Source organism: Acyrthosiphon pisum, chromosome A1 (assembly GCF_005508785.2).
Source record: "Acyrthosiphon pisum isolate AL4f chromosome A1, pea_aphid_22Mar2018_4r6ur, whole genome shotgun sequence".
NCBI classification, from domain to species: domain Eukaryota; kingdom Metazoa; phylum Arthropoda; class Insecta; order Hemiptera; family Aphididae; genus Acyrthosiphon; species Acyrthosiphon pisum.
In genome coordinates, this window is record NC_042494.1 from 144,503,044 (window position 1) to 144,647,222 (window position 144,179).

General features: G+C 30.8%; 1 protein-coding gene across 2 annotated transcripts; it reads right to left on the reverse strand.

Moving 5' to 3' along the window:
- Positions 1–29,317: 29,317 nt before the first annotated feature.
- Positions 29,318–113,592, reverse strand: LOC100162565 (homeobox protein abdominal-A homolog). 2 transcript variants are annotated; one of them, XM_001943736.5, is made up of 6 exons: positions 112,810–113,592; positions 88,006–88,139; positions 53,351–53,500; positions 44,680–44,723; positions 37,784–38,887; positions 29,318–30,617 (listed from the first exon to the last, which is right to left on the reverse strand). In XM_001943736.5, the coding sequence occupies exons 5-6, from the start codon at positions 38,841–38,843 to the stop codon at positions 30,208–30,210; spliced, it is 1,470 nt and encodes a 489-aa protein (XP_001943771.2). In that variant the 5' UTR covers positions 38,844–38,887; positions 44,680–44,723; positions 53,351–53,500; positions 88,006–88,139; positions 112,810–113,592; the 3' UTR covers positions 29,318–30,207. The 2 variants fall into 2 exon arrangements, with proteins under 2 accessions (XP_001943771.2, XP_016659707.1); XM_016804218.2 differs by lacking the exons at positions 88,006–88,139; positions 112,810–113,592 and adding an exon at positions 70,515–70,622.
- Positions 113,593–144,179: the final 30,587 nt, after the last annotated feature.

Here is a 144,179-nt window from a genome sequence, read left to right on the forward strand (position 1 = left end):
ACCGTGTTTTTATTATTTAATACTTCAATAAATCAAAACTGAAATCATATGTGACAAATTATAATATTATTGTTGAATAAATTAAACAAATAGTTTTACATTCTATGTAATAAATAATAAAACCAGCCGTACTTATATTATATATATTACATAATATTATTTGCGTTACTTTGTACAGCTTATGGCATTTAGATACTTTATAATTTATACAACTATATTATATTATACCTACCAACGTTAGTGAAATACATCTTAATGGCAATTACCTATAGGCATGATTATTCAAGCATATTAACCTGCCTAGTTTACTTAATTATGCCAAAAGACATTTTGCAATACATCATAACAATTATCAATAATAGAAATTTAACGAATTAAAATTAACAACCGGTAACAATATATAATAATAGCTACTATACAGTTTAAGGTGGTCCATGGTCAAAAGTATAGATAACAGTTTACAAATTTAAAAAAATTAAATATATACCTACTAAACAAATTTCAAATGCAGGTAACCAAAAACATTGCTATATATATATAGATAGATATTGCAAAGATTTAAAAATAATAATATATTAATGTATAATATTATAGTATTTTAATTCTGTTCGTGTTTTATGAATGTTGATATAATTTTATTTGAATATATTTTACATCATGCTGTGTATATGATGTACATATGTAATCTATAAATATTATAATATGATATAAATATGCTATATGACTATATCTGTAGACTGTAATTGTATAAAATATATAGTTATTTAAATATAGCTATTTAAAAGAGATAATGTCGTAAAACTGGGTCAAACCCTGAAATATACCCTAATGTAGCAAGACATATATGTACAATCATAAAGTCGAGAGGGAATCTTCTTTTTTTGCACCGTGTTTTGGGCCATTCTTCACGGTATTTGTATAAGAACCGCATAATGTTAGCCTTTCAGGTCACGGGTTATCGTAAACATAATATTATATTTTTTTTTTGTTTCTTTCAAATAAATTTTACGCGTTTTTATATACATATATATATATATATATATATAATAGCATATACATACAAATATACCACATATCCACATTCCACATGATATATAATATATTATATTATATATAATTTTCCATTGACTTGACCTAGTTTCAGGATATTTTAAGAGTGCAATAAACCTAACTTAACATACCTAACCTACCCTTACACGAAGAAAAAATTTTTTTTCGATAATGTTAAATTATTCAATATGGAACTGATTCTATCAAAATTATGAAACTGCTAAAACTTAATAATTTTGAAGATTAAAAATATTAAAATGTTTGTAACTATGTAATTTTTAATCTAATAAATCATTATTGTATAGGCACTTCATAATATATAAACAATTTATATAGTAGGTAGGTATATATTAGTAAGTATTATGAATTGCACAAAACATTTCCAAATTTATAAGTTAACAGCTGTAAAATACAATAGGTATATCATCATGCTGCGGTAGCTGTGTACACTAATATGTTAATAGATAAATATATATTATATACAATTTTTTGTTTAAAAAAATTAAACACTAATCCGTTTAATATAAGTTGGTGGGAAGGTAAAACTAAAGGTATAACTAAGGTATAATATAATTTAAACTTTACAAAGCTACACACGTAGTTACGCCAGACCACATTTAAATTCAAATTATTTTTAAAAGTAGGTAGGTATACTAAATATATTTACCAATTAGTTGGTATATTAGAATTTAGAATATTATGCATTGTCACTTGTTAGTATTCTTATAATGCAATATACACAGCTTTTCTCTATCTTCATTTTATACCAATGACTATAGCTGATAACATTAAAAATCTACTAGACGCGTTAAGCTGTATAACGCTTAATTATATATAAGTATTAAGTACTTACATCAAATAACTGTAATTAGATAAGTACTGTTGTATATTATTATGCTGGTGTACGCGATAGGTCTAAGACTGACTAGTATATGGATAACTAACCTGCACAGCTGAATATTTCCTTTAAATGCCAAGAAGTAGGTATCGTTAAGAAATTGTTTACTCGTTTGAACAAACCGAATTGGGTATACGCTATAACAAAACACAGTCGGATGAAAACCATTCACACAAAAATACGGTTACAAACAAATTTAAATTAATAAAAATTCATTAAAACAGAAATTAAATTGTCAAATAAACTTTACGTTGAAATACTAAAATCCATTATAAACGTAAATCGTAAAGCGAAACAATCAAAGATGAACTATAATTCGAATAGATAATCGGTCGTATCTGCGATCGCGATGCACTTTATATCTAAATCTATGTGACGGTGAACTAAAATATATAATTAATCTCGTATACATTTCAAATGTATTCGTATAAATTGTAAATCCAATTCAAGGTTTTATATAAGTACCAATATACGATTGCCAGCACTATATTATAATATATACAAGAGGGAAGGTTAAATGTCGTGTCCGGTTTTGTCCGTTTCTGTGCACACAACATTATGTATTTATATACATTTTTTTGCATATACGACTTGTTATGGTGACTGCGTAGGTTTCCAAGTGTATTAGTAATCATCTAAGACTTTCGAAATTCTTAAGAAAAATAACAATGACAAATATATTCTATACTGCAGTCTTAGACGAGTGTTTTGGAGAACATGCAATATCGATACACACATACGCGTACTCGTATTATTGGGAAGAGTGATTTAATGGGGAAATGATATCTCTCATGTACAGTATGCAACACGGATACATGATATTTTAATCTTTATTACAGAATGTAATTATACAGTTTGATATATTGTATTCTCATTTAACAAGATAATTATACTATACTCAATAGCCATGATGGACGGAGTTTTCCAAATTTCATCAAGCCACCAAAACGTGTCGCAAACACCAGATGGAATACTATGGTTTATTTATAAATACTACTAATACATAGAATTATTAATTACAGATGCCTATATGCACATATTTATACTGTAACTTAACTCGTAGATACTCATGTTGTAAGTCCCGCGTCTTGTATAGTGACTCCTACCTAAACAGAAATATTGATACATGCATATTACACTACGCGTACACTGCATTTAATGTATGTACCTACGACACAAGAATGTGTATGGAAAATATTATTGCACGCGTAATACGAAGACGATCAACGCGCACGATGGACGACCGGTTTCGAATGTTTATACACGCGTCGTGGTTAGGTATACGTTGTATGCGGCGTATGTAGAAAATAATATATGTATTATTATGATTTATATAGAAGACTGTATATAGAGGTACGTCGTCGACCTAGAAAACCAACACGCGAGAATATCGCATACCATATGTATATGTTCAGGCGCGTGTGGTGCAGACCTCGCAGAAGACCTCTCTGGTCGAAAGGCAACGGATTATAAGTAAAAAAATAAACTCGAGTAACTTCGAATATATAATTTTATGCGCCGTGAGATAACTTCTCCTACTACAATAGTCCTCCTCCTACCACTATACTTAACTCCTACTACTTCTAAACCTCGTCGCGTCACGTCGTATACTAGTCGTATTATATATATGACTTTTTTGACACCACGTACGACGCGCGCTTATTGTAGGCACGCGTGCAAAACCGCGAAGACGTCGATCACCAAAGTATCCCAGTAGAAGACGCTTATTAAGAAAAACGGATAATTATTATACAATCGTTTTATCGAAACAAAATGTCTAGGGTTAGGCCCGGCCTATTACAAGTAGAAATCAACCGCCTATTATAGATAAACAATCGGTTAATATTGACACATATCCCCTTGGTCCAAAAGTGTTCCTATAATAAGCGCCTTCTACTGTGTATATATATATGGGTACGAAACATGTTTGTAAAAATGCGGAAAAAAGTGTTTGTGTAGGTACTTACCACGAGCCTTTGCCGAGTAGTCGTATCCACGGGGTTGCGGTGCGCTTACACCACTGGAGGTATAGCCGTGGTGTGTAATGAGGTGCGTACGAAGACCGCGACGGTCGACGTGTGCAGCGGCGTCGGCGTCGGGGTTGGCGTCCACGCACGTCCGGGGTGCCAATAAACCGAGTAGTGAGCGACGGTGGCGATGGCGGAAAAACGCGCGCGCCGTGCAACCCGTCGTCGTCGTCGACGTCGTCCTCGTCCTCGTTCTCGTCCTCATCCTCGTCGCGCCATCCCCTGCGGGGCATCGTCGGCGGCGGGTAAGTGGAATACGATGGAGGGGGGCGCGAAAACCCAAAGGGGGTTGTTGTAAGACACCGCGACCGCCGCCGCGCGCGTTTGCGCGCGCGCGCGCTTGTGTCAGTGGCGACTCGATGCGAGCGATACACCGCAGTCGTGTAGCGTGTGTGTGTGCGTGCGGTATATACATTTATAATATAATATTATTATGTCGGTAGCGTATAAAGGCGTCGCGAGCGCGCGCGCGCGCGCTCAAGTGTGTCTGTATGTGTGCGTGCGAGCGGGAGTCGTAAAATTTCAAAAACGTCGAGGGGGCCTTTTTACGACCCCCTCTCGGTGGTGGTGGCGGCGGCGGCAACCCCCATTTTTCTTCCTTTTTTTTCCCATTTCGTCTCGCGTCTCGTCTCGTTTTTTCGTTCCTTTCCCACCGCTGCCGCACGGGGGTCACACACACACACACACACACACACACACACACACACACGCAGACATTACCGTCTCTTCGCCGTGTCATAGGAGAGACGGCTGTAAAATCCGTAGCCTGGGGAGGCGGCGGTGTGCGGGGTTTTAATGTCTGCCGCCGCTATACATAGACGCGCGACGTGTAAGCATAATGTTATATATATATGTACGACAACATGAGCGCGCGACCCCTCTCCACTGCCGAGTAGCGGTTCGCCGGTTGGACCAAAGTCCATAAAAATAATAAAATACAAAAAAAAACCGTCGATTTACGCAACTAACCCCCCTCTTGCCGCCGACGCCGCCGCGGGTAGTTCGCTTTTTCGTCTTCTCATCGCCGCCGCCGCCGTCCGCTTCAGGTTAGAGAGTCGGTCTCTGCGGCAGTACCTAACTATATACGCGCATAGAATTAAATTATATTTACCACGAGCGTAGTATGCCCTTCGTGCACATATTATGATACGATGATGCATGTATAACATATGGGTAAAACGATTTATGCGATTTATCGAGGACACAGAAAATGTAAAAATATATACTATATTATAATAGTAGGTACCTAGGTGACTAGGTATAATAATATGCGTGTGAACGATAGCGGTTCTAAACACAACACAAGTCATCTGAATGTGCGTCAAGGTATTTCCGGTACGGATTTTTTTCAGACGTGATATTTATACAAGTTTATATGACTATTCTATGGGTGCATTTTATTTTTATAAGTTATTTAGGACATATTTTAGGACATTTTCCTCGACGACAATTTTAAAACCGTTGTTTAATTTTTCTAATCGAATGATATTTATGAAGATAATATACCCCTCATATTTATTAATTAATTATTTATTAATCATTCTGTTTATATTCACGAGTCACGACGTGATATTCTTTGAATATCTAAATCATAACGAATGTTTTAATGCATTCAATATCTATATGTTATTGCAATAATTAAATCTATGGTAGGTAGGTCATGTATAGTGTATACTATGTAAAAAATGTCAAATTCAATCGTAATATCTATACTATACATATATAATATATATACATATTATTTTATGATATTAATAATTGAAGTTTTATTATAGAAACCTAATCTCTTATTTACATAAATATGAGTATTTATAAATATAAAATATTGGTCTGATATGTTTGCCGGAAATTATTTTTCTGTAAATATATGTTATTGTCGAGCACAAGATTGAATGCTATTTTGTGATATTCGATCCCAAAGAAGCTGATAGGTGGCATTGTGTAATCGACAGTAACGACTTTTGGTTTCATAAATTAATTTTTTATTCGCCTCTCATTGTATAGTAATAACATAATTCAATCGTTCGCCATGCCACTTTAATATTATACGCATTTAGGCCTATAAAATACTTAAATATACATGTAACGTGCATTTTCGGAAAATTAGCGTTTCTGTTTGATTACGATTGTCACAAGTCATTACTAAAATGTAACAAATTTGTGTAAAAATTAGAAGATGGCAGACACTTGACGCGTAACTTTTTCATAAAATAGAAGTAATATAAAACTTGGTATATGGTAATCGTTATATAACGATGAAAAACAAATGGAGATGATTTATATTATTGGTATTGTGAACTAAAAAAATTGGTTGAAATTAACTAGGAACTCCAAGAACTCAAAATAAATAGAACTTAAAGATAGATTTGGAATTATCTTTGGAAAATGTTATATTGGTGTTTGTACAACTATCGAAGAGATTAAAAAAAAACAAATTCAAGTCGAACGAAGAGCTGAAGAAATAGTTCGTAGTACGGTACATAATCTATTTAGCAAAGAATATCTACATTGAACGAGAAAAACGTATTATAGAACTATAAATGATAGAGAAAATCCTTAAAACTTATTATTTTTAAAAGGAATCGCTCATAATATTAAATTGTTAATTATATATTTTATTATTTAATTAAAATAATGATACACTCGTCATGTCGATGTATCTATTGTATAAATGTCTACTGAATTATATTATAACAACTTTTTTAACATTCTTAAATCCCTATATACTTATAATAATACAAAAAATTATTAAATTATTTTACAAAATATAATATTCATAAGTATAAGACGTAGGTATTTAGTAATCTTGTCGGTTAAATGTATTGTCGGGCAAATGTACAATCAAGAAAATTACTTTAGACACCTCCACATAAAATGTGACACCCACCTACTTCTTATAATTACCTTACCATACACCAAGTATAGTTTTTATGTTGTCTATTAAACAAATTTTCATAAAATAACTATAGAATGACAAAAGTGATCCCCTATGTATTAAAATCACCTATGACAATTTCCATAGGTAAATATATATTTTGCCGCCACTGCAGTGTCAGGATAGGTATGTATACCGATCACATAAAATATTATAATCAGTATTTAACACTATCTGTAGTCTGTACATATTATAATACAATACATTAATATACATATTTATATATCTAGTAGAAATGATCTCTACGTCTCATTCGAATAACAACAACACAATTATCAGTAAATAATAACATATATTTAAATATTTAAATTAGCCGTAATCTATAGACTAAACTTGTTCCAATATAATATTTTATAGCCTATAACATTAATTTGTTAATAATCATATTATATAACTATATAACACTTTTTATGGTGATTAAAATACATAACAATAATTAATATTTTAACATTATGCAGGTTCTTACAGAGTTATACATTCGCTTTAAGCCTAAAACATTTTAGCAAAGTCTATATGAAACCAATTACATATATCGATGTAGGTATCGTATGATATAATATTCATACATCGTTATGTTATTATGATAATATTTCAGTAATAGTAAAAGTTAACATTAATTATATTGTGTACAAGCTGAAAATGTGTGTATAATATGGCTTTCTAATAAAATATGAAACAGTTAGACCATATTTTAATAGAATAGTTTTAGTTAAATACTTATATATACACGCAATTAACTACTTATAATAAAATCCTAACTGTTCATAGCAGTTATATATAATATAGCTTATAAATATACCCTATACCTACCAGAAAAAAAAATATATTATGACAGTACACTTTTTAACTCCCTAAGATACAGAAAACTATGTCATATACTAGATTATTATAAAGTAGACAAATATTTCAAATAAATGATTTAATTACTACAACTGTAATAGTTAAACTTAAATACAACTATACATAAATCCAACACACATAATTAAAATGGGTAATAGATAGATAGGTACATAATATAATAATCACGATTATTTTTTATATATCTCATGTTAAATAAAATATAAATTTTATTTTTATTTTTTTAGTTCAATATACTTACTGTAGACGAGAAATCTAAAATAATTTAGATAAGTAAAATAAGTTAGGTATTGAGAAATGAAAATGAAAAATAATGATAATATACCTACAATAAATACTGACCCATAAGAGTACCTCTATTAGACAAACAAAGTAAGGCACAGTTAGATTGGCAATAATATATTATTATTTTCTTTTTCGACCATTTAAAACTAAATCTTTAATTACAATTGTAATAAATATTAAATTTACCTATGGTCGTTTAAATTTTTCTGTATTTGAAAGTTAAATAATAAACTAGCTCTTACCACTTAAGCCATAAATGACGACCCTAAAAGTTAGCTAAATGTTTGATAATATTGAGTTGGGTATAGGTATATAATATACAATAATATTGGAAAATGTGTAACTTGAATCGATCGAATTAGTTTTGGAGAAGAACTTATACATACGAAGTACTTAAAAAGCTCTCAAGTGATATAAATATATATATATGTAGTGCCACCTATACCGACATAATTGCGATGGTGGCAATAGACTGTTATTGGTACTTTAATATTATATAGGATAGGTAGTTAATATTTATGATTGCTCAATTATACTAATATATACCTACATAAACACATAATAAGGTTGTAGCCTGTAGACATAAGATATTGTAGAACAATTAACTAAATACAAAGATTAGAATATTTCAAGCGAATATGTTATATTAATTGATTCGGCCCACTATATTGAAACCATGGTTTAAGGTTAGCCACCGGTTTTAAAATAAATAGGCAACTATAATATTTACGCATGCAGTCTAATTTGTTTTTATATCGCTATCACACATGTAACACGATTAATAGGTACCTACAGTTTTTAAATACTTAATTATTGAATTATGTCTGTGCATGATATAAATTATGGTATGTAAGTACACTGTGTATTCTACGCTTGAACTGGTGAACTATATAATTATATATAATATACTTTTATTATATTGATACAAATCGATAACCTCAGGCCTCAGTCTCTTCCATTAGTTTATTATTATACTCAATACAATTTACAAATTAGATATTTTTACCTCTAATAAATGTCTAATAAGAAACAAAGCACAATAGAATAGTATACTTATATAATATATACCATATATATATATATATATACCGATGCATAGTATTATACTTATATTATACCCTGCAGATGATAGATATATTATGCTTGATTCACGATAAAAGGAAATCGCATTGTATAAAATATATTATGTACGCGCCTATATTATAAGTGTACAGGACGTTCGGCGAGCCGTTCGCAATTCAATTACCCCTCCCCCCACCACCAGAAGCTGCACAAACTCAATATATTCATATATACAATAAGTTTCGTGCGGGCCTCGGGAGTTTGCTCTTCGGGGGGTGGTTCCGGAACTGCGCGTAGCTATAGATTTCGTGGGGCAGGGGGTGGTAAGCAGAAACAAAGGTCGATCCGCATTGGACGAGGGCCCGTTAAAAGCATTATTGCGCACCCGGGGCACAGTGCACATACACTGCCAAAGGTCATGCGCCACCCTCGGCAGCGCGATACCTACGCACACAAACCCACCCACACTCACACACATATTATATATATATATACATCGAGTGTGCGCGAAACGACCGCATTCGCATATATTACGTGGGTGGGGAGATCGTGTGCGAGGATGGCGGCGGGGGTAGGATAGATTAAACTTGCGCGGGCGCTTTCGAAAATATTTATTCATAACTTTACGACGTGCAGCACACGACACACGCGCCGTGACGTATATTATATACATATATCACGCCGTAGAGCGTTTGCGTGTGTGTGTGTGTGTTGCGGGTCTTTGGTCATATATACGCATATATAGTACATACGAATATATATTATACATCATATTCTAAATTATATATATAATATGTATGTATATGGGTACGCGCATTGTGCACGGGCATTATGCAAATTCCGGACGGCTCGGGGACGACGCGCATATACATCGTATAATACCGTTATAATTAACCCGCCGCCGAGTCATGTAAAAGCGCCGCGAGCTTACGGTATAATATTATAATATGTATATAATGTATATATTGTATGTATATATATGCATATCGTTCGCAGATTAAATTTTGCCGCGAGGGATCGTAAATCGGTGGTGGCGGCTCGTTTATCATTTTCTCGCGCACGTAGTAATATGTGATATGCATAATATAATAATACAATATAATATAATGTGTGTGATAATTAATAAATATCACGTATATTTTGTACTGAAATTTAATATCGGCGTATATGTATATTATAATATGAAAATACCGAATGCTCGCTATTCGACGATGGAGTCGTATTGTAATAATATAATATACGAACGGCAATGCCATTATTGTATTTAATTCATATTATATATCGATGTGAGAAGCTCACACCGAATTGGATGCATCGGAATCCGGTTTTAGTGTTCAGAGTCGAGATTCAAGACCCACTCACTCGAATTACATTTGATAAGTTCCTCCACGGCATGTCACTCGATTGTATTTTGGAAACCCGAGTACAAATTACATTATGAATTTTCGGCTTGGCAGTGTTTTGCAAATGTATGTTATGATTAGCAATTAACACTTCTTCTGACATAATATTATAACCATTATGTTAGTTGGAAGTATTCACAAAATAATTATATTACCAGAGTGCATTCATTTTTGTTCTGTTAAAAAAAAACGTGAATCACAGAAAGGATAATCAATTTTAGAATTTATTTTAAAACAATATTTCCGGACAAACTATACACTTTGATTAAATATAGTGGAGGGCGCGGTGGCAACCTGCAGACATTATGTATAAAGAATGATTTTGAATTATTTGAATTGTTACTCATTGAAAATTCTTATAATATTATTGAGCTGTATGTAAAAACACGACATATGAATCAAACGACAGAACAATATTCATATTGAGTGAAAAACTAGTACTTAACTGTATTATGATGTTAAGAAAACAAGATAATATTTTGTTCTTGAAACTTAATATAGTTTTTTAAGAATAGTTTTGTTCGTATCAATTTGCCGGCACAGTGTATAGGCAATTTCGGTACATCGACATTTGGGTGGCTTTTGAATGGTATCCCGCTTTATTTTTTATAAACAATAACTAATAATAAATTGATTTTGAAAGTATTTCATTGCGATGAGAATAACACGCTTTTAAGGTATAATAATATAGTTACCATACCCACATGAACACGTGCGGGTATTATTCTGTAGTGGACGACATCAAATTCGGGAATTTTCAAAACGGTCGATTATTGTTCAAGTTATGCCAGAACTAAGTTTCTGTAATTAATAAGATATCGAGTTATAGATTTACTATGGCTTAACACTAGGTATAGAAACGCCATCTCAACGTTGAATTAATTGTAATAAAAATAAATTACTTAATTATACAATACACCATTAGGTATTATCCGAATGTGGTTATTATAATTTTTCGGTGGTGATCGATCTTCATTTCAATAATAAATAGATAAGCAATGCTGTTAAACATAATATAGCGTTGTGCTAGTGCATAATAATATGTACTGGTTACTATACGCTGTTCAACACCGTAAATCGTTATGAAATGTTATTTAAGCTGCCAGTATGGTGGTGAACCATCATTATATTATGTGTAATTAAGGCATAGTATATTATTATTATAAAATACTGATAAGTCATTTGTTTTTTAAATTAATTTAACATATTCTTCACTTATTTTAATATAGTGTATAGTTGCCAATCGTTTGTTGTTTGCCAACACTACACTACACTCCAACACTGTACCTATATTATAATTTATAAACATCAGCAGCTACTATACTACTTCAAAGGTAAACTTATATATATATATTTGTGCCACGTTTATGAAAAATATAAGTAAGCAATTATTACTACATTATTATCGCAAATTGATAACCGTTTTAATGACGTTTGTTTCCATTGGGAGACATCTATAGACATATATCATACCTAATAGTTTGTTAACAATGAGTTTTTATCGTCGCGGTTTTTAACTTTAAGATTATAATAATATGTCAGACCATTGTGCGCCAGCGATATGTGCAGACCTGTGGATTCCTAAAACTGTGAAATTGATTTCAAACGCCGATTTCAAATGTGCCGTGGCCGATAAATAGCTGTACCTATGTAGGAAATATATGCAGCATTCCATTAAATACGGGTAGCTGCAGCTACCGCAGTTCACGAATGTATGTACGATTGAAAGAAACTGTTTTTTTTTTTTTTAATGCAAATTTTGAAAAATATAGTGGCACCTGCCACCTGGTCTCACCTGGTTTGAAAAATAAATCGGTATCGGTTAACCGTGATGTAAATAAACAATGCATTTTTAAATTATTTCATTTTAATCAATTATACAGGAAAACAGATCAATATTTAAATTTTAAATAGATAACGAATTGCATTAATCTATTTTTAGGGGCATTTTAATAATATATTATTCTCACTCATCGTTAACAAAATTAACTTTGGTAATTTAGAAATGTTTAGAATATAAAAAAAATTTTAAAAAGTTATGATTGAAATATTACCATCTCTTAAAAATATTTGCTAATAAAATTTTACCGGGGGTTAAAATTTTTTAGGGACAGTGTACCGTATGAAATACAATTTCATATGGTAAATCACTGGTACACCGGTGTCGCAATCGTTTGTCATTTAGAATCCTCGTCAATCTTGATCAGTGGAGATCATTCAACTTCTATTGTTATTAATATTATATGTACATTCTATAATATTATTACCTAACTAATAAATATAATAGCATGTTGTAAGACTGGACCTCTATACAGGGTTATATATTATATCATCAATAAAAAATAAAATATCTTTGACAGGTTCAATACGAGTATACCAGATATATAATATGAAAACTGTATATTAAATATTATATTTTCAACACTAATTATTTCATAAACTTTAAACGTTTTTAAAAGTATTTTTCTGCATAATTTTAATATATTTTCTTAAAAAACACTTTTTTTTAAAATTAAAATATTTTTAAGTCATATTATATATGGATAAGTTATATTATAAATACAATCATTACTGGAATATAAAAACCAAACAAATCCAAGCTTGAACATTGTATACATAAGAAGATAATAATATATTATTGTAGTTTTAAAAAGATACGTCATATATATTGTTCAGTACATTTTACGTTGTATATTATCATACAATATATTTTTATTAAACATATATTTAATTTCTACCGTCATCTTGATTACACACTATACGGACATCAATACATCAATAAAATGTAAGTCACTAACGCTCGTTAATCGTTACATATAATTATTATTAAGCAGTACAAAAATGTGATTTTATTATATTCTGTGTAATTAAATAATTTCAACAGCACAAATATATAGTTGGATGTTGTTATTATAGTTTTATAACTACCTATTTTAGGATACAATAAATATCATCGTGTTTGATAAAAAACTATTAGTTTTGAACTTGCACTGCCGTACTACAACTGCAATCATATTATAATATTATTATTATAGAGCCGGACAATATAATTTTACCAATTACCAGCAATAAACATGAAAATTAAAATACATGGCTGTTTATATATTGCGTCTTATGAAATAAAAAGGGGTAAATATTATGTAAACATGTGACATTAGAGAAACATGTGGGATGATTTATCATTCTTTTCAAACCCGATAAAACGAAATTCCACTGTCATACGCGGGATCGAACGCAGTCAGTCGGCATAGTAACATAGTTAAATGCCATTAAATCGATTTAATTGACATTTTAAATTAACCAAATTAGTCATATCTTGTAAGAAGTACTATTATATAAATAGAATAAATTACAATTGTATTAATAAAATAATAAATTAGCTTAGTTGTAAAAACATCTTTAGTACATAAACATTTCTAAGCGATTTGGTTTGATTAGTTCTCATTTAACAATAATCGTTTGAATTGTATTAAATTGCATTTTAATGGTGGCAATTTATTTATTTAAATTAATCTATACAATAGTTCATGATACATTTTAAAATACATAATACATGTTCTTATTAACATAATATTGTTTATCGCGGAGCTAGGACGCTCGGAGCAAATCAATTACAAAATTGAGTCGCAAATAAGATATTGATAAGATTATATTTTAAACCACGGATTAGAATATTTAGTGTACTTGTCAGTATAAATATTGAACATGATAATTTATTAATGATATCCAATACGGTTGCTCTTGTCCGAATCACGAGTGACCGAGGTCTATTGTGCTGAAAAATCACCATAACATTGTGAAAGTTTGGTCCGTTTCGGTCAAAAGGTTAAATAGTCAAAATTCAGCATGCATTAATATACATAATAATTCAATAAAATTGTACACGTTTATAAGTACGATAACTATATTATTATGCGAATTACCCGTACAAATCGATCGAGTTATGCTTAATATGTCTAATGATTTATAACATAATATTATTATTTTTAATTATTATTGTACAGGTGTAGTGTCGTATACTGAAGTTTCAAAAATGGTCAGAATGAAAATTCTTAGCACTACCGGGACCGTGTGCAATAATATAACGTTTTATGGTTGACACGTAGGTTTAGTAACCTATACCTATGCTATATTATGTATATAGAAGGATATCGCAAAACGCTAGGTATATATATATTATTGTACGGTTCGTGCGTATCGCCTAGTTTTACGTGTATACTTTTTTACGCTGTTATCGGACTTTTAAAAAGAAAAAAAAAGCTCCATTCGTAATATTATTAATATATTTATCGAAAAAACCATTATAATGTGCACATACTGGCAATACCTATACGCTCCACTCGGATAATGTTATGAATGTACCGATAGTTATAGTTATACCTCTACTGCCGACAAGACATCGAGCCATCGAGGTTATATTGTTATATGATATCGTATACGAATTTTCAACGATGGATTTCGCTCCGGGAGACGGAAAATCGTTGTTCATCCGCCGGTCCATTCTCGAGTTCAACAAGACCTGTGGAAATTCATGAAACATCATTGTCACTGCAATGGTGACAACGACAACCCGACCGCCATCGAAATCAAAAGTCGCTCACTATTAAGCAGGACGAAAAACAAAATAAAAATGAAGAATAATGAAATAAAAATAATGACGAAAAACGAGGAGAAAATCGAACGCAATATTCGCAGACGATATGATATATCGCATATCTGTCGAAATATTCCAGTTAAAAGACTTGTCCGGCGGTGTCCGGGAAACGCTCGAAGCGATGCGCTCGCCGAGGACCAGGACCGCATGAAGTAAGGATTAGGACAAAATATGACAATCAAAGACGCGCAGAGAAAACAGAGCTCCGTGGACCGTGGTGACGATTTTTATGCCTCCGTAGCTACCAGGACTGCATGTACACGTGTCGTCGTCACTGCCGCCGCCGCCGCCGAAACTGCCATTACTGCCACAGCAAATAATAACATGATAATATTATTATTTTATAATAATTTATAATAATATCGAGTGAGAACACGAGACGCACAATACTGACGTTAGAAAAATATGTTATGGACGGCCAAAATATTATATCACATAACGTTCTGTTCATTTATACGTTACATGTACGGGAAACAAACAAAAACATATTAATATTCTCTCGGAAAAACGTGCCCGAACGCGATTTTCGTGTTCAATCCGACACACTTGCCAGCGATTGTTTCACACGAACAATAATTATTATTATTCGTTTCTACAAAATGCCTACACAGCTACGCGATTCGTATGTTTCGTAGTTTCGTAGGTGTATATTATCATATAAATTATTATATAATTACTCAGCTCACAACTTACTGTTGAACTACAATAGTACGTATCGTTGTATAATAACATATTATTATACGAAGAGGCTCGAACCTGCCGCGGTGACTTGAAATAAGTCCGTACTATTATAGATATCAATAATATGGACCTAATATCGAACGGCGGAAGTCTTTGAAAATATTAAAACCAGAAATTGTACAGAAAAATTATATCTTCTGGGAACTATCGTATAGGCTCTTCTTAAATCCTAGAATCAAAAACAAATAATATCAATATAATTATTAATTAATTATTTTGGCCGCTTCTCATCGTGAATAAATTAACGTAAAATGATATTTTAAACGATTTCAATCTGTAAATAACTGTTCAAATTAATACTTATACAATATAAATTGTGTTTATCTTACTTTTGAATCAAAATTTAAGTTTTAGTTTTACAATAAAACTATAAAATGCATAGGTATTAATGTATCGTATACATACTTTATTCGAAGAAAAAAATAATCTGCTGGAAATACCGGAAAATACCTAAAATGTTGCCACGCTGAAATCTACAGAATCATTTAAATACCTATTCCAAAGATTAGATTTTAAAAGACTAATAATATTATATGATGCAAGCACTTAAGCATATTCTTGGACAGTAAATAAAGGCAGAGCACTTACTATGTAATATTGTAATATGTTGTGATATTTTATTTTATATTGAATAATATCGATAGTCTATTATAGTATATTGAATAATAATATCAAAATATCTATACAATTATAATTGTCTAATGCCTATAATATGTATATAGGTAGTGGAAATATTTTATACCTATTCACAAAAGAACTTAAAGTATCTAGTGCAGTAAGTAATAATGTAATATAAATATATACCTAGGTAATTACGCCAAGTTGCAAACTCCTTTTAATTTTTCATTTAAAATATTTAATATTTAATTTGATAACGTCCTTAAAATCTGAACGAGTGGACAGTGGGCAGTGTTGATAGTTTTGTTTTACACTCTACTTTGACTAATAATAATAATAATAATAATTTTAACGTGGGTCTATGCAGCAGCAGTTTATAGTAGAAGTCTATAAACTATTGTGATTAGGGGACAATGGGAGATGTGACGCTTTTGAACACTATATGGGAACGTATAAGTAATATATTTTTTACTACAATAATAATATGTATCTACTATGTTGTATGATAGTTGTACGTATAATTATTTAAGTATTATTAAAAATTAGTAATTGCATGGAGACGGATTGAACGAAAAATGCACAGCATATTCATTTTTAATAAATATTTTATTTTATTTAGTATAATATTTTTCACAAACATATACCATTACCCTAAATATGGATCGCCATTAATTGTAATATTTTATTTTCATATCAGGAAGATTATCTTCATTTTTAATTCATTCCACACAATATTTCTTATTCTTATTTACATTTAGTATAAATCTATGTGTATACCTATTATTTAATTTCCTCATTTAATTGTTATCATTAATATTATGTTACCTATACCTAATAGCTATAATATTAGTCATATTATGACGTTTTCCTCTGGAAAAAGAAAAATTAAAACCATAAAACATGAATTTCCTAACGTGTGTTTTTATGGAAAATATTGTCAACGTAACATCTACAGCGGAATGAAGACGTCGTTAAGTCATGACAAAATCTTGCAGTTAATGCCGTACAAATCCGAATTCTATACGTAATCGTAGTATTATTATTATGAAATAAATAGATTTATTTTTCTCTAAACTTGGAACAATAACTCCCGCTAACATAATAATATGGCTCAAACGCGTGTTATTGCAACTTGAATGACTTTTTAATATTCATTTATGATCCGAACTGTTGTTGGTTCCAAATTATTTTTATTATAAATTATTTCAGCGTTTTATTATACTGCAGTGATGCATCCACCGAGGTCTTAACATATTTTTATTGTTTCTATATTACAATATAGGTAGGTATATAATTTGTACGGGTGTTCTCGAATGACGTAAGTACGACTGTGATATACATTCATTCATTTCAGAACTCGATGGTTACAATATTTTGTATATTATCTATGTTAATTGTTAGCGATTGCCTATTTATTTTTAATAATAGATTTTCTTTTCAAATTCGACATAATATAATTAACAAATTACATATTCAGACGACGAACGACTGCTACTACTGATTGGCACAACATAATATTGTGTATCATCATTGTGGAATTTAAATCATAAATCATTAACATTTTGTGTTTATGATAATTATATTGTAAATTATAAATGTGTCCGCAGTTTTTGATTGAAAAAAACATCGATATAATGTTTATACCACATTTTTTCTGTCGGTTACGTCTTTTGGCTGAGTTTCGTGATCAGGGGCTAAGCAAGTCACGTGTGGCGTTGCGTTCGTACCTCCGATAGTGCAATAATATGGTATTATCATTTTAAATTAAATGCTTTTGTTAAAATCAGTCATTATCGGTAGGGTTGTCATAATCAATATTAGATATAATATAGGTACCTACTAGACACTAGTATTTAATACTTAGCATAAAAGACAATGCAAAAGCCGACCATGAAGCATTTAAATGAGGTATTTCTTCTACTCCAATTGTAAATTTAAACACGTACGCAGACACAAAAAAAGTCTACAAATTATGCTCAACCACTCATGGCAAATCAATCGAATTAAACACAATAAAAAAAAAATACACAAATATGGTATAATCTGTATGTTAAAAATGAAAGAGGAAACTAACAGGTGATAATGATGCACCCGTGAATAGGACACGTCATATTCATATAACACACGACTACATTACGTCAAAAAAAAACTGTAGCTATAATAGTTGTATACAGCGTTGTAAATTACTTGAATAAAAATATTCAAATACTTTTTAAAATAGTACTTCAACAAAGTATTTTAATTTATTTCTTAAAGTTATCTGAATTTAAATAAAACACTAATTTTGAAACACTTAAATAATTATTTTTAGTTTATATGTTTTAATTTAAAATAAATTGTAAAATAAAAATAAAAATAGAGAATAAAATCTAATATAATATTATAATTATAGCATATATATATATATTATATATATATATATATGTGTTGTACCTACCTGTAGTAATACATTTTTTACCCTAAATTCTACTCAACTGAAAATCAAATACTTAGACAAAGAAAATAGTTGAGTGATTTAAAATTTCCCCAAATGATACAGTATAAAATATATTGTCTATAAAATTATAGTAAACCATGATTATCGGTTCAGTTGCTTTAGAAGGTAAAAAAATATTTTATAGAAAATTAGAAAGTATTTTAAAATATCAATTAATACTATTTTAAAGTATTTGTATTTGTACTGAAATACTTTTTAGCTGAGTAGTCAAATAAGTATTTTAAATAATTTTCAAAATAAGGAGGTATCTGTACTTGAATACTTTTAATTTTTTAAAAAGTATCTTTTACAAGATCTATGTCTATTATCTATATGCTTATATGTGAATCGCGTGGAGTAAATAACACATTAAAACATCGTCACCGAATACCAGACATATATCTATACGAGGAGGACACAAGAAATAAACAACACATTCCACAACAGATCGGATTACCTCTGTGACCGGATTTACAATCAAATAATTTTCTAATAGCAATCATACTATGCAATTCAATTTAATGTATAACCTGCAAATACTGTCAATTTTACAAATAAAAATAATATGTTATGCTTACCTATAATTAATTATATGAACCAATCTTGTAAAATATATTTTATATTGTAAGTATTATAATACATACACTAATAACTATTATAAAAGCTGCAGGTTTCTACATATTGGGTATACATTTCTGATTAACAACAAAAAAGTTGCTCTGCTGTTGTAGGTGTAGTAGGTTTAGGAAAGTTTATTTATTTTATGTTATTTATTATTCAAGAATATAATGGCCCTCACTGAACACTTTTGTAGGTAACGTTGCATTGGTCACATTAACATATAATGTATATGATACAATATATAATAACAACTATACTTTATTTCTAAGGATATTTGTTAATTTATTAATATAACTATTAATTATTTATTTTTCTATATATTGTAGTAGGTACGTTCAGATTATATGCTCTATCAGGGAACTTGAAAATTGAATATAAGATCCCACACAAGTGGTGTTCTTGTAAAGCATTTTAAAAATACTAAAAATACATAGTCACAGTTTTATAATCGGAAGAAGTTCAACAAATTTCAACGAATAATTTGTTTTAAAATAAAAAAAAGCTATTTTAATAGTTTTGTTGTATTTCAAAAAAATATTAATCGTAAGGACATTCTTCACCACTATATATTCATATCTATACTAATTTATATACGCATAATAAGATTTTGAAAATGTTAAGATTAATTTAAGCTATTTATATGACGGATCCACAACACCACATACCTGCAGCTAGCATGATTATCTTAATAATATATATTATTTATATGAAATAATATTATTATAATCATTACTACCTACTTATGTAATATATTATGAGATTATATTTTTGGCAAAAACATTACTTACCGTAAGTAGGTAATATATAGAAAAGTAAGTAGATTACAAATATCAATATTTAATATAAATATGTACAAAAATATCCTTAGAAATTTAGGGTGACAGATCTACACAGACATAGGCCCGATTAGGGGTGGACATTATTAATTGTTGTAGATACGTACCTATTAATTTTTTTTTTCCTCGGGAGAACAAACAATTCGTGTTTAAATATTTATAAAAATAGATAAACCATTTGTACGTCTGTATAGCATCATTTAAAAATGTGTTTTGACTAAAATAAATAAGCTCTCCAAAAACTATAAACCCTCCGAAGACCACTGCTGGAGGCGTAAGTGCCGCTGGAGAGTTATATTAGAATGCCACATCTCTTTTTCACATTTTTCGGCTGTACGTTTTAGAAAAACAATGGTTATTTACTTATTTAATTCGTTTTATGTGAAATCAATTGATTTTAATAAACAGGTAAATTATACGGCTCGATTCCCGCCTAAAGGCGATTTTTAAATTTTTTTTTTTAATATACAATAATTATAATAATTAATTTCAGTAAGAAGTATACTATTATACCAGAATAGTTCGATTAGAACCCCCATATCCCTTTTTATACATTTTTCGTCAGATCAAAATAACAAAATTGAATATTTTATTATTTATCATGTTAAGACCTCAGAAAAAATATCCTGCTTCAGATTATTAAATTTAAGTATATTATAGGTAATTTATAATATGCTTATTTTCAAAAAAAGTAAAAATTATAATGTAAATAATAACAATAATATATATTATTTTAATTTTTTCGTAAAATACTGTTTTGAAATCGTTTAAGAAAGTTATTTTCAAAACCGTTACCAAATACTTTTAGTGATAATGCTAGTGTTTTCTGAATCGTGCAGCAGCACCTACCTATTCATGTTCATTATATCACGTAAATAATAATTTTTTTTTACCTTATCTTACATTAATTGATTAATCTGTAGTCGACCGGTTGCGTAACACATTACCCGCAACCTGTACTATTAGGTACCTACCTATAATATGTCGCAGTATTAGCTACCAGCTGGCAGTATCTACTATACTAATCCTTCGCATATGAACTATATAGGTATATTACAAATATGTATAAAGATTTTAAATACCGTTGCGTGGTTTTGTACATACGAGTTTAAAGTAAGAATTTCTATAATACTATATATATGTAATATATTATATACATAAATAAAAATGTACCTATAACCAGGCGGCTGTAGTACAGTAGAATTTATCATAGATATCATCGATTTTATTCGGTATAAACATAAGTAAGTAAGTAAACATGAGTAAGATCAAAATCTGTACGTAATTCAGGGTCTTTTAGCCATTTCAAATTAATAATATTATTATCTCGCATGTTTTGCATACTTGAAATGTATGTGTAAATACATTTACAAATACATAATATTGTATGGGTAGGTACACATTTTATTTTTCATTTATTTCGAACTTAATTAAAGAAAATATCCATTAGCATATAATTATTGGAAAATATTTCGTTTAGCTGCAGTACCTAGCTAAACATGATAATATTATCTGGTACTCGCGTACTTACCTATAACATATTATGTTCGATATTTTTTTACAAAGCATTACATTTATTTTGAGTAATATGTATATATTTTTATTTTTAGTCCTAATTGTATCTCCTGTTCCGCATTTTATTATCTTGTAATTTTATAATTTTTTATCTAAAAATGTCTCAAAATATTACCACCATGATATTGATATTTTGTATCTAATAGATGTAATACGTAGTAAAAAGTATAACAATTTTAAGACTACCATAAGACTCATAAAACTGCAAATATATTATTAGTTATTAGTATTATTATAGTTTAATTTTAATTTGTTAATTATTATTATTTAAAAAAAAAATAATCTAATCTATGCTAAGTACCCGTATTTAATTAGTTCTAAACACTTGAGACTGTATTCAATTTGATTTATATATATTATATTATAGAGCTTAGCACTCGTAAGTGGTATATGTACCTGAATAATATTGATATATTATACTCGTATATATTAATATATAATCAATCTTCCGCAAAATATAATGTAGGTATGATTTAGAAAAGGGGGGGGGGGGTATTGGGATCATCTCAAAAATTATTAAAAACGATAAAATGATAATAGTATAAGATAATAACATATTAGGTATATAATAACAATATTATCAACTTTGAATATTTAAAATAAATTTCGTAGGTATATGCTTGAACCTAGTCAATTTATTATTAAATGCATAAATTCTGAATTTGTGTAGAAACAATCTTAAGTCTTACAACACGCATTAGGGAAAAAATAATGATATATAGGACGTAGGTACCTATAATATGTACATATACCTATATATAGGTCGTTGTACATAAATTATATTAAATATACGTTGCCGGAACACGAGTGGTGTTTCATATCTAAATAAAGAATAATAATGACAAACCACAAGCAGTGTATCTGTGTATAGTCATCGTTTGGAAGAAACTGGTACTTTTTTTATTAGCGTTTTATCATTATTTTTCAACCTATTTAAATTTTGGGCCTAATGAATCGTAGTCATGTTATAACAATATTATAATATATAAGTAAAGTTACGGCTGCAATTTTTATATTTACGTCTAAAAGTCTTACAGAATATCATAATAAAATAATACACACACGAGATGAATGCTTACAAAATATATAAACGCAAATCATCATCATAATACTGATAGGTGTGGGTGTCTCGTCGCTTTTGTCTCCATCATTAACTTTTTTTCAATCGATATTAATTTTGAAATCGTATTTCGAATAATATTATCCCATCGGGGAGCCGCGATCGTTATATAGTACGTCCAACTTTTTAGATTAGTCAAACACTTAAAACAAAACAACCTATACTATGATACTAACATAATATACGTATTTCGCTCTCGTGTTTCTCAACCTACTTCTTAGATCTAGTCTGGAACACTTAAGTAGGTATATTTAAATACAATTTATTTTAAAAGTTTAACCATTACCGACTTATTTCTATTAGAGTATAACGTATATAGTCCCATATAGCATCACAAGTCTTAAAGTTTGGATAGGAGGCGGGTAGAGGAGTATAACATGATTCCTACAAATGTGTATAATAATAATATTATGTAAGGGGACAAACACGCGGTGGTACATCATATATACCGTCTCGTATATATATATTTAGGTTTCGCGGGCTATAATACGCGTTTATTGCTGAAAGATATGTATAAGGATTAAAGGATTACGTTGGTTTTTGGCTCTCGTACTTCGGCGTGCGTATAATAATAATATATAATATAAGTGATACGCGACCGTAAACTCGTTCGTCCGGCGGATTCCGTGCGTGGTATTATTATTATGCGCTAGTGTCGGTTATTTATATAATAATATAATGTTATTATACTATGATCGTCGTGCAATAATATAGCCAATGGTAATATTGTTAACGATATATACCTATAATACCTATACGACGCCGGCCTACGTCCGGAGGAAATAAACGATCGAATAAATCGTCTCTACCGATTCGCACACGGTTATTTCCGTCCACGGACGTGTGTGTTCGGTTCCAGTTATTTACGTTCCACGCTCCTGGTGCTGCTACCGGTATTATATTATATAGGTGTCTAGGTACCTACATACGTGTAATGGGTGGTATCTGGTTTTTCTGACGTCCCGTCGTCGACTGTGCAGCTCGGTTGTAATAAATAACGATATTAGACTTGAGGCCGACTATACGCAACCACGACGGAAATTATGGTGATATGATGACGACGATGATGATGGTGATGACGATGACACGAATTTTACGCGTTTATATGTAGGCGTACTTAGGTCAGTGGCGTCATTTGGAGTGGGGCAACTTGGGCATATGCCCCAGTCTAGTATTTATATCAACCTTAAGTCGGCAAATTTACCACACACCCCCCACCCTTAACCACTATGGCACTACGCTACGAGAATCTGAGTGGAAAATATTTTGATTTTGAAAATCCGTGAAAAGTTGCCCTATAGTCTAATAAAAACTGAAATGATGCCACTGACTTAGTTACGATATCGTATTTCTGACCCACCTGTGATCCTCGCTCGTCATCGTCGTCGTCGTTGCCGATCTGGAAAACCTAGATGGCGCTAGAAATCGGTGCAAGACCGACCGACTAAATCCCAATTAAAAAGACTGCGTCCGTATACTACAGTTGTTACGCGAGTACGCGAGTATGTGATAATGTGACATGGTCTACTGGTGAACAGACGCAGATTTTCGCGTATACCCGGTTTCGAAAAAAACTTAGCCGGAAACCACATTCCGTGTCGACTGCAGCAGTCAATCTAGGCGATGTATAGTTTGATATAATTCCCATAGATAATAAACTATAGTATATTACATTATACTATTATAGTATATTATTATCTATGGTTAATTTCCGTCGAATACTATTCTGTATACGGAGACGCGAACGGACTTTTCTTTCTATCATGCCGTACATTTGAAATAAATTACAAACGATTAGAAACAATCTCTATGTATGCAGAAATCTGCTGTCAGAGATTATTTAAATTATAAATTAATATAAATGGCCCAATAAAACGCATTTTATATCTATCTAGACGGTTTCCCCAGATCCACTACATCTACAATAACACTTAGGGATGGTCACAGGGTGAAAATTATTATCATAGTATTCTGTACTAATCTGCAATTAAATGTGATTGGCCGTCCTCATCAGCTCTCGATAATTAAACTATTTTATTTTTAATTTAGTATAAGTATATTATACTTGCCAGGTTGACCGTAAGCTTTCCCCTTCAAGAGTTTCAAAAAAAAAAAATGGTGAATTAAAAAGTATAAATACCATTTTTAAAAACATTTTAAAAGCCTCTTGTCCACATGTATATACAGCATGACTCTATAACGTATATACGAAACGATTGTTCATAATTAATACCTTTTTAAGTGCGAATTTTTGTTAATTATCACTGCAGCATCGACCATAGCTGGCACTATACACACTAATAGACTAAAAAAAAAATTAAAATTGTTCGTTCTCGAGTCACTCACAAATTATAAATGACCTCGTTCGTTGGCTAATCGACCTCGTTATATTCAAATCAAGTCTAGCCTGGAGGAAAGCGTACTTACTACTTACCTATACGTAGCTGTATACCAAGTATAATATAATATGTACCTTACTGCATATTGTAGCAGTCGATATGCCGCCGAGCTGATTGCTGAGAACAAACACGCGACTTGATGCATCACGGGAGCTGCAATTTTTGCAGATAGATACAAACTTACAATGCACAAACATAATAATATGATTTATGTGTCCTGTTGGTAGTGGTTGTAAAGTTATATTGTAATGTTTATATTATAGTATTTAATACAAGAGCGATCGCCATCCGTGTTAAATGATAGGCCACATGGCGTAATCACAGGTAGGTATATAAACCTAAATATAAATGCCCAATAGTGCAACGCATTGTTTTTCCTGTTTTCCCAGGTTTACCCGGTATGGATCGTAATAAATTGGTTTATTTTGTGATGTACATTATTATGTTAACGGGAATAACTCGCGACTAGCATTATCGCCAAAACTGTACATTCCCCTTTGTACTATATATAAGCGACTTGTATAATACGCACGCATGACATAAATTAATATTTAAATTCAGTGACATGTGCCGCGGAAAAAATATAAAACTTGTTTGATTTTTAAACTATATATTTGCAGGTTTTAATGCAAAAAATAAAATTTGTTAATGTTCTACTAATTACTGTAGTTAAAATACTGTGAACGTTTAAAATGTGTATATATAGATAAGTACACCACCACAGCATATTCAAGCGATTCACAATTGTATTTGATACACAAATTTATGAACGTAAATAGTTTTAAATAAAACTAACTCGCAGTACGCGTACGTTTTTTTCGGCTGAATTGCGAAAAATCCAATCAGGCATTATAATATAGGTACCTGTATCATGTGACTATATACGTTGACAAAATCCAAGTCAATGTCGATCGAGACAAAAGTATACATTATATTATTATACTTACGTGGGGTATAGTGGGTGACATCCTCGAGTACGAGGATACACGATATGTATTATACATATGATATTATTTTGTCGGTGTCCGTTCAAGGTCCGATCGTCACATCACGCGAAACAATAATCCCAACGATTTATTATTATTATAATAATAATATAATATATGTCTGCATGGTAGTTGGACGCGGTTATTAATAAAATATTACCTATATTATTCTTATACATATTTATGTGCGCGTTTCCTATACGCCACATAGGTATATATACGCGATACGCTTCGTTTCAACGACAATAATAGTAATAATAATAATAATAATTATTATTATTATTAATTAACGATATGTATGCATAGACGTCGACGTCGGACACCCACAGCTGCAATTCTGCCCGCCGACTCTGAAGGTAAGTATAATAATATTATATATATTATGTATTACATACCTACCTATATACGGGGACGGCTGAATCGCGCCGGTGGTCTTGGAAAATATTTCTGCGCACACTCCGAATCCGACCGTCGTACGACAATGTTTAATATTATTGTATATTATAATATATATTATTATTATTAAACAATAATGTATACCACTTTGTGTATTATCTAACGCGTGTAAATAACAACACTGATTGTTAACGCTGATTTTTTTTTCTTATTAAAATACTAATATAACAAATCGGGTTAATATATTTAGGACAAATAGTAAATAATATATAATAATATGTATATAGCAAATTTTGAAATAGAATTCAATTTACACGTAATTATAATAATAATAATAATAATAATAATAATAATAATATGTAGTCTACTTATTAGCAAAAAACAAAAAAAAAAATTACACTAACTTACAAATAAATCAAAATTTACAAGGTACAATAATAATAATAATAAATTATTATCCGTTTCGTTTTTTTAAACATTAGTACATATAGAATTGACGCGAACCGACTATAATCACAATTTTCGGTTTTTCATATTGCCCATATTACATTATTACTATGCGTAAGTATTATAATTACGCTCGAATAACATTAAATTATTAGTATAGTATACTTAGGTCGATATACAGATGACGATACATAATAATATTGAAAACACTATTTCGGTCGCGTAAGTTCGTTCATTAATACATTGTCTTATTAAATTACAAATTTTTTTTTTTGCTTTTTATATTCCCATAATCTATAATATCAATATATACAGTAAAGTCATTTTTTTCTTGAAATCTATTTTAAAAAGAAAAACTTGAGTGCATTCGTTTGTTGTATATAATATAATATTAATTGCTTACCGATATAAAATATAACGACGGCGCATTAAAAATACCTGTCATATATTTATAATATATATATACGTTCTACGCGACGATTTAAGCGTTATCAGTGGATGGGAGGGGGGGATTGATCACATTAAAAAACAATAATAAAATAGATTTTGGCACCAATAAATAATGTTTAAACACTAAAGTCGAACCGAACGAAAAAAAAAAATAATAATAATTATGATGACAATAATTATTATAATAATAATAATAAAAAATAATAATGATAATAATAATGAAACTAATACAACAAAATAATAGTCATACATAACCAGAACACAAAATAACGTAAAAAAAAACAATAGAAAGAAAAATTACACGTTTGTTTATTTCGCAGATGTATTTCACACATAAATCGCGATGTATAATAAATTAATAAGACTTTCGTAATTTAATTATAATTATTATTTGTAACGAAAAATGTGTGTATATCTATTATACAAAGGATTGCACGTTTGCAATATAATGCTGTAGCTATAATGTAAAAAGAAGAAACTTAACAAAACGTAAGCCGCGAAAAACCGTTTTTCGTGTTACCATTGTATTATTGTTACTGTTTCGTCAGTGTTAATTATTAATTTATATTGTCATACATCAATAAATTCTAAAATTATTTTAGGTATATTTATATAGGTAGGTATTCGTGTGTGTGAAAAACATTTTATTATATTAATACTATAGGGGAAAGATTGATAAATCGTAAAAACTGACTACTATCTATCGACTGCAGTTTAAATTAGACATAATAATATTATAATATTATGCATACGACTTGTATACGATACCTATAATATGCGTATTGCGTATATATTATATATTTAGTTATTATTTAAACATTATATATTACATATTTACACTTCACATTTATTATTTAAATATTAGAAAAAAAATATAAGAAAACGCTAAAACTCGCTTAAAGACGGAGATCGATAGTTTTTTTATCTAAAAAAAAAAAATTATAATAATAATAATAATAATAATAATAAATATATTAAAACCACTGATTATGTTTCCAGAAACGATCTATACAGTTTTATGTATATCATTATAATCATTATATTATTATCATTACATTTATTATTATTTAAGTTAGATGCTAAATAAATAAAAAAAAAAGAAAACGAAACGACCACACTTTTTTAAATAAAATACCTACGACGATGCTATAATAATAACAATATCATCGCATCACACTCGAACGCGTCCAACTCGGGGACTATTATTATTATATTCTACATCATTATATTGCGGCATATACACGTTTCGTTAAATACACAACATATACATAATATCTATAATATAGTAAAAACACATTGCGTTATGTATTGTATATTTAGCCTAATAGTATAATCTCATATATTTTATATAATACATAAACGTAGTAACTTAAATTGTATTTTATGTATATATAATATATAATATGTATGTACACGTTTAAACATTATGCATTTTATAACATAGTATTATAAAATGTCGACACTCTGGAGCCGATGTATATTTATTTTTTTAAATACAAGTACACCTAAAAATATGCTAAAACAATACACAATAATATTATTAACCGTATACGATTAAAATATGTGTATACCTACCTACGTACCACATTTACCCCACCGTTTCTGAATGTCATACCTATATCATTATAAGTATGTATATCATATTTTGTTTTATAATGATGAGTTTTAGTTTTCTGGTCGATTTACGACAGTTTGCACAGATTGACTACCTAAATATATAAAATTGTTTTTGAGCGAGATTCGGGATATGAGACGGAGCTCGTCCGGTTTATGGAAGAACTATGAATATAAAATGCAATATCTATATATATATATATATACGAATAGCCGAGGGGTACGAGTTTCACTGCAGTAAACGGACCCATGGCGTGCAGAGACTTGTTCGTGGGAACGGCGGCGACGGGAGAGAAGCCCTTGCCACGACCTCGTCATAATACCGTGTCGAGATCTGTTTCGGAAACTCATCGATTGACGTTATAGGGACCTACTTAACTACTGTGACATCGTACAGGAAGATTTCCGGCCATCCGTAAATATTATATTATGATAGACATGTTTTGTTTGGGGACGAAAATTGACGGAAAACAAAAAAAATTATCGATCACGTTATATACGACCAAAACGAAAAAGCGATCGGTCCCTTCTCCGCGAATGTGTTATTACTATTGTGTTATGTGAAATAGGTCAAGACTTACGTCGCACTCGGACTTACGCCCTAAGTACTCAGACGGATTGCATCGGGTAATGATGGTGTAGGTGGTGCGGCGGGGGCATCGGCTGTAGTTGATGATGAATGTGGTGCATGTGCATCGGTGGGTGGGAAGCGGCGGCGGCAGTAGCGGCGGCGGCGGCTCCAGAGTAGTGCGACGGTCACTGATGATGTTTGATGGGCCCGTTGCCGTGGTGGCCGCCGATCACCTGCATGTGATGCTGGTGATTGGCGTTGGCGCTGCCGTTGCTGTTGTTGTTGTTGTTGTTGGACTGCTGCTGTTGTTGTTGTTGCTGCTGCTGTTGCTGTTGCACGGCCTGCCGCTGGCTGTTCTTCTTGTTTTTCATGCGCCTGTTCTGGAACCATATTTTCACCTGGCGTTCGGACAGCGCCAGGTTCCTGGCCAGCTCCCAGCGCTTCTGCTTGGACACGTACGCGTTGAACAGAAACTCCTTCTCCAGCTCCAGCGTTTGGAACTTCGAGTACGGTTTTCTCTTCTTGCGCACGGTCACCTGACCCGTCCACTCCAGCGGGTTAGTTCCGACGCCCATACCAATGCTCGACAACGAACCTGTGAGGGAGCAAAATGAACGGCGTTAATAAAAAAATATATAAATAATATTATGAGCTCTTAAAATATTCATAAAAAATATTTGTATATGATATATGTGACAATGGCAAACATGTTGTATTGTTTTATTATTATATTATTATAATATTATGTTTATTGAATTTCTAGTAATTATTATATGCATGCATATAAAATGTATAAAACTGCAGCTGTTCTGTAGGTTTTTTTAATTTAATCGAATTGTAATAGTTGTTGGTAAAATGCATTACAACGTTTTGGAATTATAACTTTTAAAACGGTTTATAATAGGTACTACGAGATGGTTATTCGAGGTAACCAACACGTTTAATAATTCAATAAAAATGGATTACTTTTGATAATATTATTAGGAATGTTGGATTAAATTTATATTGAAACGCTACTTAAATAGATACGGGTCAGTATATTAACGTTATATCTATCACTATCAACGTATCAAACACCAAATAATATTTACCGCTGTAATGCAATTACCTACGTGATACACAAATTACGTGATAATTTCATATTTCACCACTCGTTTAGGATTTTGTGTTAAGATTATATTGCAAGTTGCAAAGCGAGATCGAAAGTATACCTAAATCAATCCTAAACCAAAACGATGGTCGATCATGCAGTATTATTTGTATTATCGTTGTTATTATTATTAATCTACAACTGTCCCGAGTCCCGAGCGAGAAAGCTATTGGTTTTACAATGGTGTTTATTTTTTATTTTTTTCTATCCTGTATACAAAACTTCTTCCAGAAGGAGTGCTTCGATTTCAACAAATAGTACCTTATCTTTTAGCAAATTGGATCAAGATGGTCCTTTAAATAGGTCATTTTTCGATGTTATCATTAATTATTTAATGCCACGGAAAAAACCACCGAAAAATTACGAAAAAACGCTAAAAATGGGATTTTAATTTCTAAATTCTAATGCTTTGTTTATCACCATAGAAACGAATAAAAAATTATAATACTATAATTTTAATTCAACTTACATGATATAATAAATAATAACAATATAAAATATCCAGACTGACAAACCGTCTCTGCTCAGAATCGTTTTTCTTATACAATGATATTTTATCATTGAATTCAAGTCTATTACAATCCATTATACAATGACCCACTTGTAACCTACTGTACAGCAGAGTGACATCCTCTTACATGTTTTTTTTTTTTTCTGTAAACGGATTGAAAACCATTTTTATTTTTACAACGATATACCATTAAACACGTCACGGTCGATTTGTGCTTGTATTATATAGAGTGATATGTTTACGGCCGATTCGGCGCCGTTGAACCAGCTCTCGATCAAATACCTATTATATTCAATATCGGCGATCGGCGTGGTCAAATGGCTATCTCTATACAATACAAATTATACTGTATATGAATATATATACTGTGTCTGTACAGACCGTGCATATACCGTACACGTCTTGAACATCGATAATTTGAATATTATTCTTATTTAAATCGTCAAATCGCTCTGTATATAAAAACGTTTTATGCTTAATAATATAATATAATGTAGCCATATAGCTGGTACATTCGTCGATCAATGCACGGTTATAATATGTAAGTAGGTACACAACGAATGCGGTGCAGCGGGTGATCGCTGCACGGTTTAATATGGGCAATATAATAATATATACCTAACGCATGTCCTCATATATATAAACACCTTTACACCAAATATATATATTGTGTAGGTATATAGGCGAACGCCGCAGGTACATATATATACGGCGCGCGTATAAATGGGCGGGAGAGTTCCCTCGTCGCGGTAATTTGTAGGTAGGACCGGTGACGATTTCGTTGGAAATCTGCAATTTTTCGTGGTATTTGGTTCTCGTCTGCGCGTAACATCCCTCGCGCGGTTGGGGTGAAATTCGCGAATACACCGCCCCTGCTGCTCGCACAGTACACCGCGGCCGGTATACACGATAAAATATGTGTACAAAGCGTATTTTTATATAAGCGCGTAGATCGTCGCTGTCGGTTTTTTTAGTGAATTTCGAAACGCGCGTGAATTTTGTATTTTTGAATTATAAAATACCTACTACCTATAATATAATATTATTTGTATAGTGAATCAATTTTACGCCCGGAAATAGATGTTATGTGTTATATTACTTAAGCAATAATATATGAAACGTATTCGGCTGTACAAGCATGTATAGATCGGATATATTATACAGCGTAAAATTGGTAGAACATCATATAGGTATATTCTGGCCGTCGCACGCATTATAAAGGGTTGATTTTTGTTCGGTTTCGTAATGCAACGGCTATTGGGATTCCTCCGACGAAATGCGCATGTGTCGTTCGCTTCGCCGCCGGATTATTAGCTTCCGAATCAGAAATCAGCTACGAGGTGTGTCGTGTTACACAAATTAAAAACCTACGTACATATTATATACAATATTATATATTAATGCGGGACAAAATAATATAATATATATATATATATGGTCGGACGGGCGCCGCAGCTGTCCTCCGGGGGCACTACGCTCACACCCCGTCGGCAACTTGGAAAATTAAAAAATGGTTTTTTTTCCTGCGCGCGATATATTATACTAATAATAATAACTTGTATGGTGTAGAACAAAGTAACGCGTAGGAGACGCGCGCGTGTACCTATATATAAAATATTATAAAACACGCCCGGCCGACGGGGGCAGACGGGTCGCGCGCGTAGAAACTAATAATAATAAGCAGATGTTATATTGAAGTATAAACGGAATTTAAATTTTTCTACGCGCGCACACGCGCTCACGTTTATGTTCTGTGCTGTGTGTGTGTGTGTGTGTGTGTGTGTATGTGTGTGTGTGTGTGTGTGTGTGTGTGTGTGTGTGTGTGTGTGTGTGTGTGTGTGTGTGTGTGTGTGTGTGTGTGTGTGTGTGTGTGTGATAAAATAGGGGAGCGCACACGCGTTATGGTTGTAATATTATGTTCTTTTCGAAATGGCACTCCAAGTGTCGTCGGCGTACACACATATATTATTATGATATTTAGTAATAAGTAATAACAATCTCGTGTATACGGAACCGTCGACAGTGGTCGTCAACATTTGCGTATAGTAGCGATAACGGCATGCAGTAATATATTGTGTCGCCTGTGCTACTATATATATAATAATATGTGTTGTACTGCAACACTGATATCAGGGCTTAAAGTAACAAGAAACAACCACGGGGATTGGGGGGGGGGGGGGGGCACTATGACCTCTATATAGATTTTACTGAAGTGTATATTTTATGTCATAACGTAAGGCCTATCAAAATGAGAAAGTTCATTAGAATGAGGAACATTAGTAAAATATTATAACGCTTATAGTATAGTCTGGAGACACTATTATACTAGCTATAGAGATCAAAGTTAACATTGATTTTAAAACCAGGTGAAGCTGTCGATGGAAGATACCTCTGCTGTTGTCATCACAATACTATATTTTGTTTTAGCAAACTTAGCACCACCGATAGAATGAAATGTATTTCTTGGTAATAAGCATTTTCAAAAATAAAGAAAGATTTTCAGTAAAGAAAATTTCATTATTTAAAGTCGTATGTTTGAGGAAACGTTAATGGTGACTATTTTTAAAGCACTCAGTTCCTTTCCACTGCTTTCTACTGTAAGCCCTGTATTACCATATTGTTTGGAGGTAGTATGTGTATAGGAAATAGTAATTTCCGTGAAATGTATATGAATACTCACGGCTACTTGAGTGACAAACAATAATGAAAACCTGTTTGCGTCCTTAACCCAGTTATAGAAAAAGTTAAAAATACTTGTTAAGGCAGTTAGTATTAGGAGTAACGTCTAGCTTTTTTGAATCTTAAACTCGCGGCACAGCACAAACGAACGATATTTTTAGAATTACCATCAAACGAAAGGTTGTTCCCAGGTGTCCTCGAAAATAATTTCATATTATCTTTAATTTTAAAATCTTAGTCTAAAATCACTATACGATTTAATATTATTATTATAACCTAAGCGATGGTGTTTTTATATGGATAACCTATAATATATTATATTTTATACAAAACGGAGCTTGTCCTATCGTTACACGTCGCGCACCGAATTTAGTAAGTACGGTTATAGGTATATACATTAATACAAGCATATAATATTATACAGGTACATGCAGCAGGGTGGGCATAATCGTTGGCGAGTTTGCAAATTAAAAATGTCCGTCTCTGACGATATTATAATATTATATACCTAATATTATTATATTATATTATAGTACGGCGGGTGGCGCGGATCGACATGCATCAGAAGCAGTTCAGTGGAAGCACCGGCGGCGGTCGCAGTTGTAAAAAGTGTCTCGAGTCGTAAAGCTGTCAAGAACCGTGGTAATAAAAACACCTAAGTATAGTTTAGTCGAGTATATTATTATATAGTTTTGACGTTTGCGCGCGCGGCCGCGGTCGACGAGTCAAGTCGGCCGACGTTATTCGGTCATTTCGGACATAATATAGTGCGGGCTACACTCTCGTATTATAGGTACTTGAAGGTATCACATAATAATATCATATAGTATGACACGCGCGAGACGGAAAATTCAGATAGAGGTGGTGGCGGGGGCCGAGCTTTTAATCCGGAAGAACTTATAGGTCGTCGGCGTCCGCGATCCTCCGGGGACCACCGCGCCGCCGCGCTGATTCGATAGTGTTGTGTTATTGCACAATATAATAGTACATGATGGCCGCGCGAATTTGTTCAAACAAAATATAACAATAAACAACAACAATAATAATAATAATGGTTTTCAGAATTCGTCGCGTAATGAACATACCTATAGGACACATTAAGGGGCGGCCGAATGCGCAGAAAAACCAGCATATTATATTGTAGAAGATGCGCCGCGATAAGGGTGCGGACGCCGCGGCCGTACTACGCTTCGCCGCGGGGACAGCTGCAAATTACGCGCGGCGGAACGCGACATCGGTCGGCATCAGCGGTAGCGACCATATGCGTACCTATTACAAAAAAATTGCAATATTTTTCGCTTTTAACGTTTTTTCACGAGCGTTTTCTATTTCCGTGAGTGCTTTCCGCGTGCCATCGAATCGCCCCAATAACATTTTCAAATTATATTATTATGTCATGATGCTGTTTTTATTTTCACGGCGGTTCCATTCTCCGCCGTTTTGATCTTCTTCCGATCGTGTTCGGTATTGTTGCAGGGGTTGTAATTTATCATAGTATCATGAGACAAATAAAATATAAAAATAAAATTAGCCATTTAGATGGTAGATTTTTGGGACGGGCTGCGCGGAGGTCGTCGGCGCGGCGCAAACCCAGAGATGTACGCGAATTGCGCGTATTTATAATATTATATTATGATATAAGAAAATTGGTTCAATGATAATTGGTAAAAATATTTTGCAATTCAAAATCCCTAATTATAAGTACTTAGTTATATTATATTAAAACATTAATCTAAATTGCTTGCTGTATCCTAAATTCTAAAAACTCAAAAATTATATAAATATTTATTTTTAAGTGTATTATATAATGATTGATGTTACACTAGCTCTTTTAATTTCTTATTGTATTCATTCTACGGGTACTTGAGATCAGTATTTATTTGTAATTTTGTATTATTTTCTTTTATGAATTGTTTATTTTCCTTGTTATTTTTAAATTGCATCATGATAAGTATATTCTTGCACTACAATAAGATGTAATAACTATCGTGTATTTATCTATTATAGTATTATTATGTACATTTGTTTACATTACTACTTTCTAGCAAATAAAAACAAATTATTATTATATGCGCTGGTACCGCGTTCAAACGATCCACAAAACTACACACACACACATCTAGGCACGCGATTTAATGACATCATAATATTATAATGACGTGCGCATCACACATAGATTTTAGCATAATATTATGTATTTAATATATCCAGAATAAACGTCGCAAAAACTGGTCTAGGGAGGTACCAGCGCTAGCGTTCACACGGCACAGCCGAAATCGAAACCACCGCTGCTGCATTTGTAGATATACCTACCTGATATTTATTATTATTATCTATTATTATCATTATTATTATTATTATTATTAGTATTATTTAAATGCGTACACGTCATTATTAGGTGGACAACGAATTCGGTAGCACCAGGATGTATAATCATCGTCATCGTCATCGTTATTATTATTATTTTATTATAATTTGGACCCCGCACGCTGTATAGGTTGGTATTATAGGCATATATACCAGGCTGTAACAACGAAGATCCGACCCGCGATGCAGCTCTGCGTGAGTGCTGCGCTGGCCGTGTATTATAGTAGGTATGTATATAATACACACACGCACACACAATGATAATAATAATATACACGGCGGCATCGGCATCGAACTGCCGCAGAGACAGCTGACCTACCCGTCCAATAAAATCGTATACTTTACGGCCGCCCGTCCTTTTGTGCGCGGACGGACGCCCGTGCACGTATCGCCTCTGTCGCTCGCGCCGCACAATAATAATAATAATAATATTATAAACCATATATACATACATATACATATACATATATATATATATACATACGTGGCCGATGCAGGTATATATATATATATATGGGTATACATAATGTGCAGTGCTGCACGTATATATACGGTATATGCATAATATAGGCACACCACCCCTCTTCAGCGGCACCCACTGCGGCATATGCATATTATATATGAGGCGGCACATTTATCTATATAATATAGATATATATATATATATATATATATATATATAGCGGGCGTGGAGGAGATGAAGAAAAAGAAGAAGAAAAGGTCGGTTATATATTACGTCATTACGCACGTCGTGTTTGTTTTGAAATCGTATATTTATGTCAAAAATTTTTATACAAGTCTCCGACCCCGCGGCACGTAGGCACCTATATATATTGTACATCGTTCTCAGAACCCACGACCGGGTCAAACGCAAAGTTTTTGTTATTATTATTATTATTATTATTGTTGTTGTTGTTATCGCTTCGTCCCCGAGAAGGTAAAACGATGTACCTACCTATACCTAAGTATTTTTACATTATTTTTACGATACACAAAAAAAATTTTCTGGGCCGAGTTTTTAATCACAATCGACTTTCAAAAAACGTGTACGTACCTGTTGGCGGGTAAGGCGTCGACGTGACGGGATCGTGCGAGCTCCCGTAGTTCCTGAGCGGCAACGACGTTGGAGGCGGCGGCGGCGGTGGTTGGTACGCGTTATCGTGGCCGAACGGGCCGGCGGCAGAACCGTCAGCCGAGCCGGACGTCATGCGCGACGAGTTGTTGCCGCCTCGGTCGTCGCCGGGGCTGCCAGACTGCAGGTAAGTCGGTTGCGGCGTGTCGGCCGGACCGCCGCCGGACGGGTGCCTGGACGCCGAGGCAGCGGCTGCGGCTGCGGCCGCGGCTGCCGCGGCCACAGACGACGACGATGAAGACGACGTGGTGGTGGTGTACGGCGAGTAGTTGGTGCACCAGGACTGCGAGAACTGGTGATGGTGGTCGGCGGCGGACGGTGGTCCGGCGGAACTGCTACACGGCGTCACGCCGCCGTTGGTGTATTTACTGGACAGGCCGCCACCGCCACCGCCGCCGCCGAGGCCACCGCCACAATAGTCTGTGGCTGCCGGTGACCAGAACGGCAGGCCAGTAGGTGGTTTGCGGCCGCCGCCACCGCCACCGTCCATGGACGTCCGGTGGTGGTGATGGTGGTGATGGTGGCCACTGCCAGCGTCCGCGGCCAGGTTGTAGTAGGTCGGCGCGGCCGGCTGATGGTGGTGGTGGTGGTGATGAGGCGGCGCGGCGTACTGGTCGAACGCGGCGTGGTCGACGACGGCGGGCGAGTACGCGTTCCACTGGTGGTGCGAATGTCTGATGACGCCTGCCGAACCGGCGGCGGTGTCCATGCACTCGTACCCACCACCGCCGCCGCCGCCACCGCTGCCAATGGAATGAGACTGCAACCGCTTGGCCGGTATGTGCAACAGCGGTGGTGGCTGCTGTTGCTGTTGCTGCGGTGGTGGCGTGATGGACGACGTGATCGGCGTGGACGACGGCGACGTCTTAATGACGGCCGCCGGCGCTGCGCGCGTGATGTCCACCGACGACGGCTGCAGCGACACGGACGACGGAGGTGGTGGTGCCGGCGGGCTGTCCTCGTACAGGCCGCCGTTCATCATCGTCCACCAACTCAGCCCGGGTCCGGCTGTCGGGGTCGGGCACCCTGCTCCGGTGGTAACATCGTGTTCACCGCCACCGTACAGCGTACCGACGGCAGCGTCCCCGAGGTCGCCGATGATGATAATTGTTGTGGTTTCGTACGGGGTTTAGGTGATAGACGACCGCAGGCGGAGGAGATTTTGGTGCAGGAGACGATATCGGCGGCGTCCAGACGTCAGTTGGTGTTAGGTCAGGGTCGGCAACAGAACACAAGAAGACAAGTCCAGATCAGTTTAGAGTATTATATTATTATAATGATATATATATATAGTATTATAGCGGCTGTGCATATTGTATATAATAATTCCCGTGGACAGTTGTATATATTTTATTTAATAATAATATAATATATTATATTATATTTTATATAAATCGCTGCCGCAGCTCTTCCGGACGAGGCAGGCGCGCGATTACTACGACGACGCGATCATGTGTCGCCGGGGATTCTTTTGAACTTCGAACTAAAAAAAAAAATCAAGTACGAACGCATAAGCCCGCGGTGAAAAAAAACCGTTGGGAGGATAAAATATGTCGCGCCCCTTTCACTTTTAAAAAATTATAAACAAATTTAAAAATTTTTAAAACAAACGATGGAATAACAAAAAAAAAAAATAAATATCGGAAAGGCAAAACTTCGCGGGAGACGACGATGTTTTAATGTTATTATCGTGTATGCGAAATACGCGACGGAACTACCGAGACCGCGGACGGCGCGTGTGCGTGTGCGGCGGAGGTCCGAAGTTTCGTACGCACGGTGCGCGAGAGCGGACTGACGTGAGAAGTGACGACCGCCGATGACGGGTGACGACACACCGCACCCGACGGCTCACAAACGGGCCGACGCGAGCGCGTAGTAGTAGTTGTCGTTGGTGTTTAGCGGCATGCACCGTCGCCGCGCGCTGGTCCGTGTGCGCGTGTGTGTGTGCAGGCGCGCGCCGCGCTCCCGTCTCTCGCGTCCGTCCGACCGGCGCGCCGCTCGGCGGACCAACCATGGACTACGCGTCAACGTCGCGCGGCCGTCGGCGCTCTCGACAGCGCTGCTCTCGGGGCCGTCGTGCGGACAGAGCCGCTGCTGCTGCTGCTGCTGCCGCGTCGCTACCGTATACCACGCACGCACACACACACACGACCACGACTTACAGAGTCGAAATATTATTATTATTATATTTTTCATGTCCGCCGCCGTCGCCATAACGATATCAGAGGCGCCCCTTCGTCGCGGCAAGAAATTATATGATGATGGCGCGCGCCCTCCAACTTTTTAGTCGTTTCACGAGCATATAGTATACCGTATACACACAATCACAATGAAGATTGAACCTACAACTATTGCCGGAGACTGTAAGATCAAAAAATGACTTTTATATACCGAGGTGATCACAGAGTTTCACGTGGGCTCAAAACTATCTACCTATACGTTAAAAATACTCTTTAAATTGTATATACTCTATAGCTATTATACTCCGAACAAAGTTGGTACGGTTTGATATTATGACCCATTAATTTTATGATTAAGTACTAGTAATTTTAACCGTTGAGTATAGGTATTAGGTACCCTAAATATATTTGAGTTTGAGCGCGAAGAAAAATGTCTCAAACACGTTTAGATCTACTGCTTGGATTTATCTTTATTTTGATTTTATTCCTAATTTCGAAGACAAAAACCTTATAACGCTTTAACGCATAGATCTTTTATGATGTGACACTCATTTATTCAAAATTCAGCAGTTTATAGTCTTCAAAATAAACACATATTATATTCCATATTGTACTGCTGCAGTAATATACCTAAATATATATATATATATACCAATCATGCCAGACAACAGGGATCTTAATAATTGACTCATTGACGTGTTTTAAACACGATCTTTTTATGCGTATTCCTATTTGGGTTTTGAAAACTGGCAGATGGAAACCAGCCTATATAATGTATTAACATCTATATTTTATAACGTGAAGAGTGATTTAGAAAATAATACAAGTATAATATCTGAAACCTGCTTCGGATTTTTTAAAGGTTATATTATATAGGTACCTACGAATATATTTAATGATGTTTATATATATATACAATATTATATGTAAAAATGAAGTTAACAAATCCGGATTCCGGTTCTATATATATCTGAATTTCGTACATATTATTATAATAGGATGACTGGACTGTTCGGGAACCGGCTCGTCAAAAATAATATATTATTATTCGTCATGTCCAAAAAATTCTAAGACGATATTATATTATATTATATATCTTGTACAAAACTATTAGAAAACGGTGAGCGGCGCGCAAGATATACCTATATAGGTATGTATAGGTATTTACAATCCTTCTGGAAGTAGGCACTACCAGTATTATATGCCTAGCTATATATATATCATGAAAACCCATTACGGACGACGGTCCGGCGGTAAAATAAATTGTATTTCTGACCTCAACCCTTTTAGAGTTTACGAGAGATAACGGTCGTCGTTTACCTACGTATGTTTAAGCTGCAGCTATATATATATATATGTATTTTATATATTATACATATATGTTTTATATATATTATGAGCGCGTGTAGATCGATATGCAACGGCGGCGTGTATATATTCCGGACGTCTGACCGGCGACTTTTGAAATACGAATTCGAATAACGGACGCCGTATATAAGCTGGTAGATACCTATATATACACGCTATAATACAGCATGACATATATTATAATGGAATGTGCAGTACACATATAGGTACATATATGATTATATTGTGTATTATTGTCGTTGTAACCGTTAAAACGCACTGCAGTATACCCATTATATATACCTACATTACGCGACAGATTAAAGGTGTAAGCGCAGACTTATATTTATATAATATAATACGACATATATGAGCTGCAGGCGACGGACGGATTTTCCCCGGTGAAGAAATGAATAGAGAAGTGCCAAAAATGTGAAGGGAATAAATAAATAAAAAGGAAATGGCGCGTGAAAAGACGCGTCCACAGAACGCGTGCGCCCAAAAGCGCAGCGAACCTAAACCTTACAATATATACCTATAAATACCTATATAAAATATTAACAGTGTGACAAAGGTCACACGCAGACAGATTAGTGCTGTACATAATATACACACGGCGAGGGACGTTAAAAAGGGACTATGACTAATGTGTGTGTACCTACGACAAATTTTTCTTTTTGTACCTATATGTTATATATACATATGCCACACAACAAAAGCGGTGTTGACTCTCGAATCGCGGCGCAGTCGACGCCGAACAGTGTAGCACCAGTAGGTAATACAATGTCATGTATCTATAGATACATATAGGTACCTATATAGTATATATACATACCTATTGTGCGAAGCAGCACATATTATTATACTCGCCATTATATTATATAATATACAATATTATATTATATATACACGCCTATACAAAGCGTCTTCGCGATCCGCCTAAGTATAGGTACGAATTTTTAGTCACGGCCCCTCGACGAAACGTCAAATATTATTGTATATATTGTACATATGCGAGAAAAGAGGGCGCGCGACAACAAAAACTCGAGTAAAGGGAAAACAAAAAATTATGTATAATATAGGTATAATAGGCGCATGCAGCGGCCGAGGGAGAGTTTTCATAGTCTGTTTGGCGATGGGTTGTTGGGGGGGGGGGGGGGGTGGCCGTGAAGATCGGGAGACGGTATAACACTATACATGGCGTCGTTATTATATTATAACCGGTGAGATGGAAAATTGAGCATTGTGTCGGCGGCGGCATCGTCGACGGCTAAAGAACGACGGACGATATTATATATACATAATACATACATACAATATATACATACGTACATATACATATATAATATATAAGTATAATAGCTGACTTTCAAAATCATTATATTTGTGCGTCTCGCGATAGGGGATCGTTGTCGAATTCAATCTGTAAGTGCGCGCGCGGTTGCAGCAGGCGAACGCCGGTGCTCGAATTTTATGACGCGCGGAAACAAACGACCGAAAATAATATAATAATCTGTATGATGTATATAGTGTCTCGTATCTCCCTCGCCATCATACTTGCTCGAAAAACAGTTTTCTATGAAAACATTTCTCGGTAAATAATATAGGTATTATATTGTAAGTATATATTATATAAATTATAGGTATGATGTATAATGGGCGGTGGACGAGCTGCAGATGAGACGACCGAATTTGTAATATATTTTATAATAATATATATATATATATATAAAGAGCTGCAGGTTTCTATATACGAGGAAAATATAAAGATGTTAGACGCGTACCTATGTTTATACCTATATATAGTGTATATAATTAAATTGAGATGTCGTCGTCGCGGTCCACCTGCGCCAGTCGACGCGTACCTATCATATTATATTCCTCAAACATATAATAATATTAAATTATATATTATGTACGTAAAATAATCGTACAGACGACGACGATAATAATATTAAATCGTCTATGACAATGATAGTAATATAACGCTGAGCGGCGGCAGCCGACTGTATAGATCTCAATCGGCTACGACCGGTCGAGGCGGCGGCGAACGGCGGCAAACGCCGCCATCTTTGTGCGCGCATGTCGGCTCATTATACGATTTTCGACTGGTCCGCAGACGCGCCGCCGCGGGAGGTCCGACGTCCGGAGAGCGCACGCACGCCACTGCGCTCGTTATCTATAGGTACTGTATACATTTACAATTTTTGTGTATTATACTCATACGAAATATGATTTAACTACACAATCTTATTTGTTTAATATATTATATTAAATTAACGAATACGATTTAACGAGTGTGTATATGAGACGCATCATACCTATATATATTATAATAATGACGTATAATGTTATAGTTGCAAATACACCTACGCGGAATCATGGTAAGTAAGGTATACCTATATTGTATAGAAACCTACTTCTGCAGTGTCTCAGTCAATGACTTTTTTCTATTTTTAAAATATACATTTTAGAAAACACTTATTTTAATATTGTGTATTATTATTGTATACAATGGACAATATTTTTTATTAATAAGGTATAGGTACAATATTTTATGATTCACCTGAACTCGAAACACAAAAACTGAAATTGTTATCCTTATACGTTTCTATATTATAATACCTAATATGAGTATACATAAGGGTAGTATAAGAGTGTCTATTTGTGTAAATAGTTAAAAAGCAGGTATATACCTACTAATTTACATAGCAGATTATATTGAAATATTGTAGTTATATGGTTATATATTAGGTTTAAGGTACATGATATTATTTTTTAGGTACCTCCGTTCTGCAGAACTTAGAAGATTACTCAGAGCAAGAGACCGTGGTAAAGAAGTGTATATTATTATTGTACCTATATATAGATGGGCGGGTGTGTACAGAAGAGAAACAAGGTGAGTTACCTTGCAGCGTATACATAATATAATATATAATATAAAGCCAAGGTATTATTCGATGCACTGCTTAGTAAAAATAATAAAATATTTTCTAGGAATAAAATTAACTTCGTGGAATACCTATGCGGTATAGGTACAATATACATAATATTATATTGTTATAGGTAGGTTTATGCTCGGGAATTATCGCACGCGACCGCTCACTGCTAAATTGCATAATATTATTGTACCTATATATGTGTGCTCCTTTATTATTTTTAACATAGGTTTATATATAGAAACATATAATTATAAATTGGTAATATTATTAATATTATTGTGCGCATAAAATGTGAAACAAAATAATTAGGTGAAGTACATAGATATTTGAACATGGTTTCGATAATTACCTTGGACGCTGGCCAGAGTGATAGCAGGCAAGAAACAGTGCAACCTGTAAACAAAAATAAATAAACATATTTAATTATTATGCAATCTTGGTAAAATTTACATATTATATATATATATTATTTCATGTAAGTGTCACAAGTACAATATTAATATACATGACATTTCCACACGATCGTGTATAATAATATATTATATTCGCGTGACGGAAGGGGTCCCCCCCAACGCTGCTGCACGCATCGCTGCACTTTGCAGTGCACTGCAGTATGCATCATACACGCGCGGACAAGGGACAACACGAACATATTAATATATACACATAATAATTCAACGCGTGTGCTATTTATATTTAATTTAAACACGATACTTTTATGTAGGTACTATATACACCTATTTATATATATATTACATTATAATACTCGTATATTTGGTAAACAGGGCTGCGATATTTATAATTTTTCTCCCTCGGGAATGCTGCTGCAGCTTATAAATATCAAAACATTTAGCCATATATAAGTATGTACAGGCCAGTATAAATTGGTATTCTGCAGTATTCATATTGTTATAATATATATACCTACTCTTATATTCAGGGCCGTGGAGAGAGAAACCCGGGCCCGGGGGATTATACCAATAGGAGGCCCAACTATTTTTGACCCCCTATCATAAACTTTGTAAGGTAACTGTATAGTAAGGAGTTAATTTTTTCTGCTGTATTCATTAAATTCTTATTTTTAATTGTTCCTTATTAGTTTAAAAAAAATGTAGAAGTCCCAAATTTTATTTTCACATGACCACAGAGAATGCAAATACAGTACATAACATTATATAAATATATAAATAGTGAAACGTGAATATAACTCAAATTAAAACAATTACCTAAATGAATACTTTTAAATAGTAAATAATTTAGTAAGTAAATAATTATTAAGTTTCTTGGGCTATAGGTAACAATACGCCAATCAATTGGTTCTTTTGCCATTGTTGTTATATTTCCACGTTCAGCTTATCTATCCACAATACTGCCTCGCCTGACGCTGCGTGTATAGATCGTCGAGAGTTCCAGGAAACCAATCCTATTTTCACATTTGCTAACTATGTCAAGCATTGTCTGACAACGAAAACGTGATAGGCTATAATTTACTATATAGAACGTATAATATGTATTATATTATTCATGTCCCAGAGAGCTGACAGGTCTCACGCTGTATGCCCCACGAAAATAATATGTAGTCATGTAGGAATATAATATATAATATATAACTGGGGGGTCGAGGAATCGTTTACATTGACATATATATACAATTTATATATACAAAGTACAATATCTATGGGTATAGGTCTAACATAGTATGGTTTATGTATAAGTCTTAACTCTTAATACATATTTTGTAGATTATAATTTACGGCCAACCCTATACCCTTGCCGAGATTTATGAGATTATAAGATACATTTTTCGTTATTTTTATTTTGTATACAGATTTGAAGTGCACTTGAGCATATTTTAATGTATGGCACTATGACGTATATTATATAGTATAGTGCCATAGTAGCTACCTATATACATAGTAATGTAGTATGTCATTATGACATTATGTTATTATGCCATATAGGCATATAGCTATATTATACAGCCTTTTATATACATTAGGTAGGTACCTACATAATATAAGTAATATAATATATAGTAATATAATCACACTGCACACACTCAAGTGCTGTTGGTCCGTGGTATACCTAATATAATTTGGATTTTCGTAGACATATTATATATGATATTATATAGGTATTCATGTATTATATTTATACATATATAACTACGTGTTGTGTCACGTTTAATACCACAGTATACTGCAGCAGCGGTCACATATGGTTTTGTCAACGACTACAATAAATCATCGGGATAAGAAATCGTCGTCTCACTGTAGTGAATAAATCACTTCGACTTGCATATAATATAATACAATATAATTTATTATATTTATAACACTGTTGTAATTTACGTGCATATATAATTATTATACAGAGTCATCATCAAATTATTCTATATAATAAATAATAATATATATTAACATGGTTATATAGGATATATGCGGGTGTAGCAGTGGGACTGCAGCACTAATTATTGTAATAATGACGAATCAGTACTATAACGCCGATGACAAATTTTGTCGAGCCATTTTACTTAACCTTTATTCTAGTAACTCGTTGATCATATGAAAATCCACGGCTCGGCGCATAACACTAAGGTATATAAATACCTATCATGTGAATTGTAATCGGTTTAATTATAAAACGTTATACCACATGATGTCTATAACATCCTTACTCCTTACATAATATATTATATTAATTGTAAATAGGTTCGCACATGTAAGAGCAGACGAACCGTGTTTTTTCGTTTATCTAAATATTAATAATAGAAAAACGGAAAATTACGGTGGGCCACATAGGGTTATCGCTTTGTCCCTGTACGACTGTATCTACATAATTATAATTTATTATAATTACATAATCACGATATTCAACGATAGTATATAAGTATATAGCATATAGTGCCTATAATCTATATATACATAGGTATAAATCATAATCTTTATCTGCATGAGACGGATATGCGCTGCACGTGCAGCAGCAGCAGAACTAGTCTCGGAATACAATTTCCGGTCGCGGCGGCGTTTACGACTTCGTGCATCGGACTTCCTATGACATATATACCTTCGTTATATATTGTATATATATTAATATATTATATGGTATTATTGTGGTTTGTACTGTATTTGTATTTTAAACTATATTATTGTTGATGACGATGATGAATTAAATAAGGTTTTCATTAATATTCATTAATTTTCACTTTATTATAATAGGTATTATTTGATTTTGTATTTACTTAATTTAGATAAACATGTTCATTCAATTTTGATGGTCATTGAAAACTTTCTGAATTACTAAAATGTCCCTCCAAAAATATTAGACGTAAATTATACTAATTATAGTGACCCTTATTAATGGGTAGGTACCTATACTATTTGGTGGGGTAACCAGAATTTTGAAATTCTGGGGGGAGGGCAAAGAAAAAAAGAAGAGTAAAAAGATATAAGAATAAAAATTATAAAATAAATATTATCATATCTAGTCAAGCAAATTAAAATGAGTACCTATATGGCAACTTTTTAACAGTTTTATACTGATTATTTGTAAAAATAATGGCCGTAACATGTTTGGGTACAAAATTATATTTTTTAACGATTGGGAACACACGTTTAGGATCACATTTTTTTCAAAAAAGAATACAACATTTGGGTACCAATACGTTTAGTACAAATTTTTAAAAGTGACAGTAATATTTCACATTCATGATTTATACTGTTTGAGATACATAAATATTGTATCAACATGTTTCATAAATTGAGATACTGAGTGATTGAATAAATAAAGAAATCTATGTACAGTCATATATTATATTGATGTAAGTGTAATAAAGATTATAGTCAATGTCAATTGACAGTATAATTATATGTGTATTACGTAGGTATAAATTCGTAGTCTCGTGTACTATACGATAATAATATAATATATAATAATCAAAATATTATAATTGATCTTAATTGGTTTTGAGATAAATGATCTAGCAATAAAGTTGAGTATGGTATAGTAATAGTAGATATAATACTGCTATTGTATAGACTATAGACTATAGATCATGCATATGATAATATTATGTGTACCCGTCCATGTCTGGTATATATTATGTTTACCGGGTAAAATTATAAAATACCTCTTATTCTATGTGTCCAAAAGTCGTGTCTATTTGTACCTGAACATGTTGGCTTTTAGATCAAAGTGTAAAAACGACCAGCACCCAAAATAATACAGCCAATAGTGGGAAGACATTGCCCCCATTTCCCCCCAGCGGGGCTATGCCACTGGTACTACCTAGGTACATATATTATGTATAAATGTATAATGTATAAAATTGTTCCTTTTTATACTTGAAACTCAATAAAATAAAAAAATAAAAATAAAATCTATTTTGTATTTTTCATCCAGTAATTTTGGCTACACGATTTCGTCGAATTTGACGTGAATATTATAATACGAAGCGCATAAGCGGAAATTTGGTGAAATTACTCGGGGGCTGAGCATTATATGCTCATTACACCTATAGGTTCCACTGTACTAAAGCCACTCGCAATTATTTATTTCATTAGGAAAATTTACAAAGTTCGAAATACTAAATAATTTGACCATAATTAAGTACAAAAAAAATTATGTGCGTTTTCTTTAACATTTTAGAAGTACCTATTCAAAACAGAAATTATTAAGTTATTCATTTTTAATTTAGAATTATAACTAATGGCCGATTTAAGGGTTCAATAAAGTCAGAAAATCCATAAGAGGTGCCTCATACAAAATGTGTAAGTCACATAGTTAGTAGTTACCTCCATACCATATTAATACGTAATTTCATCGAAACCGGGACGACGCGCTATACGCGACGCGGACGATTGCTGATGAACAACCTATGCGGGTATTATTACTTATTATTAATACTACAGAATACGACCGTTCCAAGTTATGATTATAAGTTCGTAAAATATTTAATTTAATTTTTATCACTGACTATTTTTTTATAATTTATTTTTTAATTCGGTTATTAAAAATGAATTTTACAATTATAACAATTATTGTATATTTACTCACTTTAAAATTGTGTGGGCCAGGGGGGCTAAGACCTATACTTTAAACTTCTGGGGGGGGCTTAGTCCCTTCAAGCCCCCCCCCCCCCCAATTTCCACCTATGGGTATAAGACTTATGGGTATGTAGATATACATGTACCTACCTATATATATATATATATAGTATAGATAGTACATATTTACAAGATTTACTTAATTAATATACCAATAATAGTTATAGGTACGTGAATGAATTGAAAAATTAATAATATATTTTTTTTTCATTGGACTTAAGCTCTATAATTTTATACGAGAGTAAAATTAATAACGCAACTATTATAGTTCGACTATTTAATCCTTATAGGATTATACAATAAATACGACACGTATACATAATCGTAAACATATTAATTTCTAATGTTTTCCGGTCCCAAAAACGGGCGATGTAATTTTATAAATTTATTATTTTATAGCTATACAGATAATGATATATATAGATATTTTTTGTTTCGCATCATTAAAACGATCGTCTTGGGTAATGTAAAAATATAATATTAAAGTTGTAAAACGATATAACAATAATAATGCCCTTTTTTGTCGTCAAGTCGCGTATTATACGTTCAAATAATATATTGTTATTTGTAATATTTGTTATTCTGTCCTATTCGCGACTGCGTGGCGCGCGCCGTTATAATACTGCGATTATCATATATACGCACGATTTGTGAAATAAATTGACGACGAATTCAAACTATAAAAAAAGTTTGAAGTGGTTTGAATAATGTTTTATACTGTATGTTATATATATATTATATATATATCACTGCAGGGCGATACGCACAGTGTTTCGCTAACGAAATTCCGATGCGTATATATTGCGCATTGAAATAGTTTGCAGTGAAAAGTTTTCGTCCATATAATATATATTATGTATATAACTATATCGTCTATCTCTTTAGCATCACGTTAAAAGTTTTTCATATATTTCATTCCAATCTATAAATTTCATTCAGATTCAACAGACCGTATTTTGTGCACAAAATTTAAAATATAAAAAAATATAAGCAATACGAACGAATCTATAACAATCCATATCATACAGTTTGTATGTTTATTTTATAGGTATACCTTTTATTTTATTTTTTTCCTGATTAACCGACAGCAGAGGAGTATAGTTAAATGAGCCAGTATATTGGTAATATATAGGTATATATTCAGTGTTGATAAGGACGACGAGATTAAAGATGAAAGTACATTACCTATAAGTATTATTATTGCACGAGTCTTAAAAATGACAATATAATATATACCTAATGTATATATATATTATAATATATTATATCCTTGAATTACAATATTCTTATAGTACCTATACATTAAAATATATTATAATTTATGTTCTATATTATTATAGTATATAATAATTAATATACTTAGGTATATTATATATAGATACAGTACACGAGTAACCTATAGTATGTAATAAATTTAAATAAATAATATTATTATTAGTATAGTTACCAATAATATAATCACTTTTCAGTTATAATATTGATATTATGTAAATACTGGATGCAGTAACAGGAAGACTTGACAAAAAAAAAAAAAAAAAAATGTTGCTACTTAAACGCGTTTGTGATAAAAATTGTGAAAGTTATAATATGATTAAGAAATATACTCATTTCATAGGAAATTTCCAAAAATAATAATTTTAAAAAAGTTACCTATTATACGTTTTAAATTAATTTACTCAGAAAATATTAATATTTTAAAAAATTCTATAAAATAAACTACTTAAGTAGTTACAAATAGTTACAATTATCTTAAATAAATATTTTTATGATCACTGCAATTGTTATTATAATCAGATTTATTTATTTTGAATTTTTTCCAAAATATTTAGATCAAATTTTAAATTATTTATTTTCAGTACTAAAAAATAAAAATATTTTTTTTTCATATTTTACGTGTAGCGCGATTTGACTTCATAATATAATTCACATACATTATTACATTGTATAAATAAAAAAAAAAAATTAATATTGATTAGAACAACAGTTTTTCAACTGTTAGTTCTTTTTGCTACACCCCGTATAGTTGGAGTGTATAAAAATATTTTTTTACAACATTATATAGTAGTATAGTACATGTTTTGTATTACAACATATTAAACAAAATGTATACTATTAATTATTATACGATACGGGCGTTAGTGAATAGTGTGTGCATACCGACGTTGTGTAGGTACCAACTATATTATATTATACTCAATAATGATTTTAGGTAACAAAGAAATTTCTAAACTATATTATTTTATTTATTTCAGGTAGCCATTGGTTAAACTTCAGAAGAAAAACAAAATATTATTATATTTAATTTGGTATTGTCAACGGAAAAAAAGTGTATCATTTTAAAAATATCATTCTGTTTGTTTATTATTAATTTTTTTCCTTGCGATGTCTGGTTATAATAATATCATTTAGTTTAATATATAAATTATAAACGGTCTTAATATTATCTATATACAGCGTTTGAAAGAAGGTATATATATTTTATACGTCGTTCAACTATCAAATAAATATATACAATATACATAGGTATATTATAAAAAGTTTTTGAGGGAAAAAATAATTTTTTACCTAGATATATACGCTATAATACACATATATTATTATATTAACGTGGCTTAAATTCCATGTTTTCCAATAGCCAAATAACTCAAGGTTATATGTATGATAGATACACACGTGTGTGGGCGAGTGTGTGTATACGAACACATATAATATCTATATAGTGTTTAATAAATATATCAGCTACAGTGCTACACACTGCACGACACGACACACGTGCAGCATACACGTGTAGGTCGAATATATAGGGGAACACACTTCAATGATTTTCTCAGATAACGCCATCTTCGACGATATAATATATTTTTCACGGATAATTCTATTTTTTTTTCATTTTGAAGCCGTTGATGCGCAAAAAGGGCGTATACACGACGCCGTGATGTAGTATATTATATATATATAATATATATGCATAACATATTTTATTTTTCGGCTTATTTTATCGGTCTTCGGAACACGTTTTTTTCGTTAACGCTTTTACATAGATTATATTATTATATGTGAAAATTAAAAAGGAAAATATTTTTCGACACATGTGCAGCAGCTATTATCGCAAACGACGAAATAGATTTTTTTTCTACTATATTTTGTACACGGGGTTGATTAGAAGTTTTAACAACGCATCTAAGTATATATACGTATACATAATGTCTGGACTTCATTATGAAATCTTTAAAATAAAAATGAAAGAGAACGCGTTTGTAATAGTCAAAGAGGGACTTGACACAAAAACGTGGTATCTGACGTGGTCGGATAATCTTACAGGAAAAAAATACGAAAAACGTGCGTTCTTCTACCAGACACATAAACTACGAAAAAAACTCACATAAATAACTCGGAGAGGAGATATAGCGCCTTGCGTACATTGCGTATATAACTACGCATCTAATATAATACATAAAATGTTATTATATATTTTAATTTTAGATAAGAATCTAAGAAAACCAGTCTCGTCGACGAGAAAAACAAACACATATTTTATACTTTATTGTAATCAAAATATAGCATAATATAATATGTTCTCTTCAACAAAACTATTCGATATTAATCAAGAATTTTCCAACTTTTTTACTTATGTTATTTCACGAGCTTGAATTAAAAAACAGGTATTTAAAAAACATAGTAGGTATAGCTAGTAGGTATATAAATGTTATACACGTTATTTTAAATTCTAGGCTGCCTTAAGACTAACACAGTTTACCTTTAAATTAATATACCAGCTATATATATTAGTCTTGCAGTATCCATATAGGTTCCTACATCTATATCCTGCAGCTATATAGCCGATACTGCTCTAATAAAATGTAGTATATACCGTATACCTAAATATTATATGTATTTACAAAGTGATTTTATTACCTGTTTGAAAAATAACTCGATTGAAGTTGGGAGTCCACGATTAGGCGTTTACATTGGCTTCGTGCAGAAATCTGTGACCGTTTGTCGGTTGATGCTGCGATTCACCCTCTTGCTCACAGCGGCGATGTCTCCTCTAAGTCTTGGCTGTATCTAAAATCAAACACAATAACGAACATTATATATCAGGAATTAAATTTCATATATTACAGGCGTATACAATGCACACATACACAAACGCGTACGCGCCACGTTATGTATCAGTATACACACATCAGACATATTATATAATATATATGCCTAAAGGTACGTGCCACGCATATATAATATATATACACAAACATAGGGTTGAGATACTGCACTGCAGACTTATTCTCACGCGGGGTAGTTTAATTTCCTGCGCGCATGGGGTCCACAATCGTGAGCACTTGCACACGCGCGGGTCCCTGTAGCAATGCTGAAGCGTATATATATATAGTCGAAGTCGTTTTATCGCTCTACTCGAGAGTAAATTTTAATTTCGAATAATGCAGTATATATATATATATATATGTACACAGCGCCGCGAAGAACCACGCCGTTTTACCGAAAAGCCCGTCGGCTGTAATCCCTCGCGGGAAACGCGGCTTTGCAGTGCACGATTGCCGGAATTCGTGCAGGGAAGGGCACTAATTAAAAACAGACCCCTCGTATCATGTTTATAAATATATTATATATATAGGTACATGTTTATATTATACGACTGCTGCGGCGGCGGCGTGTTTTCTCCCGACGTATTCACATCACAAATGTGCATACATTATTATTATTTTAGACTAACTATATCCATTGGGGTGGCGAGTATATAGAGAGATCAGGAGTCAGAGCTCTCTGCTTTCGTATGAGAAAATAATATATAGGTAGGTACATACCAACACATAAATTATGATCGTCTCATTGAAAATACTAATTTAACTCCAAAACGCTGTCAATATATTATTAGATTTTACGCGTACCATTTTGGAGTACCTATTGGAATAGCTGGTATATGTAATAATTTTTGTCACATATTATAATTATAATAATAATTAAGGTATTACAATGATTAAATAGTTTGAAAAACGTTACTTAAATGCGTATTTTATTATATTTTTAAAGAGTAGAATGAAAATAGGTTTTGATGTGTTCCTGAGTTTTGGGCATGAATTGTTGTCTTTTTTTACACGAGAACGAATAAGTAGAATTTTAGTGCCATTACTGAAGCCTGAAAGTACGTGGAATTATAATGATAATGTCATGACCTTAAGTAAATATTATAGTTTTTAATTTAAGTGGATATACTAGATAAAAAAAAATGTTAGATGATTTCAAAAAGAATAATATTTTGGATCCTCGTGTATATTCTTATATTTTATATTATCTGGGAAATATTGTTAAACTAGATTTGTACATAATATTAACGACACGTATATAACACGATTGCTATATTATTAAAATATAATATAATATCATAATATAAGTTATATTATCTGAGCGATAGTAATTTGAGCATCGTGTGCGGGCCATCTTGCATCTATCTCGTCCTACCGCCATGATCCGCTATTCTGGTGGTTATCGAAATGCGTATATTATAGCATCGGTGGCCCCATCGCCGAGGCCGCCGCAGTGGCGACGAATCTCCGCCTCGTCCCATATATACGTAATTATAATATATATCATCTGTATAGTTGTAAACGCGCCTCGTGTTGATTATAATATAAAACACGTGTACCTATAATGTATGGGTACATATATATATATATATATATTATAGTATTATACATATAACCGAAGGGGAGAAACGCGTATTTATCCTGCTGCGGGACGCCTGTCGTTCCGGACGGTCGTCCTGCGACACACATGCGGCGGCGACGAATGATATATTATATTTATAATATTATATTATGATGAAAAATGCCCCATTCGAAAACGAAAAACGTCTGAATTTATTTTCGGTCGCGTGCGTGTGGCGCGTCCGTCCGACAATCTATCGAGATCGTAATATATTATATTACGGGAGACATCGGCGTACTATTAAGTATAATATGTATATTATACGGTCGGCGATGATTGACACGGACGCCTCGATCATCGGACGCGTACTATAGACCACGATATATATAGGTATATAGTAATATATTATGTGGAGAAAAACGCAGACGTGGGGTGCTGGCGTGCTGTGGTTGCAGATGCACTCATGGAGGAGGGAAACTTCGAATGGAAAAATGTATACCCACTACACTGCAGGACGAATGGACGAGGAAAATAAGTCTTAACCCAAACATTTGGAAACGATATATATATATATCCGTAAGCCTCTGTGTTACAGCAGTGACGACGAAAGCGTAATAACGAATACGTTAGAAACGATGGTCTATTATAATATATAATATAGGTATTATAAACATCACTGCTGCTGCTGCTGCACTACGCATATATATCATATGCTGCAGCCTACAGTCTAGACGCCATTTTTCTCGAGGTATAATATATATATACATTTTTTTTTGTAAATATAAACACGCGTAGACTATATTTAGATGACGATTTGTAAACGTGAGTGATATCGCATAAATACATTATTAAATAAAAAACAGCATAGGTATATATTATAACTATATTATACTTCTTTAAAAATCATTTTAGACATGCATCTCGTGTTTTAAAGTGTACCTAGTACCTACCTATGTATAGGTACCTATATTATTTTCTATGCTTTTATAGCGTGCATTTATTATATTCGTCCAAGGTAGAATTTTTCGATGAATCAAAATTAATCGATGTATACTACAGCGACTGGGAACGCCCAATAATAGCTGGTATACTCGTAGATTTATTAATTTACACAATATAATATAATATATACCATAAATACTATAGATAGGTATGTATACGTTTATATATCGTATGCATTATATTGCAATGATATAATTATCCTTATAAAGTATATAATCTACAGATATAAATTTCGATAGCATAATATATACGCTAGCGCACTCGCCACTTTAATGCATAATGGGCCATGTATAATATATACGGACTTGTAAGATATATATATATATATAATCAATTATATACGTTCTTTATATGCAGCGAGCCAGCAACGAAATGTCATAGGTATTTTATCTTAATATTTAAAAAAAATGCATGTAATATAACTGTGTACCTATAATGTTGCAGGATGATAGGTGATATAAAATGTTATATATTATGTAAAAATTATTCATGTTTCGGGACGATGTGATGCAATAATATATAACTTGTTTCCAAATAATATATGCATATATCTATGTATATTATACTCGCACCACGTGTGTTCATAATCGATAACATTCGATACTTAAATGATAAATTAAGTAGATTTGTGAAACAAAAAATCGATGGGTTTATTGTTTTCGAATATCTTGGAATAATCCGCTTACATAATTATAGAGGGGCATCTATATAATATATACTATATTTACACATGACGTGTAGATACGGTTACAGTTCACAGTTTACGCATAATATATGGCGTAGACATTCCAATTATAAATAGTTAAAAAAATATATACTATTTGGTTAACCGCGATCACATCACCATAATAAACATATAGCCTATATACCTATACCTACTATATACAGTCAGCATCTCTGCAAGTATAATATGTATATATAGGTATAATTATACTGTTATATATTATAAACACGTGCAGATTTATAGCTATCGTATAAAAATCGAATCTCGGCTAAATGGCGATCTACTATATAGCTGCTGCAGCCGACTGGGGATCGCGGTTTTATCGTGTGATGGACCGCGGGTGGGCAGTGGCGAAGAGTATATACGTGTATATAATATATACATTTACAAAATACTATGTCTATATAGGTGGGTATACAGTTGAGCTTGCACGCACTCAAACCATAAAACCGTGCGGCCCTCATCCTATCGTCATCACGCTTGGGATTGTGTGTGTATATATATATATATACCGGAATAATACCAGAGTATTGTAAATATATATATGTTACACGCATAAGCCGAGGTAATTACGAAACTGCTGCTGCAGCAATCTTGGTTGGATTTATCCTAGTCCTTAACTGACTTATACCCACCACTATCGTTACTGAAAGTATATACATCTTCAGTAGACAATAATACAATATATATATATATATAGCTATTATATATATATATGTGCATTAATGCATTATACAGGCGGTTAGAAATGTGTGCATTGTATATACTAAGATGATGGTGGATTTATACCTACTGCGTTGAGCATTACAGCTAGATATATCCACTAGCAAGACTTTTTGAAAAAATATATATTTGTAAACATTGTATACATTTGCAAAAAATTATAGTAGGTACCTATTATGTTTATTATTGATATAGGTATATATGGTAGTGACAGTGCTATATATAGTTTTTTGGTACCCAGCTATTCTCTTAATATAGGTATAATATATATGAAATAGTGCCTATAGAATGCAATACTCATTGATAAATTAATTTTTGCGGTACAGTAAAAAGATTGCGAGGTTGATTTTAATAATTTTAAAACGTTAACTGAAAATGAAAAGTCAATATTCTATTGAGTACACCTGTACATATTCCTACATTATTATAATAGATATCTATACGCAATTTAATAACAAATTATATGTTATATTCTAAATTTTAGTATATGTATTATTGCACTGCATCGATATCAGCTGCACAGTGCACACACGCTGCATGAAGCTATACAATTTAAAGAACCAATATATATCTTTTGACTATATAGATATACGATATACCTATATGCAATTTGAATATAATAACGATTTAAAAAACCATATTACTTTAGTATATGATGGTGTAAATATAATATTATATTACCCTATAAATGTGTACGTAGTACCTTAAAATAACAAAAATATTTAATATTGGATAAAATATTATGTTGCCTATATATAGATAGATTTTCCATAGGGTCGAGACAAAAAAATCGTTGAGATAAATGGCGCAAATTCTGTGTGCATATTATTATTACTATACCCAATTGAAACACCATACTATATAGGCGTTCAGACTTCAGGTACAATGTAATTTATTATTTTTTATAGGCGTATTGTATGCAGCCGGATACTGCAGCGGAACGCAGAAAAACAAAAAGATCGTCGAATTGTCGGCGATTTTCCGAGAGCAAATTAGTGAATATACCGTGCCAGAAGCCAGAGCTATATTGTTATATTATATAGATATATATATTATGTATAATAATGTACACATTTTGTTTTATCCAACGACTCTTTTCGGAACAGTTTCCGTCCCGCGATGAGAGGACCGTATACGGACGACGGACGCGAGTGAACACACGCACGTTCGCACGCACGCACACCACTTGCACCGACCGCCTAACGACCAATGGCGACGGCCATGGGTGTCGCCCCGGGGGCGATGGCCGCCGACCCGCGCTACCACCCCCGCCTATGGTGGTTGTTGTGCTCCCCCCCTCACCGCCACTGCCGCTCGAAAAGAATACGACGGGGAGTGTGATGCAGCCGCCGCCGAGAGGACCGATTTATTTTCGTTTTTACTTTTTACCCACAAGGAAAAAATATCGTTTCCCCAGAACACCGTGCAGCGTGTATCGATTGCCAGCAACAAAATTACTTTTCCTATATTATCTTTACTTATTGTGACGACATTTCCGTCGAAATTCCGTTCAAAATATATATGTTGTGCATCATAATGGTTTATAAATGTTCACCGCGCACACTATTGCGTGGGGTATATAACTATATACTTATAGCACCTAGTTCCAATATACCTATATAATATGATATTGATATACAGTTGCCAGTGATACACACTAAAGTAAAGTTACCTACTCAAAATCCAAATATATGTATAACTATCTAGCTATTCCTAAACTATAATCATACTGCAGGCATATTCTCATTACAGGACGGTTTCGACTTTAAATCGCACGCCACAGTATTAATAGTTATTTCGAATAAATTATTTGTATGTTATACTCTATAGTAATTATTATTAAATATGTATTTATGTATAACGAAGTAGGTACCTAAATAGTATCTATATATTACTTATAAATTATAATGATTCATATGAAATTCCATCCGGTGTTTGTTCATGTGCATTTATATCCCATATTGTATGCATAAATATGTCTATGACTATAAGTATACATATAGGCATATAGCCATATATAGGTATAGCTATTGCCTATTTATACCTACCCATAAGTACTAACGAACTATGAGCTATAGGAAAGCAGAACACGCTGCATGGGGGAAAGTTACCTATAATATAATATAAGTCAATTGAACACATATATACATAGGTATGCAAATTTTACAGTACTACACTATTTGAATCATATACCGTCTATTATTTTATCTATAACACCTATCATATTGAATTTTCTCTGTTGTTTAAGATATATTCACTCAATTGTGTATATGTTCATCCGACTAAAAATAAATATTGATCTGTACAAATTAAACATCAAATCATCGTCGATATTTATTTCGATTTTGTACCAATTACTTTCTGGTAGCGGTTAATTATCTATTAACTATTAAGTTACAAAATAGTAACTTTCGTAACTTATAATATAATATATAATAATACAAGTATTTTTAAATTATTATTTTTATTATTAAAACTATATGTTTTTAATTCAGTTAAAACTAATTTTCATTCAAATAAAACTAAAACTAGAAAATGAATTATTAAACCAGTCGATAATGTCGATTACGCCACTGTCGGATGTTGGCACGATATTTAATGTGTTTATGGGAACTTACGATGGTGGTAGTAATTTCACATTGTAACAAATATTTTATTTTATACTGTGTTATTGTATATAGGTACAGCCGTAAATGTTCTCCCCCGATGCCTATTACAGACTTCATTATTTGATATCCGGGTCCTTTACCCAGATAGCATTTTGTAATGATAATATTATAATAGTATTATAATAATGTTAAACTAATATTATTCGTGATTATAATGTTATAATTATATTATTAAACAAAAAATTGCTATCTGGGATATTGATGACCAATCAAGTTGATAAACACGCCACTCAGAACATAATATACACACACATTCAGTTATATATTCCCTAATTCCCTATATTATATTGATCTATAAATTCCCTTATTTGTATCTATTTGGTTTAACCCTCAGAATTAATTTAAATATATCTATTATTATTTATTACTTAAATTACCTAATAATGGATGGTATATAATTATATACCATCCACCACAATTGGAATTTCCTGGGCATGCCACTGCACACGCGTTTATATAAAATATAAATATTGTACAAAGTTATTATTTCCTAAATAGGCTAATACTTGGTTAAGTATGATACTAGAAATGCAAAATGTAGGTACCTATACCTATTTATTACTGATTTATATTATTTATTTGTCTTTCGATATTATTATATTATACAATATAATATCTACCGCGTATAAGTAGCTACCTATATAAATTATATCAGTCGTGAAATTCCTTCCGGTCTTTGTCGTCGATTATATAGGTCCCTGCATTATAATATAATATGTGGCCATCATATTATATTAAGCACTGCGCATAATATAATATACAAATATTATATTATATAACGTGTAGGTATATATTTTATCAATGATAATATATTATATTATTATTATAATATACAGTGTACCTCTATTAGGTATATTATATATTTTACCAGTATAATATAAAATGGACAATTCATTATATGATAGTATGATACAGCTTATACGCACGCATAAATAAATGAGTAAAATAAAAAATATTGAAAAAATTATAAAATAACGTTTTTCTGAGCGTGTATAAACATAATTCATCGGATTACAAAATACACGCAGCACATGAGCGTTTTTCTATAACACAGGTATCATATTATTTAAGCATATAATAGGTATATAATATGATATTATATACCTACCTTGGTATAAATTAATAATATATACCTATAATATAGGTATAAGTGCGTAAACGTCGTGTGATAAATAATATTATTATACAAACGCATGTATATAGGGCGTTTTCTCGGAATAGTGAATCCGTCTATTACAACAAAATAATTCATATACAATAGGTATATATTATAATATAATTTTATAGGTATAAACACTTAACACCCATAAACGCGTATCTTTGTCGCATATATACTCACTGCAGGACACGTTAAATTCGGTGGCCCTGGGAATTTACGACTTTTGACAAGCACATCGCTTTAGGTACCTATATCAATATTTCATACGCATTTATATATATTGTAATATTGTATAATATTATATAATGTTACAAAGTCAAATACATCGATAGTATACATTGTATAGGTTATATATACACAATTTATATAATAACTCGTTGTATATAAATATACGGCGGATATAATATATAGCACGATATTCACCCGGCCCGTTTGATCGTCACATATTTTTATAATATATATATATATTGTATAACATCACAGTGTGGGTAGGTTATATATTTTACGTACCTATATAAACGAAAAATTAACAACAAAAACGCGTTTTCATTCGATATAAAATATATTGTATAGTCCGAGGCGTGCAGCGTTTCACATATACATAGGTAGGTACTACATGAAACAAAATTACAATATTCCACCAATAATTTACCGATCGTATATCTTGGCATATATTATAATATAGGCACATACACCGCACACGCGAACCTATATCGCAGCATATATTATTTGTACGTCTATATACTACATACTTTGTATATGCATAAAATTGTGTTTTAATAAATTATCGGCCATCGTAGGTAAATACCTAAAATATATTTTATATTATACGTGTCGTATATATAATAACACACGGCTATTGAAAAATATTATACGTGTATATTATTATTAAGATTACAGATAGGCGGGAGTAGGTAGGTATATTATAATATATATACATCGCGTGTTGGCGAAATCGCGTGATTTACGGTCCGGCTTGCGAATAGTATATTTTTTTCCATTCAAAAAATGGTTAGGGGAAAATAATATGGGTGTATATATGTAGGTACGCTGTAGCACACACATACATTATAATATAGGGACCTCTAATAATAATAAATTAATAAATATTAACATACGACAGAATATACATTATAATAATAATAACAACGCATATAATATTATAGATAGCCAGATAGGTTTAGCGATATAGGTAGGTACTATATGTAGGTATATGCTGGTAATTTTGAAACGAGCGGCTCTCGTGTATTAGATATTACAGATATATTATTATGTATAGGTATTACATATTATGCAGCGCAACCTATAACTCTGTGGGATACGAATAAGTCGTCGTTCGACGATGCAAGATACGCCCAGTTTTTTATTTTTACCTTAATAACAAGATTCGGAATTATTATTATAATCCAACGGGTGGATATAATATATTGTGTAGGTATATAAATTATACGTAATACAAAATACGACTGTTTGACGGTGAATCGTTCTCCTCGGATTAAATTATGACACACACGGACCCAGTGGGTACCTACCTATATATTATACCTATCTGTAGATAATATACTAACAGAAGTGCGGTATATTATATTATAGTACAAAAAAAATATACGATATTATTACATGCAGTAGATCCTACATAGGTCTTATGATACGTATATATTTAAAGACATTTTTGGTTGCGCCCCGCAGCGGACGATGACGATGGCGCGACGACTTTATAATATACACATATTATTTATTATTTAATATTTTAATACGTGGGATTGTGACAGAAGAGACAGAATTTACAGAATTTACATTATTTGTCCTTTTTTTATTTTAATACAGTGTACAGATTAGGTACAGATATAACAATGTTTCTGGGGAGTTATAATATATTAATCCTATACGGAGTGTCGTATATAAAGTTGAACAAAGTGGGATTATGTAGATACATAATATTACGTATAAGATTCTCCTAATATCTTAATATGTATATAGGTAATGAATATAAATCATATTTTTATATAACAAAATAATATAATATGTGTGTGCGTATAGCAATATATTTTTATTCACTAATATATTATATTGAAGTCAATGAACGGGCAGAATATTAATACCTATATAATTTAGGCGGTACATTGTATTACATTAAATATTATGACTGATATTTATTTTGATAATTTTTATTTTGTATAATAGATATGTTAATATTTCTTTTTAGAAAAACTATGTATTAATTAAATTAAAAAAAAAATTAATGTGATAGGTATATACCTACACACACACACAAATATATAAATATTAAATAGGACATATAAATATCTATAATAGAATATTATTAAAATTGAAAATGATCTGTCCTGTCTAATAATTACTTATGATAAATAATAGTTATAAGTTAACTTACCATTTAAATAAACCTAATATGTAACAAATAAATAATTAAATATTTATAGAAAAAAATTGATCATATTTTGTATTTAATTGTTTTAAATTATATTTGTATTAAAAACTTGGGTTGGTACCTAAGCGGAAAAAAATCTCTGGAATTAAAACCCCCGGATAAAAAATCACTGAATTGTTATTTATTTTATTGATAGTTCACATTGCGTGTCGCCATACTATAATAATAATACCTATACGCATTAAAATATTAAATTCAAACTACCTATATAATATAGAGGTTATACCTATACTCATTGAAATATATTTTAATATAAAATTATTTAGAAACTATTAATTGACTAAAAAATATTGTATTATTATTTCTATTGATGTGTTTTGTGTAATTTTATTGTTTTTGATTGCATTATTACTTATGAATCTGCCAAACCTACCTATATACTTGGTACCTGTATACTTACCGGCTACTATAGAATCACTAATCACTATATATTATACTATACATTTATACCTGAAGATTTCATGCTTAAGCATAACTCTTATTTTAAGATTTTACATTATAATTTTCAAGTATAGGTATGTATAGAATATGATTATGAAATAAGAAAGAATATAACTATAAAAATGAATGTTGGTTTCTAATTATTATATTATCTATTACAACTATGTATTATGTCAACCAATAAAATATAGTAGGTAGGTATAATATATACATTATCATTTATAATTAATATCTGATTTATGCATATTCTATATTTTACAATTTGTATTTTAATAAATTTTAATTTACTAAAATATACACACTAGTGTATACATTTTAATCCATATAATATAATAGATATACATTTTGTTTTAATAATTTTAGAATGAAAATAATTAAATTAATCATCACTAATTTATTATAATCAGCATATCAAAACTGTAATACCTATATAATATTACATGCCTAATTACCTTATAGGTAATAAGTATAAATAATTAAAATAAATAAATTATCAAATATAATATAGGTATTATATATTGGTAATCTGATGCATATTATAGCCATCATTCTGCAGCTGTCATAAATAATGCTTTACCTACTGTATGGAAGAAAATCCACCACACCGATGATTAATATATTATTTAAAATTTTGTTTTCCATAAACTAACAATATATAATTAGACACAGAGTAAAGGGCGTTTAATTTGTTTAATTAAATTGAATAATGTAATGAAATTATGTATACGCACGATGCAAGTGATGAGCGATTACAAATCGAAGGTGAATTGTTTCGTATGTTACTTTTGTACTTCAATAGGGGAAATACATATATTATAATAATATGAACTTGGCCTATACATTGCAATTGGTGATGGGTACAAATGCAATACATACAATAACACACATATAATATGTCTATATATAAGCATATGCGTTATATACTTATATATGTAAACCATTGTTTTGTACAATGACGAATATAATTTATTCGCTGTCTCGTAAACAACAATTTGCTTGACATTGAACAATACTGTTCAAGTGACGTTTGTGCGATACGCGCTGAGTATCTGTTGGACATATAATACATATCTATATATACCTGTATATATACATATAATACATATCTATATATACCTATATATATATATAGAATATAGATATAAGTGAATTGTATATATTATATACATATGATGTATTCTGTATACTATCCGTACATTCGTATCCTCACATGAAACGCTGTTCAATATTATAATTGAATTTTATCAATTTAAAATACAAAGTAGGTATTAAGAAATATGATTGGTAGATATTGTAATAAATTTGACATATGGTGAAGGTTAAATAAATTGCACAAATAAGGTAGTGAAAAGTCTATTTCTCTTCATTCCGATGCGGTGTATTATAATTTATAAGTTATTTTTTATTTTCAACACATGCATATTTTATATATTTTCACTACAATTAAAATCGAATCCAAAATGCAAATCAACAATATATTATGATACGTAATGAAATCTTTAAATTTTTAATTTTTTTTTTTAATTTTAGTCGAAATATACAATCTACTTGTATCAGTAGACATAATAAGTATAAATGGTATAATTATATCTTAAGTCAGATAACATGAGTACAACATTTTGAATTAAGAAGCCACCCAATTATAACACTTTATTAAAACCTTATTATAGGTATAGATGAGAAGTGACGTATATGGAATAGGTACCTATTTTATATGGGATAGTCAATTATTTCACTAACTATACTAGGCGTTATCAATTGTCGTATTTGATTGAAACTTGATATTTAGTTATTAGTATTATAAGACATATGGTAATTACTGATATCACAGCACTGTAATTAAATAGAATAAAACAAATTTTTTGTCTTTCCTAACCACAAAAACTCTAGAAAGTTTATTTATTTTACTTATAAGTTATAAGTTATAAGTAAAGTTTTTAAATTATAAATGTTATAGTAGTATAGAACCTACGTCTGAAAAGCTTATGAAATTAATTTTTAAACATCAGGACTTAAAAAATTTAAATTTATTCTTGTTAATAACCTATTCCATATAAATTACCAACACATTTTTATGAATGGTAAAATTCAAAATGTTTACATTATCGTCATTATATTAAAGTCGGTACCTTGAAGTGGTTCACGTCAAAAGAATGTAGGAACCTATTTTAGAACAGTTTTAAATTAATATGATATTAATGGTTTTCCAATAACATCAAAACTGAATTCACTGAAGATCCAAAAATAAAATGGTATTCCATATTCATTGCTTCTCCTCTAATATATTAATTTATCTATTCCAAAAGTCTTCGATCGACATCCCGGATCATTATTTAAAATACCTATTTATTAGAATGGGAATATTGTATATACTGATAAATTATATTATAAACACATACAATAATATGTATTTTATATATGAGAATAGAAGAAGGTATTTTCATAATAATTCAATATAAATTCAAACAATATATCTATATTATATATATTCTATAATATAGGTAGGTATAGTAATTATTACTTTGATCAGCTTGCGTGCTACTTATGACGATAACGCGGTCTGTCATGATTTATAAATCGTATATACGGTACCTATACCTAATAACGCGCCTATCCAATAACGAACACTGTACATCAGACAAGTGATAAAATATAATAATTATAATATTGTAATAAATAATAAATAATAATAATAATTAATAACAATAATATAATAATATTATTAACGTCGTTATCATTATGCGAGCTATGGTGGTGGTGACGGTGGTGGTGGCGACAGCGGCGGCGGCGATAGACGGAAAAACACGAACATAATAATAATAATAATAATTTTTATTATTATTACGTCGAACGCAGAACTCTCTCGGCGAGAGACTCGCGAAAGAGCATGGAAAAATATCCCCTCGGACCAGCGCTGTCCGACCATGGGTCCCTGGTGTCGTACACCGACACGCGTATGACGTTGTGCACACGTGTGTCCGCGCGGCCACTCCGGTCGCGCGCCACCGTCGCCCGTCCTTCTTTCTCTCGCTCCCTCGGAGTGCACCGCTCGCGCGGACCACGGCGTCGGTGACGGCGAAGCGGTCGTATTTTTTCCCTCCCGCCGCCGCATGTCCTGTACCGCCGGCACGCTGGTGCATCCGCGGATGCACTTTCGCGGCGGTTGTAAATGCACTCGCCGCCGCCGATGTGAATTCGCGTTGTCAGACGCCGCCGCTGCCGGCATCGATTTTTCGCGTCGTTCGTCTCGTTTAAACCGCGACTGCAGATTTTGAAATCACGCAAAGGCAGGTAAAACGCACTAACGGTACCTTTCCAGTCTTACAATAATTTTACGAGTTACCCCAAGCCGAAAAACACTGTAGCGGATTAAACGAACGGTTTATGTTTATACCTATCTAAACGGTTATATGAATTTTTTTCTTCAATTTTTCATGGCCGTCTCGGATAAGCCGTTAGGCTGAGTCGTGCACACTTACACCGGTCTTATACGCGACGATAATATTATTATTATGTATTAAAAAACGTATAATATAGGTATGAACGATGAAATGATAATTTTTCGGTAGGGATGACGTTTCGGCGGCCGTGGCGGGCGAATAACGAAGCGATTGCGCCCACTACGCCCGACCCGGGCCGTCCGGCGGTGCGTGGCTTTTTTTGGCAATAGTGTTTTTTTTTCGGCGTTAGCCCGGGCGGGGACGCGGCCAATGGGACGCGGGCGCATGGGCGGAACGGCGTTGCCGAAAAAAATGAACGAAAACGACGAGGGAGAGAGACAGAGTAAGAGGTGAACCGGCCGAGAGACAGAGACGGCACATAATATAACAATAATAATAATATTACATAGGTAGTTGTTCCAGAATAATAATATGAACGAATATTATATAAGACGTGTAATAATGCGTGAATACAATTTTGTATCGACTGTAGGGTATTATATTGTTGATATTTTACAGATACTATTAATTTTTTAATTGCGGTAATCGCGTCGGAAAACAATCGTCGGTAATGACTGACCGGTAATTTATTACTGATAAAACAATAATATTATTAAATAATGGAGTACCGACCGATGGCGACCGTGCGGCGGCGGCAACCCAAAACCATCATAAGATTGCTGTTATTATTATTATTATTACTTTTCCCGTAGTGGTTGCGTCGGTATCGTTTGTCCGCGGACACCCGCCGTCAAAACCGCGAGTCGAGTGTGTGTGGCCGGCCGCGGGCGCCGCGGAATCGACGACCATCATGCATATACCGCGGACTGAGTACCAGGACACTATGAGCCAGGCGCGCGAGTCGGACGGCCGCCACCCGAACTATCGGCCGCCGAGCCGTCACCGCCGCCGTCAAAAACGCCGCCGTCGGCACCACAATCGCTGCCGCGGCGGTCGCTGCCCATCTCTGGACGATCAACGGACAAGTCGCGGCGGTAAGCGACGGTTCTGTACCAGGGGCATAGCAACCGGCAGCGCTCATTTCGCGTCGACAACGTAGCGTAGTGTTATTATTATTATTATTATTCATTGGCATTGCGATCGTTATTGTATGCGTCTTATTTTCTTCTACATTGTTACCACGTTCTTCGCACCAACAATATTTCAATTTACATTATTACATTTTATTAATATGAATTTGTGCTGTCTAACTATGCGTTGCATTCTACTATATAGGATATGTAAGATAAAATTATATACATGAAAAATGCCTATTAAAAAATACTAAGATTTAGTATTTAGTATTTTTTTTTTAAATTAAGGGGTACTTATATTATTTAACATACCTTCAGTAATGACCTTATCAGAACGATTTGACTACAAAAACGAGAACAATTATTGTATAATTATAAGTTATAAATATTATATATTTTCAAAAAAAGGTAGGCAAGCGTTCTGCTATAAGTACGTATTAAGTGTCGTGTTGATTCTTGTAAAGGATGTGTTAAATTTGAATTAAATTATAGAAAACCACTGTTTAAAAAAAAACGATTCTGAGTGAAGACGTTCTCACAGCCTGTACCTATATTATAATGATATTTTAAAATTACAAAAAAATACTAAAATCGTTATTCTTCGTTTAAAAATCTAACTTCGTCCAAATTTGAATTTAAAATATCTACATAAAAAAATACATACAACAAAAATCAAAATTGATTTATTTCAAAAACTTAATTGCGTATAAATTCCCGCTTTTCCTTAATTAATTTTTGTTTTTCCCGACACTTTAAAAAACTACTAGGAATTTTAAATTTTTACTTCTCAAATGCACCAATTACATTCACTTTCTCGTCAGTAATGTTACTTATGTTGTAAGTTAAAGCATTATTTCGACTACTTATCGTGTATACAGACACAACAATTTTTTTTTTAAATCCTGATATCTGGTAACTCGTAACTGTGTGACATAAACGTAGCATGTTACTCTATAATTTCTACTTCGCCGTTTCATACATTTTATGAATCATAATTATGTATTAATAAGTAACAATTTATTATATATACATAGGTATACCTAGTGGGAATTAGATCATTTTACATTGTATTCATTTCTACGGCGATAAACAAAGCGTTAGAAAAAATTTAATTAGAAAAATAAAATATCTGTATCCAGCCCAAAAACATATTATGTTCAAATAAAAAACACATATCTTTGTAAAATCGTTATAATATAAATACATTTATGATCGCTCCGCTCAGAATCCAAAACAGGTGTACCTACCTACCTATAATAATAGGTACCTATATTTTATAAAATATTACCATTTTAAGGCTTATTAATTTCATGAAACAATAAAAATATCGTAAAAACCGAAATACAATATTATTATGACTGAGATTGATATTAAGTAAATGCACACTAAATTTCGGCATTATTGTCTCATGGACCATGACTGATGCTGTGTGACGTACCCTATACCAAAATTGTGATTCGGCGCTGTTTTAATTTCAAATTTCAAATCGTGTTCATATGAATACAATATTTATTTCGAAATTAATTTAAAATATATGCGTGATAATTTTGAAAATGATAACGCAACGAAAATATTATTTTTGCACTTATATAACCGTAAAATATGTACCGGTAAATATATATTATAAGCTCATGAAACGATGACTCGTAAAAAGAATAAACCAACATCGTGTAGGTATATATAACATTATAACGTATACCTAATATATGCATTTGTGCATAATAATTTATTATATTAAATTGTTAACTTTTAAAAAGCACTTATATTTACATACCTGAACTTCGAGTTCGTGGGGACTTCCGATCGGAGACGAATTTATGAACTGACTTGAGGGTCATACTCGGCTGTGATGTGCACATCATCGGACCCGGATGGTATACTGACGGACGGCAAACACGATAATAATATAATACTCCCAGCTTGAAAAAGGATTGTGTCGACGGAGGAATTTTAGTATACGAGAAAAAAACCAACCATGGTATATTATAGGTAAAGTGTATACATGGGTTATAAAATAATAACAATAATATATGCGTGTCTGGCACGGCGGGCGCACACTAAAAGGGTCATTTTCGAGAAAATGTGGGTCGACAATATTTACTTATATATTTTTTGCTCAGCCCCGTCAATTTGTTTCAGTCTTTATTCCCTTGGCTAAATTACATATATTATATTGTACTGTGTGCGTACCGGGTCACCGCGATATACAACAACAACGACGAAATGGTTGACCTAGATTTTTTTTCTGTAATTTTTTTCATACTTTTCCCGTCTCGTCGATAGATGACAACAGTGTACCAATGTTTGTATACAATATAATATATAATAATGTTCCACCACGTTATGCCGTCACAGGCGAAAACCATAATGCGGCCGGTCGAAACATTTAAATATATACTTAACATATATTATATACTTAATATTTGACCACTTCTATACATAATTTACAACATGATAATTTGAATATTCCCACAGGCTTGCGCAGAGTTCCAAGTGAATTACGTTCACGACGAGGCAAGAAAATAATTTCACGGCGATGTTATTATTACTATTATTTTTATAATTTTTTTATATTTGCATCGACCCCCGACAGAGGGAATATAATATATACAAGAATGTGTACTACATAATATGTATCATATCATAGTATTTAAACAAATAATACGTGTGTATGTAGTTATTATTATTATTATAAATGTAGGTGGTGTAAAAATTCGCGTATACACAAGTTATATTGTCTGTGGAAAACAGTGGAAAAAAATTTTATGAACTAATTTAATGTCGTTTTAACGATGCTATATAACGAGCACTAAAGCTCACATTAAATCGTTTTGCTATTTGTGGCCTGTGAATTAAGATATACACGAGTATGTACAAGTTTAATGGTTCGGCGTCTTGTTTACATAGATAGGTATATATTATTATATTACTGCAATATCAGAAAACAACACCTATTTAAGTGAAATATGTTTTACCTGTAAATATTAACATAATATGTATTAATACATGTAATTACACCTATGAGATATGTGTGTGTAGGAATAGGTACATTATATCGTTGTCACATAAATCAATACATATACAAGAAAAAATATAATTAGGTATAGGTATAGCTCAATTTTAGATTCTGAGTGGAAGGATGAATGAAGATATTGATCTTATACAATGATGTGTTTTATTTGTGTATCTAAAGCACAAATTTGTGCTTAGACAAAATTGAAAATAGAACAAATGATTCAACTTCAATATTTCAAATCTTTTCTGCGGGTACCTACCTATTATAGGAAAGTGAAACTTGTTGGTACTTTGGAGGTCAAAAGTAAAAATTATCAGTGTCTATTTAAGTACTTTTAATAATAAGGAAAAACAAAAAATTAAATATTCACTCAAAACCAGTTTTTGTCAAAATCAATTTTGTTGTTGTTTAAAAAGGAATACCCATACAGCAAATCGGTTACCTATTAAGCAAACTTTTAGATTTGAGATATTATTAAAAAAATATTAACTAAATCTATACTGAACCTATAAGACGATTCCTATTAATTACCTACGTCTCAGAGTTACAAAATAATATTACTACGCGCGCGTCTACATACGAGTAGGTACTTATACATATACTACATAGATACTAGATGGTATGTATATAGACACGTGTTTTTAAATAAATGAAAAATATAGGTGTGTAATATATATGTATATTATGTATAATATATTGTATATTATTTGAATTAAATTTATATAATCTAAAATAATACTTATCAGTTAGGTATCATACTGCTAATTTATTACCGCTATAATAATTGATGAAACCTACAGTTCCACCCCCCACAGTACCAAAGGCTAATGACCTAAGTTGTCGAAGCTTCAACCAAAAAAAAAAAAAAATAATTGATGATATTGCAGATTATTAACTATTGGTACCTAATAGGTGTATTAAATAACTATAAATTGACAATCGAGAGTAAAAGAAGCAGATTAAAACAATTATATTTAAGCAATTATATGATTGGACCAAGATTATAAGAAATAAGTGTTAATATTAAAGTATTAAAACTATATGATATAATATAATATAAAGTCTAAAACATTAAAAAAATTCAAATTCTCTGTTTCGTTGTAAAATATGGAGATAAAATATAATATTTGTACGAGTTATAAATAACATAATATGCAGATTATGTATACGGTAAAGAGTATTATTGGTTATTTGTACGTAGTGCGACCGTACTTAAGGCTAATCTAATCAATAATAAATAATTATTATTGTACCAATTGTAATTTCTTATCAAAATATTAACGTAGATAAAGTAAATTTTGACATATAACTTTTAGTAGGTACCTAGCAAAATTAATTGTTTTATTACTTGGTAATTAGATTATTTTTTGGAAAATCTGATAAAATATAAACAGTTTCGAATGAATAATCGGTCACTTTGATTACTCATAATCAGTAATCAGTATAATCTTGTTTGAAAATTAATTTTTTAAGACTTCATAATTTGTCAAAATGTGATACTTAAACGAGAAATATTTTCAGTATCATCCTTTAACAATTTCAGTTATTTCATTGTTATTAAAAAAATATTGAGACTTGAAACTTTTCACCATTACGTAGATTATTATTATTATTTTCCATGTACAATACAATTTTCATTAATTTATATAATCTTATTTTACACTTTTTATCCCACGAACCTATTGCACCGTATAATATTATACGTCGTCATTGACTTATAAGTTATTAGCAATTTTCATTAACAATAATAAAAATTTAACGTAATAGGTATAGGTACTGAATTGGAAGTGACGAACTGAATGATGATAAGTAGTATGTACATACGTCCCAGCTACAATCGAAATCTACATAATATATATTATAAACCTATAGCAGAGATAAGTACATACTTCCTCGGTTTTATAAAAATATTTATATTTTAAAAACTGGTTTTACAAATTGAAGCATTAGCAAAAGAAAAAAGTAAAAACAACCGTGCAATTTATGTGCAAAAATAACTATACCTAATGGTTATTATAATAAAATATACAATTATAAGTATTCACGTATTATAAATACCTATTAAAACCACATTAATATTGCTTTTCAATTTTGTATTATTTATTTTACAAATTTTTTCCTAGACATTATATTATAGGCACTAGTTTCAGATAAAAATTGAAATATTCATAAACATAGGTATTAACAATTTGTAGGTATACGTTTGTAAGTTTAAAACAACATCATAATTTATCAAAATGTATTTATTTTTTATTTTGGTCTATAAACTATATTCTATAATATACATATTAATATAATATATTATTATACCCTAACATTTTATATTATTGCATGATAACATATGAAGATAAGATTATGAAAATCATGTGCCGGGTGTCCGTGGGTATATAATATAATATTACGATCGGGCATATAATATAATATATTATTAAACACACAATACATGTTGTTATAGGAATATTGGAGTACATAATTTTATTTTTTGTCGCAGTGTTAGCTTCGCACCATTTCTTATTATTTTTATCTTTATAAGTGCTACGCTCGTAAATTCTGTTAAATTCTAATAAAAAAAAAAAGTAGAAATTGATAACTATAGGTACTTAAGTATAGTTTTGTGTAGGAACTTTTGTAACATTTTTGTCTTATATACCTATACCTTTTTATAGAAGAGTAAAAGTTACATTCACGGCTATAAGCAGTTGTAATTTCTATACATGTTATTTATTATTATAGGTACAAGGTAATATAACACAATACTATAAATATAAAATATAGATTATAGTAACTGGCCCCATACAGAGTATTAGTTATATAATAATATATCGTATAACAGGTAATATAGGTATACGTTTCAGTCACAAAGATTTTTGCCATATTTCGTCATTGTATTATTGATTTATAAAGCAGTTTTCAGCCCTAAAATCTACTGCCGTAGATTACTCCGTAATTCGAATACCTATATATCTACTATAATATTAAATTGCATTTAAATATATCTATATCTAAATTTTCGGTTATGTGCACACGGAAATGAGTGTAAATAGGTGGAATGGATATTTAATAATTTTATATAGTCATATACTCATATATAGGTATATTATTTATCTATGAGTCAATGAGTTATGATAATATCATCGATATTTCGTGCCAATCTTTTCTAAATGAATATAAAAAGGGGCATAAAAAAAAATCATTCATATAGAATTGGTCAAAAAATAAATCACGAACTTGATTGAATTGTTCAGTATTTCTGTTATTATACATAAGTAGACATAGGATATATTATAGCCAGTAGCCACATAAATACATTTGTACAGCAGCATATTTGGGCATGCAGATCTGGAAACGTATTGCGATGCTGCTGTGTAGTTTTTTTATAAGACAAACTTTAAGATTAAATATGTGTAAAAATACCCTGCAAACATACAGAGATTTAAATCGAGCTAGCTTCAGTATATTACATATAGGTACATGTTGTACAGTACATATACACAGTGGCGTAAATTGGGCTGGATTGTTAGGGTTGCAATAAGTTTTTAGGTTGGACAGACTTTTAGGGGGCTTAGCGCCACAACCCCCCTCCCCCTAAAATGTTTTATTTTATTCTATATTTCACATAACAAGTACATAAACTCAACAAAACTATTTTAACCTTAAATGCTTAAACACATATTGTCATATTGTATCTATTGGTAATTGGTATATATTATGAATATGCACTGTAATTAATAGGGTAATAATTAGGTACTTACCGACCACTTTCAATAAAATATGTATAATTTTCTTAAAGAATATATGATTACATAAAATACAACAATTATTTTATTTAATAAAATTTATATAACAGCTGCCATTTAGATTTTTATAATATATTATGTACCTACTACCTATTTATATTTGTATTTGTATGTTTAAATACATATTTATCACTTTTATATTACACAAATTAACCAAAACATCAACTATTATTTATTTAACGTAGGTAACTAGTTACAAAATTATCACTTTGAATTAATGTAGAAGAATTTAACAAAATATCCTGAAATATTTAATGATATTTAATTAATATAAATATAATTACAATAAATTGTATATGAATACTAAATATATGATATGAAATTATTAAAATTATTCACTATATTTAGGTATCATATTTAATCTTTTTTTTGGGGAATGAAGGTTTTCTTCAGATAAGCTAACATTTTTCTCAGCATTTGTATTAGTATTTTTCTAATAAGCAGGTACAACAATTAGTACCAAAATAATACAACAAATATATACCAAAATAAATTTAATTTGCTCAATAATATAATATTACCTTAATAATTACCCTATAGATCAAATATAAATTGTTTTATTTGTAAAAATTGTAGTTTTAAATTTTAATATAATATAGGTAAATCAGTAATATATTTGAAGAGCTATTTTAAACTTAATGCATACTATATGAATATGTGTATTAAACAAATATACGAATTCAAAGAAAAAATACACACTTACTTTCGATTTTTCGATATTTTTACAAAATATTTATCTATTTTAGTTTGTTAAGTTGTAGAGCTGTCGAAATACTTTTAATTTTGGATCGTTCACGGATAAGATATAAATACAAAAGTCAAGAATAAATTCATGTATAAAACAACCGAATAATAATTTTAAGCTATGAAACATGTTTTCACTATCAGCTGCCATCGAGACTCGAGTCAGCTGATCACAATAAAATATAAATATCCATATAGGTATAATAATAGAAAATGGTTAATAACAAAACTAAAAATAAATGTGAAAATTATATAATATTATAATAATTCCAATGCTTCAAAAGTTCAAAACAAAGTTAAACATTGGTTCTCAAAATATAAATTAGTTAATTTATTATTATATTGGTAAATCAATTTTTCGAAAACTGAAATCGTGATTTTTAGAGTCGCAAAAAGATACTCTTGCGACCCTATGATATTTTTTCAGGGGTCGCAAGTGCGACCCCGTGCGACCCCCAGTTTACGCCACTGCATATACATATATTATAATATAGGTATTACCGTATAGGTAAAGGTACAGTCAGGTACGTACAATGTACCTACCTTTATCTAACTCTAACTCTATTACAATTTACATGTTTATACACAATATAGGTACAAGTGTGTCGACGCGCATTCACATTAATTTAGTGGGTTAGGAATCTTCGCGAGACGAAAAACAACAAAAGACACGTACTTAATCACAGTACATAATAAATAAAATAGGTAATTTTATGTTACTCTATTGGCAAAACAAATATTAACACCGTGAGCGCTGTTGAATGTTGATGCCTGTGCGTATTGATGATTAAGCGGATTCCCCGTGATTTCCTACTTGCGGAGTCGGGATACTATAGTACCTAATATATATATTATCAGCTTGTAAGTATTTTTCCGATATTTCGTATACGTTATGCTTTTAATGAAGTAGATTTGAAAATATTAGTAGAAATTTTACTTACCAACGTATATACAGTTAGCTCTGCTATACCAGCGTATAAAGTTTCAATAACGAAGTTAATTTATTAGAAAAAGTAAAATAACCAATATAAAACTGTATCTAGATATCCCGTAATGGAAGGTATAAATTGTTTCCACGACAACGCGTTTTGTTAATTCGCTTTCCCAATACACAATGAGTATTATTATACTACTGCAGGTGCAGAAGCGTAGTATAAGTATATGTAATGAATTATATTATGTTTATTATAATATTCCGTGATGATTGTCGAAATTCAGTTTTTTTTCAATAACTAATATGAATGTTTGGGTATTTATATATAGGTATACCTATATATTTCTATATAGGTAACGTTTAGTTTCTGATTCAAGGCCCTTTTAGTCTCTTTATACGACAGGCAAGTACACTCGTTGGCTTGTTAATTATCTTGAATTACCTAGTAAAATTGATTTTTTTTTTTTGTTTATCGATTTTGATATTTATTTTGTTTATACTATACTAAACGATCTATAACAAATATGACTTAAATAAGGTGTATTTATTTTATACAAGTACCCTATAATATTCACATACTTAATATTACGTAAATACCTATATGGATATTTTATAAGTTTTTTTTTTAAAAATTATTTCAACGGAAAGTAGGATGCATTTATGTATTTTTTTATTGCATTACTAGGTATTGATTAGTCGATTATCGACTTATATGAATTTGGTATATCAAGTTTCATGATAAAAATTTAAAATTGTTGTTATCACCCATTTATAATACATGCATACAGACATTCACTATATCATTATAGTGGTGCCGATACCTTTAGGCCATCGTGTCCCGTTGTCGACACGTGTTGCTGCGACGAGTACTGCGGAGAGAAAACGACATGGAAACCCCGTCGATCAAGCGACTGAGATCATTATACGGGTGACACCATCATCATCGCCATGTTTGTTACACCGCCTCTTTCCCGGTCCCATCATTATTAATCCTGCATGCAGTCATGCGTGGCTCTCTGTTGTTAATATACAATACATATATATTATCGGCTCTGGTCGGGAATTATAGTACCAATTTAAGCTTCTTAAATCATGCGCCGACTTAAGTCGTAAAGACCAAAGTTTTTGGGGACTTGGGATGATAATATAATATATGCATGTTATAAATTAAGAAAATTATATAGAATCTTTACTATATTATATTATACTTAGGTAATATAAAATATTGTGTTGATATACGAGCCAATCACAACAGCCCTATAATTATTTTTAAATGAATAAAATATGTATATATTACCTACACCTGTAAGGCTGTACCTGTTTTAGGCTGAACAATGTATAGGAGGTATCTATAATGCTATACCTATTCGTAAATATTATAGGTCCCACTAATTATTGTGTTTGAAGGAATTAGTGAGTCGCGTAGAAACGGGAAACAAACAGTCGAGTTGATCGAAAAAAGGGTGATAAAAAATCTTGGCAACAAGAAAAAATCTCCGTTCACAAAACAAATCGCCCGTCGTCACGTCTATTACCCTATATTATGCCACGGGTGTAGTATATACTACAATATACGCGTATAAACATTTTACACACGATCGTATGTATACATATATATAAATATATATAAATGTTTTTATGCGTAATGCCATTACGCACTTTATGGGCCCATAACGTTCTCACGTACTCCTGTCCGCCGTATTTTTATGATTTCACTTTCGATGTACGACAATAATTAGCTGACCCCAACTATAACGGGCCCGGAGGCTGATTTATTATATACGACGGCCAGATATCCCTTTTTAAGTGCGGCGTTTAACTTAAGTACTTTCTTTACTTATATATGCACAAAAAAAAATATATATATATATATAGAACTATATTGGTGCAAGGCGCTTATAACTACTATATACGTTTATGTAAAATATTATATATTTGATAGGTATACTTGGATAATAGTCATAGGCTGCAGATCGCTAGAAATTCCTATACGCGTTATCCAGTATAATATTATTTTAAATATCATATTGCTGAATAGGTGTATAATAGTGTACATAATTATAACTATACAACGCGATTGCTGATGTATATATAGTAATAAAATAAAAATGTGATACGTTATACCTATATAATATAGGTATGTATAGCCAAAAGGGCCATAAGAGTATCTCTACATTTTTAGTATGCTATAACATGCCAAAAATACCTCTGAGTAAAACGTCGATCTTATAGTCCCTAATTTTCATTGAAAATATGGAAATACCTAATATCTATAAGAAAATATGGGTTTGACAAAAATATTGTCGCCATATACTAGGTCTATATTATATTCGTATGTATGTATGTATGTATGTATGTATGTATGTATGTATGTATGTATGTATGTATGTATGTATGTATGTATGTATGTATTTATATATGAATGTATGTATGTATGTATGTATGTATGTATGTATGTATGTATGTATGTATGTATGTATGTATGTATGTATAATGTACGTAATATAATACATACAAATTACATTTTGTATTCTGTATAAAATAATAACCAAGAAAATGGTCATATAATATTATCTTTTCCCCATCAAGACATCCCGTAAAGTAGATATTGTCACAACTATAGCTAGAATTGCCATACACATCTCACCCATTCTTTCCTTTTCAACCATGTAAATCATCCAATCTGCTATCTATGTGACCTATACCGGCTACCACTGACAATCGAACATCCTAAACACTCCACTGTGTCAAGTACAACAACGAACGAAGCATCTTAAACCACCTCTCCAACATCGAAGAACCGTTTGGGGAGACCAACACCGATGCAATCTTCTACTTTTTTAATGCCATCAAACTATCCAACAGATTATAAACAATCTTTAAATACTCCTATTTTTTTTTTTTTTTTGTCTCATGATGTATATAATTATGTATAAATATTTCTAAGGTACCTAATTTCTTTCAACTTATCAATGTAAACCTTTGCAGGCTAATGATCTCCGTTGTCAAAGCCTATTTATTCTTAATAAAAAAAAAAAAAAATTCTATAATTATACAATATTAAACTCCTGGTACCTATATGCTATCGGACTGAATAATATGTAGGATATTATCTCCCCGTTGTCTGCTAAATTGTGATAAAAATAGCAATTCATTTTATCATATTAATATGGTCTAAATATACAGCTCGACATTATCAGAAAAGTCCGTGTACCGGTATATAGGCCTTTAGGTATCTACCGGTTTTCATTCAGCAACTATGTAGTTTGTAATAATGGATTTATAAACAATATATACCTAATATAGTAGGTATTATATAATATGTTTTTCTCTTGAATAGTTTAATACTATCGTTCAATATTTCAAACATCATCATAATATATAGGTACGTAGGTATATTGGTACTTATAGGCTATAACACGTGATGGTAGGTATAATAATATATACCTACTTATGTATAATTTACGGATTATAATATAATATTATGCGTTCTAATGACATTCGATTAAAAATATATTTAAGACTATCTAATTTATGTCCTATAGTGTCATAATTTATTTGTGTCGAGATTTTTCGACGCGATAGTTAACGTTTTTCTTTTTATCGTTAAACATGTCTTATATATATAAGACGCGTAGCTTTATGCATATATTAGACATTTACTTACATATACGACATATAGATACTACGATGGGAAGGTATATGTTATAATAATATTATACAAAAATATTTATTTTTTTTAATTTAAAATAAAAACTAGAAATCCGTATATTTTTATGAACCCACCGTCGATGATAATACATAAAAGTCGTATAAATATTACATATATACATACATGTGTATATATTATATACATAGGTAATACATATTTGCTCGTCCGTGCATATGTTCCTACCCGATACGTATATGTATACATCTACGCCTTTATATAATATGAAAAAACTAAAACTATTATATTATAATATATGTATATAATACACACACGTGCGTGTATATTTTTTATCGTCAAACATCTCTATGTGTCCAACGTTCGTTATCGAGATAATAATATGTTAATTAGCCTTCATATTATATTATCCAGGATTTCCCACGTGTCACCCAACTTTACGAGGTATAATATAATTTACAAAAAAAACCAACTTTACCCCATCTTCTCCGTGGAACGTGCCATATATATACACACACATTATAGGTGCATATATATAATACAACATAAGAGAATACGGTCGTGATGCTCGAGTAGGTATATATGGCTTTGGGACGAAACAAGCGACTCTAATTGTGTATATATTATATTTAAATTCACACCGAATACATTTTGAATATATTAACAAATCCGGTGCAGGATTTTCGTCGCCCATATATGCACGTGTACTACTGCAGACGTTTATTATTATATTGATGTAAAAGCGCATTACGAGTATACGTGTATACTGTATAGGCATTGGTTTTGGTATATATATACCTACCTACGCGCTTCATGTAAGTGTATTTTTTTTTGACGTATATATATATGTACATATTATAATAATTTATACACGGAGGAAAAACAAATTAAACGAAATATCGTTTAACGGTTAACACGCACTCAAACATATTATTATATATACGAGCGTGGCGTGATATTATGTGTGTGGTGCGTACGTGCAGCACTTGCACGGTATACGAGATGATCCACAACTCTGGTGGTATACCTATGTATAATACGATGTAGGACGGACTATACATATATATAATGTGTGTGTGTGTGTGTGTATTTAAATATATTATTTGGTAGGGATGAACGGAGAAATTGTATTGGCGGGGTGGACATGGGTACGCAATACGTATAAATAGGTGATAAAGGACCCGAATGAATAAAACCGTAAGATTTATACGCGCGCCGGACAAGTTTTACAATTTTTTTCTTTTTACGCTCGGACGACTAGCGCATGTCAAAAGTGTCAAATAAAATTTGATTTTTATATTCACCGTTCGTTCGCATTATTATATTAATAATACACATTACACATAATATATATATATATATATGTATATACATTATAATATTATATATATATTTAAACGTACGAAAATAATACGCTTATATATTGCAGCAGCAGTGACGATGTATATTATGTTATATAAAAGGCTGTGCGTGTTAAATCGAATGTATGAATTGAGCTTTACATAATATAGATCGGAGACAAAGAATGCAGGTACAAGTATCATAATCAGTAAATAAAGTGATACATAAAGATTGATTTCCCGCTTATGATTATAATGATCATAATAATTCTATTGCAATGACCGATGAGCATACCAGCTATACATATATATCTATATATGAACGTATCGCGTCGTCGTTTATTATTATAATTATACCGAGGTCTACGCGTGAATATTTCTCCACACAAATTTCGATTTTAAAATATAATAAATTCTAATATAAATTACATTTTTAAGACGAAAAATAATTAGTGAAAATTGTTGTATATTTTCTGTTCATTCGTATATTGTTATATTTTATTATAAAAAAATATCGTTTATGAAATCTGATATGGATTTTTTTTATGTATGTTTATTGATTTCTTTAGCAGTATTAATTATTTATGCGTAGGCTGCAGAGGAAAATAAGAATACCAATTAAATAGAAAAAAAACTCTAATACTATAGGTACATATTATGTAAAAACAGCATATGCATTACGCAAGTACCTGTATAATAGTACCTAATATTTCATAATATTAGCTCTGTAACAACTTACAACTTTTATACTCATAATTCACTTTAACACAATAATTTAATACAAAATAACATTATGTATTAATTAAATCCATGATTTACGCACATATTAGTAATATGACTGTACAGGTAAAATATGTGAAGGTCATCAAATAACAATTCTAATCATAATCATTGAACAACGCCACGTTTATAATAGTTTATACATATTATGATGGTATTTACCGCATGATGCGTCGATATTTTCGATTCATCGAGTCTAAAATATATCATAATATAAAATGTTATAATATATAATCACTTCGGTTTACGTGTTGACGTATAAACCACTACCAATGAATTAGTCTGTAAAAACTCTTTATAACTCATAAACGCACATAAGCAATATAATTGTACATATAAACATTAAATAAAAAAATAAATAAATCATGGCTATATACATAATTACCTATAATAGGCGCCTACTATAATATTATAACTTAACAGTAGTTAATTCAAATACACTACTGAACTACTCCTATATTAAATATGAGAGTTACCACATTTATGTTTTATCGTTTATCTTTATACTAAAATTGTGTAATTTGCATAGGTTATTATTTCTTTTTATGCTTGTTTAATTATTTGGAAAATATAACCGGTCATTTACATAGTATAGTTTAATACAAATGTGGGTAATTAACTAGTTAAATGGTTGGTACATTTTTAAAAACTTGAAAACACAAATTTGTAGTACATTTAATTGAAAAAAAATAATTTAAAATGTATAACCTTTTTATATATAACCTAACTAAACACTAGACGGATACACATCACTATGGACGACTATAAATCCTACTAATATTATAAACGCGAAAGCTTGTAAGTATGTTTGTTACTCTTTCACGTAAAAACTACTGAACGGATTTTAATGAAACTCTACAATAATATACATAGTCAATTACAATAACATCAGAATAACACACATAGGCTACAAATCATCCCCTAGGTCCAACCATGGTATGTGCTCAAACGGGGATTTAGAGATTTACGGTGGAAATTTTGGTTTATAAATGGTCGCCACGGGTTTTAAAGCTATTATATAATAATAATTATTGGTTACCATGAAATCAGTGTATTCATTCAATTGGTGGATGAGGAGGAAATATTGGTCGACAGACTCGGCATTCACAATTAGTCCAGCCGTTTAGGAATTCAGTGACATACTTGGTATAACTTTGACACTTTAGAGTTAAATTATAAAGTTACATACAAACAGCACGGTGTCCGCTATCTACCGCAGGTAGATTGCCTACCTGATAATATACTGCTTTGAATTAGAATTTTTATCTCAGGCAACAGAAGAGTTAAGATAAATTCTGAACACCATACACCGAATATTAAATAACGAATTGAACAAAGTTCGAGTCATATAGAGTTGGTAAATTTAACGGGAAACGAAGTGCACGGGATCAGCTAGTAAATAATATAACTGTGTATAGCATAAAGTAACATTATTTATATGTTATCATTTCATGTTACAAAACTGTATGAGACTAAATCTTTAGCTGTATATATCAGGTGTACCAAAGACAATCTAAACGTGGAAATGAATTTGGCAGAAACTTCATTACCGACTGTTGAAAATTTAGAAGACTGATTGCAGATAACAAGCGTTTCAATAGATACGTGCAGAACATATTTTATTATTAAGCCACTATATAATATAATGTCGTGAATTCCATCGGGGTAAATGCGTATGATGACAAAAATACTCGCTGACGACCTTAAACTACGACAGGCCGTTTGATTCGGTTCCAAGCGATGTAAATTAAACTGAAGCACAAACGCGCGCTTATATAATAGAGATAATATATGGAAAGCATTAGATGGTGTCTGGTGGTATATTGAATGGACGGTGTCCAACTGCAGCGTATACAATCAACGACGTTTGAATGAATTTTATTCGATTTTTTTCCACGCGTTTATAGGTGGGCGAGGGCAGGACAAATAAATATACGATGGAAGTGCTGCCAAAGCGGTACTTATAGTCTATCTATTTATTATACGCAGAACAGTATAATATATAATAAATATAATAAACTTACGTATATATAGGAACGGCGATCATTAATATATTATGCATATTATAGGTATTAGGTATATTTAAAAATTACAATAGAAAATGTATTTGAATGTTAATTTTATGTTTAAATAACAAAAAAAATGCAGTTATTTGTTAACTGGTATCGATTGATATTAAAGTTTATGCATATAGGTATAGTGTATTAGAATAAAATAATAATATTACGAGTTGAAAAACGATTATACAATATACATCGCATATTCGTCTATTAGGTACAAAAATATGGACAATTGTATCTTGATCGCGGTCACTGTAAATATCATACAAAGTTTATGTATATATATATAATATAAACCAACCCATACGTTTTAAAGTGGGGCATACATCGTCGTCGGCGGTGAAATAAGTCGTGGAAGGCGCTGACGGCGTCCGGTGATATAAAATATATATAATATAATATAAGGGCGTAAAAACGTGTCCGACACGAGATTCGAGTCACGTATTTTCGTGAAAAGGTGACGGTCGCCGCGATTTTATGGCCAAATTCGTCTCACGAGTGCGCCCGCTCCATACATATATTTATCTTGGCGAGAGACTTTATTCTTGACGTCTGAAAGCTTTTCTCTGTAGTTTTGAAGTTATATTATATTATATACATATATATATGAATGAGCTTGTGTGTGCGTGAGAATCGTCTCACTCGAATACACTCAACACGTGCATGCGAGTATATATACCTAAACCTATAGTCTATATAGGGGTTCAAAAAGATGGAAACTTGTATCCTATTGTAACTTGCATGTGCATGTCAATTTTAAAAGTTTTCAAATACCACGCAGTATATATTAGAATATATAGGTGTAGTTATTCGCACTCAGTCGTAATATGATATAATATACGAGAATCTATATATATTTTCCTATAAGTATACGAAAACATTTTTTCAGAGTGTCGCGGTCGTCTGTATTTTCCGGGACATTTGGGTACAAAAAACAAATATATTATAGGGTTGCAGGGTTTTACGTCATGCCTCACCCCCCAATTCACGTGTTCATATATGTATATAAATCGCGATGATAAAATATATCGCACGTGTCTCGAAACGCATCACCCCCCCCCCCCCACTATAATATAATATATACACACAGAAGAGTACGCTGATACTGTAACGAGAGAGATATATATTTAGAAAAAAAACAAACACGCATCATATCATAATACTTATATACAAAATATCATCCCCCTCGCGACGGATGATCGTAAACACAGACGCCGGCCGTGGTGGTTTATAAGCGCGTGTAATACAATTTTTCCAGGATGACGACACACGTACGTTTATAAATATCATGTATGTATTTATCATATATATGCGTATGTAAAAGTCGAAGACAACAATAGTATATAATACAGATATACTTTTATTATATACATACAAGTATAAAAATTCATAAGCACGAGAGTGGGTGTGTGTGTGTGTGTGTGTTATGACATTTGGATTCAAGCCGCGTAAAAAGCTAAAAGAGATTTTATGACGTATATATAATGTTATATATTATTATAATATGTAAGTATATTGTATTTGTTTACGCTAGTACAGCGATATAATATATTCTCATGACGATACACAGTTCGGTGTTTTTATCAATTTTTATTATAATTATGGGGCTGTGTATACATGCTTTGCGAATATATAAACCTTTTTTTGCACACGAGCACTATAATAATATATAATATAGGGTCACGTGATATATTATAACTATATAGGTATATATATATATTATATACGCCAACAATAATATATAAAATATGTATGCGATCATGAGGGACATTAATTTCTTATTTTACTTTTTAACACGCGATCGCAGATGCGAACATCCGTTTGATCTAATATTAATATACTGCGTGATAAAATATTATTATATTATCATAGAGAAAAAAGTCATTATTCGCTTTTCGTCGATCACTATCATAAATATTATACATTTAAATCATCGCATTTGATTTGTATCGATTTATTTCGATTGATTCTATGGATTCATATTTTCACGGTGAAAACATTCAAAACTGTTTCAACAAATCTGTGGATTCAAATCGTATAATATTATGGTATCTATACAAATACAATAATAAAAGTACCAGATCAAGTCTAAAACTTAGTTTTAAATAAAAAGTGTAATCACTATAATTAGATGTATATATATTATATAGGTACCAGTACCTACAGCAAAATGCATTTGTGATGATTAAATATATTGCGCTATAAACCCACACTAACTACGATTTTTGATTCCCTTGTTAAAGTCATTGTTATCTAATTGTAAGTTGCAACTAATTCATTTTTATAATCTTTGACCATAAATAAAAGTGTATATAATAAACCGTAAATATATAAATAATAAATCTGAAGTTTATACGATTTTTTGGTTTTTTATTTACTCAATAGGCAGGTACATAAATTATACATACATTTTAATTAAAACGCACTTTTAACACGCCACAGAATGAAATATCACTGTTACTACCTATATAATTAAATTGAAATTTTTAGTATTGTTGGCCAGTGCGTGTTCATAACATTAATTCGGAGTTTTCACTAAAAAATATTTTATAATATTTTGATTTGGCTATGTTTATAATAAACTTATGTAATGAATTATTGTTATAAATTATATTATATACCGAGGATTTAGTATATTATTATCATACTATGCGAACCATATTATTATTACATTATATGTATTATATCGTATGGATCGCGCCATCTATACATAGAAAAAAACGTTTCGAATTTTCAAAGAGGAATAAATTCTCCGACTAGTCTGACTTACTTACATTCCTTTTCTACGAATAAAGAACTTGAAAAATCAATTGAAAAACTGCTACGTGCACATGCATTACAAAAAAAAACTTTCGAATCAACCAACAGTTATAGAACCGATAACAATACTATGTAAATCAAATAAAGAATAATATTATGTGGCTCACCAAAATTCGAATGACATCGTACTCGATCGACCCTCTCGTTCACCTATGCCGCCCTCTATGTTTCGTCAGTGGCTTGAATTCGCACTCGTCGCGTGACTTCTAGATGACGAATGGTAAAAGTGCACCGAATGTATCTGTAAACAATATACGATTTGATCAGTACAAGTTTATCGTGCGATTACTTAATAATATTTGCAATATTATTTTTATTAATCACAGTTTGTATTGTATGGCAGGCGCACGATAGGCAACTCAAACAGCGTTCCAATTTCTAATACGACAAGGAGGGCGATAAGAAATAGTCGGAAAAAAATAATACTTTTTTTAGTTTTCAGCGCGACAAAAATGTAAACGAATAACTATTTACGTAATAATAACCTAGGTATATCAATAATATCGTAGTGAATCGTTTCGTAGTTCCGTACACGGAAAAAAAACCGTAAATCATATGTATATATTACCGTTGATGGCGACGGTCATTTTGCGGTGGTACCGAAGTATCGGTTGAAAACTACTGTGGACGAATTAAAAACAAAATATATCGAACCATAAATCGTATATTATAATTTATAATATTTTAATACAGATGTGGGAACTTGTCAAGTCGAAAATATATTTTCAAAAATGAACGAAGTAGGTATACGAAAAATGAATATTAAATCATAGAAATTCCGTACCCCTAGTGCCATCTGGTGTAGCGGTGTACTCCTAATACGGATTTCTTTTCCAACGCCCGAGACGTTCAATTTAGAAATATGTGGTACAAATATTATAATAATTTATAGTACGTACCTAGTTTTATGAGTATAATATTGTACTATAACATACGATGTATGTTTTTAAAAAACATATTTAATTTATAATAATTTAGATTTCTCTTTTGCAAGACACAAATATTTTTAATCCCAACTAGCAATTTTTTTTTGTTAGCTTGTCCAAAGTTCTGAAAAAGTAATGAAGAGAAATATTTGTGTCCGCAACTCACATCGTTGACCTAACTTGATGATATCGGCAACTTTATTAGTATTTTGATAACGAAACTTATGTCTGCATTGCGATCGTTAAGTTATAATATTGACCTGAACAATTTATTCGTCAGAAAGTATGCAACCTAGATACCTGCAGTCACATAGTGGTGAATCCACTTTACATTTTTTTCAAAAACATTTTTCATAGATGAGTATTTTTAGAATGCTGAAAATATACTCCAAAACTTCATAATATTACAATAATAAATGATAATTAACGTTCAAATGCACAATGTTGGTTCTTAGAAAATAAACACGGGGTACCTAAGTATTTTAAATGAATTCACTACACAATAGGTAATATTATATTATATTACTTATATTGGAGTTAAAGAATTTTAATTAGGTATATGATGTCTTTTAAAAGTTTCTGTTTTTTATATTCTTTAGTAATTACCTACTTGTGCGGTCCTATATCTGCCCTCCCGAGCGCTACTTACTTTAAATATAGATAATGTACAATTATTATGGGTAGGTACTATAATCATCATAACTATATAGCCTTACTATAATAAAACGGGTAAGGGTAGACTAAATGGGGTGGCTCGATTGGCATATGTCTCCGGAATATAAAAATTATGCTAGATAAAGTCATTGTCTGATTAAGTATTAAATGTATACTTAATGATAATAAAAACTAAAATGTTTTGTGTTGCCAATACATATTTAACCTCGAGATTAAACACCATATTTTTTAATTTTTTTAATTTTTTAAAAATTTTAACACTCACAATTATAAGGGGCATATAGGTGCAGTAATCCGGATCAAAGGCGTACTCCCGAGTTTCAACAAAACAATATGTTCTACTTACACCGAATGGCCAGACCTATGTTCTAAATTAAATATGATAAGTATAGAATGGTGTATATTAAAGTTGCCCAATTTACGCGAATTAATACATAGTGTTTATAATATTGGTGTACACACATTAAACTAACAAGTATTTATATAATATTTATATTAATTATAAGTACGATAACATGCAGTGGCGTAGCCAAGGGGGGGTTTTGGGTGTTTAACACCCCCCCCCCTTGACATTTGCCCTCCTAATAAATATATTGTTTATAGGGTTCGGGACTGCTTGCAAGTATACATTTGTCTTATGAAATGGCAAAATTGAATACAAAGTTTGAATTTGCATATTTGTTTATTTTAGATTCTGAGTGGAACGATGAATGTATTGATTTTACAATGATGTGTGTTTTTTTAAAATTTTTTTTGTGTCTGTCATCACCTTTTAGGACAGTAAAAGTGCTTGGATTTTCTTCAACAGTACCTTTTCTGATAGGAAAGTGAATCTAGGTCAAAAATAACATTTTTCCAATAGTTTTCAAAAGCGCCTTGAAAAACAAAAGAAAAATTAAGGGAAAACGGGAATTTTTACGCAAAATCTGTTTTCGAGAAAATTGGTTTTGGTTTTTGGTGTAACTTTAAAACGAATGACTGTAGATACATGACATTTTCTCTGATTGGTTATATTTCCATTTTCTATACATGATAAAATTTTAAAAATATTTTAATTTGTTTTGAGCTGTTTACGGACAATTTCAGTTTCCAATTTAATTAGTTTTTTTTTTTATGAATGTCAATAAAACTTTATTTTTTGAGTAAAAATACTTGAAAATTTAATACGAGGCGCCTACAATATTGTTTCAATGATATTTAAAAAATATTAAAAATCCTTAGTCACAGTTTTTTTTTATTAGCATTTAAAGTTCAAAAATTGACAAAATATGTAAAAATCACGAATATTAGAAAATTATTTTGAGTTAATAATTCGTAAACATTTTTCTTTTTAGAACTAAGATTTTAAAATGTAATACAAGATTCCTTATAGGATAATCTACCTTTATCGAAAAAAAAATGTCTATAAGAAACTCAAATTAAATTTTTATGAGCGTTTGAAGTTCATATTTTCACAAGATTGGATATTCACTCGATTTCTCATGTAGCGATTTTGTTATTTTGTTGTAATTCAAGAACGAATAACTGTAGATACATAAAAATTTCACTGAATGTTTATATTTTCATTTCTTATGCATCATACAATTTTGAAAATATTTTGACTCTTTTTGAGCCCTATTATAGGTCAATTTTTTTTTAATACTATAGATAAGTATACCTTTAATAGGTATGTCTAATACATAGACTGACAAACCGTTTCCGCTCAGAATCGTTTTTCTTATACAGTGATATTATATCATTGAATTCAAACTTAATACTATCCATTATACAGTGACCCACTTGTAACCTACTGTACAGCAGAGCGAAATCCACTTACCCACCTTTTTTAACTTGAATGTACATACAATTGTCGGGAAAAATTATGTTTGGATAACATTGAAAAATATCTTTAAAAATATTATGTTTGGTTAGGTACAATAGGCGATAATTTTGAGATTTGGGGAGGCCGAAGCCTTTTATAATACCATACTATGGTGTTCACATATCACGTTATTCGTTATTACTTTTTTATTAACCAGCTAGTAACTATTGTATGTAAGTATTTTTAAAATAAAGTTTTTATTTATTTATTTATCAGGTTTATATACCTGCTTATTTTTTAGTTTTTTATTACCAAAATTGCAATATGTTTTATGATTTTTCAAAAATAATATAAACATGTTGCTACATAGTACATATATTTAAGCATATTTTGAAAATTACGACTGAACCCCTCCCCTCCCCCATTTGATAATCTTGGCTACATGTTACACCTTAAAATGGTTTTTGTAAAAATCGATGGTAGATACTTTCATAATATCATCATGTAAATAGTGAAAATATAATTTTTTTTATCGAGCAAAACTTCCTGCAGGCTTTTATAATATCTGGCTAAAGCACAAAATATGTGATATCTTAGATGTTTGTTTATTAGTCACACATCATTATAATAGTGGACGACCAAAAATAAACATAATAATATATTATATCGCTCCGCTCAGAATCTAAAATTGCAAAGCATACTATTAATATATTGTTGTACAAATCGTGACCCTCAAACACCTGCAGATGAAAGAACAGTCAACTTAAAAGACAAAATGGAAAGTTAAATTATAAATATGGACAAATTTAACACGAGACTTAATTATATAGAGCGTAATAATAAAAAAAATAAAATGTTCATAAAAATTATTTATGCTTCAGTTATTCTTTCATTTGGGAAATGTTGAGTGGCACTGGTGTGACGCGATGGTTTACTAATGTGTTCTGAGGTCGGCTGGTATCATTAGCTCCCGGCACATTTGCAGGATTTGTTCCAGCTCAAGCCCCCCCATACACGGTGACCACCGTATCCTGCACCGGCGCCACCGTTGTTTTGGTTCTCGCTCGTCGTTTTGGTCGAGCGAACCTAGTCTCAATTGCGGCCGCCATCGTATGCTGGTTTTGTCTCGTCACTCCGCTTAGTATGTGTTTCCTAAACCACCTGAGGAAGCCTGACCCATCATTTCTGTCGTTTCATATTGGCATTTTGATTTTTTTTTCAAATTATTAAGAAATTGCCTATATAAAACGCCCTAAAAACAGTAAAAGGTACTATTGTACACCTTACACTATAAACTTTTACACGCGTGAATCGTGGGCCGGTCAAGTCACAGAGTCAGGCGCATTCACAAAATAGGTGCGAACTAGTATATAATGATATTATAGTCAATTATCAATATATTTTGTCTTTTTGATTTTTGATTTATAATAATAAAATATGAAACTTGTAAAATAATAATTATTTTATTTATTTTATTATTTTACAATCACTTTGCATAAACAAGATATTTTACAAATAGAGTAGATATATGTTAGTTATTTACCAACCTAATTATTACGTTGGTATATATCCATATGTATATAAATTATAATATTTAATGTATACACATACATTTATGATGTAATTGTTCGGTTAAAAAAGGAAAAAGTGCGTCATCGTGTAGAAGTGAAGCCGATCGTTTTCAAAAAACAATAAGTCTTGTTATCAGATAAATATTACACCTCGTAATGGAACGAATTAATTTATTTTTTTAGTTGAGGCTTTGACAACTGAGGTCATTAGCCTGTGGAACTGTAGGGGATGGCGACCTTTCTCTCCGGACACCGTGACTGCCCGAAGAAAAATGCCGGCCGTGGCCGAGTTCGAACCCGACGCCTTAGTCTGCGGCTCGGCCACTCCGTTCCCCCGATTAAAATTATTTGAGCATATCGCATGCATATAATAATATAATAGCAGTGATTTTCTCTTTCATTTACAATCTTGACGAGTATAATGCATCATATTATATACCTATTATATATAAACACCGGATGCCTAACTATATTATATTACATGTGTATATATCCGTCTAGGTCACAGTGCCGTGGTTCTTTTGAAGTCTACCGAGGGTGGGTTTTTATTCGACGTTTTATTGAACCGGACCGAGTGTAAACACACAACACAGGCATCATATATTATACTTACAAGATTTTTTTTCCATCTTTTTTTTGCTCTAGTTATATCGTTATATCAGGGTCGTCCTCCGGCGGCTGCAGTAGGTATAAGGATCGGAATATTATACTATGTCCAGTGGATGCATATTATTATTATGTATAAAATTATATTATATCTATATTATATAGGTACCTAGACGCGCCGATTACGAAATTTCGAAAACACAATGAGACGACTGTTTACCCTTTCAGTTTTACGACTGTTCACGTATTCAAGGTCATATACACAACGAAAATATTTCCCAAACGTGGTTAACGATCTCAAATATCACAATAATCGTACATATTTTATTATAATATAGCACCGTCGCCGTCACCACGTAGCTTCAGGGTATCACTGTTGAAGAATATAGTTCTAAATCTGCAGTAAATCATATAGCTCCTATACATACCACGATTATAATGTTTATAATAATAATAATTATGGGAGCGTATGATATTATTGTTAATTTTATGATATCTTACTTCATGAAACTTTACGAAATACTAGACATTTATTATATATAAAATACACATCTTTATTGTTGTTTTACATATTATATACAAATTTGTAATCTATTAACGCGCGTGACCATCAAGAAAAAACAACTGATTATATTTTTATGAGAGGGAAGACCATCATTATTCAAGAAAAACAAGTACAGTACAAGTATAGAGGGAGGGCATGAAATGATGCTGTCATAATCCTCCCTGCCATAGGTTCCTTATGCCACCCTAAATACGCGACTGGAACGATTGGTATAAAGATTTATCAATATTTTTCTACACAATTAATCTTTTCCTTTTAAAAATCAAAAACTGTGAACTGTGGTACACATTTTACTTGCCTCATTTTGATAATACTTTCACTAAAATTCCATAAATATATTTAGGTACCTATATACTTAGATAATACTTCTCATAGTAAAATAAAACAATTTGTTTTTAAACAAAATAATATTTGTGAAGTTCAGTTTTAATTTGTATTAACATTTAACAAATTAAAAAACACTTAAGTAGATTAGTTCAAATTTTTATGATGAAATATCTCATAATATTATCTAGTAATAAAAATATATTATAATAAACGTTGTATTGTGCTTTGATAATCTGATCCTAAAATATAAACCCTGAAGTATAGCTAGGAATAGATATTTATATTATTATCTATACTGTCTATATAATAGTAATAAAATTGACATTGATAATGGTGCCAAATATATCTATATATATATATATATATTTATATGAAGATAAAAATGTATAACAATTCATCAATCGAGAACGGCTGTTCCGATTTGGCTCAAATTTTGGCACCAAAATTTGGCTCAAATTTAAATGTTCTTAACTGCCAGGAAAAGGTTTTTACGAAATAAAATTTTAGGAAAATCCGCCGGAAAGGTAGGAAATCTCAAATCTGTATGTCAAAAATACAACAGTGGCGCAACAGTGTATTATACTATATTGGTTGCTATTTGTTAATCGGGCATGTTTGTTGATTTCATATAAATATATAATATAAAAATGAATCGCAGAATGTGTTGCTAAGCGCAATAATTCTACTGCACGTGTGTTGTGACTGAACTCCTCCTAAATGGTTAGACCGATTTGAATGCATTTTTTTGTATGCATTTGCGTTTATTCATCTGATTTTAGTACGGTTAGGTTAGATTAGGATTTTGTATTAATTGATTATATCAATCCACCATAGGTAGAATACGACAAACTTGGTATAACTTAGATACTTTAGAGTTAAATCATACACTAACGTAATACAGCACGGGGTCCGCGATCTACCACAGGTAGATTGCCTACCTGATAATGTACTGCTGCGAATCAGAATTTTTATTCCGGGCAACGGAAAAGTTAAGATTAATTTTGAAACCACACACCGAATATTAAATAACGAATTGAACAAAGTTTGAGTCAAATATAGTTGGTACACTTAATGGTTAACGAAGTGCACGGGTTCAGCCAGTTATATTATAATTTATAGTATATAATATGTAATATAATATGTATATTGTATAGCTGCAGTAGTCGTCGTCTGCGATTAGTATATTAAATACGAAACACACCATGGTTTTCATGGGTAATATCACGCAGTGGAACCGAACTTTGAAAATATTGGTCAGGCGAAATCAAAATAAATGGCCGTTATTAATATTATGTCCAGCCTTAATTGATAAATAAATAAATAATAAATCAATTAGGTAACAATGATTTGGAATAATTTTAATTTGTTCAGAGTAGTTCAGATTTCAGTATACCTAGGTAATTAGCTAATTGTATTACACGACTTTACACGTATACCTACATAATATAACTTATAAATCTATATTATAATCTATACATATCTTATCTTATATGTTTCTTATATCATTGTACGCGGGGGTTTTTAACGTTTATGGAAACGATGGCATAGAATTTCGTTAAAACGAAAAAATACGTGTTTCTTTATTTTTTCAAATGGCAACTACTTTATTTTTTCAAATGGTAACTACTATATTTTAAAAAATTTTGATAGTCAAATCATCAATTTTGGTTCGCTAGTTTATTAACTATGGTCCTCTAAAGTTTAGTAAAATATGCATTAAAACTTTTAATTGAAATTATTGATATAGTTTTAATTTACAAGAGCTAAATAATTTTTTCTTATAACTAACTTTTATAACTTGAAATTTGAACATAAGTTCCTTATATTGGTAGGTATCGCATGCAAAGTATGAATTTAGCAGTAGAAATTCTTTAAGAATTATTTAATAATCGTGATTTAAAATAAACTATTTGCAAGATATTTAGAAAAATAGTCAATCTCAATATAGGCTTGTACCTAACTTAGGCATACTTTTAATCTGAGTTAATTACAGATTTTTAATATTATTATAACAAGAATCAAATACTATTAGGTATTACCTTAGTCCTTAGCCAGCTAATAAAGAATCCAAATTAATGATATTGTAAGAAAAGTAGGTTTGATAGAAATTTTTGATTGAAAAAGTACGAAATAAGATGTAAATGTCCAACACTAAAATAAGAAAGGTTATATATTTCAACTCTTAAATTCATTGACCCCCATACAATCGAATACCATTTACCAATTTATCATTATTACTTTAACCAACTAATGAAGAATCCAAATTCATGATATTGTAACTTGTGAGAAAAGTAACTGTAAAGTAATTAATTACGATTACCTATAATTACAAATAAAAATAATAATACTGATTTTGATGATTGTGTGTTATGATAAAAATAACGACCTATGTTTACCAACAATTTTGTTTATGTTTTTTTTTTCGAGAGTGTCATTAGATTACCGATTAAACTACTGAAGTGTATAAAAAGGTAGTTATAAGAAAAAATTATTTAGTTCTTGTAAATTAAACCTATACCAATTATTTCAAATAAAAGTATTAATGCATATTTTACTAAACTTTAGAGAACCATAGTTAATAATATTGGTTATAGAATAAATAATTAGAAGAAATTAGTATTTCTTATTTTATTAGTTTCCATTGGTTATTGGGCAGATCAGGTACAACAGACTGTATAAGCATGCATCAAATCGAATTTTCGCACATTGCCTACAAAGGTAATGTGATTTAACTTTCAAAAACTGCAAACCATACTATTAATATATTATACTATTTTAGTACAAATCGTACAAAATATATTATGGTTAATTTACTAATATATGTACAATAATATGTACGTATACATAGAACGTAGTTATACTAAATAAATCGTATGTATAATATATACAGTAGATGGCCCTCAAACACCTGCAGATGAAAGAACATTCGACTTAAAATTCAAAATATAGAAAGCTGCATTATAAACATTGACCAATTTAACACGAGACTTAATGATATTGAACGTAATAATACGATAAAATAAATATTAATAAAAAATATTTATGCTTCAGTTTAGGAAAAGTTGAATGGCACTGGTGTGACGCAGTCGTTGGTCTTAGACTCTAACATCTTCTGAGGTCAAGCATTGGCTGGTATCACAACCACCTCCGAACACCAGATGAAAGAATAATCGGCTTAAATGACAAAATCGAAAACTGTATCATAATTAATATGGAATAATTTAACACGCGATTAAATTCCATTGAGCAAATGTAGTATACCTATGAAATCAAAAAAATGTCAATCGCACCAGAAGTTTTAAGTCTTAATAGTAGCTATTACATTATATAATATAATATATAGGGGTCACCAACTAATATTTTTGAAGGTCCACTTTAATATTCTGGAAAATGTTCGCGGGCTATTAAAATTCTAGACGTTGTAAGTAAAAACTAATGAACAAAAATGATAAATTACAAAATTAACCTCCTTTTCGATTTTATTTTCAATTATTGTCGTAAAATAATTTTATTCTCCGAATCAAAAAACTAGTAAATTTAATACTCATAAGTTATTTCATATTAGATGCTCAAAAATAATGAGCCTACAAAGGCAAATAATAAACGCGTGTCGTGGGTTGCGAATTTCATATAGGGCGTGTGGTGGAAGTGCGTTACACACGCGTATATGATGTTGTATAGATAATATTATTTTATGCGCTACCAAAATTAATAATGCTAACATTTTAGACGGTCGAGATAGTTCTAAACTTACACGTTATAATAATATTTTTTTTTAATTTTTTTTTTTATTAATTAACCAACGGCAACTTAGGCCATTGGGTGGTTTTTAACTGTGGGGCCCTCCCCCACAGTAAGTGTTTGTAAACAAGTGTGTTTTAGCTTAGCAGAGTTTCATATTGGGCACCCGTATATAGGGCACCTATAAGTTTCTGCCATGTTCGGTTGGGGGATGGTGACCTCTCTCTCCAGACATATGGAGAGGCTCGGAGAGAAGTGCCGCTCATGACCGAGATTCAAAGCGGCGACGGCGCGCGTCACAACCGACGCCTTAGTCCATCCCCTATAATATTATTATATAGGTCTATATATATTCATCAGTGTAGTAGTTGTGCACTGCGCAAAAGGTTCATAATACTACGAATGGGTATAAGCAGACAAACAGGATATCAATGGTAAATGTGGACTCACGATTAGTTAATTATTTCATAGATCAACAATATCGTGTTTCGATTCGCAGATTTTAATTGGCTTTGATAAAATATCCTGACCACAGTTATAATTTATGCTGAAAAATTTATCACTTTTATATATTATATGCACCGTAATAACGCGCTTATTTATTGCTGTTTAAAAATTAATATTACTAGTACTTATTTTGTACAATAGCTGGTACATACTATTGAGAGGGAATATATTAATATGTATATATATATATATACATGTAAGTTATTATGCATACAATTTTAATGGCATGTTGCATAATGCGAACGTAGGTATAAGTACTACTAATATACTATCGCTGGTACAGGAATATAATTTAATTGGTATAAGATGTATATCGACTGAAATAAATATGTATTGAAAAGTATTATTTCAATTAATTAATTATTGAAAAATAACTAGGTATTAGCTATCTTAACATAATATGAATAATTCAATTTTATATAACTCATTTTAATTATTAGATATGTTTGCTTTATTTAAATTTATTTGATTATTGCGTGTCAACATAAAATACAATTGTTGAAATTTAATGTTAGTTCTATAACTAACTTTAACTACCTAACATTAAAATTCAACAATTCTATTTTAATTTAACACGGAATAATTAAACAAATTCGAAGGTAGGTATACTTAAAGATATACACTTAAAATAAAATAATGTCTAATTTTTTTTTAAGAACAATTGTTCGTTAAAAAGATGTAAGGTGATTTTTTGTAACTTGTTAGCGTAATATCCTTATTTAAATTATTTTTTTCAAACATTTCTACACAATTTATTCGTGCACATTATTCATTGACCATGGGCTATACATATAAATTCCAAGACCTTAAAGGATACTTCCCGAAGTAGTATAATATTGGTTGCGATCGTATATGGCTGGTCTTTACTCTTTATATAAAATTAATAATATACATTACAACATAACTCGATATTCAAACTCGATTATATAATATAATATCATGTAAATGCGGCTTTACGTATTTCCACCTAATAAACAAAAATCGCATTGCAAATCTATTATTTTACGTATCAACTATACGTTTCGAATAAATTAGTAAACAGAGGGTAGTTTTTAAATTAAGTAGGTATTTTAGATTATTATTTTTTAAGTAATAATAGAAATGTGTGTGAACGAAAAACAATCCATTTGTAAAACTTATGTAGGTATATATAGAATATTATGCCATTGTAAGGTTTACAGAATTTGAAATAGTAAAACGTGATTTATACGTCAATAAAGTAATAAAAGAATCGAAGTCGTTAAATTAAAGTTATAAGTTATAACTCATGAAATACAATACTCATACTTACGCATCTTAAATAATACTATAAAAAAACAGTATAATATATACCATTATGTACTATGTAGAACGACCATTTTATAAATTATATACACAGTTTCTAATAAACATATTATACAACAATCAATATCGATGGCCTGTTTGTTTTTTACAATATTATTATATAGAATTGGAAATGCAGTTTAAACAATTATTTTGAAATACAGGAAAATGCGTATAGTTTGTAACGTAAACATTCGAATTTCAAATGTATACAAGACTATTTGTTGTCGTGTGAGTGCCTCTGTATTGTACAAGTAAACGTAAATAAGAGCAGATATCTTATGGAAATTTTAATATTCCAAAAATATTGCAGAAACATTTTATAAAACTGTACGATAATTTTTTATACAATATTCCTAAAATATTTCAAAAACATTGTACCTATACTTATAATTTTTCGAAATTCTGTTTGCAAGGTGTGCGTAACAAAAACTAAAACAAAACAAAATAACTTATCATTTGTATGATAAACAGACGACTAAATGCAGTCGTATTCCTATTATACCTATTATATAGACGTATAGTATTTATTATTTTATAACATAATGCGTGAAATCGATTTTCTCGATTAAAAATTCCTCGTGAGCTGTCAGTGATTTATGACCACCTAGGTATATAATGTAAAATATATTTGTCGTCGGGGCGAGCATAAGTTTAAATGCGTTTTACGACGTAAAATATATTATATTTCATGTACATGTGGCATTATGTCAAATAATATAATATAGTATTTGATCCCGTTGGGCGAGCGTATTTGACCTATGATGAGTAGGATCTAATAATAAATATATAAATATTATAACAATATATACCGTATGCAACCGAAGAGGAACACATCGTTATAAGACTATAAGCGATTTTCCAACTATTCAGCGATTACTGCGCAGGTGCCTCCTAAATTATTATAAAATATAATTTATTATCATATTATATATGGTAGTAAATACCTACCGTGAATTCGACCGATATTCATATTAATATATTAAACGGGTTTAGGTATGGGTTATAGGTATGAATATTATATTATAATATGCAAATGAATTCGACTCGTGCCCGTCAGCATATGCTCACGAAAAGTATATTTGCGTGCGTGTATTATAATTTACGGTTACCCGTTCGATAATAATAATAATATATTAATATATAAAAAACACATACCGCGTGCATGGTGGTGCATATACGGTCGTTAAAAAGACGAAAAAATAATGCACGGATAAGGGGAAACTCGTGTTCTTTGTTTCGATCAGTTGACAAGTTGACAGGTTGTTAAGATTCCGTGTGCGCACCGCCATGTTTTATTTTTTGGTTTTTATTTTATACGTTTTTTTCTTCATTCGTTCTGCTCGTTTCCACTTTGCGGTCTCTCAATAGACGTGACCGGTTTCGTATAATATATCAGAACCACGATATATATGTAGGTACCTGCTATAGGTATATAGCGTATTCTTTTCGTTTTCCCATTACATGCGGCGTTTCTGTATTTTATCCCTCCACTGGAATACAATATTTTATATACGTTGGTACATGGCACATATATTATTATGTGCGTACACCTATAGGTATACAATCGAGTTAATACATAAACACGCCCTCGAGAGATTTTTTAAACATTTTTTTTTTTTCATTTTGAGATAAATCTAATATAATATAAGTTCCCATGTGCAACGAACATTTGGAACGCCTACTACGTTGTGATGCAGGACTGACGAAATTTATATAATACATATTACACCAACTTGAATTATAATATAATATTGTAATATTATGTTACGAACATGTACCTATACGTATACACGTATTTGAACAACGTTTTTAGCATGTGTTTTTAAGACAACAGAATACCTTATTAGTTATTATATTATAGTATTATACACTATAGGTACAGTCTTCCTTAGTGTAGGTGACTTCCTACTATGATATTTTATACGTGCGTATTAAATTGGAACGGAAATTATAAATAATACGTAAAATTAAAAATAATCGTTAATTAAACCACATAAACATTTTAATATTATGATTAAGACATATATTTTTTTTCTATATTCTAACAGTGTACTATATTAATTGAAGTTCCATTTTCTCTATCTCTAATGAATAGGTATATAGGTAGATATGTCGTGTAAATTTACAATACAAAATAGGTAATAGTTTTTTTAAATTTAAATTGCATTTTGAATAAGCCGATGTATTATAATCGCAATCCATTTGACATCTTATTATAGAGTTAGACGAATAAAATACCGACATTTCAAATTATCAATGAACATTAAACATATAATACATTATAAACTTTATTGTTTTATTTATCTATCAGTCAGACGAAAAATCGTTATCTATATTTTTAAGTCTTTAACCAACCTTGCAAGAAAAGTGTGATTAGTTTTATTTATTCATTTATACACTCAAACGAGTACTTGATTATCCACGCTAAGATACGAGTGTGCGTCCTGTACTGCTGAATTTTCGATAATCTACTGTGTAGTTTTTAATATTAATATTGCTGTTTATGTATGTTAACAAGAGTATTATATTATTATATTATATTATCGTTCTGGCGGCGTTTCACCTTTGATCATATGCCTGCTGGCTGCTGTAATTCCATGCGATTATTAACTCTTTACTAACCGATTAGCTGATACAGCAGAATAAATTGATATTATGTAATCAACAGATTCAGAATCAACAGAATGGCAGCCAAATGAGGAATCTCACGATTTTTTTAACTTTGATCCATTAGTTAGCACTGACAATAACGCTCAACAAAGTTGACACTCTGGAACATCAGAGGCAGAAATACGGGTATATTAGTATACATACCTAATTATAAATTGTAATATAATAAATTATTATATTTTGAATTTTGGTCTTACAATTTTTCAATAACTTATGTCTCAAGACCTGTCAATACTATTTGAAGTGATCAGCAGTATTCGGGAATAAAAGACATTTTTACGTTATACTACGCCATTGCTGTCATCAGCTCTCGTTAAATGATTATTTTCATATGCATTTATGACAAATTTACCATAGTCCAACAAGCTATCAAATAATATATTCGAAGATATGGTTATTTTGAAATCTAATTTAAAAATGCAGTAATAACTAATAAGTAAGTAGGTATATAATTATTTGTTACTATTTGAATAATAATTATAATTAGTTATATATTAAATTATTATACATATTTATTAAAATTCAAAATTTGTTATAATTATTTATTTTTATTTTTATTGTTTTTATTATGATTGTTGTAATTATTAAGAAAAAATTATCCTTAATTATTAACGATTAAATATTATTCATATTATAATATCATACAATTATTTATACAAATATGATTTAAAAAAAAAAAAACATAACCAATTCTTTAACTTCTATTCGTTATGATTACGTAAATAAAATTGTAGATTAGCAGAGCCACAGGTAGCTATAGTACCTGACCCCGAAAAAACAGTGGTTACAGAATAGTGGAATTCACGAGGTTCTTTAATTTATTTTATTTTTATTTATATATATTTTACGCCAATCGGCAGTTGACAATAATACATATTATGTAGGTAATAACAATTAAATAAAAAAAAAATTAACAGTAATAAAGTATAAGAACTCTATAACAAAAACTATAGCGTACAAATAACAGAATAACAGCAGCCTGAGAACGCAGTCAAAACACGTCACTACGTCAGTTTTACTCACAAATGCTAAGTAGCTTAGGAATCGATTTTGTACCTGCTCTAGCTTATGCTGGTGCTGTGCAAGGTATGGGTGCCATACCACAACTCCATATTCGAGAATTGATCGTACTAATGTAAAGTAGAGGGAACGAAGACAGTTCACTGATGTGAAATGTTTTGTGTTACGTTTAATAAATCCGAGAACTTTAAGAGCACGTGCTACTATGGTATCAATATATTGGTTAGATGAAAGAGAAGACGTATAAAGGATACCGAGGTCTTTAATTTGAAATACTTGTTTAAGTGGAAAGCCATTAATGGAGTATGTTCTATTGGTAGATGAATGTGATTTAAATTAGTGAAGGTAATAAGTGAAGGTAATTAAGTGACATTTGTCAAGATTGAGTACCAGTCCAAAACGATCTACCCAGGTAGAAAACAAATTGACGTTGTACCACTAATGCGTCGCGTTAACTTTAATGTCTTCAATCGTCGCAAAACGTTTACCTTTGAGTCCAAGTTTTAGATTTGGAAACAGCCAGAAGTCACATGGAGCAATGTCTGGCGAATACGGAGGTTGTGGAATTGTAAAAATGTTCTTATCCGTTAAAAATTGCTGAACTGCAAAAGACGAGTGGCACGGTTAAAGTTAACGCGACAGTGAATATCAGGGCCATTCCAATAGAGGGATACCAAAGATGTTTCCTGCAGTAACAAAGTCGTTGGAGTAAGTGTGTCTGTGCTGAAGGACGATATTTTGAAGGAGATTAAGTAGATTTATATTTAAATTGTATACATAAAAAAATAAAATGAAATTCCGGGAATTTTTTTATCCTACTACTACTACTACGTATACAACAACTACAATAATACAGAACTACCTATTACCTATATTTTATATATTACGATATATTGGATGAGATATTATAAATACATATGATGATAATATAATATTTTATGCTACATTATGGATCCACGTAATTTCTCATTTATATACGTAGATAATTGATTATAATATACAGGTTGTAGGTGTAGGTGCAGTTAGTTAGTAAGTATACAATAATAATTGTATACAATATGTTTACAATTATTAGCTATAGCTATTACGATACCTAGTTCATAGTTTAATATATTATACATAATATAAAATCAAGCTATTGCTTTTGATGGATAATCGTTACTGACGAGAAGAATGGAATATAAAACTGATATTTAATCACTACGTGATGTATTTCCTTGGGACTGCTGCAATGTAGAGAATAATAAAAAAAACACGGTTTCCTTAGAGAAATGTATAGCTATATACGGTGGTGTCATGGTGAACGCGTTAAATTTAAATATATAAAAATGTAAGACTTAAAAGTTCAAAGTGACGCATTTTGTATAAATAAATAAATTCAAGTTATTAAACAATAATATTATAGGTATAGGCACATTATACCCATATATTCGCTCAACCAAAATAATACTAAATTGAATATTGATTAATAAATAATGAAGATGTATGGATTTATTTAATAAAATTAGATCACCTTGATTTGTGCAATCATCTATATTCATACGATTAATGGAACATTAAATAGGTAACTGATGATTGTATAATATTATGCTAGTGGTCTATAACTATATCCTAAACAATATATTATTACTATCTAAAACATTACTTTTTTAATTAAAACCACCGCACTTCATGAAATAAAAGGATTAATTCACATTTTATTGTTCTCTCACAATCTCCAATTATCTCAACCTTCTATAACGCGCATATTTCGTAAAAGTATAAGTACCTACCGTTTTTATAAATGCTAAACATACGAAAACTGCTCAGAAAATATCTAAATATTGAATTTATTTCGTTTTTTTTTTTGTAAAATATATTGTATCAACGCAATATAATATTCGTTTATAGGTCACAAACGCGTATTTTTACGAAGGTACTTAACTGTATGTATACATACTAAGCTGTGCCGAATTATATATTTTTTTATGTGACGGTCATACAAAAACTAATCATTTTCTGTGCTACAAAATATTTCACACTTTTTTCGATAAGGCCGTGCGAAAATAGTATTTATATTTTTTGAATGGACTATAATGATAATTAAGTTTAACCACCAGCTATATAATATATATACATAAACATATTACAAAACAAGAACACTAAAAAATATTACATGTTTTATTGCGTATTTGAAATGGTATAATAAATATTAAACGATGTACCTACTGCAGTTATTGCCCATTAGTCTATTTATTACTAATAATTAATAGTATACAAATACTAATAAATACCTAGCAAAAGAAAAATCTCTTAAACGGTTCGTTAACGGGTTGATTCGGTGGATTTTAAACAGTTATAGTATTATTATTATTAATATTTATATACAAACAATGATGGTAAATAACCCAGTGTTTTTTATTTTTTTTATTAAACACTTAGAAACACATTAAAAATGTTTATTATTTTGAGTTTTATATTCAATAAAGTACTTAGGAACATGTTAATGTGTATAATATACATATATATTATATTGGTTTGGCGAGCTGGTACAACAATAATATCGGCCAGCTAGCGTTATTTTGTGTATAATTGTATCATATCTATCATTCTATCATGAAGATCATCTCGAAAGTGTCAAATTATTTAATAGGTTTTATACTTTTTCATACACATGCAAGTAAAAATACGTATGGTATTGTTTTTGAAATTTTTATTATCACGCTTTTTTTTTCATATAAATGTCTTTAGGTACCTACACGTAGGTATACAACAGATACTACTTTTATTCAACAATTTTCATTTTATGCTCAGAACAATTTTTTTTTTGCATTTTGTACAAAGTATATTTATAAATTACATATTTATAAACGATTCTATTATATTTTTCATAATTTTAATAATATTAATATAGGTAGGTTTATAGTTAATACATTATTGTATAATATATAGATAATAGTGTTTATAGTTTTATAAATATATAATACTAGCTGAACCCGAGCACTTCGTTGCCCATTAAGTGTACCAACTATATGTGACTCAAACTTTGTTCAATTCGTTATTTAATATTCGGTGTATGGTTTCAAAATTAATTTTAACTTTTCCGTTGCCCGGAATAAAAATTCTGATTCGCAGCAGTACATTATCAGGTAGGCAATCTACCTGTGGTAGATCGCGGACCCCGTGCTGTATGTACGTTAGTGTATGATTTAACTCTAAAGTATCTAAGTTATACCAAGTTTGTCGTATTCTACCTATGGTGGATTGATATAATCAATTAATACAAAATCCTAATCTAACCTAACAGTACTAAAATTAGATGAATAAACGCAAATGCATACAAAAAAATGCATTCGAATCGGTCTAACCATTTAGGAGGAGTTCAGTCACAACACACGTACAGTAGAATTATTGCGCTTAGCAACACATTCTGCGATTCATTTTTATATTATATATTTATATGAAATCAACAAACATGCCCGATTAAAAAATAGCAACCAATATAGTATAATGCACTGTTGCGCCACTGTTGTATTTTTGACATACAGATTTGAGATTTCCTACCTTTCCGGTGGATTTTCCTAAAATTTTATTTCGTAAAAATTTTCTCCTGGCAGTTATGATAATCTTAAAAAAAAAGTTGAGCCAAATCGGACCAGCCGTTCTCGATTGACGAATTGTTATACATTTTTGTCTCCATTTTTACATATATAGATAATAGTTATTAGCTAAATACTTGATAAAAATATCCAGAGTATTTATTTATTTATTTATTTATTTATTTATTTATTTATTTACTCGAGTAAACAATAAGTTTAAAACTATGCTAATTTATTCATAAGTAAATATTATCTGTAAAAAAAGCGATTTATACATTTTAGATAAATCCCAACTAAAAGACATTATGTTTACGTCAAAAGTTATTCTTCTATCGAAAATAATTTTGTGCGCACCAATTTTGTCCTGTTTGAAATGTGAAAAAAGGGACAATCAAGACGTAAAAATAATAAAAAATATTTACTGTCAATATGTATTTTTATAATATAATAACTTGACTTGTATAATATATGGAGTCCTATAATTTTTAAGCTCGATAACTATAATATTGGTCATGAGAGGCATCATCGTGAAATAGATGATGAATTAGTGATATTATAAAGAATAAATGCCTATTCACCGGTAAATCACAAATTTGCATATAAAATAAATATAAATGTTACTTAGTATGTGAAACTTAGTATAGGTATATATTACCTATTATTGTATTTTGTGCGTCGGTTACGTAACTCCGCCACGAGTAGCCTATTATAATTATTACTACAATTATTAAATATAAACCTAATTCAACATTAAAGTATAAAACTACCACGAATAGTATACCTAAAGCTCCCTATTATTCACCGGAATTATCTTAATATCTTATGGATATTATAACGATTTCTGTACGTATATATATTGTAGAAGTATGTATAAGCAGTGGCGTCATTTGTGGGATGCAAGGGTATGCAAATGCATCCCATGATTTTTTTTTAACACACTTTTTGTGGAGATCATATTTTTATAAAATTATAGTATAAAACAAATAACAATAATTTTGTATTTTTTTTTTATTTGTCACAATATTTTGTGGATCACCAATACAACTATAGTTTATTTATATTTCTATAACAATAATTTTAACATTGCCTTATAGAACTGTTTCCAATGAATGCTTTTTTTCGACATTGAAATGAGTGAAAAGTTATTTGCGCTTAACTATGGGAGATAACAAGTTAAGTGATTTAATAGTTATTGCAACTGAAAAAGAAGAAGCTGATACACTAGATCTTAATGAAGCAGTTGATAGTTTCGCTAAATTAAAATCTAGAAGATTTCCTTTATTGTAAATTGTAATTTATTAAATTATATTTAAATATACATTACTTATAAATTATATATTATTTGGCTTATAGATATTTTTATAGTGAAGCTTTATATATAGCTGTGGTGATCCATATAATATTGTATTAAAACAAACTAAAAAACATTTTTGTTAACAAAATTATTATTATTTGTTTTTTTATAATTTCTATAAAATTATCTACATTTACACTAAAAGTGTGTTGAAAAAAATTCATTGAATGACTCGAGTGACTGGTATTACTTTAGATTTTCAATATTGGTTTTGCATTCCATAAAAAAATGTGAAATGACGCCCCTGTGTATAAGTATATATATAAGTACCTATCTATTTGTATATATAATCTGTATGTACTTCCACAGCGCGATGCACTCGAATATTATTTGTATATATAATATATTATGTATTTTATGTAAATAACAGTAACTTTTTTCTTGTTACCACTGCGGCACTGCAGTCGGAAGTAGTTAGACTGATATACGCGAGTGTTGAACTATATAGACGACTATCCTGCAGGATTGCCCCTGCAACACGCATGGTATACAGCGACGGCGTGCGTGAACACAGTTTTTATGGCCGCCAGTGTTATACAAATGGCCTCCATAAAGGACGATCCTTAAGGGGTGTGGGACGCGTACACACACACACACACACACACTATTAAATATATATACAAGTATAATAATATGATAATATGACCTCCAACGCAGAGTGTTTAAGGAAGCCCTGCTATAGCTATGGGCTTCCGTGTACCTATTTATATAGTGCGCGTCCGCAATATATATATAAAATAATATAAATTGTTAAGTACACGTGCGCTTATGCGTATATAACATCCAAAGGACCCCCGCAACGACCGGGGTGCTCGTGCCGTGACAAAAATACTCGCCCTTGCGTCAGACCTTGAAAACGGACAATGTATAAGTATGTAGAAATGAAAAAAAAGGTATAACGTATATTCTCTTGTCACGCGTATAAAAGGACGTATGTCGTATAACGATATGTATCTATATAAGTATATATACCTAAAACCAATTCGCACGATCACAATAATCTTATAATATAATATATTGTGTCGGATACACGACGATCACGCTAGTCAGTTCGCTGCTGTCGTAAGTGCGCGGTTCGTATGACGGAGATTCTGCTCCAATTGGTGAGTACCAAAAGCAGACTTTTTTTTTGTTTTTTTATTAATAGGGAAAATATGTATTTACATAAAAATATTAAGACTTGATGATAACCCAACCGTTTTTAATAGATTATTGATGTATTTGTTCGTATACTAAGTATAGGTCTATTAGGTACCTATATTTATACCCCATACTGGCTCGGTATAACTCACTGTAGTTTGTATTTAACTAAAATTAAAAATCATTATATAGATAAATTAATGTAGCAGGCATTCACATATTATATAATAATCATTATAATACATACACACTAATTTTTTTTTATAAAATATTACTATCATCTGTTTATATAGCTAGATACTAATAAACAAATAAGATATCGAATAGACATTTCAAGTTCATTTTAACGCTGCAAATTAAAAATTAAATTAATATATTGGTAGGGTATGTAGTGTAGCCGTGTAGATATACATGGAGTTATGAGTATAGGAATGACGCCACTGCTTCGGGATATGAAATTAAAATTTGTGTTGTCTTTCAAAACAGTAATAATTAAAAATTATAATTTTTTACTTATAATAATGACCTAAAAATTCAAATAATTTTAAAATATATTAATTTTAAAAACGCAAATATAGTTTTTGAAATAATTGTTGTTTTACGATAAGAGTCAGATTTGTGTATATAAGCTAGAAATCCCTGTATGGCTATACCTATATTATAAAATAACGCAACTATATATTATTGTATTAGGTAGGTTACCTACATATTTATTAAATAATTTGTTTGTATTTACTTGAATAATTTGACAAAATTATTTTATTTTTAAATTTAATTGTATTAAATTAATTCAAATTATTAGAATATTGTTTTGATTAGTCCGTATATATAGTAGGTACCTACGTAATTATTTAAAAAAAAAGCTATAATTCACTAATTGGAGTCTTAATAAATTAATTCTAAGAATTTGTTTATATATGTAGGTATGCCTAACCTAGTCTATAAATAGGTACTCTAAAAATATTATGCTTGTTATAATAAATTCCAAGTAACTAAAGTATACTATAGTATATACTCGTATTCTAGTCAATAAATTATAGTATTTATAGGTCAGATAGTTGGTACCAGGTACCTATGTCCTAAATAAATTGTTAGACGCATTTACTATTGTAAAACTAGTTATAAAATAGAAATTCATATTTTAGAATACTGCGACAAAACAAAAATGTAATATTTTTAATTTTGTAAAAAATATGTAACTTGTACAGCACAAAATCAAACGTAATACTTAAAAAAAGGTAATAATAGCGACTCTAGTTATAATAGTTATTGTATTATTTTCTGGTACTATGATATTATGTATAAATAATTATATTTTTTATATGAAAATTAAATGTACTTTTTTTAATTGGATTTTATTGTTTTTACTGTTTACTTATTAGGCACTAACGCTATTTTTACTTCACTATATCATTACTTTCGCTATATTACCATATTGGCCTAGATATAGTATAATAGGTATAAACATTAAATATGTAATACAATTTATGGGGATTCACTACGATATAATTTATAGGTACCTACCTACTTAATTTCATATAACACAGAAATAATAGAATATTAAATTTACTATTATTAAATAGTTATTTAAAAATTATTTAAATCACAGAAAATTATAAAACTAGAATTATAAATAATCTATATAGGTAGTGGAAGATTTAAGGGGGGAAGGGTCCCATCCACCCCCATCAGCCTAGCATCTATAGGTTAATAAATTGTGCTGTTTTTAAATAAATTTGTGTCCTAAAACTTATAAAAAGACAATGCCCCACCCCCCAAAAAAAAAATTATAGATCCGCCACTTAAGGTAGGTATATAATACTTAACTTTTAAATCGTACAAGTAAGTATACTTATGAGAGAACGCACCATATAATTTTAAGTTTGTATATTTTTTAAAATAATACATGTTATATTTTATATTTACCTAAGTACGAAGTAGCTGATCCCGTGCACTTCGTTGTCCGTTAAGTGTTCCAACTCTATATGATTCAAACTTTATTCAATTTGTTACTTAATATATTCGGTGTATGGTGTTCAAATTTTATCTTAACTTTTCCGCCGCCCGGAAATCGGAATTAAAATTATGATTCGCAGCACTATATTATCAGGTAGGCAATATACCTGCGGTAGATCGTGGACCCCGTGCTGTTTGTATGTATCTAAGTGTATGATTTAACTATAAAGTATCAAAGTTATACCAAGTTTGTCGTATTCCACCTTCGGTGGATTAATATAATCAATTAATACAAAATCCTAACCTATAACCTACCCGTACTAAAATCCGATGAAAAAAAACCGAAATTAACCATTTTTAAATTAGCCTGCCTTCTTCCCAGAGATCTAATTTACACACAATCATTCATTATTATTTATTGTTTAAATGCTATTTATTTTCAGCCTGTAGCAACTATTTCTTACTAAAAAAGTTATAGGTATACAAATTAAAATTAAAAAATTCACATAATATATCTTTATAAATTGTAGCTTCTATGTTATTCTGATGCCTATTATTATAAAGTTTCATTAAAATCCATGCAGTAGTTTTTACGTGAAAGAGTAACAAACATACTTACAAACTTTCGCATTTATAATATTAGTAGGATGTGCTATATCTTAACAATATGTAAACAATTTAATATTTATGTTTTAACTTTAATTTATTTGAATGACCTGCAATTTATACCTTACAATTGTATTTAAATTAGTTTTTCATTTTTTTTTCAAGCAAACTTTTAGGGCATCTTTCATTATTTTTTAAAATAAGAAAAAGTTGAATGTTTTATAAAATTAAAATAAAATTATTATCTTTAGTCGAGAAAAATATAGAAAACTGACTAATACTTATAACTAATAAGATATTTTACGTACGAGTTTTGCAAATAATAGTGTAAAATTTACAGGAGGGTTATCCAACACATATCATATATGTATATATAAATCGAAATATATACCTATAATTATATGTGATTGTTACAGGCGTAAATACATATTAAACGGCATTGGTCATAATTGTAGGTATAATCATAAATATACCCAACATACCCTAAGAATATAGATGATAGGTATTAACAATAATTATAATAAAACAAAATAAAGACTTACGTGACGACGACATAATGACGAGCGGTGTGTAGTTTGGTATGTACAAAGTTACTGCGGATGAACAATATTGCAAAAACTACAGCGGTCTATATGCAGTGTGACACTACGGGTAGTGTTTAGGTTCAGGTATAAGGTTTATACCTTTACGAATAATTAATACACCTATATTATATTATCCCGGGCGTATTCCGCGCATAACCGCCGGTGCGGGTCGGAGAACGTGCGGCGATCACGTGCGCGTAACCTACGCGTGCCGAGTGACGAAACGACGACCGTACGTGACCCGGTATCCGGTATAATAGGTGTGTGCACTTGTAGGTATATAATATATGTATTTACTGTAAGTATCTACATAAATATATCCATGTTTGTGCGGGTGTTCGCGTGCACGCGTGCTTGCGTGATGTGCTAAAAACTTTTCGGACGTTAGGTACCTATATTATAGGCGTATTACCACGAACTATAAGGTATAAGCCGTATCGTACGATATATACCCGGTAACTACCGGTATATTATTATAGTACCGAGTGCGGGCGTATAATGTTAATATTATAATATTATGTGGATCATCGTACTCGGTGCGTATAGGTACGAGATGTGACGGACGGAGTCGAATGTCCCGCGATGGCAAGATGAAATTTAGAATTTCGATTAATCCACGGGACCCCGGAAATAGAGCTGTTTGAAATTCGAAAACGATGCGTGCGCGCGCGATTTGTTATATTCATAGGGTTGTGCGGTCGCCGTAGTCGTCGGACTGCCTGCCGGTGGCCGGGGTCGTTCTAATGAAGATATTATTATTATCGTTGAAAACGGGCGCGTCCGCGGCCGGCTGGCTGCCGCCCGAACCGGGCGCCCGCGGTCCAAGATGGCCGCCGGCCAATGACGTCGTCGCTCCCGCGGTGGTCGCGCGCGCGCCGCGGCAGCAATTGTTATTATTATTATTAATATTAATATTATTATTATTATTATTATTATTATTATTAATATTACTATTATTATTATTATTATTATTACAATTATTATTATTATTATTATTACAATTATTAATATTTCCAAGGAACTGCGCTGCGGTCGCTGGTTTCGCCGACGACGAGTTAACAATTTTTTCCGAAAAACAAAATTAAAAATTCACTCCTTACACACGGTCCTATCTATTGACTATTATACACAAACTTACATTGAATATTATTAAATAAATATAAATAAATAAATAATATACCCATATAATACATAGGTTCACCACGATATATGCGACATCAAATTGCATACAATTATTGGTACCTACCTATATAGGTACAGTCGAAAAACTTTAAAACTTGTTTTTTATTATTAAATACATTTTATTCCCCTTGAAGTTAGGTTAGATAAATTCAAGTTAGGTATCTTGAACAATTCATATTATGTCGAAGCGAATTTTCGTTTCCTTTCAACTTCGAATTATCACGATTCGATTGTAAGGTATATTGACAATATATACTATTATACTGTTCTATAATCTATAGATTGCTTACAATCTATATATAATCAAAACTATCCAAGATACCACATACATATATTTAAGCTAATTAACATGTTTGTAACGATGTTGCCATTAATACCAATGGATATACGACATTGCACGACAGACTATAAATATAGCTACCTATTATAAAATTATAATTTTTCCATACATGTAGGTACCAATAGAATAGTTATATATATAATATATAGGTAATAGTATTATGTATTACATAATATAGGAAAATGCCAATACCTATATATGTCTTATAAATATTTGTGTACCTAATAATAGTTTATCATCATGTAAAAATAATCGGTTTTTCTTACCTATAATATATGTATATAAAGTTGTATCACAGTATCGTACTTACTACTATTAGTACCTATATAAAATAATGGCTTTAAAAATGGTTAGAGTATTTGAGCGTCGTAAAATTTTGGAGGTTGTAAAAATGTATAACGCCTGGTGTTAACTATAATTATATATATACAATTATATACGATGGAATGGAACTTTTTATATATTAGGTTTATGATTTATTTAACTAAGTCGATATATAATTACCTACCAGATAAAATATGAAATCGAAGGCATAATATATTATTATACGTTTAATAGGTAGGTACCAATATATAGCTACACAGTGTTCGCATTAATATATACAGATACACCAGCTAATGGCTAATATATATATTTAAAATAATGGACATATTTTCAAACCATATAAATATATTATATAATATATCTATTTTATTTCTAAGATTATCGAATAATGATGAGGGATATAATATAATATGTATAGTTAGGTTTATACGCCGCAGTATAAAAAAAAACATTTGAATTCTCGTAGGCCGTGTACTGCTGCAGTAACTATGTATATATTTATGTTCCCGTTTTCTTTTTATGACTTTATACATATACGCCATACGTACACGTTAATCAGACGTTTATTCATTTATATAAGTAATAAATAATTTATACTGTGTTTTTTTTTTTTATTGCATATGCGTAAAATAACTAGGTATACCTTCCTATACGAACACAAATTTAAGCAATTATATACCAATGGCATAGAATCATGTAGGTACCTACCTATATAATATTATTATTCTAAATAGATATTACCTGCAGATACCGTAGGTATCGTGTATCTATAATATTTGTTCGAAATTCCAACCAATTAGTAATTTTTTTTTTAATATTAATTAATATTAATACATATATAGGTAGTAATATATAATACGTGTAGGTATACTTGTATAGCTATTGATGTGTAATACGCTGCAATAGCTATAGAGTATAGACCATAGTATATACAAGGTTATACCTTTACATATCAACAACAACATGAAACAGTTGTTGTTATAATAAAAATAAAGTTACGTAATTATACCTACATTTATATACATTCAGCTAAGAGGTAATTTTACATGCTAATACACTCCATCCCCTTCAGAAATATTTTTTAGTGTAGGTACCATTGTATATTTGTATACTTATACAAATACATATGGATAGGTAGAATATAGGTATATAAGAATAATATTACGCAATAAAAGTCTTTATTAAGTTATAATAGTAATTATGTATTTATATTATATAGGTAGATATAGGTACATAAATATGTAAATGTTTATGTTTTATGTACCTATCCTTTGAGTTTTTTATAATTCATCTTATAAAATAATTATACTAAATACAGCAAATTATCTCTAACAAATGTTAAATGCAATGTGATAAATTAAAACCAGATGTAGTTATTATTTATACAGGGCGTGTAACAGAAATAGCTACCTAACAATATAATATAATTAATTCCTTTATTTATTCTGTGGTTATTTTACATCCCTCATTTATTTTGTTTGAAATAATCTATACTTTTCTTTTGGATTATTTTCATAATTTTTAGCTCTTAGGTATTAAATGTATTTTGAATATTAGTAATATTATAATTGCAGTATAAGCGATGTTGATTTTTTTTTAATGTAATAAACGTTTTGTTTTCTAAAGCATTAACATCTGGCACTGAATGTTATAGGAGATCCACACGTATCTTTTAATCGTTAAATATATGATTTTATAATGTATACAATAATTGAATAGGTAGGTATATTAGTATAATCACTAACAATAGAGTATAATAAACCGATAACAGAACTTTAACTTTACTGTATGCAACTCATAAAAACTGCAAATAATATAAAAAATGTAGGAATTAACTGGATTACTTATTTGTATTTTGATACACTTCGATCACAGCTGTATAGTGTATGTATTATACAATAATAATTATTCTTATTACTATATAATATATCAATAACAAAATATCTTTAAATGACCAAGATTTTCATTGTTCCTATATAGAAGCTGAGTATATAGGTATATTATAGTATTTTCGTCGTAAACATAAATGCTTGTAGGTAATAATATGTAATGCTGGATGTGCGCGATAACGAATTTCCGTTGATGACGTCATCGTTTTATGTACTACAGGTACCGATATATTATTATTTCATTCATAAATAATAATGAAATATGAGAGACAACATGGATAATCTATAATAATAATTTATTCTTACAAATTATTTAGAGCTTATACGTGAAGTACAATGCGGGTGATATTGCAGAGCTAAAAAGATATTATTGAAAAAAACTAGATTATATGCTTTTTAATATTTAGAACTATACCTAAAGTCTAGAACATTTTGATTTCAAAAATATAATAATATTATACCTACATTGATAAGTACCTAGTTAATAATATAATTTCTTGAACCGACCAGAAAATTCATCATAATTTTTCTCGTGGACAGCATTATAGGACTACGATTTATGTATTATATGAGCATCACACTGCGCGGCGTAGTAATTATTCATTTGCCGGTTTTATGTGCATATTAATATAATATTGTATATTCGAGTTTCACACAACAGGTACATAATATTATACAAAGTAAAATAATGTGCCATAACCGCACAGCGGGCGCCGAGGGAGATATAATTATATATTATACGAGGTGAACGCTGTGCAGTAAACGCACGCGCGTTTTATATTTTTTTTTTGCTGTTTTATATATATATTATTATACAAAATAACGCGGTCGTCAAAAAACAAAAAATAAATAAATAAGAGGGCGGTTTAAAGACGCGACATAGTATGCGAAAACTTTTCGTGTAGTAACGGCCTGGCGCGGTTTGTTATACGGTCAAACTTCGCCCTTCGCGTATAATATTTTAAGTTTTTTTCGTTTCTCTCTCTCTCTTTACGCGTCTCGTGCCTGTATAATAGCGGCAATAACAACGATAGGACTCGCGGCACGTAAGCCGCACGAGCGTAATGGGAAAAGTTTTGTGCGTATATATATATATATATGACACCGCATAGCGCCGTAAACTCTTCGGCTAAATAACGACAAATAATAACATCCCGTCGTAAAAGAAAAAAACGCAAACAAAAAAGAAAAAAGAAAATCGGGCGAAAAACGTTAGTGAAAAAAATGGCGGATGCCGTATAATACCCATCATATGCATAATATATTATATTAGGTAGGTAGGTATTTGCATAATTTGTACTTTACGAAGAAATATATAGGTGTACGAAGAACAAGCTTTGCGTGAGGGAGGGGGTGGTCTGAGTGTGACAGTATAATATATTTATTATCATAAGTACCGCATCTATATAATATATATTGTACCTATATATACTTATACACAAGTAATTTAACATTCGGGCGTAAAAAAACGTGCTTTTCGCATGTTCAGACCACTCGCCTGCTGAAGCAGCAGTCCACCATTATCAACAATAGCTGAAACTAATATAATATTCGAATATTAGTATGAAATAGAGTATCCTTAAAATGTGGCACTGCTGAAGAAGAATGACTTATTTTATCGGTCTACCATCATATTATAATGGTATTGTATTATAATGTATTCTCTATTCAAATATAATATAATATAATACAAAAAGTTTATTATTGCGAATTGTTAAATGTTTATACATTTAACATTGTATATTTATTTTAAAATTTGTATACAATATAAATTACAATTTTCGTCAGTATCACCCAAATGATAAAAAAAAATTTACAATATTGAGCGCGTAACATCATCATAGTGTATAGACCAATATATTATAAAACAAATATTTTTTAAAAATAAACAACCTGTAAGTCTCAAAGAATCTATTGGTATAACTTTTTATTGAATACGGTCTAGTAGTTATTAAGTCTATTAATCATCCAATAAACCAACGTGGGTTAAAAATATAGTGACTAAACTTAGAAATAATTTCTATGTTTAGTCACTATAGTTATACACACAATATAATTATTATATTAAATTTAAATTATTATTTATTATCTAATCATAATAACAATATTATATTATATAGAACTACCTGGCATCCACTTATAAAGAAAAAATAATTTAAAGAAAAATTCTATTAAAAAATTGCTATTCAGTTTTTCCTACATTTTTCAATTTTCCGAGCAATTTTTTCAATTTGTCTTTCCTTAAAATCCTCATTTGGAATATTACCAACATTAAAAAAAATAATAAATATGAACCAAATCGGATCAGTCATTGTTGATTGATGCGGTTACCAACAGATAGGTTTTGTATTTTTATTATATATAGGTAAATTCGTATAATTAGGTTGTTACGTTATTTTCCATCATTTAAGAACGACATTCGATGCAATAATAAATCGCATATTATTACGTTAATATTTCATATACCTACCTCATACAAAATTTAAGCGGTAGCTAGTATATTATACACGTTTCTTTTGTCTGCAAACAGATGCATTTTATTACAATACATTATGAGCTAGCTACACAGGTGTATAATGTATATTATTAGAATGTAAGTCGTATATAAAACATAAATACCTACGTCTACGTGGTTTATCCCGCGGTATTATAGGTTTATATTATGATGTAGAAATAATTTTCATTGTTACGCTCAATACCTAGGTTTAGTTGTATATATGTACTACTATGTTTATTCGAATAATATCAACTACGCCATATAATATGACGTATGCCCTAGAAATGTGAACTATACATTGTAATTTTCACTTGTGTGTAGCAGTGTAATGAAAACTACTATTATATTACAAATTTAATGGATTTTTTTTTTTTTTTGAACTAGTTATGTACCTTCTTACTATAAAATCGATAAACGTCGAATATGTTATTATATAGGCACAAATATTATACAATTTAGACAATAAAAAGAACATTTAATGTGTTTTATATACTATTATTAATTAATGAATAGTTGTTTAATATTCGTACACGATTTTCAAATAAATATTATAAAGACAAAAATATAAGCTGCAGATAAAGTAAAATTATATTTAGCAAATATTTTGCATAAATTTATTTCAACTACTTATTCGATATCCTTTATGATCTAGTAAGTTTCCGCTAACAGATAGGTTCAATTATTTAATAATAACAATTTAATAATATACTATAATATACCTATTTAATATTATACAAAGATAATATTAATATACTAGCAATAATTAAAATTTTAACTTATATTATATTATTAAGAGTTAAAAATGTAACAATGTTAGTCCGTCCTCGAACATTTTTGAAAAATAACGTATACATTGCAATACAATATTTTCGTGCATTAGATATAATACACAGCGCTGTAAAATATTGTATAGCATGTGCACCAATGCACATAATATATACTGTTCCCTACTATACATATATATTTTACATATTTAATGTACAGGTACATGTTTGCATATATATGCGTTTATAACAAATTACTAATCGTGTACAACTATATATATTTATACTATGTAGGTATACCCACGGTCACACTTTATTGTTCGTATTTTGCACGTGTGTGTAATGTGTATCTATACATAGGTAGGCACCTAACATGAACTATCTCACATCGTGCAAGTATACGAAGTATAAATATGTGCTATAGAATAGGTATACCTATAATGTATATAGGTACCTACCTATATACATTATACAGGGTTCGGAAGATTTCACCAGACTTAAGCTTTAATTACCTCTTGTTTAAAATTTACGACGACAAGACTTTTCATTATAATATAGGAATAAACTTGTATTAGTTGTATATATAATATAATATATATTATTATATTGTACTTATATGACGACGCGAACATCGGATATTCGGATATAATATAACATAATATATTGGTACAATAATAATATAAATAAAGTCATGCGACGTGCCGACGTTGTGCGGTTTTGCTGTATTTTATAAATGCATGTGTACCTATATGTATATATGTGTATATGTAAGAGAGATTCACGCTAGACATTGATTTATAGGCAAACATAATATATAACACGGTAGGCATAAAACTACACCGATGCATCAGACAATAATATAATATATATATATATATATATATAGGTAGGTATTGTATAATTTATTTTATTTTAAAATCACGCCAACATAATATGTATATATAGCCATATAGGTACTGCAGTGTAGGTGTTTGCTGTTATTACGGATTCATTGAATAATATTAAAATATAATACACACGAGTTTGTATAGTAAAGTTTGAACGGAGCTTAAAACTGTTTTGTATAATCTCTCTCGGTGAAAAAAATGCTCAACACTAATAAATATATGAGTATAATATACTATATATGAATATCATAATATTATATGCAAACGTAAGAGCACACTAGCTATAGCTTTATGTAGAGCATCTGGTTTGCCAGGCTTGAAAGACCTGACGATGATTTCGAAGGCAGCTAATGGAATACCATATACCTATATGTATATTTACAATTTTACTTTAGTACATCCAAGTGAATAAATAGTATTACTTAAGAACGCATAATAATTTATATTATACTGTCTGGTTGCAGCGGTAGCAGCGGGATACATGGTATTATTCTTATATTTTTTTATTTTTCGACGGGCTATATATACATATTATATATTATATACCTACCTATGTTACATAGGCTATGTATATGGTAAACTGAAATATATGATATTATATATTGTATATATATAGTATATAGGTATGGTATTACCCTACGCGTTCTTATCCACTTACGGCTCGCATTCCGTTCCATTTTGGTCCCCTGGACGAACAGCGGTATAAATCCTTTTCGAAACGCGTTGTTTTACGACTCGTTTCTTTTCAACCGTTTTTTTTTTGTTTATATATATATATATACATACACCTACAGTAATGCTGTAACCGACATTGCGGAGTTTTAATTATAATATTGCCACGTACATGCAGCAACACCACGACATACAATATACAATATACATATTATAACACTATATATAATATATGTATACGTATTAGTGTGCAGGGGTATATAAATTATAATCGTCGTTATTATACTCCACGTACAAAAACGTACTTGCGCCGTATAAAAACGTTTCAACTTTTATCGCGATGAAAACACTACAGGAAAAATGATTTACGCCGAAAGTATAAAATATATAAAAGTATATTATAATTTTAATATGCATACCTACTTTCAAAAAACACCACCCGCCGATCAGTTGATTGCGACCGCGGGTGCCGACGCCGCTGCGCCGTAATCGTACATGGGGTTTAATTATATTTGAGCGAATTCAATTAAAAATCAAATTATATTTTTTTTTTAAAGACGAAAATTTACCGAGACCGATGTTCGCTATAATATATTCGCTCATTTTCAGTTCATACTTATTTTCACAGTCACGTAAATACAACTGCAGACAATATTATAATTATTCCAAACGTTTAAAGTAGATATTGCGGAGCTTGGACAATTAAATTAAATTTGTCTTACACAAACCTTTAGTTTTATGTTATAAAAGATAAAAAAAAATGGTAGTAAAATGGCATTGCTTAGCATGGTGTATGATGATTACCTACTGATCACTATTGAATCCTGCAGTGGCTAGTTAAAGTTCTCTGAGGTCTCTACACTCGTCTTAGGAGACGAGGTGGATTCTCAGAATATTATATTTTTTCACTACAATTAATACAAATACTCGTTCGTTAATTATTCACTGTGAGTCTATAATAAAATTTTGTACATATTATGCAGTCTGGGTCAATCTTAAATACATCACATAAGTACGTATCGGTATAATATAATATCAATATGTACGATATAAACTATTTTTAGCTATACCTATATATCTTATAAAATTGCTGTTGTATCCTTAATATCGTGGATGACATAATATTACATTAAACCTGTATTATGAATTATTCACAGCAGTATAATATAATAAAGGTCTAACAATATATTATGCTATTATGAGATAATATCATATAGGTACATATTATAATGTTTATCATACAACGTAATAACAACAACTATAACAATTTTAGGTACAACACAACATGTAAACATAATTATAAGCACACTAAAAAAATAATTGTCAAAACCTATTAAAACGTTATTTTATACATAATGTCGGGCGTTCAACTACTTTATAACTATATAATGGAGTATCGATTCAGAAAGAATTGTAAAAAGCTGGTTTAATAACTATATTATGATTAATGTTCGGTTGTATATACGACGTATATACATAATAAGTTTATATTTGTCATTCGTGTCATTATAGACTACCTATATTATATATTAAAAACGTAAACGTACATTGATAATTTAAACGTAACGCGTGAACGAATTATTTATATATTTGATAAGTACTTATTTAATTACATAAGCACAATAGTTCGATTGGTACCTTCTAAATGTAATTAAATTAATCGCATATATACGCATAAACATTATAGATACCTAGGTTAGATATATACCGATACGATAGGTATTATAAACAAAATACCCTTTAGACATCATATTTTATCGAAACAAAACAGCAAATAATGAAAATAATATTTAATAATATTAATAATAAAAATACGCACAACAATGATAATTATAAATAATTATGATAATTATATAGTTTCGAGTATATAGGTACCGTGGTCTAAAGTATCGTAAACAATTCTGATATAAAGTTTTCAGGAGAACCAAGCAAGGAATTATTCTACAGAACATAATAATATCTATTATACAATTTATCTACTCTCAGTATAACTGATCACCATAATATGTCCACATGAATAAATATACAGAATTTAGGTATTATCTATACTCCATCTCTGGCCGTTTTATTCCAACAGCATAATATGCATTTCAACATTATTTCAACATATTTGTACCCAATGGGTTGACTGTAATATAATATTATAATAATACGTTATGTGCACCCGCGCATTTTATATCTCATCCGTAGTTTAGCCGGACTCGAAGATCATCGGTTTTTGCGTAGGGTCCTATGTAATATATAATGTAATAATGTGTTTATATATAAAAATGATATTGTATCGTGTCCATCGTGTATAATATATAGGTACATGTGCAAATACGTACGCCATAGCTGCAGCACGATGCGGAAAATACTCGACCTTCTTATTTCTTTACGCTCGTTTTTCGTTCCCCTAGCTCTTGTATGATATACGTCATATATAATGATATATAGGAACGCCGTTTCATTTTTTTTTTATTACATATACGACATATTATTATATAGGTAGATACAAAGTATGGGTATTGTTGTTACGTTACAAGATAGGTATATGATGTATATATAAATTCTATGTGTTCGAGTATCGCGTTTACGACATTTTTTGTCCTAACCGCAGCCCATATATATAATATATATGCGTGCATATTACAATAAATCGTTCAGCAACGATGTATCGCACATTATAATATAAACTTACGTTTATTATTATATATATACGTTCGCATATAAACTCTCTTGCGAATTTACGGACCTATAGGTACACGCCGTATATTATAAAGGTATATAGTCGTATATGGTCAAAGTTGAAAAGCGTTAGTCGCGAACATTATATTTTTCTACGTGACGAATACACGTATATAGGTACCTATATAATAATAAACGTATAATGTATATAAATATACATTGTATCTATTTTATAATACCTATATATTATTATATTCCTATGTATAAAGTAAATGTCAGCATATAACAAAACCAGTGGTGTAACAATAAGTTAGTAATATTACTGACTCGGATCATGGATTAATTTATGGAATTTCCCGTTTCGCATGTTTTTAAATTTATATAACCTAACCTAACCCCCTAGTGGCCTTCATGGTAAGGACCAGAGTATTATAGCTCCGATATAGCTTAGCTTTGATCCCTCAATCCTCAGACGCATGTGTTACTCCTGCACTGTAATATTTATTAAAAGTTCACCGTTTATGTACCGGTGGACTAATTACAAAAATTATTATAATAATTAATAATAATATGTCCAAATAAAAAAAAAACGCAGTTGGACAGACTCTGAATTGAAACTATACTGGTTAATTTTTTCAGTAGAATGAATGATCAATTAACAATAAACCATATAGTCAAATATTGATATTGTGAAAATTGACATATTATATAAATTTGTATCTGGACGACTTATAATATAAGATATTATCATATATAATATAAGTACTTATATACCTACTCCACTGAACCGAAAAAAAAATATAAATACTTGATACTTCTAAGATATAAAACACACGTCCGTTATATTTGAGCAATATCCGAATTCGTTTTCTCCCCGTTTTATGTGCGCACGAGACGCCTGCCGAAACTATATAACATAATATAATTCTCGTATATTATGTATCATTTTTATAATATAATACAATTTCTCTCGTAGTGTAAGATATGTGTGCGTGTTTTTTTTTTTTATCAGATGTCCGAGAAGTTCGCTGGTATTGCAGGAAATAAAAACGTCCGCAGTAAAACTTATATATGACGCGAATTTATATATATATATATAATATACGAAGTTTTGATGCAGACGCCAAATGAATCTTCCCCCCCCCCCCCCCGCTGGGGATCGATTGGGGTGCTTTCCAATTTCGCAGAGGACTTTCAACTGCCCCTTGTCGCGCGCACACGCCTGCTTGCGCCGTATTGTATAAATATATACAATTTGCCACAACTATGTAGAGGACGATCAGTTTAAGCGCCGCCAAGTCATTACCATGGTTTTATGTGCTCATACGATAAAAGTCAAAACTGATGCGCACCCCCTCCGATGAGGGCCACCCCGTTCACCCGACTATTTATATCATATATGTATATATAAATAAATGTGTGTGTGTGTATTTGCGAGTACTATGGCGGTATTCCTATTAAACTATCCGACAGCAATCAATTGATATACAGTTTAATGGTCGTCTATATTATAGTATAATATGTACATTCGTTTTTTATGTAGTCACGTAATTCGCCCTCGACAATACTATACACAATATATGTGTATAATATGCGCCTAATTATATCATATACATATATTATATGCTATACTATACGCACGAGATACCCGTGATGACTGTTCCAATCGTTTTATAATAGAGTATTTTCTAAGTTACACTGCTGCAGTGTTATTATATTGGTCCCGAGTGAGTAAATTATATATATATGCCATGTATATACATTGGATAATAATATGTAATGCTGTAATCGCCGAATCGAATTTATTTATCCCTCGCGCAGAGTATTAACTATTAAGTAGTTTTTCTTTTACTACTGTATACGATATTTTAAGAACGAATATTATGTTTTTATAGCCGACTCTCAAGACTGAATGTATTTATATTTTTACGTATTCGTCGTGAAATCGTGAGCGAACGATTCTCAAAAATTATGAATTTTACGTATTGTTTATATTTTTTTTTATTCAACGATCTCACAGCTGCTGGTTATGAGTATGAATTATATGTCCAAAATAATAATTAATCGAATCAAATCGAACGCGTCAAAACGTATCCATATTATAACATATAGCCTCTGTACGACGCATTTGGTCAAAGAATTTCGAGCATTGTCGGTAGGCATACCGAGGATCGTCTTCTTTTAAATATTAAATTTCAACGCAATGCATTTTTGTAGAATAGAAAGTAGTTGCTACACTATGAAAATAAATCAATCTAAATTCATAATATCGATAATATTGCAAGAAGCTACTACTTCAGCTTACTCATCGGATATCTTTGTGTAATTCACTGAGTCTAACTTGTCTAAATGCTGGTCTGCGTTATCGTCGTTGTTAGAAGCAGCTTTATACCGTATCACTCAATTTTCACCGTTATAAGAAATTATTACTAGTCAAATTCTAATCCAAAGACAAATTACTCAAATATTGTTTATGTAATATAAATGAAAAGTTGGTCATTGGTAACCGCACCAATCGGAAAGGTTAGACCGATTTGTCTCATTAATTTTGATGAGGTCTTACGGAAAGAAAAATAGGAAAAGTTGCCCGGAAATTATAAAATTCGGGTAAACTGAAAGACCTTTTTTCAATGGGTTTTTTGTATACATTTTTTTTTATAAATAGTTGCCATTGGTTACATATTATAATACAGTACACATAGTAGAAATTAGTATTATTTTTCCTGTATAAATGGTGGCCACTGGTTACATATAATATAATTGTTATTATGATTATATAACTTATAATTTGGATATTTGTTCACTATATAGTATATACATTTTTTACCCGCGTTGGTTTATCCGAAGTTGGTTTATGCTCAAAAACTACTGGACCGTTATCAATACAAATTATATCAATAGATTCCTTGAGACTTGGAATTAGGATAGGGCTTTTATAGTTAGTTTTCAGCTCATAAAAAAGAATATTATTTTGTTTATTTATAGGGTTGCGATTATTTGATTACAATATATTATATGATTATTATATATTATTATTAATAGATATATATGAAATAAAACCAATTTTTTTTTTTTATAAAATACTGATTTATAAAAAAAAACACAAGTATTTGGCATGGGCAATGATGGGAGGGACAGACTGGACAGCTATAGTAATATATATTTTCCTAAAAAGTATATTATGTTCTGTAAAACCGAATACATATACAAGCATTCTCATTCCGAATTCATATTATATTATTCCGTTATTTTTTTTCCAGATCCACGACTACGGGTACATCGGGACTTTCACATGCGCAACACCTGCAGCATAGAGTATAATAATATATAATATTTTATTTATATATTATATGGATGCATCGTCGAACTGCCAACAATACCTCAGTGGACGACGGACGTATTTAAACCAACCAGAAATATGTTTATTCTTTATGATAATAAAATATTTAAATCTTATATAATATATAAGCAAGTCGGAATGCACATCGACAATACCGAACGATTTACATGTAAGCATATGTTGATGGCTGTTGAGGGGAGGTGTGTACGAGACTACAATAATAATTTATAATAGTAATAATAATAATTGTTCACGCATTTTTGCCTACGACACAATAACAGAGTGAACTGCGAACAGTGCACCATAAATAGGTATTTTAATAGTATACAAGTATACAACACACAATATACCTAATATATAGGTATACCTATAGGTTTTCTGTATAGCAAGGAAACGCGATTATGTATTTTGAGACACTCAAGACCGTGAGTTTTGGTCATAACCGAACCGTTGTAAAGGGAACGGCAAAAAATGTAGGGACGAGAAAAAAAAGAAACGTGTAAATTCCATACTTATATATATATATGTCTATATGTACTCGGATTGCCATTTTTATATTTTCCCGTGCCTATATATAGGTATATTATTTATCACGCTCCCTATTCGGGTTCACTCTACGGCACAATGGTGACGGTGCGGAGAAGGTGGCTGCGAATTTATCGAGTGAGACATCATCTTTTTCGCGTTTATATATTTTTATAATAGTATGATTTCCTTTGTACCGATGAGGACTCCATAATATACTATAACCTACCTACAGAATCCGACTGTGAGTTACGACTGTCCTTATATTATTATAGTTTCATATATACGTATATATTCACGTACGTGAATACAATATAATAATATATATAGATACCTTGTTCTTTGCAGGGTACGCCGCCATATATACGCTTAAAATAATAATAATAATAACGGTCCCTTGATGGGTTTTTATTGTTCTCGGCAAGTCGGCCACACCAGTCCCGCACCGATCATCCCATCATAATATACCTAACCACCAAAGTCTAAGACGGTTCTGTTTTTGACGTTTTTCCCGTCACCCTATTTAATATAGAGTATAAATAGCTGCCATGCACTTGAAATTTACTCTGCATAGGGGTTGCCGGCTGCCTCACATCGCGGTTACTATGCGTTCACTCCTTATAGGTATACATAAAGAAATAAGAATGCAGGACTTGAATAGGCGTATTATACAACGTTACTGAGCGTCAAGCATGCGTAAAAAATTCTGTATAGGCTCCGCCTTTTTGAACTAAAATAATAAATGGTATAAATATTGCGTAAATGAATTTGATTGCACGCACGTAAAGAACCCTTACAGATTATATCTTCCTATCTAATATCTATCAATATAGATTTTGACATTTTGACAAAATTTGAACGGAAAAATCGTTATAATACGTTGGAACCTATATTAAACAAGAATAATCAGAATAAATTATTATATATCAATGTGACCGCCATGGCGCCACTAAGAAATGATTTTATTGTAGAGATGACTTACTTCAGTATTTAGATTATTAGAAAAAGTCGATGCGATAAAAACAATTTCAGAAAAATGTATTCTAGCTATAACTAAGGTTCGGTTACTACTTGCATTTGCATGTTTTTTTGTAGTGATCGTAGATTATTCCAGATAAGCTATAAATTTGTTTTATTAAATGGTGAAAATTAAAAAAAAAGTTTGACCTTGCATGTTTGGTCATATGTTTTGTTATATTTTAGATAAAATGAATATTTGAGCAATTTTTAGAATATTTTTGGTTATAACTATCTATTTTTACTATAAGTTATAACTATTGTAGGTAGAGTATAATAGTATGTAGTAGGTATGTACATTGTACATTGTACGCATTAAAATAAAATAGAAATTATATAGGTAGATAACTTTTATATTATACCTACTGCAGTGACATAAAATTATATTTTTAATATTCTCGTTATATTATATACTCCGATGTCGCTCCACATAAATGTCTACTCGGATTTTGAAATTTCGGCGAAATTCGAACTGAAAAGTTGGTATAATACGTTAGTAAATGGTATTCAACAAAAATTATGATAACAATATATGGACGTGACTGCCGCTAAGAAACACTTTTACTGCATGCAGAGAGAACGTTTTTCGGTATTTAGATTATTAGATATACTGTACAATAATTTCTGTATTTCCATTTATGCATAGGTACACCTAAAACTACTGTAGGTAGAGTATCCATTTATTATGTAGTATTTGTGGTATGTACCTACACTCTAAGATAAAATAGAAATAATATAGGTAGGTACCTATACCTTATCTATTACACCTCTACTGCTGCAGTGACATAAAATTACATTTTTAATGTTCTCGTTGTATTTTGTACTCGCTCCACATACATATACCTATATGTGCGTGCAATAATAATGTATGTATTCCATAGCTTGTACGATGTTTGTCAGTCACTATTTTTTCAGTGGACGCACGTTGTATATTATCAATAATCGAACACCCGAAAGACCGTTTCGTTGTAGACGTATTATATACCTATACCTACAGCACTTATATATATATATATATATATTTCCAATGCCAGGAGTCAGTCACGTCCGCATTACCGTAAAACATATTCGCGTCTTATATATAGGGTGCATGTATTATATAAATATATATTATTTCGTGTACAGAGAAATTGGAGGATGCCCGTAAAAGCTCAGCACGGCCGTGTCGTAAAACGTATTATATATAGCCTATACATACTAGTCTCGTCTTATTTTTGGGCCGTTATATATAATATAAGAACGGATTCATCTTATCTCATTCCCAATTCTTCGTATTATATGTACAGGGTGTTTCACTGTACGTATGTCTGCCGATAATTTATTTGCCAATTAATACTATTGTACGACCTGGGTAGGTACCTATAGGCTATATTGAAATACAGTTTTGGAAAATTATTAGAAAGTCACGCAGTTCATCTGAACAATATAATATTTTTTGTTTTACTCAAAATCATCGTACGATAATCAAAAGAAAAATTAACAATAAATTTCGATTTCACAGGTATAGCGTATATTTATTAAATCTTAAAGAGTAAGATTAATTTCGGAAAATATTTTAAATTACTATAATTTCCATTGAGTTCCCAAATATTTGTATAAGTTTTAATTTTGTGACAGGAGTTAGATTTAGCTGTATTTAAAAAATACATGACTGAGGAGGCGTGAACAAACACGGACCCAAGGTAAGTCACCCTATATTATACAGCAGTTGTACTGCACCACATTTTATATTATTATTATTATTATATATTCTGCTCTCTCCGGCTACATTCACGCGCATACATACTATATGAACTTCATGTATATACAACACTAAAAACGTGTAGAGGGATCGTATTTCATTTTAGTCCGCCACCCGAAGGTTTTACTCCCGGAAGGGTCTCGTCTACTGCTGCTGCTCCTGTTGCAATAACGCTGCGTGCCGATACGATGATTTATCGTGCAGTCCGGAAGGATACTGGAGGTATTAGTAGGAATAGTAACCCGGTTACGGTGGAGAGGGGTGGGGAACTAAAAGGATTTTAATGAGACCGACATCTCGCTGCACTCTTGGTATGTTACTTTAAACCGAACCGAACCAAACAGTCACTTTTTTCAAGATATTATTTTTAAACCTAAAACGACAGTTGTTGTTGGTTTAAAAAAAAATAATGAAATTAAAAAAAAAAACCACCTGGTTTAGATGGATATTTTATGTTCACCGACAGATTATATATATAATAATAATAAAAAAAACGTACTCTGTAGTGCAGGTTTTGGGTGCCATTTTTCGTCACGATTCGTCTCGAGAACGAATTTAGATGTTTTTTTTTTTGGTGTTCATCAGTGTATATTTACTATTTTTGAATTCCAAAGTAATAACCTCTCAGAGAGAAAGTTAAATAGTGACTATAATTTATTACGACAATTTTCGTACTGGTTTAGAGAGCTTAATGTATTTTTCCACCCAAAATGTCAACATGAAAAATAGTTATTGGTATTGCCCAGATAGAGTGCTCGAGGACCAATGAGAATGCAGAGAAGTAGTAGTTATTATTACTATTTACTATCAGATTTTTGATGTGTATATACGCACGATATTATTATGTGAATAAAAAAACTAATAGTTAGGTTAATTAATTAAGACGTTACGGTCATCCATTAAAATCGTTTCCAAATCGAATCTATCTACATATACAATATACATATAGTAATGTAGGTAGGTACACACAAATAAAAATATATTAGAATCAAATTGTTATCAGATTATACGCATTGAAATTATTTATGAAGCGCATACGGATAATTTATTATAGAAATAATAACACATAATTTGATTATAAAATATTGAATTTACACATTAATTATTTTATAATTGTGTAAAGCACTCCTGTAATCTGTCGTGGTAGTGTTGCGTACTAGTGTGATAGGTACAAGTGAAGAAGTGGGAAATGTTATATGATCACGCTGTATACATTGTTGTACAATGTACTTATATATAATTGCCTCAAAAAACATTTAAATACTACAACTAAAAAATGCTAGGTAGTTATTAATTAATACCTTTAGGGCATAGTGTTATTATACCGTCGATTAAATAAAATATTAAATTATACCATTAAAAATAACTTCTCGTAATTATGTGAGTAGTATACGCTCATATATTATACGCTCTGCAGATAATATAAAATAGTTTTAATTTTTTCAAATCATTAATTTATCAATAAAATAATAGGTATTATACTTTTATGTTTAATTTTCAAACGTATTACTATATAGTATAATATAATATTATTATAATCAATCATGATTTTAGTTTCGTGAGTTTATTGTTATTAATGTGTAATAGGTACCTATAACCTGTTTATGAATGCGCTCATGTATATTATATTATTATTATGATGACATCATAAGTAACTTTTGGTATTGCTATACGTTTAGGTTTAGCACACACTTTACATAATATATACAAAAATCTTATTGCCATTTTCGTGGACTTGTGGGCCCCCTTACACAAACATTTTCAACAGGGCCATCGATATCTCCTCAAAGAAAATATAAGCAAAATAAAACAAGTATAGAATATAGGTAACTCGCTGTATAACTCGACTTCACAGGAGAAAAAAATTAACAATTAAAATAAAATACGGCGTTATATCAATGTATTTCGATTTTAGTGTAACTCAGTTCAGAAATTACATCTCTTGGTATACTCCGAACATGGTACAAACTCGCCTTATTAAAATTTTCTGACATTTCTAAAAACCATCTTTGACATTTTTATCAAAATCAGTCGAGTAGGTTTTGAGCCTATAGGTAACAAACATATAAAAGAATCATTTTAAAATAAATAAACCCTCATACAATTGGTTTTAAGATATAACTATTAAATGTTTGACCGATGCGAGGCCATAATATACGTGACGATTGATGTATACTCATCTGCCAGAGTAATCAATGACAACCATTTATATAAAACAAAAATACTAATTTATAATATCACAATTTATTATAATCTGTAACCAGTTGGCCATCACCAATGGCGAGCGTTTATACCTAAACAAAAAAAATTTTCAATTTCCATCGTGAACCTCAAAATCCTTGTACCTCTTTAAAATTAAAATTTTTAATAATCCATTCTTACCGCACCCCTACATAGTGGTACGAAGATACCATTACATTTTCAAGTCTATACAGCTATTATAGTAGTATCAGTTTTTCCGACAGGACACGTCCAATAATTTATATGTATAGATAATTTTATAATCCTACATAATAATCGTTTGCCCAAAAATCATTTTCATGTTCATCTAGGTACCTGGCGACAGTGGCGCTGATTGACCGAATGCCGCCACGAAAAAGTCACGTCCAGGAAATCCGAGCTCGGCCTCCCCTTCACCTCAGCCACTACACAGCCACACCCGGGAGCGTGTCGTAAATCACGTATGCGATCGTTGTACAGGGGCAGTTTAGGGCGGGGAGGTACGCCGGCTACTACGACCACTGCAGTACGGGGTTAAATCAATCCGTACGTCCATGTCTACTGCAGCAGGCCACGGTGGCAAGTGGGTCGAAAGGGACCGTAAAAATCGACCCTCCTGTGGCGGGAGTGGTTTTTTCGTTTTCTTCTTCTCGTCCTAATTGGACGTCTCTGTTTCAACGAGAAGACCGTAACGGCGGCACGTACGAACTACGTGACGACCGCAATCCTGTGGCTAACGTGCCCGGCATACGGTTGTTCGTTGGAAATTATACTCTAGTTATTATTATTATTATTATATGTTTTATTTTCGCTTTTCGTTCCCGATTCCAAATACTTACCACGCACGCACCCGCATATATTATTACATAAACTCTATACAGCACACACACACACACACGTTTGCGTGCGATTTTATCGGTCTACCGAAGCCGGATCATAAAATCGCATACATAAGTATATAATGTTATGTTGGATTTATACCTAAATACACAGGTACGTGCATGTTTATAAGTGACCCGAAAATGATATTTTGTTTCCATAAGTGGTAAAAGTGAATTATAAAATACTATATATAATTTATACTGTATACATAATGGCTGCAGTTTAAACATGTACGATGTACCTAAGTGTTTCGGATTTAGTATATTGTTTTTAGACAAAATCACTTTTTAGTTTTTTCCATATTTTGTTTATTTTAATATATATCATTATACATTTATACCTAGTATTATGTTTAAATAACCCACACACTTTTTGAACAAGAAAACTTATTTTTAAGATATATGATAAATAATTATAACTATTTTAATTAATTGACTATTATTTTAATATAAGAATAGGTACAGTGAAAAATTATATTTAGTTTCAATTATGACTGACAAAACTTTAATTTGAAAATAGGAAAAATATATTTATTTATTTCTATACAATATTATAACGATTTAAAATATTTAAAATACCTGCATTGGACATAGAGTTCATAATAAACCAATATTATTTATTATAAACATTGTATTAACTTCCATGTAAAAAATATAAGTTCTCCGTGCGACGTATAGGTATTATGTTTTTTGGGCTCTCGCACAAAATCACGTTTTACTTTAGTCGTGCATTAGATGTATCAACTAATAATTATTGTAATATTACCTATATATAACATTATAATAATGGCCTATATGAGTTTGGGAAATGTACTTAATTTTTGTAAAATCTGATTACAGGTGGTGATAATGGTCCTCGTACACCAGTCTGAAGCTCGTAAAATGAAAAAAAAAGTTATTACTCAGATTGTGCAGAGCTTGGTAGCGGTGTATCGTGTGGTCTCAACCGCCATTTATATATTTAATTGCGACGGGCGGTGGCAGTTTTTACGCACACAATATTACCTAACATTATACTATCTAACTATAGTATATTGTTAATTATCATACAGTGAAACTTCCATATAACGAACTTCCATTTAACAAAATTTTCTGTTTAACGAAATATTTTTGAGAACCAAACAAAATTAGAACTAAATTTATTTAATTCAATATAACGAAATTCTCTTTGGAAGAAATTTTTTTGCACCCATGAGACTTCGTAATATGCAAGATTCATTGTATTACATATATTATAATTTAGGAACTACAAGGTGAACCGTATAATATGCACAAAACCGAACAGCACGATCGATTTCACTCGTCGTATCCAGATTTTGACGTTATTCATTAATATTATTATTATATAATATAATATCAACACCACAATATTTATTTGGGCTATCAACCCAATTTGAGTCAACAGAGGGAAATCACACGTGATCCAATCAGTCTATATATTACCTGTGTTATAAAATTGTCGGCAAATCACGATTGAGCATAGAATATTTTATGCGATGTTGCCAAATTCACGTAGCCAAAATTTTGTAATTTATTATTTTCACTTATTATTACACCAATTATTATGATATCTGACGCGAGCCGTGAGCCGAGCCCCTCGGCTTTATCGTCAATGTTATCAATTAATAAATTAGTTCCGGACTACTTTTGAGACTATTATTGATTTATAAATATTTTGAATAATGTGACTAGGTATATTACATATTGACTATGAAAACATGATATTTTTTTGCCATGTTATATTTTGAATCATTATAATTATTTAAATAAATATTTTTGTATAATACAGTTCAAAATTGAAAATGGCAACGTTGCAGAGTTTTTTATGCTCAATCGTGTTGGTTTTCTTTTATATTTCAATTTCCTTTGATACGCCGACAATTTATGCTCATTCGTGTCGCAAAAAAGGTGTTTTATGCTCAATCGTGTCTCAGCCAAAATAGTAACATAATATAATATTATAATATTATGATGTATGACCTAAGTTTATCAGTGGCATGTATAATGAGATATGTTTTATATATTATATAGTATTCTTCGACGTATTAAAAAATGAAATTTCATATTTGACATTTCAAATTAAAATGTATAGGTACACACCGCGTATAATATAATGATGTTTTCGTTTTCGCTGTAAATAGGTATATTATTAGCAGATGACCATTTTTTTTTTTTTTATTAATTAAAGCCTCGGTGTCTAGAGCAATTGGCTTCATCAACTTTATAATAAAGGTTCACATTTTATATTAAATTACTTTAATATCAATATACAAGTTACAAGTCACAAAAGGTTGACTAATTTGGTCTTAATTATAAAGGTAATTGTGTGTTTTATGTTGTCCGGATGAAAGGCTTCTGAGGGAATGTTTGGTACTCCCAAATAACTCTTTATAAGTGCTTAAATAGTATTATTTTTGCTCGGTATGTTTATCAAATACCTATCTCGTACTACAATTATACAATCGTTAAAGTATATGAAAATATATACTTAAATACTTAAATATTGCAGTCTACTCGCATATATAAGTAGAATTTTTACCTATGTAAAAAAAGAGAGTGGAAAATAAATATAATACAATATTATATTAATAATCAGAGCTGCGCAGGAGTACAGTTTTATAATACTCTAATGTTCTAGGTATTTTTTAAATTGGGTTTTGGTTTTAAACAGCCATCGAGTTTCACGATTATGTAAATTAAAAATGGAGATAGGTATGGAAAAAAAAGGAGAAAAAAACCAAACGATTCCAATGATGTAAAGCGGTTTTTTTTAGTGGCCGGGTTTCACAATGCACATTTCACACCACGACGATATATTGTAATATACGATTGGCAGAAGAAAAATGTCGTCCGAGCTCGAGCGCTGCACAAAACACTTAGGTACCAACCGGTTCTATAATATATATGAATATAGCTGGATACACTCTGCGATAATAATATATAATACGTACCTATATATAATATATATATATATATGTGTGTGTATAGATAGATACCTCCTAATGATAATACACAGCCACACGTCTGACGAGGTGCCCACCATTTATAATAATAATAATAATAATATACGGAAAACTAGTTTCTGGGATAAAATCAAATCCTTATAAGCACACGCGTATGGCATATATATTTTATACATTTATATATAGGTAGGTATTATAGGTACACCTCTACGACGTACGATTCCAATCTCGAGTGTAATTTATTTCAGACAAGCCGACAACGTCTGTATTATATATATATATATTATTTTTACCCGTATCATGCACGCGGTATACACACGTATATTATAGGTACGCATACGAGAGGATAATGTGGATAAAGTTACTGCGATAGAAAAATGTAAGATGAGAGCTGGTTAGGGGGGAGCCGTCAAAATATGTCTTGCGAGTGTATGTGGTAAGAACGGGTAATGAGGGGGGGTACAACGTTCGGTGGAGCGCGGAGGGTAATAAAAAATGAAAAAAGTCATTCCGTCGCTTTCCCCAGCCCTGGAGTCGTATATCATCTCGGACGTACCCAGCCGTGTACATGCACGTTCGAACATATAGATATTATTATACCTATTTATTTTTCGACATCATTTTATAGTTAATTAACTATATTTTTCGTATGTGTTGTTTTTTTAATTTACTTTTACGATATCGGCCTGTCGATTGTTTAGGCGCATGTACAGACTACGTATTAAACATAATATAAGCACGCCGCAAGACTTGTTGAAATTTATGTTCCGGTATATGATATAAATTATATGATAATATGTAGGTGTATAAATACATGGCAAGAAAAATAAATTCCACGATTATATCATATTATATTATCATAATAGGTATTGTATTATACCGTGTAGCAGTGCGTATAATAAAATATTATGTATTATAGGCACGGATGCCCATAATATATATCCATCCACACAATCCTGCGGGTGTGGTGGGTGGGAGCATACAGCGTCGAATAGAAAACATTTTTTACCTAGTATAAAACATTGTTGTTGGTTACTCAAGAAATTGAGGTAAGATCCAACATCGTACCTTATAACATTTTAGAAGAGTACCCAGAAACAAATATTATGTTTAATAAATCAAGGAGATTTATAGTAAATAATAATAATAATAATAATCGTGATATTAATAATGGGTTGGTTGTGATCTAAAGGCAATCTCTAGCTGTAATATAAATAAAAGTTAAAACCCGAAAAAAACTGCAAACGGGCGAATCCGAGTTATTCAGATATAATTGTTCATACAACAGACATAGTTCCGTTCGGTTTTGAGTGTATAGAATATGAACTATGAAATATAGACCATAGAGTCTATAGAGATATACGAAATACCAATAAGTAGTATTAGTTATTACGGGTAACAATTTATCAGAATCCTGACGTTATACCATATTATTATTATTATTGATATTTACGTTATATTACAATAATTATTTAAATTTACATTAGTAATTGGAAATTGCCTATACATTACTCCTTGTATTCTATACACGGTAAAAATATTGAAAATACAAAGTTTTATGACGGGTAATTTTAAAATTAATTAAATATGTATTCTACATGTTTACAGTTGATCAGTAAATGTACATTCAGGTGCGAATTTCGTGAGTAGCACGCTCACGCAACCTGCCTAATAAGAATAAATTAACTGTCGCGATCATAAAATAATGTGCAGCTTACAGCCAATGTCAATATCAATATAAATGTATAAATGTACACTAACTGCGATAAATACATCACGGAGTACATGCAAATAAAAAAATAAGTACATAATAAGTCTATATATATATATATATAGTATATACATTAAACATTTAGTTTTGAAACAAATTAAACTGAATAGATATTAATTCTCATTTGTACGCGATAAAAATGTTCATAAATAATATAAAAATTACTATATTTTATTAGTATTAAATACAAAAAATTATTATTATAAACATGTAACTAAAAATAAATGTTATAACTTCGTGTAGGTAATAATTAAATTCTCTCGATATTTATAACTATTTATCATTGTTTTTGTTTTTTTTTATTAATATTCTTTATGATAAAAGTTAAATACCAAAAATCATTATTATTGCAGAAAATTTATCTTGATAAAATTCTAAGGAAAAAAGCTTTTTGCTAAAATTATCTATCTTCATCCGATTAAATCCGGGTTAAGAGTTGCTGAAAGGGTTAAGAGGAACAAGATACAATATTTGAATAGTTTTTCTTGAATTACATAATTTCGCAACCGTATATTTAGAAGAAGTAATTTTTTTTTTGTTCCAAAAAATATTGATAAAATGGTACCTTAATTTAAATTAAACCTGGTAATTTCTATCACTAATATTTTACAAAATTATAACGGAAGGTCATACAAATCGTAATATTAATTATATACTTCTGTAACTGTGAGTATAATACAATGTAGATAATGCCGTATCAATAGCAATAACCTTGACTATACATTATTATATACTATCTATCAAAGGTGGGCACTGGGCAAGTTAATGAAAATAATTAACTCAAGTTAAGTTAAGTTAAGAGGACACAAGATCGATAAGTTAAAATTTAACAGTTAACAAATTATAAATTTAACTTGATAAGTTAAAAGTTAATAGAGAAAAAAATATTAACTTAACTCAGTTTAAAAAAAGTTAATCTATTAGATTCTGAGCGGAGCGAGGAAGCTATTGTTTTTACAATGGTGTTTATTTTTTTATTTTTTATTTTAATATCCTGTATACAAAATTTCTTCCAGAAGGAGTGTTTCGATTTCAACATATAGTACCTTATCTTTTAGCAAATTGGATCAAGAGAGGTCATTTTTCGATTTTCTCAATAGTTATTTAATGCCACGGGAAAAACCACCAGAAAATTACGAAAAAACGCTAAAAATAGGCTTTTAATTTCTAACGCTTTGTTTATCACCATAGAAACGAATAAAAAATTATAATATTTTAATATTAATTCAACTTACATGATAAAATAAATAATAACAAAATATAAAATATCCAGACTGACAAACCGTCTCCGCTCAGAATCGTTTTTCTTATACAATGATATTTTATCATTGAATTCAAATCTAATACAACCATTATACAATGACCCACTTGTAATCTACTGTACAGCAGAGCGACATCCACTTACCTACTTTTTTTTTTTTTAATTAGTATGTAAATCACATAAAGAGTGAACGTGTCTTTATAGTTTCTAATTAATAAATTATAAAAAACAATTTTATTGAACTTTTATCATAATACACTGTATATCTTTTTACTTTTCTATTATTTTCTAATTAAAACTATATACTAATCTCAAATTAATAATTTAACAAATATATTGTTTTACATAATATAGCAATTTAATAATATAAGTTATATAACATTAAAACATAACAATTGTCAATTTATAATTTAAAATCATACATTTTTTAAAAACATTTATGATTGCAACTCGCATAATATATAATTTACAATTTAATAAAATATATGAATATACACAAAATTATGTTATATCAAGAAAAAGAACAGAAATGTTTGTGTTTTTGTATCGAATTATTTTTATTTTATACTGACATAGTAATATTTACGTATAAACGAAAAATTCAAAAAGTTTTTAAATTGATGGATTTTTTTAAAATCAACTGAGAAAACCTAAGTTATTTCAACTGTAAATTAAAATAGTTAAGTTCATAAGTTGATTAGAAAATAAACTAACTAGTTAAGTTGAAAAGTTTAAAAAAATTAACTTTTTAACTAGTTAATGCTCACCTTTGCTATCTATAGTATAGTATGGTTAGTAATATATCATATTATACTTAGGAAATAGTCAGTTTTTACAAAAAACATAACGATTTACGATTGAGATCAAGCGAAACCGCAGGAAAAATTCCACCCGGGGCAAGACGGAAATTACTTAATACACATTTATTATAATCTAATATTAGTTATAGTGATATTGATATGCAAGTAGGTACATGCAGTTAAAAATTGCCAAGAGTAGGCAGTCCCCCCTCCCGAGGCTGCCCTTGATTGAGAATTGTAAACGTAATAAACTAAAAACGTTTAATCAATATTAATTCTGGTCAAGTTATTTTTTGGTGAGAAATATTTACTAAACTATTTTTATTATAATCATTATCGTTTGAACAAATAATGTGTTGGACCAATGCACATACAGGAACATGCAGATTAGGTACTGATTATTTATTTTTTTACGGATATTTTTACACTAAATATAACATATTATTACACTTAAAAATATATTTGTACAGCTACTTAAAATCCCAACTACACTATATGTTCTAAAATATAAATAAGAAAATATAGCAATCAAAATTATTTAATAATTAAATACACAAATAATTTATCTTAAATTATTTTTAACTAAATTGGACAATAATTAAATACGCTACTATATAATCACTCTAAAACTAATTTCACTGATATAATATCGAGTTGCTAACTCTACGATAGCTTTACGAACACAGCGCAAATTATATAAGTGTACATATAAAAGATAGGTAAGTACAAGACAAATTATGCATAATATTGTCAGTGCAGATACTAAATAACTAAATTCAAATATTGCTGACACTTTCCTTGATAACTTTAATTTAATTTATTTTAAAGACATTATAATAGCAATCATTTACCGCAGACATTTTTAAAATATCAATAATAAATAACATAATAATTCATGAATATACACAAGAATTGAGACAAGTCTATTATTAAAAACTACCGCCTAATTTGTGATTTTCTATGTAAAGTAAAGCCAAGAGTAGGCAGTGGCCCATTCCATTGAAAATTTAAAACAAGATTTCACGTCAGTAGTTAATTCTGTTACCAAAAAATCTAAAAAATACATAAGCACAGTTTATTTTATAGTCATTTAAATTTCAAATTTGGACGAAATTACATATTAAAAACTAAAAAAAATTTTAGTTATTTTATTGTGATTGTATAATATTATTCGTGGTTACTTGAAACTTCTAAAGTAGGTATAATATCTATGATAGTACCACGGTGTGTTGTTGATATATAACGCGTTATAAGTACCTAATGGATATTGTTATATGATTAATTTGGAATTTGTTATAGGTTTTTTAATACCATAGGTAAGTAGATAATATGTCTTATACCTAGACTGACATACCGTCTCCACTTAGAATCGTTTTTTTTATAAAATGATATTATATTATATCATTGAATTCAAATTTAATACTATCCATTATACAGTGACCCACTTGCCCACCTTTTTTTTATTGTGCTTCAAATGTTTGAAATTTTGACGTACATAAGTAAAAAATAATAACCTTAGCCACTTAAAATTTTCACCAAATGTTTATATTAACATTTTCCATATAGGTACGTCATGGTAAAATTTTAAAAATATTTTGACTCTTAGAGATGTGAGTGCACATTAAACATATATATACAACATTACAACTGTATTATACACATGGTATAAAATTAATTGATACATGTGGTATAAAAAAATATATATTAGTTGAGAATAAATTGATATTTAAGAATTTAATTAACTGTGAATTTTAATTTAGTAATTCGAAGAATTGTAACTACCTGCATTATTAATAAAAACTAAAATTACTGCTAAATACTTGGTAATTGGTATGAACAGATTGGTATATGACTTTATATAATATTAATTTACTTAAAAATCATGTATTATTATATTTTTTAAAAAAAATTTCCGAAATTTTCAAGACATTTTGAAAACGGTAATTTCAATTTCATAACTTGCGTTTAATTGTTGATAATTTAAGCTACAATATGGATTATACCATATACCTAATACTGTATGATACAATAAAAAAATAAAACAACATGTCTTAACAACTCTACTTGAAACGAATGTTCACGAAACAAGCGATAATCCCTAAAGCGATCTGCAATATATGATCAATATTCGATATTGACAATATTATTGAGTATTGACCGTGTATTGGTCATGTTGAAATTTGAAGGTACCTATCTATTTCAATAAAATTGAAAATAACAAAATTGTTTTGATTTATTGATTGATATCAATAATATTGAACGTGTATAGGACTCACACATGGAGTGTCGAATCCTGCTATATTATAAAACTGCAAAAATCTGTTTCACGTTGTAACTTGTATAAGTATGTTTTAATGTTTAATAGTATAATGTGAACATCGTCAATACTAATACACTATTTAAAATTACGAGTAAAACGATGGATAAAACGTGATGTTGGGAAATTCGTGACGGTTTAAAATCCTTATTCTTTACCGCGAGTCGAATCGAACGACAGAATGAAATTGGACGACCGCAGATGCGCGCTGGCAGTGCGCTCTGTCGTCAGAGCTGGTCAACCATTCGGTCTGTCGCTTTAGACCGGCAGAGGGCGCAGCGGGTATGATTGAAAACATTCGACGTCGTTGCGATGCTGATGCGCGACCGACGACGACGATATGGCCGACAACCGTTGCCATGGCGACAGTGGTCGACCATCGTAAAGCGTTGATCATGTCCGTCCGCCGTGTCGTCGACGGGCATCGGCGAGCCCAAACGTTTCGTATCGTTAGCAACCGCCGTAATAACGTGCGGTACCTAAATGAATATCATAATAATAATATGATAAATTATTATTATGATAATAATATGAGTCGGCGGAAGATGTGAGATTTCAGATTAATCGTTTTATTAAGCAGTTGATAAAAACCTAAAATCAAGTAATCGGTATTACGTAGGTACCTATACCTATATTTACCTATTTATTTAAATGTATTATACCTATAGATACCTATTCAGAATTCAAACGCGTTTAGGGTTACCATAAATGGTTGAAAATAAAAGAGGACATTTTTTTCAAGATCATGAATAAAATTAATAAGTACATTTTATTTTTCTTATAATGTATCTATTGATCCTACTGTAATAATAATATGATTTACATGATATCTCATTAGGTATAAATTATATTTAATTGTTAAATTGTACACATTTATTAGTTGATACAGTGGTCGCCGCTTATAATGATAACATCCGTCCGAGAGTATTTTGATCACTTTAACCGGAAATCACTATAAGCGGCGACTCAAAAAATATCGAAAAAATAACTTTAAATACATATTTTATTTTGTACAAAACATTAAAACGACTGTACAAAATATCAAATTATATTTCGTCATCAAAGGCGCAAATAGCGTTTGAGATTTGGAGGGGCTAATAGGGCTAATAAGGTTAACGGGGCCTTACTTTAATAATATTGAATAAGCTTAAAACAAAATGTAGGAAATGTTTGGGAAGGCTATGGACATTTTTGGCCCTAAAGCCCCCCCCCCTATTTGCGCCTATGTTCGTCATCATTCATTACTTGAAAAACTGGTAAGTCCTTATCC

Excerpts from the sequence above, each read along its gene's own strand:
- LOC100162565 (XM_001943736.5), bottom strand. The coding sequence starts at position 38,843 with ATGATGAACGGCGGCCTGTACGAGGACAGCCCGCCGGCACCACCACCT. Across the intron at positions 30,618-37,783 it reads GACGCCTTACCCGCCAACAG|GTTCGTTGTCGAGCATTGGT; the intron begins GTACGTACACGT and ends GCTCCCTCACAG.